Source organism: Lissotriton helveticus, chromosome 7, assembly GCF_964261635.1.
Source record: "Lissotriton helveticus chromosome 7, aLisHel1.1, whole genome shotgun sequence".
NCBI lineage: Eukaryota > Metazoa > Chordata > Amphibia > Caudata > Salamandridae > Lissotriton > Lissotriton helveticus.
Genome location: NC_136068.1, coordinates 476,923,606 through 477,067,784, shown reverse-complemented (window position 1 = coordinate 477,067,784; position 144,179 = coordinate 476,923,606). Strand labels below are relative to the sequence as shown.

Here is a 144,179-nt window from a genome sequence, read left to right as displayed (position 1 = left end):
CAAAACTAAATCATTAAACAGGAGTAAGTAAAAAGATAATGACTGAGAGGGAAAGGAGTCTAATTAAGGATGCATTTAGAAGAATGAGGAATGGAAGATAACTGAGAGTAGGTGAAGGAGAGTCATAGAGTGAAGGCATGAAGGAAGAGAGGATAATAGAGAAGGATTGAGGGCAAAGAAGTGAGGAAGTTAGCACATAGAGAGACTAAGAGAAGGACTGAGTGAAGTGGAGTACAATGAGTGAGGAAAGGAAATTAGTAAGGGAGCAAAAAAAGGAAAGAGAGGAGAAGAGGACTAAAACAGTGGTACTGAGAGAAAGTGATTCGGTGATGAAAGTAAAGAGAAGGACACTGAAAAATAGGAAATGAGGGGTAGTAATGGAACCAGAGTAAAAGAAATGGGATGAAGAACGATGAGAGAGGAGCAGTGAAGTTGTTGTAAGAGAAATGATAGAAGGTAGATAAACACAAGTGAACATAACACAAGGAGAGTGAGGGACTGAGGACATAGAGGTAGTGAATGGAAACTAGAGCGAAGAGGTCAAAAGAAAGGAGCAAAAAAAGATAAGCGAGAGAGAGTGGGTGAGTTATAGTGATAGAGTGCGACAATACTGCTGAGTGAGTAAAGAGGAATTACTAAAAGAGCGAAGGAGGAAAAGACGGAAAAGGGAAGTAAAGCAGAGAGACTGAAAGCTGAAAATTGGTGCAAGGGAGAGAGGGGATGCAGACAGTAGAAATGAAAATGAGGGGTTGTGAAAGAAGTGCAGTAAACAAATGGGTGTGAAACAGAGTGAGAGAAAGACATTATAAGTGAGTAAAAAGAGCTGAAAGAGAATGCAAAAAGCAAAGTGAGTGTGAGACACTGGGAATACAATTTAAATTACACAATACAAACTATAGAATAACTTGTACAACATGTTACATAGTTTATTTTTGCTGTTCTCAGAATATATTGAATTTCACTTAAAACAGTGAGTTCAAACTACTCATCATATGACAGCGGGAAAAAAAACACAATCAAAAAGATTGTGTTTTAAAAAAAACATCTATACTTAAAAATCACAAATGTACACTAATCTTTCATTCACTTACTTTTCCTTTAGGCCAAACAGTACATCATGAAGGTCCTTTTCGTTGGAAAGTACTCTGCTGTTCTCTGAAAATGCTATTATTTTATTTTATTTTTTTCACGGAGGCTGCTCTCTGTGAACCAGCTGGAGCCACGACAAGTGAAAGGGCTCCACACAGACGAGCAGGGACAGAAGGAGGAATCGCGCAGGACAAAACGGTGAGCGAGGACAATGTCATTATCAATGTCAATGCTAATATGGGATGCAAGGAGAAAACGAGCAACATGAATAGAAAAGCATTGGTAGCTGCAAATGCCTCAAATATTACAGTTTCAAACGAACTGCCTGATTCTCTAATACAAACCAATTTGCTGACTCCTGGACCTATAATTACTGAGAGCGTGAATGACACCTCTAGGGGGGCAAATGCTGTATCAGCTCAACCAGACTCACGAGAGATACCAGAGGATATGGACGTAGGGTTGGTTATACTCCCCGAGACTAATGTACAAACAGATATTCAGCACAACGGAATAAGTATAGTCACTGAAACTCCTGCTGAGTCTAGAATTTGCAGTCTGGAGCCTATAAACCCAGTCCCAGCTATAGTTGAGCCTACGGACACTCAAATAAATTGGCAGACAAAATCTCAGGCTGCTCTACATTTGGAACATTTGGGGCATGAGGAACATGAGGAACATGAGGAACAAGGGGTGGCTCTCCCAGCAGAATCACACAGTCAGAGCGATGTCGAAGATGATGTCGAAGATGATACAGATAAGGACAGAGACTGGGATAAGGAAATGGATAAGGAAAGGGATAAGGATAAGGATCCGAGTGACTTCTATTCCTTCTCAGACGAGCCCGGTTGGACATCAGGCTCAAATCTAGGTGACTCTAGTGATGATGAAACTAGCATTAAGGCTGTGAAAACTGCTCAAAAAATCTTACATAGACACAGAAGGAGCCAACAGGACACAGACGAACTAACATGGGACTACGCAACTACAAGTAGTTTACCACCGCCAGCTGCGTTAGCGACCCAACAACCGGATTTTGGGACTCCAACTGATAAATCTGCCCCTACAATTGAGACGGTGCTGCTAGCTATTGCGGCACATCGAGAAGAGACTTCTCAGGATGGGCGGAAGGCACAAGCGGAGCTACGAAAAGTTCAGGGAGTGGTCCGCAAACTATCAAGGAAAATTACTTCGTTTAATGATCGTATGACTGAGGTAGAAGCAAGGGTGGTCGGTAATGAATCTGAGATTGCTGTAAATCGCGAACAGATTGACAACCATGAGAAGGGGCTTACTGATGTGATGTGGAAGCTCGAAGATATGGAAAACCGCTTACGCAGAAATAATCTGAGAGTCCTAGGTGTTCCAGAAGGAGCAGAGGGAGTGGACGCCCGCCCCTTTTTGGTCAAACTATTTCAAGACTCCCTACCAGAACTTTCAGCCTGGAATTGGGACATAGAGATCCAGCGCGCACATCGAGTACCTCTCACCATGAGAAATGCCCCGAAACCCGGTGCATATCCGAGAGCTATACTCGTATACTTCGGTAATTTCATGTTGAGACAGGCAATATGGGAAAAAGCACGTCCAGAGTCAAAAAAAACTAGCGGGCAGATAACCTATTTTGTACGTCCTGACTTCTGTCACACCACAGTTGAGCGGAGGTGGCGCTTGCGCCAGCTCATAAAACCTTTTCAAGACAAGAAGCTCCAGGCATACTTAAATAATCCTGCTAGGCTGAAAGTGATTAACGGCACCCAGATAAAGTTTTTTACCTCAGAGGTTCAGGCAAAAGAGTATTTAGATAGCCTTCCATGAGGGGGAAAAGACGAGACTAAAACCTTCTATATTTGATAGCTCACGTTGCATTTTTGCTTCTTCATTTACAAATTCTTTCTGGGTTTTTTTCACTTATGGGATTAGGACCTTATGAATAATTATTAACTGTTGGACTGGGAGCACCAGAGTGACAACGCACGCACATCACCACAGACTCTAACGGAGTCTAAATGCCTTTGTTTTTGGAGGGTGGGGGGGAGGGAAGGGCCAAAGGGTGGGAATGGGCGGGGTAGCAGCTGGGGGAAAAAATCTAAAAAAGGCAATCATGAATGTAGAAGCAGAATCAGAATCAGAAAAATAACTTGTATTGGTAACATGAAAAATAAAGCTTTGTTTGGCAATATAGTGGATCAGGAATGGGGGAAAAAACAAAACATAATATGGCTAGGATAAAACTTTGCTCCTGGAATGTGGCTGGCCTCAATGATAGGACAAAAAGAGAGCAAATGTGTGGGATAATTACACAGAATGCGTTCGATATTGTATGTCTTCAAGAGACTCATATTCCTTGGGATGAAAGGGGAGTATTAAGGGTCCCTGGATTCAAATTGTTGGGATGTACTTCTCATACCTCAAGGACTAGAGGGGTTGCTATATTGGCTAAACCTTTTTTGGGTGAACCGAAACGCGTAGCTGCTGACTCACTGGGCAGATGGGTTATAGTTGAGCTTAAGCAGGGGATTACAATATGCTCTATTTATGCCCCAAATGAGGACGATCCTTCTATATTTTTTGATCTCGAGACAGAGCTGTCATCGTGGCCTCAAGCACTTATATTCTGTGGTGATTTCAATATCTCCCTGCCAAAAATGGAATGTGCTTACAATCAATCCCGTGACAAATATACTGGCCGTAAGCCTAAAGTCTATAGCGCTCTTCTTCAATTAAAGGAAAGTTTAGGTCTATCCGATGTATGGGATCTGAAACAGCCACAAGATTCAGGATACACATATTTCTCGTGTCCTCATAAAAAATATGTCCGAATAGATTACATCTGGTTGTCCAGTAACAGGGCTAGCCAGGCAAGAATTTGTAAATTACCAAAACTCATAGCGGATCATAATCCGTTAGTACTCTATATTAATATAGATAATATGGCTAGACCTCGGACAAGCTGGACTTTCGATCGAAAACTCCTTGTTAATAGGGGATATATTGATCATATTAAGGTATGGGCTCAAGGATTTTTCGATTGTAATAGATATAGCTCATCCAGAAATACGGTATGGGATTGTTTTAAGGCATCGATACGGGGCGAGACAATTAGCTACGTAGCCAGGCACAGAAGAGAAACTGCTATGTTAAATGATATACAGCTACAAAACTTAGCTAGGAAAGAAGAGAGGCATACTGCTATAATTGCTCAGGGTGGCAAGGATGGAGAGGGGGATTTAATTTTGAGAGAAATGACGATCCTCAAGGCAGCGATAAATAGCAAACTAACTCAAAGGGCAGCTGAGACGTATCAATCCCACCGCAATGAGATTTATGAAACTGGAGAGAGGGTAGGGAAGCAACTAGCACTTAGTACGCGGCAAAAACAATCTCTTAATTCAATTGTGTGCATTGAGTCCGAGGGACAAGAACATACAACACCAGAAGCAATATTAGAAGTCTTTAAGAATTTTTATAAGAAACTGTATAATAATGAGGACTCTCTTGACCTCAAAGCAATTCAAAATGAAGTGGCCGGATGGGCTGCTGAATCAGGAAGTATCTCAGGGTTAGATATGGCTACTAGACAAGACCTAGAAAGGGATATAACCCTGAGTGAAGTAAGACTAGCCTTAGCAGAACTGGCCTCGGGCAAGGCAGCAGGTCCAGACAAAATTCCCCTTGAGCTCTATAAAATTTTGGATAGTATTATAACTCCTATTCTCCTCGATCTATTTATTGGAGTTCAAGTTAGTGGTAAACCTCCTAGATCATGGTTGGAAACGAACATTGTGGTATTTCCAAAAAAAGATAAATCTCCCAAATTGCCATCATCCTATCGACCCATCTCTCTGATCAATTCAGACTCGAAGCTATACTCTAAGATCCTGGCTAATCGGCTCAGGGGGACGATCGAGTGTCTGGTCTCCCCGTGGCAGCATGGTTTCATTCCGGGCAAGGACACTACGGACCATACTAGACGGGTCATCGCCCTTTTTGATGCCATGGCTGTCGCGGGGGGCCGGATGTCGGTGGTCCTCCTGGATGCCGAGAAGGCCTTTGACCGGGTTTCATGGGCTTTTTTGTGGGCAGTGCTAGAGCATAATAACATGGGACCATGTCTAATTAAATCTCTAAAAGCAATGTACTTCTCACCTAGGGCCAGAGTTTTGGCGATGGGTCAGGAATCGAGTCTTTTTGATATATCCCGTGGGACTAGGCAGGGGTGCCCATGCTCCCCTATCCTCTTCGCACTGTATATAAATCCCCTAATTATAAAATTATTAAACACCGAGGCAATTAGACCAATAACTCTTGGTCCATTTGACACTAAAATATTGGCCTATGCCGATGACGTGGCGGTAGTAACATCACACCCCAAGGAGGCAATAACGGAAATTGAACGAATTACTCATGCTTTTGGTCAGGTTTCGGGATATTCCTTAAATACGGATAAAACGATGGTTATATGTACACAAAATACCCAATTTACAGACCCTAGGAAAGTAGATAGCGCGGTATATATGGGAGTCCGTATATCCTCTAAAATTGATGAGATTATTAAAATAAACTATGATCCACTAGTACAGAAAATAACAACAGATTTAAAGCGGATAGATGGTATACATCTCTCGATCATTGGAAGAAGTAACTTCCTTAAAATGAACATTCTACCTAGGGTTCTCTATTTGTTCCGGGCGATCCCGCTATTGGTGGATGACAAAACCATTAAGATCCTCGAATCTCAGATGAGTAAGTTTATATGGGGATATGGGAAGATAAGGAGATCTATCCGTTTTCTTTCTCTCCCTGTCATAAGAGGGGGTCTGGCAATACCTAATCTGGGATACTATATGCTTGCAGCTTTACTACATCAGATGAAGCCATTGTTTTATATAAGATCGCTGAGAAATGAAGTAGGTGAGAGTTATATTCCCTCAATATTTGAACTAGTCATCGGGGATAAGGCAAGAGGCCTTTTAGTAAAACAGCTTGAGTCTTCATACTACAAAAAAGTTAAATTTAAGATTATACTGAGTGTTTGGGGTATTTGGAAAAAAATTAGAAAACAACTGAATATTACCAAATACAATAAGTACACATCACTTTGGCACTCTACCATACTGCCACCAGCTATATATGATACAATTGCCAGGAAATGGGAAACATGTGGAGTCTCGACTCTCGGTGACTTCCTTTCCCCTCCTGTTGGACAAAGATTCCAACAGTTACAATCTAAATTTTCTATTCCTAGCAATAGTGTATTTAAGTACATTCAGATTAACACGATATTGGGCTTAAGGAGTGCAGATATTACACTGGAGAATATTCCTCTACTTGACTGTCTATTAAGATCATCAACCAGGATTGGTACGATTTATGATGTACTAATAGACAGCCAATCTGATGACGTCGATGTGGTGGAGCAGGGCTGGTCAAGGAAATTAAATAATCCTAATGTCGATATCGATAAGATATTGGCTTTGTCAACAAAACTGTTTATGTCTTCTAATTTAAAAGCACAGTTGTATAAGACCATATATGATCTATATTTCACCCCCGCTAAACTTTTCGCATGGGGGAAAAGAGCTAATTCAGAATGTCCTAGATGTGGAAATTGCCCGGCACATCTGATTCATATGCTATACGAGTGTGAAAAATTATTATTATTGAAAAAAATTATAATGGATTTCTGGCAAGAAGTGTTTAGTCATCCAATCGCTGAATCCCCCTCCTTGTTTATCTTGGGATATGATAATACACTATCACATACCAATGAAGAAGAAGTACTGCTCTTTTTGGGGTCAGCAGTCTATCGTATTATATTAACAGCACGGTGGAAAGACACAGATCCCCCCAACTTTCAGATATGGTTATCAAGACTGTTGGGTATGTATAATCAAGAGAAAGCGATCTTTGCCTGTAAAGGGTTGAGGGCTCAAGCACGTGGTATTAAGATTTGGAAACCAATTGAGAATTGGAGCAAACACTAGAAATGCTAGTCAGAATGAAACCACCTATGTAAATAATATCTTGGTCTCTTTCTTGGTTTTTTATTTTTTTTCTTTCTCTCTTTTCTCCCTTTTGTGTTTCGTTGTTTTTGTTCTCTTTTTGTACATTTGTTTTCGGTGACTAAAAAATATTGTTATTTCTGCATTTGTGAATTGCCAAATAAAATTTTTAAAAAAAGAAAATTCTATTTCATCGACTTTCTAGAAGAAAAGCTCGAAGAACATCTGAAATATGTTTTAATGTTTTCATATACTCCTTTTTTTCAGTCATGACTCTTTGCTCATTCCTTCACTTTTCCTTAAGGCCAAATAGTGTCAGATGTATCAGTATATTTTCAAATTACTTAAAACAAATTCTAAAATTACCGTTTTCCCGACGTTCTGAAAGAAAGGCTCAAACAACATTTTCACAATATTTAAATATTCATAATTCCAGCTCTGGCTCTCTCATGTTGAACATTTCCTATAATACTGATATCACTTACTATGCGATCCACTTACCGTACCTTTAGGAGAACTATCATTTTTATATTATCTTCATCACTTTTACTCACATTATAATTTTAAACAGCAGACTAACTTTTATTAACTGCTCCCGTCTTCATAGGGCAATTACCTTTACTTAAATTTTGGTTCTAAAAACACTAGGTATGATTTTTTTAAGTCAAAAGGCAAACGTTGTTTGTAAGTCAAATGAGTGTCATTACAGTGGGTCCAACCTTTACGACATTTTAAATAGCATGTGTAATGCCCTGATGTTGTTGAAGGACCATCATGATAAATAATAGCTACAGTTGCAAAAGTTCTTCCTGAAATTGATAACTGAGAAGCCACAACATTTTTAATAGAAGTTGACAATTTACTTCCATCAGGTCTACATCGTTGGAACATTAAAATGACATATTTACCATAAGTTTGTAAAAATAATGTGGACCGCATTGCAGACTTACATTGGGTACACACCATATTGTAATCAGCTGCTTTAACTAGATTATTAAAAGGCACTGATTTGCAGTCTGGTAAAGTCAAATATATAAATCTTTCAGTGTCTATTCTAGTACTACTTGATAAAGTACATTTGTCGCAGTCATGCTGCCGTTGATAAGAAAGGCTAAAAAGATTTTTTATATCTACACCTTCATCTTCCAATACATCAAACATATACATTAAAAATTCCTGACAATCCTGCTGAATATTCTGTGAAAATTGATTTTGACCAGAACATATGTCTAGAAGATTTCGAATTTCTGAAACACTTTCTATTTTTGCTCTATCACTGCTACATTTCTCAATCACAGAATTCAATAAACAGCAGAATGTTTTATCCCGATTTTCAACAATCTGTTCTTGTAAATTTTGAAGAAAAAAAACAACATTAAGCACTACATTAGCATAGCAGTTGACACCAGAACTGTTTTCAAACTGAAATCCAACAACATCTTCAACAGAATCCTTTTTCTTTCTGCTTACAATTACAGTTCCATCTACTTTTTGTCCTTTTGCTACTACCTCACTGCAATTATTCTCATTTCTTCTTTTTCTGCCTACCACACGTTTTTCAAACAGAGGATATTGAGGCAAATGTGGAGCATACTCTCTTCTTAACCTATTGTATTCTTTAACATAATCTAGATCAGCACAAATCTTTCTTTCATCACACTCAATCAAATACAATCCTGATAAAGTTCTGACTCGTGATAATGCCACATATGCCATACCCTCTTTAAACACAGAACTTCCAATGTTCACCAAAGCACTATCTACACTTAAACCTTGAGATTTATGAATTGTCACCGCATATGCCAAACAAACAGGAAACTGTTTTCGGCGAACATATAAGTCTTTCACAAGCAAAAATCTAGCTGAACAACGATAAATTTGTTCTATTTCGTCAATGCCATCAAATTTAATTTGTAAAATTTCAATTCCATCTCTATTTTTGTAATTCACAAAATCAACAACATGACCCATTGCTCCATTTACCAGACCTCTTTCAACATTTAAATTCCTTCTCAAAATGATACGACAATTTAAACACACATTCAGAGTCTTTTCAAAACCAGCAGTTTTAGATATACTCTTCTCTAATGAATCCAATTTTGATTTCAAATTTTCAGACAAAATAATTGTTGCTCCCATATGCTCTATTTTATCTATAGCTTCCAGTTTAACAATCTCTTCATTTTCTAACTTTAACATTTTGTGGTTGAAGATGGAACATTCTTGCAGAGTTGGCATCAAGCATATCCCAGATTTGTTCTCAGTAATTTTCTTAAAAATATTCTCTGGAAGAATGTTTTCATTTGGATACAAATTTGAAATTAATGTAATGCTTCTTTCCCATGCTCACTTACTTTTCCGATTCTTACATCTTGTAGAATATTTTTATAATCTTCATCCTTTGCCTGACGCATATTTTGAAGCAGTTCTGCATATTTGAAATTTAACCATATATTAACATTTCCAATGCTTCCTAGGCACTTCCTGGTATCTTCATGCGTGACCATTTTAAACACTGGTTGTCCTTTCACTGGAGTCAACTGCAGTAGATCTCCAAAAACAATAATGTGTTTTCCTCCGAATAAGACATCATAGTCTGTTCTAAGAATTTCTTGCATTCTCAAATGCACAAAAGCAAGCATTAGATTTGAGACCATGCTTACCTCATCAATGATAAGAAGTTTCATTTTCTTTAGGACTCTCGAAACTTCAGAACAAGCATCTCCAGATAGCTTGTGGTATTGTAATTTGTTATCATGCTCAACTGGTAGCATCAGTAAACGATGTAAAGTAATCCCTTTAATGTTATGTGCTGCCAGCCCAGTTGGAGCGGTAACAACACAAGACCGCGGTGATTCAGTCCTTTTCTGCAGATAAGTTGCAATTGCTTTAATCAGAAAACTTTTTCCAGTTCCCGCTTCTCCACTCACATACAGTTGGACAGGCCTAAATGATGTACATGAGCACTCTTTTTTCTCATGACTAAATCCATGTTCAACCTGTTCTGTGACTTCGTCATATATCTGTTTCTGCTCAAGGTTTAGTTGTTTCACCAAATCTTCTAAGTTAACTACATCCTCTTCAGCTTGTTCCATAGCCCTTTCCACCTCATCCATGGCAGTGGCAGCCTCATTTTGAATAACTGGTCCTCCTAGTGGATCCTGACTCAATGAAGTTGAACTCTGACTGTCTTAAAAACTGTCTCTCGCAATCTCTGCAGCAATTGTTGCTTCTTGCTCTATTTCTTCGTTCAACATTTGCAGATAATTTGGAAAAACAGGACATTCTATGGTATTCTTGGTTGCATTAAAAGAGTCTTCGTAACAGAGAAAATCTCCAAGTAGTTCCTCTTCTGTACGCCATGGTTTAAAGAGTTGCAAAAGAGCCAAATAGTAAAATTCCCTTTTGTCTGGATTTTCGCAACTTAATTTTCGATGATTAATCAAATGACCTTTTCTCTGTTTCACTAGACATCCTTCACATCCAATGACAGCATATATTCCATTATTGATATCTTCTTTGATGTTCCTCTTATAAATATATCTTTGCAGAACTTCATAGAGACAAGCGTTCTCAAGGTAAGAACTTCTATTTGGATAGTATGTATCCAACATGTTTGTCTTCAAAATATCTGTACTTTCTGGTTCTTTCTCCGCCAAATACTCTATTTCTTGTACAGATTTCAAAACTCGTTTCGTGTTGCAGCAAGACCTAGACTCACCCAAATGATGGTTCTAGATTTGGCATATAGACTTGCTGATGACAATCGATCAGAACATTCATATGCTCCAATTTCTCGATGTGACAACATCTTCAAACTGTAACTGTATAATTTCTTGCTTAGACTCTTTTCATGTGAAATATCCTCCCACATTTCCTTCAGTTCTGTCTTTTCTTTTTTTGTGATGTGAGACGTCACATATCGAGCCACAGCAATAGAGTTGTCAGCAACGAATTGAATATCCATATTAGCATTCCACATGGACAAAATCACTGGGTTGTAGTCGTTGTTGTACTTGGATTCTTCGTTTCTTTTTAAATTGTATGTATTTTTAGGTGATTTCCTCGTCACAGTATGTCGTAGAGAAGACATCAAATTATTTACTCTTCCTTTAGAAATCACTGGTCGTGGAAAGCTGAAACAACATTTTGTGTAGAACTTTTCCTTGTTTTTGAATTTTCGACGACAATACTTCCCACAACGATGGGATTGAAAGCGTAAAACTTGTTGCCTTAAACTGTTTTCCTCTGTAGTTTTCGGAACAGCACGCACATGTTGAATACTCTTCAATGAAACTCATCACTGTTTCATCCGAATCTGTTCCAAATTTGGGTGCATCTTTAATCCACAACAACATATGTATGTGAGGAGCACTTCTCGCTTGATACTCCTTTCTCCAAAAGAAATCCAAAACCTCTCCAAGGGGAGGATTTTTTTTGTTGGTAATGAAAGACATCATAGCTTCAAATCTATGATTGAAATATCTGCATACATTCACTGGATCCAAAGAACACAGGGGCATATTACAAAGCAATAGCGATAATTATCGCTATTGCTTGGTTAGAGACAATATTTAACGCTGAGCTGCGGCGATTTTTATGGCAAATAAGGTTTATCGCAAATGCGATAAAAATCGGCCGCAATGCATGAATATCGCTGAAAAGTCAGCGATATTCATGCATTACCGAGCTAATGCTCTTAGCCATGTTATCCACCTCCCATTGGATAACATGGCTAAGAACTGCTCAGGGCAGGTGTTGGCTTTTGGAGATATTCGCGCTTAGCGCGAATATCTCCATAAGTTGGTAATAGGAGATAGCGATATTAGCGACTGTTTCCAGTCGCTAACATCTTGGCACGCCCACTTTGCATGTCATTAGTGATAAATATCACTGACATGCAAAGTGGGGCCCAAGATGGTCGCTATCTCCTACTAGCTGTTGCTAACTGGTGTTAGCGACAGCTAGGTAATAGGGAGATAATTTAATCTCCGCTTTCTTGACTTTTAAAGCCAAAAAAGCAGAGATGAACCCCCTTGATAATATGCCCCACAGTTCTCCAGGTGTTTTGAATTCTATATTTTGTATATTTGCATTTGCCTCGTGTATAAATTGAAGTAAGTCGTCCCAGGCATACTCGGCACAGCTAAGAGTGAGGAACCATGTAGGAGTTCCTAAGTTTCTTAGCATACATTTCAATTCCCCATGACGGCGGTACCAAAACTCATTTGTACCACGCTGACATGCCATGAGATTGATTAGATGAGATTCCAAAATATTGTCTTGCAGATTGACTTTCTCCATAAAGTCCCTCGCCGAAACATTTTGCAGATGTGCTCCACTTTTCAGTATATGGTTTACTGCATATGAAAGCCCAGACAAGTCACTTTCATACAGTAGATGAAACAAATATGGGATGCATTGACGAAACCTTGGATCTTCAGCATATAATCTTAAAGTCTGGTATTCAGATGCTGGAATTTGAAGTGGTCGATCGTCATATCGTCCACCTCGACCTGTTGGAAATAGCTGTGGAAAACAACGAGCTTCCAAACTTTCTTCCCATACACTAATGGGACTTCCTTTTGCTGATTACATTTGAAACAAGTCAATTGCATTTCCCATTACTTCTTTGGAATGCAAAGAATGAACAGTATAATGTTCATATATTTCTTCACTTGTAGACACATCAACTTTTTCAATTTGGCCAGCTGAACAATCACTGTCTTCATCTGCAGCTGTTTCCTCTGCTTCAACACATACATGTTTGTAGTACTCATTGTTTTTCACCAAATACAACGTTGCCTTTTTGACTTTCCTAACATCCACTAAATCTTGCCAGATTTTCTTACTCTTTGTCGGATCCCCATTAACTAGAATAACCAGAGGTTCCTCTTCCACTTTCTCTACACCAATTGTATCAATATTTTAATCCTCTCTGTAAATCTGAAGGAGGCAATTTCCCTATCTTAGGCTGGTGAAAAGGATGGACACATTGAATCAAAATAGACTCATATGTATTTAAATCCATCAATTCAGGAGGAATGTCTACCAACTCAAGATTATTATGAACAGCCCTAGCAGGCATTCTGTTTTGATTTAATTTATTATAACAATATTTACAAATACGCTGATCAGAACTCAAATCAAAAGAATTCTCCACCCACAAATAAGTTGCAAAATCGTTCCACTCATAATTATTTATCTTTTCATTTTTTACATATAAATCAACTAATCTAGTTTGATGCTTATAATGAGTTGGTCGACAAGACACACAAGTAAAATTAGGCCTTTCACTTGATTTCACCTTAAACCTGGTAATTTCCTGATCAAACTTTTCTGTACTTGAAATCTGTACATTGTCTTCTACATTACCTTGTATTACTGTGTCAATTTCTACACTGTCCTCTTTTTCACAAAAATAACAAATCTCAATTTCTTCACAAATCTTCTTCACATCTAATTCAGTTCCATGCAAAAGAGCACTGTTTAATTGTTTAAGCTTAAGTGCTGGACTTTTTGCATAATACAACATTCTCACTAATTTCCTCATTTTGTTATGATGCACTGCTAACATCCTAAAATGATGAAAAACACTCTGACATACTTTTCTAGAAAGACAAGCCAGTGAATGCCCTTGCAAACCTGTGTTTTCTCTCACTCTGCAAGGATCTAAGTCTTGCAACATCTTCATTTTCTGTTTTAAACTTTTCTTACTATATGTACGTAAGAAATTACGAAGCAAATCGATTGATTCCTGTCGCACACTACAAATACTACTACACTTCCAAGTGTACACTGGACCCTTAGTACGTCTCCCTAAAACTTCACCTCTTCTGCTTCTCTAGGCACAAGTTTCTCTTTTTCAATCGGACAACCGTCTTTCACCTCATATGCTCGACCACTGGTGTCAACTGCATGCACCAAATCATTCTCCTGGAAGTAACTCTCCTCATTAAAAAATGTCTCACAACTTGAACTATGCATCCATTCTCCAGAAAAAACTTTACAAAAATTAGTCAGATTAATTACTCTTTTGCATCTACTCTTTGATTTGAAAACATCAATTGTTTTGTTAAGTGTCCTAATTCTATTGATTACTAAAATAAAAAAAAATTCTTAACTTCAAAAGCCTGATCAACAATCTTCTCTACATTTTTCTTTTTCTTATAAAAAGCAGCTCTCTGTTTACCTTTCTTAATATTTTTTAACAAATTTAAAACCACCCTATTGCGAAACATTCGTTTACGAATGTCCCTAAATTGATTTTGCCTTCTATTCCTATACATATTTTTGTCTCCTGCTGCAGTAGTAACATTTTTGGGGATCTCTCCTTCCTCTTCAAATTTTCTCTCTCCTTCTGTACATTCACATGTATATTATCATTTTTTTTGGATCTGCATATGTTCCGAAAAAAAGACTTAGTTGTCTTACCAGGAGCTTTTTTCGCGTTTTTTGAAGTATTTGTTGTAGGAGACTGCTTTAATTCCGTTGCTGTTTTTGATTTTTTCCGCTTAGCATCTTTCCATGTCCTCTGCCTTGAGGGCATATTTCCTTACTATTGAAATCTTGATTTCAATCTGTGGTAAACAAATAAAAAAAAAATCATTATTGACCACTATTACCAAACAACAAAGCAATGACAATAAGCAAACAATATAAACACAATAATGCTTATACATATGACCTTATCTCTGTATTTTAAATGTTATTCTAAAAAAATATTTCGGGCACATGAATTGGTTTTTACGTTATTGACAAGGATTAGATAGTATCTGCATGATTAAAAAAATATATTTGCACATTTCACAATCATATCACTTGTGATTAGTAAGCAGATTGTACAAATGAGGTAAGGCCTGTCCTGGGGAGCATAGGTGGTGAGACCGATGTCTAAGAGTGCACTGTACTGGAATACATGAAGCCTATCCCCCACTACACTCTAAGACACAGCTCTCACCTTCTTTCCACCCCTGGACAGACCTCTCTTTCACTACATTCTTCAATACAGGCATCACTTCCTATGCACTCCTGGACAATCCTCACCTCATCTGCAACCCTGAATAGTCCTCAAATCATCTGCACCATTAGACAGGCCTCAGTTAATCTACACCCCTGGACACGCCTCTTCTCATATGCACCCTGTTACCATCAATTATACTCAATGTATTATGGTCTGTCCAAGGGGCGCAGATTAGATAATGCTTGTCTAAGGGTCAGAGGAGGTAAGTCCTCTCCATTGCACTCATGGACACAGGCCTCAACTCCTTTGCACCCCTGGACATGCCTCACCTCATCTGCACAATCCACTTCCTAATTTGAGGAAACACAGGTGACATGATTGTGAAAGGTTCAAATATTTTTATGTAATCATGCACACACTATTTATTCCTTCTCAAAAATGTAAAAGCCATTGATTTGCCCCAAAATCGTATTTTTAATAACATTTTAGAAACAGAACGCAGGTCCTATGTACAAGCATTCCATTTCAGTACTGAAAACTCACTATTTTACAAAATACATTTCCTCTCTATTGCAAACATTCCTACCAAGCATTACCAAAAAAATGACACAAACCAACATCAAAGAAGCTCAGTCTGCTTCCTAATCTGAGGTAACACAGGTGACAGGATTGTGAAAGGTTCAAATATTTTTATGTAATCATGCACACACTATTTATTCCTTCTAAAAAATGTAAAAGCCATTGATTTGCCCCAAAATCGTTTTTTGAATAACATTTTAGAAACAGAACGCAGGTCCTATGTACAAGCATTCCGTTTCAGTACTGAAAACTCACTATTTTACAAAATACATTTCCTCTCTCTTGCAAACATTCCTACCAGGCATTACCAAAAAAATGACACAAACCAACAGCAAAGAAGCGCAGTCTGCTTCATAATCTGAGGTAACACAGGTGACATGATTGTGAAAGCTTCAAATATTTTTATGTAATCATGCACACACTATTTATTCCTTCTCAAAAATGTAAAAGCCATTGATTTGCCCTAAAATCGTTTTTTGAATAACATTTTAGAAACAGAGCGCAGGTCCTATGTACAAGCATTCCATTTCAGTACTGAAAACTCACTATTTCACAAAATACATTTCCTCTCTATTGCAAACATTCCTACCAAGCATTACCAAAAAAAATGACACAAACCAACAGCAAAGAAGCTCAGTCTGCTTCCTAATCTGAGGTAACACAGGTGACATGATTGTGAAAGGTTCAAATATTTTTATGTAATCATGCACACACTATTTATTCCTTTTCAAAAATGTAAATGCCATTGAGTTGACCCAAAATCGTTGTTTAAATAACATTTTAGAAACAGAGTGCAGGTCCTACGTACAAGCATTCCATTTCAGTACTGAAAACTCACTATTTCACAAAATACATTTCCTCTCTCTTGCAAACATCCCTACCAAGCATTACCAAAAAAATGACACAAACCAACAGCAAAGAAGCTCAGTCTGCTTCCTAATCTGAGGTAACACAGGTGACAGGATTGTGAAAGGTTTAAATATTTTTATGTAATCATGCACACACTATTTATTCCTTCTCAAAAATTTAAAAGCCACTGATTTGCCCCAAAATCGTTTTTTGAATAACATTTTAGAAACAGAGCGCAGGTCCTATGTACAAGCATTCCATCGCAGTACTGAAAACTCACTATTTTACAAAATACATTTCCTCTCTATTGCAAACATTCCTACCAAGCATTACCAAAAAAATGACACAAACCAACAGCAAAGAAGCTCAGTCTGCTGCCTAATCTGAGGTAACACAGGTGACATGATTGTGAAAGGTTCAAATATTTTTATGTAATCATGCACACATTATTTATTCCTTCTCAAAAATGTAAAAGCCACTGATTTGCCCCGAAATCGTTTTTTGAATAACATTTTAAACAGAGCGCAGGTCCTATGTACAAGCATTCCTTTCAGTACTGAAAACTCACTATTTTACAAAATACATTTCCTCTCTCTTGCAAACATTCCTACCAAGCATTACTAAACAAATGACACAAACCAACAACAAAGAAGCTCAGTCTGCTTCCTAATCTGAGGTAACACAGGTGACATGATTGTGAAAGGTTCAAATATTTTTATGTAATCATGCACACACTATTTATTCCTTCTCAAAAATGTAAAAGCCATTGATTTGCCCCAAAATCGTTTTTTGAATAACATTTTAGAAACAGAGCGCAGGTCCTATGTACAAGGATTCCATTTCAGTACTGAAAACTCACTATTTTACAAAATACATTTCCTCTTTATTGCAAACATTCCTACCAAGCATTACCAAAAAAAAGACACAAACCAACAGCAAAGAAGCTCAGTCTGCTTCCTAATCTGAGGTAACACAGGTGACAGGATTGTGAAAGGTTCAAATATTTTTATGTAATCATGCACACACTATTTATTCCTTCTCAAAAATGTAAAAGCCATTGATTTGCCCCAAATCGTTTTTTGAAAAACATTTCAGAAACAGAGCGCAGGTCCTATGTACAAGCATTCCATTTCAGTACTGAAAACTCACTATTGTACAAAATACATTTCCTCTCTATTGCAAACATTCCTACCAAGCATTACCCAAACAATTACACAAACCAACAGCAAAGAAGCTCAGTCTGCTTCCTAATCTGAGGTAACACAGGTGACATGATAGTGAAAGGTTCAAATATTTTTATGTACTCATGCACACACTATTTATTCCTTCTCAAAAATGTAAAAGCCATTGATTTGCCCCAAAATCGTTTTTTGAATAACATTTTAGAAACAGAGCGCAGGTCCTATGTACAAGCATTCCATTGCAGTACTGAAAACTCACTATTTTACACAATACATTTCCTCTCTATTGCAAAAATTCCTACCAAGCATTACCCAAAAAATGACACAAACCAACAGCAAAGAAGCTCAGTCTGCTGCCTAATCTGAGGTAACACAGGTGACATGATTGTGAAAGGTTCAAATATTTTTATGTAATCATGCACACACTATTTATTCCTTCTCAAAAATGTAACAGCCACTGATTTGCCCCAAAATCGTTTTTTGAATAACATTTTAAACAGAGTGCAGGTCCTATGTACAAGCATTCCATTTCAGTACTGAAAACTCACTATTTTACAAAATACATTTCCTCTCTCTTGCAAACATTCCTACCAAGCATTACCAAACAAATGACACAAACCAACAACAAAGAAGCTCAGTCTGCTTCCTAATCTGAGGTAACACAGGTGACATGATTGTGAACGGTTCAAATATTTTTATGTAATCATGCACACACTATTTATTCCTTCTCAAAAATGTAAAAGCCATTGATTTGCCCCAAAATCGTTTTTTGAATAACAGTTTAGAAACAGAGCGCAGGTCCTATGTACAAGCATTCCATTTCAGTACTGAAAACTCACTATTTTACAAAATACATTTCCTCTCTATTGCAAACATTCCTACCAAGCATTACCAAAAAAATGACACAAACCAACAGCAAAGAAGCTCAGTCTGCTTCCTAATCTGAGGTAACACAGGTGACAGTATTGTGAAAGGTTCAAATATTTTTATGTAATAATGCACACACTATTTATTCCTTCTCAAAAATGTAAAAGCCATTGATTTGCCCCAAAATCGTTTTTTGAAAACCATTTTAGAAACAGAGCGCAGGTCCTATGTACAAGCATTCCATTTCAGTACTGAAAACTCACTATTGTACAAAATACATTTCCTCTCTATTGCAAACATTCCTACCAAGCATTATCCAAACAATTACACAAACCAACAGCAAAGAAGCTCAGTCTGCTTCCTAATCTGAGGTAACACAGGTGACATGATTGTGATAGGTTCAAATATTTTTATGTAATCATGCACACACTATTTATTCCTTCTCAAAAATGTAAAAGCCATTGATTAGCCCCAAAATCGTTTTTGAATAACATTTTAGAAACAGAGCACAGGTCCTATGTACAAGCATTCAATTTCACTACTGAAACCCATTGATTTGCCCTAAAAACGTTTTTTAAATAACATTTTAGAAACAGAGCGCAGGTCCTATGTACACGCATTCAATTTCACTACTACAACCTCACTATTTCACAAAATACAAATCCTCTATCTTGCAAATATTGATACCATGCATTTTCAAAAAGCATCACACAAACCAACAGCAAAGAAGCTCAATGTGCTTCCTAATCTGAACTCTCTATCTATATTGAATGAATCATAACTCACCTTTACAAATGCTTTGGGAGATTGAGAAGCAAAAGGTATGTACTCCAGGCACTGCAACCATGAATGGCACAGAAAACCTATAATTCTACACACATATCTCTCATGTTAACCAATTAAAACTCTTCCCTCTCTATTTTCAAACCAACACCCTTCCCCCCTCAGCCCTTTCTACCTGTTACCATAGCAACTCCCTCCTCACTCACCTCTCAGGGTTAAAAGTTTATTCTACAATGTTGCAAATGAACTCAGCAAGGATGTTTGACCTCTCAATACACCAGCTTTCAGATGCAATCTTTCTTTTAATGACTTTTTCTTAACCATTCAAATTACTTCTTTCACAGAACAGAACCATGCACCCTAACTTTCAGTTTCAACTATCTGAATCCACCAATCATTGCTTGTGATTCAACAGCACTGAAACTCCACAGTTTTTTTTTGTTGCAAACTCCTACTGTTCCAACTGCCATTTTATTCCTACACTTCATCTGACTGCACCAGAACCTCCTCTCACCATGTATTCTGTCTGGATTATTGGACATAGCTACATCCACTGGGCTCAAAGGTATGCAGCTCTCAGAAATTTTCACAACCTTGATTTACCAAATGTGCACATCAAATGGATTGGCCAAAGAGGATTGAGATGTCATCAATTGATACCATTGGTGAAAACCTTTCACCATCTGCCACACCCTGACCTTATAATTTTGCACTGTGGTGGAAATGACCTAGGCACTTTGACTGGGGTAGGTCTGGAAATGGTTTTAAAGGACACCGTTGGGCAATTGATGACACTTTTTCCACAAACTACCTTGGTATAGTCCAATATATGCCAAAGACAGAAATGGAAGTGGTCCAACCAATTTTGTCCACAATTTGAGAAAGCACGGAAACATGTGAATAAATCTGTTTCTGCTTACATGAGAGACTATGGAATGGGTTCAATATACAACAATAACTTGTGTTACAACATGCAAGATATCTACAGAGGAGATGGTGTGCACATCTCAGATGAGGGGAATAGAATATTCCTCCTGAATGTAAGACTGTGCATTGGAACCTACTTGTAGGTACCTAAATCAGCCACAGAACCCAAAAGCTCTTTTCAGGGCTACCCTACATCTGATCATTCAAAATGAATATTTTACTCTAACTTTTTTCACTAATTTTCACCAAAGTACGCTCCCCGGTGCGCATACCGTGCGCTCCCCCCGTGAAAAATTTAGAAAAAAATTGTTTTTTTGGGCCAATATGGGCATCCTAAGCCCCCCTCAGAAAACCTAGGGGGTCAGAGGGTCTCTACCATGTCCCCTTTTACCCATTCCCAACGTTGTTTGTCCTCCATCTTGTGTCTCAAATCTACCAAAACACAAGATGGAGGACTCCCGTTGCGCTGCCGGTACGCGTAGCGGGGCGCGCACCGGTAAGCGCTCCCCAAAAATTTTAAAAGTTAATTTACATAAAAACCACTGGAGCGACTTTCACCAAATATAGAATAGGCCCTACTACATACCAGTCCCTACCATTTTCCCAAATTTGGTGGAATTCCATTGAGCCATTTGAACTGTAGCACTGTCTAAATATCCTGAGGAAAATTACATGACAAAAACACATATGAAGTGTTAGGATTTACAACCAATTAAAATGTTACTTTCATTTTCTACTTTTTTTCCCTGACATTTGATTGGTTATGTACATGAATATATATGAAAAATGAGAGGGAAACACGGCCATTTTGACTACAACTACCTGAGGTACAGCTTGAAAGAATTTTCTCCATTTATCTTCATCACCTTTTAATAAGGTAAGTTGTTAATTTGTAAGGGGCACTTTAAGTTAATTTGTAAAAACGTTTTCTGATAGTTATTTACTGTCCCTCTGTTATAGTTATAGATTGAGATAGGCTTCTCTGTTATAGTTATGGATTGAGTTAGGCTTCTGTGGTATAATTATGAATTTACTTAGGCTTCTTCACATACAATTTTTTATATTTCTACTTCCTACCTCATACCATACACTCCCTAAAGAACACTTCACTGTTAAAAACTCAGAAGTACCTGTCTAAACTTAAACCCAACACTGCCCTAACTCTACTGATATATTTATTTTAATGCAATTTACAGCAAGAAAATGGAAGGAAAACCAAATATTTCTTTCAAAATTCTTCTGGAGAACAATCCTGAGGAAGACTTTGACTTTATGGATCAGTCTCTGGATGAAGAGTTAGTTAATTGTGTGAAAGAAATGGAATCATGGACTGAAAATGAGGACATTCCTGTATAATGTTGGAAGTTCTTTTAAATTTTAAAAAATCACAGCAATACATTTTTATTTAATAATTAAAAATTGTTCTAGGCATTATTCTTTTTTATATGTGATTCATGAAATAGTACCAAAATGAATATAATATAAAGTGAGACTTATAGTATACTGTGCAACTTTTTTGTGTTACATAGTAATTTTGCTCATAGTTACTTCCTTTCTCCCACTATATTATCTCCAATGTGTATTTCACATCTCTTTTTCATCTCCTGCCTCCATGTTGTTTCTGCTTTCCTGACAGACTATGGTATGGATTCCATATACCACAATAACGTCTGTAACAACATGCAAATTATCTACAGAGGAGACGGAGTACATGGAATTTAAGACTCTGTATTGGTACCTACATGCTGGTACTTCAATCACCAACACAACACAACAACTCTATGCAAAGCTACCCTACCTCTAAGCACTTTAAATTATTATTTTACGGTTTCACTGGGTTTTCCTCATGGTATGCTCCCCGGTACGCTCCCCGGTGCGCGTACCAGGCGCTCACCCCGCGAAAATCGAAAAAATATATATATTTTTTTTTGCCCCGCAAAGCCCTTTTATGGCCCCCACATCAAACCTAGGGGGTCAGGTGGGGTCTACCCGGCCCCCTTTTGGTCATTTCCCCCTTTGTTTTTGCCACCTCTTGTGTCTCGATCCAACCGAGACACAAGATGGCGGCCGCTACGGACTGTTTGGAATGTTGACAGACACCCGAGAGCCAATCAGCTTTCCGCGCGCGAACTCGCGGTGCGCGCTGGAGCGCTCCCCGGTGCGCGTACCGGGGCGCTTATATATATATATATACTTTTTTTGAACCTAAATTACTCAAAATCCTCTGAAGCACATATCTTGAGACATAGCAAAGGCACATCGGGCTACCAGTCCCTACAATTGTGCCAAGTTTCGTGGGAATCCATTCAGCCGTTCGGGCTAAAAGTGAGTCCAATCTCCCTATGGAAATTAACATGGGGAAAACACGTTTTGGGACCCCCCCTTTTATCTCGGCCCCCGCTTGACAAATCCCCCCCAAACTTTCAGGGAAGGAGCAGAGCGGAGCGGGCCATCTTCTTTGAGAAATTCGCGAAGATTTGTCCACCGGCGCCAAAGTTATTCCCAATAGAATGTTGCGGATTTCCTATGGAAAACAATCCTAACTATAACTACCTACTGGCGACCGTCAGTAGGTAATATATATATATATATATATATATATATATATATATATATATATATATATATATATATATATATATATATATATATATATATATTCACTGAAAAAACCATAGGTTATAGACCATATATAGTTAGGAATTAGCATTTACAAAACCTTGAAAATTCACTGAAAAAACCATAGGTTATAGACCATATATAGTTAGGAATTAGCATTTAAAAAACCTTATTTTACTCACACAAAACCATTGAAATTCCATATATAGTTAGTTGCACTAACTATATATCGCGCACCCGCAATCCACTGCTGATGATGTCACATATTACATCATTCATGACATGGTCAGTGACATCACTGATGACATCACTGATGACATCTCAAATGACATCACTGATGACATCACTGATAACAACATCCAGTGATTTTATGTTTCTGTAAAGTTTAAATATGTCTTACATATTGAAGAATGAGTGGATGTATAAGTGTGGACGAAGGATTTAGTAGGTGCATGACTGACTGTATGAGTGAGTGATTAAATGTGTCTCACTGAGTGCATGGGTTAGTGACTAAACTGTCTTAATTTGTGCATCATTATGTCTGTTGTTCTGTAAACTGCTGCATGTGTTGATCAGTAGCTATATGAGTAACTATATGGGTTATTGATTGATTGTCCAAGTATTTGTATGGGAGACTGAGTGTGTGTGTGGCTGGCTGGGAGGTGTGTGACTCTGTGCAGATCAATGTGTACTTATATCAATGATTGTATAACAAGGTAAGTATGTGTTAGTATATGTTTGAAAATGTAAGGTGCTCTATGTTTAACTGTATAGACAAGAAAATGGAAGTGTGATTGATTCTTTACAGGACTGACTAGGTGTGTGAGTAACTCCATGGATGAGTGGCAGAGTGTGAGTGTCTGTATAGGTGTATGAGTGCATATGATAGTGTTGTAAAGATGAGTGATTGTATGTATGAATGATTGTATGGGTGAATGAGTGAATGTGTGTGTAGACGTAGGAATCAGTGAGTACATATGTAGTAACTAGTATTGGTGTGTCAATGGTTTCAAAAATTATACTCTGTATTTAACACTGGGTGAAACAGAGGTTATATTAAAATGTGAGGAGATGCATTGTATTGTCACATGAATGATATCATCAGTGATGTGGTCATTGATGTCAAATGAGATGTCATCAGTGATGTCATCAGTGATGTCATTTGAGATGTCATCAGTGATGTCATCAGTGATGTCACTGACCATGTCATGAATGATGTAATATGTGACATCATCAGCAGTGGATTGCGGGTGCGCGATATATAGTTAGTGCAACTAACTATATATGGAATTTCAATGGTTTTGTGTGAGTAAAATAAGGTTTTTTAAATGCTAATTCCTAACTATATATGGTCTATAACCTATGGTTTTTTCAGTGAATTTTCAAGGTTTTGTAAATGCTAATTCCTAACTATATATGGTCTATAACCTATGGTTTTTTCAGTGAATTTCAATGGTTTTTTAATAGCAAATATCATAAGCTGTCGAATGTCAAGTACGTGGTAAGTGAAAACATTTTCGTGTTTATGCACACTGATCTGCTTTGAATGGTGCCCCCCCCACTCATTTCTATTAGGAGTACTCTCTCTTTGCACATAGTGAAGGGTAGTTAACGCAGGCCTTTGCCCCCGTTGTAATACGTCGTGCCTGCTTCTCTCTCCATTTGATTGATTGTTATCCAAGTATTTACTGTTTTAGAATTGGTTCTCTTTGGTTCATTCTCTATTTACAAACAAACACAGAGTCGCAATACTCTGTTTAGTCTTTGCAGATAACGAAAAATCGTGTAAAAAAAAAAGAAAAGGAATCGAGCAAAATCAGTAGGCCACTAATGGGATCTCTTTTTGACCTCGCTAAAATAGAAACATTAGGAACAACCCCTCATGACAAATACAAAACTAGTGAAATGAACTGAACTCCACACAATGATGGCTGCAAAACAGCTCGGCTCCGCCACCCACCCCGCCCAAAATAACGATAAAGAGCGGCTGCCATGATTGGTTGCGGAATGGCCACGACGGAGCTACGAAATGGTACTGCTCTCATGCTAACCCCAGCTTCAGTCTGAAACATCCAGAAACACTGTAGACTACCAATTCGATCAGTTCCGGTAGCGCCCCAATGTAACCCGGTAGAGAAGAACTAGCCCTCCCCTCTTTGACTGATGGTTCTTGTTGCCTGTCCCTTCTGTTGTCATTTAACAGAACTATTTAGCCTGCTGAAAGGGGTTGTGTTCCGACCGCTAGTTGGTGGAGACATTTTGACTATATTCTGGACCTGCGTTGTCGCGTAATGCGTCATATGACGCGCCGCGTTAGCGCATCCGGAAGTCATCCGGGGCACGCAGCGCGTAACGTAAGCATAACAAGTCATGTGACTTGTTAATAAAACTTTTCATTGGTTCATTTTACTTTTCTTATTCTAATGATGAAAGGCTTGGTCATATGACCTAAAAATTACGCTTTTTATTACTTCCGAACATTATTTTTTCTTAAATATATGTTATAATGTTCCAGGCTAATGTACTTTCCCGGAAAATTTACAACTGTCCTGCAAGTAAAATATATTCTTTTTTCGAGAAAAAGAGCGTTTCTTCGTCCCATGACGGAGCCGTTGAGCAAAAGAGGGTCGACCTGCTGTCTTAGTCACCGATACGCCTGAATATGAGATTCTTATCGATCACTTTATGTTGCAGGAATAGAAAACACAACAGCCCTTGACCATTTATCTTTACTGCGTTCCTTCGTATTATACCTTTTACCCTTCATGTAATTGATCTGCTTTATTTCACTTGCCTTTTAATGATTCTAAAACAGTGACTATTATTAAAAACTTTACCAATGTATATACTACTACCATGTTTTCTTTTAAAAACCTTTATTGTGAAAATTTCATTATACAAATACGAGCCTATAACCACGTGGGCCGGCCACGGAGCAAACTGTAATCGTATATGATGAGTAGACATTTACACTGTAGAGGAACGTAACGGGCGGGCCATTAGGTTGCAAGAACTAAGGTGTCTAACAGTTACGGAATCGGTGGACGTACATTTTATAATTAAAATACGACAGGGCCAGTTACAATAAAATTATCTAGATATACATTTGCGGGCAAGTACCATGGGTGACGTTAATTCGAACTTTCAATAGTACAGTAATCAATAACACATCAGAACTTAATATCAATAGGGATGTCGAAATATTCAATCAATTCTCGTCCCCGCCCGCCATGTGCTTCAAAACTGCATACGTATCTCGTGATTTCAAGGTTCTGCAACCAGTACACAACAAGGAGTTACGAGTCCCATTTATTCCGGCGCCATTTTGGGCGAGGACGGGCAGGTCCAGGATATAGTCAAAATGTCTCTACCAACCATCGACTATGATGATGTTCATATGCTGTATTTATTAGAGTAACACTCATCTGTCCACATGAAATTAAATTGCCACAATCTAAACATGTCATTTTAATCTTTCCAAAGTTCTTCTAAATATTTGGGACCGTTTCCCTTGCCTCTGATGCTGTCAGTGCCACTTCTTTGATGAATGTACTAGCAGGTCAGGGGTTCTCCTCCAAATCTCTCTTTTATGCAGCACTATAATTAATTGGTGCCACCTCTCCATATGACGATGCATGGTATAGTTACCATAACTATATTTTTTTTCGGTTCCTCTGGAGAGTTCATCGTGGCAGATGAAGCGTGTAACGTACCGGGCATTTACCTTTTTTTGCATGTACAGGAAAGGAAAAAAAATCGAGCGTCCGAGTTCTAAGGTGTCCCAGGGCCATTTTAGTGGACCAGGCCCAAATCCAAAGAACAGGCCGCCATTTTGAGAGTCCTGTTGCAGCCGCCTGTCGCTGTAGCATCAAGAGCAGCCGAAACTCAGCTGAATGGCAACTGAAACGGTAAAGGGGCGCCCCACTACAGCAGACGAGCCTCCACCTAGGAAGGCCCGTTCACGCCGCCTCCCCCCCCCCTTCGGGCACCCCACGCCGTTATTCGGAGCAGTATTGTAGGATGGCCACACCAGTGCGGCAACTTGCTAGACATCACCTCGGTGGTAACCGAATCTCAACGCCTTGTGGTGTCTTCTATTCAGAAAACATTGTTATGCTGCCTTCGACCTATTCGCCGCAAGTGCGCACGCAACTCAGCTGCATAGCTTGCTAGACACCACCTCGGTGCTAACCGAATCTCAGCGCCTTGTGGTCTCTTCTATTCCAAAAAAATTGTTGCGCTGCCTTTGGCCCCATTCGCACATCGGTCCGCTACTGACGCCATCTCACAGGCTAATGGGGCGCCCCACGCCGAGTTTCAGCATTGTAGGATGACCACACCAGTACAGCAACTTGCTAGACATCACCGCGGTGCCATCCGGATCTCGGCGCCCCACTGCAGATGAAGTGCCTCTCAACTATGAAACCACCACGGTGACATCCGGATCTTGGCGCGTTGTGCTGCCTTCGGCCTATTCGCACATCGGTCCGCTACTGACGCCATCTCACAGGCTAATGGGGCGCCCCACGCCCAGTTTCAGCATTGTAGGATGACCACACCAGTACAGCAACTTGCTAGACATCACCTCGGTGCCATCCGGATCTCGGCGCCCCACTGCAGATGAAGTGCCTCTCAACTATGAAACCACCACGGTGACATCCGGATCTTGGCGCGTTGTGCTGCCTTCGGCCTATTCGCACATCGGTCCGCTACTGACGCCATCTCACAGACTAATGGGGCGCCCCACGCCGAGTTTCAGCATTGTAGGATGACCACACCAGTGCACCTTACTAGACACCACCTCGGTGCCATCCGGATCTTGGCATCTCAGCGCCTTGTGGTGTCTTCTATTCAGAAAATATTCTTGCGCTACCTTTGCCCCATTCACACATCGGTCCGCTACTGATGCCATCTCACAGGCTAATAGGGCGCCCCACGCCAAGTTTCAGCATTGTAGGATGACCACACCAGTACAGCAACTTGCTAGACATCACCTCGGTGCCATCCGGATCTCGGCGCCCCACTGCAGATGAAGTGCCTCTCAACTATGAAACCACCACGGTGACATCCGGATATTGGCGCCTTGTGCTGGTTCCGGCCTATTCACACATCGGTCCGCTACTGACGCCATCTCACAGGCTAATGGGGCGCCCCACGCCGAGTTTCAGAATTGTAGGATGACCACACCAGTACAGCAACTTGCTAGACATCACCTCGGTGCCATCCGGATCTTGGCATCTCAACGCCTAGTGGTATCTTCCATACAGAAAATATTGTTGCGCTGCCTTTGGCCCCATTCGCACATCGGTCCGCAACTGACACCATCTCACAGGCCAACAGGGCGCCCCACGCCGACTTTTACCATTGTAGGATGGCCACACCAGTACAGCAACTTGCTAGACATCACCTCGGTGCCATCCGGATCTTGGCATCTCAGCGCCTTGTGGTGTCAGTCAGAAAATATTGTTGCGCTGCCTTTGGCCCCATTCGCACATCAGTCCGCTACTGACACCATCTCACAGGCCAACAGGGCGCCCCACGCCGACTTTTACCATTGTAGGATGGCCACACCAGTGCCACAACTTGCTAGACACCACCTCGGTGCCATCCGGATCTTGGCATCTCAGCGCCTTGTGGTGTCTTCTATTCCGAAAATATTGTTGCGCTGCCTTTGGCCCCATTCGCACATCGGTCCGCTACTGCCGCCATCTCACAGGCCAACGGGGCGCCCCACGCCGACTTTCAACATTGTAGGATGGCCACACCAGTGCGGCAACTTACTAGACACCACCTCGGTGCCATCCGGATCTTGGCGCGTTGTGCTGCCTTCGGCCTATTCGCACATCGGTCCGCTACTGACGCAAACTCACAGGCCAACGGGGCGCCCCACGCCGACTTTCAGCATTGTAGGATGGCCACACCAGTGCTGCAACTTGCTGGACACCACCTCGGTGCCATCCGGATCTTGGCGCGTTGTGTTGCCTTCGGCCTATTCGCACATCGGTCCGCCACTGACGCCGCCTCACGTGCCAACGTATTTTCTCCGCATTTTATACCCTATGCCGCATAACAGGTCATGTGACTTGTTTATAAAACTTTTCATTGGTTCATTTTACTTTTGGTTTCCTAATGATGGAAGGCTTGATCATATGACCTAAAAACAACACTTTTCATTGGATGAAAACTTTTTTTTTTCCCAAACGATGAAAGCCCCACCTTGTTTCTGGATGTTTCAGACTGAAGCTGGCGTCAGCATGAGAGCACCACCATCTCGTAGCTCCGTCGTGGTCATTCCGCGAGCAATCATGGCAGCCGCTCCCCACCAGAAGCCTACAGGAGTCGGGGGCCCCCAAAACTTTTGATGAATCCTCAAGGCGGAGGGGACGCTTTCGAGAATGGGGTCCAAGACCTAGCAGACAAGCGTCCGATTTCCAAGGTGTCCCAGGGCCATTTCAGTGGACCAGGCCCAAAAAGGAAACAGCCTGCCGCCATTTTGAGAGTCCTGTGACAGCCGCCTATCGCTGCACCGCAAGAGTGGGCGCAACTCAGCTGAATTGCGGCTTTTGACACAGTGGACCAAAAACGGACGGAATGGCAACTGAAACGGTAAAGGGGCGCCCCACTACAACAGATGACACTCCACCTGGAGAGGCCCGTTCACGCCGCCTCCCCCGGGGCGCCCCACGCCGTTATTCGGAGCAGCATTGTAGGATACCAAAACCAGTGCGGCAACTTACTGGACATCACCTTGGTGCCATCGTTCTGCTGCCTTGGAACTATTCGCACAACAGTTTGCTACTGATGACCCACCCCCCGCGACGCCCCACGCCGGAAATCTGGACGTTGTGCTGCGTTGGGACTATTCGCACAGCCGACCGCTACTTCGTTGTTTTTCCCTAAAAATGTTTATATGTTATTACTGTTTTTGTTTTCTTGTATATATTTATAAGTTATTAAAGTTTTATAATCTTACTACTTTGTCGGAGTGCTATATATTTTTAATGTGACACATAATTGTAAAAACTTTGATGTACAAAGAGTCATCCCTGGAATCTTCCGCTTCAGGCTCGGTCCCCTCCCCAATCACAATACAGGATGGTTTTCAGATAATAGGAACGCGTCTGCTGTGACGGATCTCATCGAGTGTGGGCCTTGATCTACTATAACTCCTTTGAAGAGGGGTGATTCTTTACAGCTGGGGCCATAAACTACATCTGCAGGGCTAGCTGATACCCTAGGACCGGCCTGGACAATCGGACACAGAGGAAAAGGAGTGTCAGAGGGTGCGGTAGTGAATAGGGCGAAAGGGAGGTGTCGGGCGGGCACAGGGTGTGATTCTCAGGGAAGAGCAGCGCAGATGGGGGGAGGTTTATTACCCATGCATAAGACAGAGAGCGGGGGTGACCACTGCCTGGGGGAGATGCTTGCGAGGGTGGGGAGCCATGCTAAGGATCGACAGCGTGCACAGAGTGGGTCTGGTCAAGGCATCTAAAATGGCTGCCGTGCACGACAAAAGTGTGGCATTTGAAAAAAGACAAGATGGCGCAGACAATGTTTTTCAACACTTCCTGATTTCCTTCGAATCGAACGTTAACAGACGTTGGGGCATATTACCAAAGTTAAGCGATATTTATCCCTAACGATGCTTAGCAACGATTTTTTTACCGCTAAGCATCGTCAGAAATTATCGCAGATAAACCTTGCTATTATCAAGGTTTATCGCAAATACGATAAAAAACGACCGCAATGCATTAATATCGCTGAAAACTCAGCGATATTCATGCATTACCGAGCTAATGCTCTTAGCCATGTTATCCACCTCCCATTGGATAACATGGCTAAGAACTGCTCAGGGCAGGTGCTAGCTTTTGGAGATATTCGCGCTTATCGCGAATATTTCCAAAAGTTGATAATAGGAGATAGCGATGTTAGCGACTGTTTCCAGTCGCTAACATCTTGGCATGCCCACTTTGCATGTCATTAGTGATAAATATCACTCACATGCAAAGTGGGACCCAAGATGGTCGCTATCTCCTACTAGCCGTCGCTAACTGGTGTTAGCAACAGCTAGGTAATACAGATATAATTTTATCTCCGCGAAGCGGAGCGCTGTTACAGATATATATCTTGTTTTTGAACGTTAATTTCTCAAAATCCACTGAAGCACATATATTGAGACCTAGCAAAGGCACATCGAGCTACCAGTCCCTACAATTTTGCCAAGTTTCGTGCAAATCCATTCAGCCGTTCGATTATTATTATTATTATTATTTTTGCCCCGCGGGTCCCTTTTAAAACCTCCACATCAAACCTAAGAGGTCAAGGAGGATCTACTATGCCCCCTTATGGTCATTTGCCCCTTCGCTTTGGCCTCCTCTTGTCTCTCGATCCTACCGAGAGACAAGATGGCGGCCACTACGGACTGTTTGCAATGTTTACAGACGCCGGAGAACCAATCAGCTTCGCAAACCTCCGTTACGCGAAGCGGAGCGCTGTTACAGATATATATCTTTTTTTGAACGTTAATTTCTCAAAATCCACTGGAGCACATATATTGAGACCTAGCAAAGGCACATCGGGCTACCAGTCCCTAATATTTTACCAAGTTTCGTGCAAATCCATTCAGCCGTTCGATTATTATTATTATTATTTTTTTTTGCCCCGCGGGACCCTTTTAAAACCTCCACATCAAACCTAGGGGGTCAGCGAGGATCTACTATGCCCCCTTATGGTCATTTGCCCCTTTGCTTTGGCCTCCTCTTGTCTCTCGATCCTACCGAGAGACAAGATGGCGGCCGCTACGGACTGTTTGGAATGTTCACAGACGCCGGAGAACCAATCAGCTTCGCTTCACAAAGCTCCGTACCGCGAAAAGTCCGCGAACCGGAGCGCTGCCCGGTCCGCTGTTACAGATATATATCTTTTTTTGAACGTTAATTTCTCAAAATCCACTGGAGCACATATATTGAGACCTAGCAAAGGCACATCGGGCTACCACTCCCTACAATTTTGCCAAGTTTCGTGCAAATCCATTCAGCCGTTCGGGCTAAAAGTGAGGCCAACCGCCCTATGGAAAACTCAATGTTAAAAACACGTTTTGGGACCCCCCTTTTTTCTCGGCCCCCCCTTGACGAACCCCCCCCCCAAATTTTCAAGGGTGCTCAGAAATAAAATGTGCCATTTTCCTGAAAATTTCAGCCAATTCCGTCCACAAACGCCAAAGTTATTAGACATAGAATTTTCAAAAATCCCATAGAGAAAAAATCCTAACTATATATACCTACTGGCGACCGCCAGTAGGTAATGTATATGCATATATATATATATATATGTATATGCATATAAATATACATGTATATGTATATATTTGTTATATTATTACATTATTTTAAAAAAATTAAATGACAATATAAAATAAAATTCATAGTTTAATAATAGTTTTTTAAGTAGATATATGTAAATACATATGTATATATATATTCATTGTTATATATGTTTTTAAGTTTCTTTAAATTAAGTTTATTTGTTATATTTGCTAAAATATATTACATCTATTTTATTAATATCACTATTTAATATAGTTAGTATTTAATATTTTATTTCATATGCATTTAACAAACTATAATTCATACAATGATATTAATAACATTGATATGTTTTTTCCCAATATTTTTGTCCTTACCATTGTAAGTATAGGATAACGATATTTTTTACCTTGATATTTTGGTTACGATATTTTTTACCTCGATGTTTTGAGGATTGATATTCTGTCAATAGATCTGTTCTAGGGTTGGCATGCTAGAGCTGTATGGGGGCAGTTCTGGGTTGATGGGTGTCAATTATAATACTGGCTATGGTGTGGTCTGTTCAGCTGATGGGTTTTGGGATGTTGAACTTAATGTTGTTGAAAGATGTGAAGATGGGGTCGATGATGTGTCATTGCGGCACGGGTAGGCTCCATGACTCGTTGGGTTAGTCTCAGGTTCCTGAGGCTCTCAAGAAGGGCAGACAAGTTGGGGGTGGTCTAGTCTTCAAGGAGGATGAAAGCACTGGTATCGAGGACCAGGGGGACGATGAAGTCTGTGATGTTGTTTGCAAAGTTTTCTCAGGGATCTGTGGAGCAGTAGACTTGGGTTCCTTGTATTTGTATTTTAAAGTTGAGGTGCTCCATGTAGTTTGTTCCAGCTTCACCTGTAGGCAGTGCAGATGAAGGAGTCTTTGTAGACAATGGCAATTTCTAGAACTGCTTTAATGGTCTTTGCCTAGAGATCTTGTAACCCGCTGGGATAGCGGTGTTGATGTTTGACGTTGAAGCTGTGGTCAGCCATGTTTCCATGAGGAGGTGCAGGGTGGGATCCTCCAGCAGGTCCCAGATCTCTATTGCATGCTTGTTGAGTGAGCAGGTGTAGAGGAGTATGCATGCTCTTAGTGTGTCGGGTGCCGGTGTGTTTGTTGGTAGGTATTTGGGTGTGTGCGTGTGGTGGGTGTAGTTAATATCTTTTTGGTTGGTGTTGCATGTGCGGGGGCAGGTGAAGCACAGAGAGCAGGTGGAGGCTCCTTCTGTGTTATAGCACACAAACAGAGGACAGTAGACATCTGGGGTTCACAGCTTGAAGGAGAGTGGCGAGGTAATGGTATGTCAGGGGTGCACAAGGGTTTCTGGTGTTAGGTGCAGTACAGGCATGAACAGGCGCAGATGGGGGACCACTGTGCTTGACCCTTGGGCATATGTGCTGCAGTTGCCATTAAGTAGGTTCTGGGTGGGAGTGGAGCGCAGGGGCTGCTGGTGGTGCTTAGGAGGAGGGCGGAAGTGAAGGAAAGAGGCATGAAGGAGCAAGGGAGGAGGAAGGAGTGTGAGAAAGCTGCAGAGAAGCTGGTGAGATGGAAATGGTCATAAAATGGCAAAAAAGTGAGAAAAACAGCACAGAAGAGTCTAAGACAGAGTGAGAAAAGAGTGAGATAAATGGCACAGTCACGAAGAATGATAGACATGTGACTGAGTAAATAAGAAATAAGGGAGAAAAATTTGAAAAATGGCACAAAGAGGCAAAAGGAGCAGAAAGCCAGAAAGTGAGAAAAGAGTTAGAGAACTGGCAAAAAGAAGCAAAAGGAGCAAGAGAAATGTCATAGAAAAGTCTCATAAATGGCAAACTCGGTGAGAGGACCGGCACAAAAAAATCCACACAGACAGTGAGAAAAGAGTTAGAGAAATGGAAAAAAGAGGCAACAAAGTGAGAAAGGCACAGACAAATAACACACAGCATGAGTAAAGAGAGAAATGATACAAAGAGGCAAAAAAGAGTGAGAGAAACGACACAGTAAAGTCACTTTGTGTGGCTTTTCTGTGTAATTTCTCTCACTCTTTTTTGCCTCATTGTATCAGAAAAAAGAAGAGAAATGCCACAAACAGGCACAAAGATAGGGTAAAAAGGCACAGAAAGGTCGCAGAGAAAGTGAGAAAAGAGTGAGAGAAATGCCACAAAGAGGCAAAAGAGCAAGAAAAACAGGACAGAAAAGTCTCACGAAGAGTGAGAGGTAAAAGCATAAAGAAAGAAAACGCACAAAGAGTGAGAGAGAAGGCACAAAGAGCAAATAAAAAAGGGACAAGAAGTCACAGCAAGAGTGAAGAAAAGGGAGAAGCGGTGTGGGAAGTGGCACAAAAGGCACAGACAGAGAGAGACCGAGTTAAGAGCGAGAGAGCAAAAGGAAAAGAAGTGAGGACTTGACCTGTTGGAAAATTGTTCGCATTAAGTCAAGGAGGGGTGGGCCTATCCACCTACTTAATGCTTAATACAGTATATAATATGAAAAACTTAATTGTGATGCAGTGACTCTTGGGACGTAATCATGAAATTGTACTCTTAACGTATTCCTTTCGATATGGTTGTCTTGGTGTAGTGACTCCCAGTGAAGTGTCGCACATTATCCTGATAGTTTTTACTTTACCTTAATGTAGGTGTCTGCAACAGTGGTAAAAAATAATGTAATGGCACTTCCTGTGATGTTATCAGGGACATTAACCATGTGATGCCACTATTGCTTCCCTTAGATATTTGGTGAAATTGCCCTTTTGCTTATTTTATTTTTTTCATGAGATTCACTTGGTGTGCTTTCAACAAACCCCTCAGCCTGAACCCTGGTGACACACTCATTCAATAATTATATTTGTACAATCTGTTGAGATAGAGCTTAACATGGATGCCTCAAATTGATTCTGGTCTTAAGGGTCGCACGGTAGATTGTGCATTGCTCTCAAATTAGCATTTTACATTTGTAAAGCGCGCAGCTACCTCAGGTAGGGTGTCTCGGCGCTGGGGCCGTCGGGAAGATTAAGCGTGCTATTGTCCAGAGTCACAAGGTGCTGGGCGAACCTGCCGCCGTCGAGCGAACCGTGAGCCCCCGTGTTCCGGAGTCAGCTGCCCTGGCCGCTGTACCACACCTCTTCCCTCTTAACTGTAAGTAAATTGTTTGCTTTGCTTTACAGCACTTAGACGTCTGTGCAGAACATTGATAAGTAACCTCCCTAGTGTATATACTGAAGTATAGCAAGAAAAGTTGATATACTGAGGCTAACACCATTTGGTCAAATTCAGAACTCATGACCTATGACTCTCATTTTGTAATATTGGGAATAAACCCTGCCTCCATTTGTTTTTCATAAACAGGAACATAATGTGATAGACTTTTCCCTTAAACCTGCTTCACAAGAATATCTAGTTGCACCTCTCTCTCTTCAAGTGCATTAAAGACATCCAGATCTCTCCGAAAAAGGTTGATTTTTATGGGTTTTAACACATTTAAAATACATGAAAGTATACTGAGGAATTCTTCTTCAGGACACAAAGAGGGAAATGAATGGAAATGAAAGCGACTGTTGTTTATACAACGCATGTAATTGTTGGGAACTGTTTATGTAATGAGAGCTGTCACGAGCGTGCTTGTTGTGTCACAGCTCGTGACTAGCTCGTGTCTAATGGGAATGTTGGGGACCTTGTTGTTGTTTGAATATATGGAATGATGGGGCAGTAATGTTGTTAGGGGGTTAGTGGCATTATGATACTGGGTTTAATGGAGAGCGGATGTTCAATAAACCTTGTCTCATCTTTCATACTTCCTACATGTTTTATTGCTTCAGCTGTGACACCCAACACTGGCGACGGGCGGGATTCGTTACCTGCTATTCGTTGAAGAACAGGATTTTATTGGCCTTAAAAGGAAATTTATTATTTTTATTTTTTTATTTGGATCAGGCAGTGAGGCTTTCACGAGGATTGCGGAGACCTGGTTATGGATTAATCTGTTTATGTGCTTTTCCGCTATAAAGGAAGAAAGAGAGGAAAATGAAAACGCACTGAAAGTAATCTTACTGCTGACGGTATTTTTTTTCAATGGTCAGGAGTTCCAAAGCGTTGCCGTTTGATCCCATTACGTCTTCGAATCCGGAGGAGTCGGTGTTCGCGTAGCGCACAGACTGACGAGGCGCAGAGTCATCACGCTGTGTTTTGTCATCACGTTACGCATTACGTTGCCTGTCATAACGCAACGTGGGCACCATTTTCTGTGCTGCTTAGCAACACTATTTGGAAAGAAGCACTTTGAGGATGAATTGTCGTATATTGGATTAAAGGTGGACATTTTTGCATATTTACTCACATCGGTGACACGCACACCACGTGTCTCATTTTATGGATTTAAAACATTTTTACATTAATGTAATTATAGCATCGGTGACACGCACACCGTACGTCTCATAGTGGTTATATCAAATATACTGCACTTATTACTAAAAATGTATTTATTATTTCTTTTTTAATTTTTATATTACTAGATCTACAATGTCTGGCATTGTTCCTCCTCCATCCTTTCTATCGTCCCCAGGTGAACCTCCCATGGCTTGGGAAATATGGGAACCTGTCTTTCTAGCTTATGTAGAGGTGTTGGAGGAGGTAGAATGTGAGCCTGAAAGGAAATTGTCGCTGTTAAAACATTGTTTAGGTGGAATTGCCTTGAAAGAATTCAAAACATTACCAGCTCTTGTAAATCCAGGGAATATTAATGTATATGAGTATGCTTCCATGCAGTTAAGTCTGCGATACGGTAAAAAGAAGAATGTTGTTATGGAGAGGTTTATTTTTTACTCACGGAAGCAACGCGCAGATGAACCTGTGGAGGATTTTGTTTCAGCTTTAAGATCATTAGCTGTCACGTGTGATTTTGAACATATTTCTTATGAGCAAGTCTTAAGGGACCACATTTTGATGAGAACTAATAACAAAAAAGTGCAGGAACGACTTTGGACGACATCTGATATGTCTTTAAATAATGCAATAGATATTGCAAAGTCTATAGAGCATTCCGAAACATTTGTGAAGGAAATTAGAGGAAATGATAAAAGTGATGTTTTCAGTGTATCTAAGGACTCAGATAGGTCAAAGAAAAATTGTTTGCCGAGAAGTGATTTTTCATCTAGAATGGACAACAAGTTCAGAAATCAGAAGTATTAAAAGAAGACCTCAAAATTACTTTGTTTCAGATGTGGAAGCGATGGGCATTTAGCAGATTGTAGAAATTGTCCAGCTTTAGGGAAAACATGCTCAAAATGCAACAAGAAAGGCCATTTCACAAGATTTTGTAGATCGTTACCAGGGAAAGTGAATTGTATACATGAGTGCTGCGAAAGTTATGCCTTAGATGATGAGAGCGAGTTCCAAGTAAATACTGTTATCAATGTATGTGAGGATGGGGATTGTACAAAATTTCCGTCTTGTGTGATAACTGATGATGATATTAATTTGGAATTTTTCGTAGACTCATGTGCATGGTATACTATCATTTCATTAAACGTTTTTCATGAGAAGTGGCCTAACAGAATGCTGTTCCAACCTGATGTATTCCCTGGTGGTTATACAGGCCACAAAATTGATCTACTTGGATTTTTTAATGCTAATTTACAATTTTCTGGCTGCCATACTTTTGGGAAAATTTATGTATCAAGATCTGGGTTGTCACTTCTAGGTTGGCCACACCAACACTAGTTGGAAATGAAAATTGATTCAAGTGCCAATCCTCCTGTTTTTGTTGTGCAACCACATTGTATGTCAGTTGTTCATGGAGACACTTCACAGCTAGTAGATGGTTTGAGGAAATCATTCCCAAGTGTTTTTAGTGGTACTCTGGGACGATATAAGGGTTTTGAACATGTCATCAAGCTGCATGAGAATGTTATCCCTGTTCGATATAGAGTAAGGAATGTTCCACTAACCTACAGGAGCAAATTAAAGGATATGCTTAAGGACTTATGTCAGAAGAATATTATAGAACCAATAGAATCTTCCCATTGGGTTTCTCCCATTGTGATTTCGATTAAGTCTTCTGGCGAGCTTAGGTTGTGTGTAGATCTTCGCAGTGTTAATAGTACCATTTGGGTGGATTCGCATCCCTTACCTAATCTTCATGAAATGGTTTCAACCTTAGCTGGTCACAAGTTTTTTCTTGTGTTGACTTGGCCAGCGCCTACCATCAGGTGGTCCTTTCTGAGGAATCTAAAAACATCACCGCGTTTATTACTCCAGAGGGTCTTTACAGATTTTGTCGTATGCCATTTGGATTGGCGAGCGCTGCCTCAGTGTTTCAGAGACTCATGAGAGACACTTTGGATGACATTCTTGTGTACGGGAAAAATGATGAGGAGCATGATAACAATCTGAAGTGTGTGATTGCTGCTTTGTCAGAGAAAGGGCTTACTCTCCGTCTTGACAAATGCAAGTTAGACAAAAAGAGGTTGAGTATCTAGGGCATACTATTAGTGGAATGTGGATTAAATCGAAAAGAAATCATGTTGAAAGTATTGTAAACGCTCCTTTACCTTCTTCAAAAGAACAGCTGGTGGCATTTTTGGGACTTATTGAATTCTATGCTAAATTCATACCAAATGTATCTACCCAGGTTGATCCTTTTAGTTGTTTGTTAAAGAGGAATGCAAAATTTGTTTGGACTGATGACAAGACGCAAGCTTTTAAGAAATTGAAAATGTTTGTTGTGAATGCGCCGTGCCTTAAACCTTTTGTGGTTGGTGTGAAATGTGTTGTTATGGTGGATGCTAGTAGTTCTGGTTTGGGTGGTGTTCTTTTGCAGAGAGACAATGAGAAGGAATGGGTAGTTGCATATGCCTCAAGAGCTTTGAGAGATGCTGAAAACAATTATTCCGTTATAGAAAGGGAATTGTTGGCATGTGTTTGGGGAGCTGAACACTTTAGACCTTTTTTGTGGGGTACGAGATTTACCATAAAAACTGACCATAAGCCTCTTGTTTTTCTCATGGCTCCTGGTGGTGGCAGGAGCATGTCGGCGGGTCTTGCAAGATGAGCTTCAAGATTACAATCTTTTCAGTGTCAAATTGAGTATGTTCAGGGTAAGGCGAATGTACATGCAGATTGCATGTCAAGACTAGTCTCTGAAATGGACACTCCTGAGGTGAATCCAGAAGATGAGTGTGAGGTTGCTTTCACTATGTGTGATGTTAATCTGGTTTGTGGTGAACGGTCATCTTTGCAGGAAGATGTTTGGTTAAAGGAGATGAGTAAAGATTTGGAATTGTGCAATGTCAAGAATTATCTGGTAAAAGGTTGGCCGGAACAGAGGAAATTATCTGAGGATATGATGGGGTTTTTTAAGGTTCAGGAAGAACTTGCTGTGGAGAATGATTTAGTTCTGAGAGGAGACAACATTGTTCCACCTTTTTCTCTCAGGAAGGTTGTTCTTGAGATTGCTCATGAGGGGCACCTAGGAATATCTTTCACCAGAAGACGCTTAAAGGAGTCTTTTTGGTGGCCAGGGATTGATTCCTGTGTGGATCATGTTGTGCGTTCATGTGTTCATTGTTCGAACAGTGACAAAACAGCTGTGGCTTTGCGTCCGGAACCTCATCCTATTGATTTACCCCTTGGTCCTTGGCGTAAACTTGGTTTAGATATCATTGGTCCATTTAGTTGTTTACCTAAACAAGAAGCCTTTGGAATTGTCCTCATTGATTATTATTCTAAATGGCCGGAGGTCAAGATGGTTAAGGATGTTACTTCTCACCATGTAATAGAGTTTCTGGATGAGATTTTTTGCAGAGAGGGGATTCCTCGAGAGGTCGTAACTGATAATGGCCCACAGTTTGTTAGCAAGGAAATGGAGGAATTTATGCCTAAATGTGGTATCGTTCATAGCAGGATTGCTGTTTTCCATCCTGAGGCCAATGGCCAAGTTGAACGGTTCAACCGTGTGATCAAAGAGGCTATTCAACTTTCAATTATGGGTGATTTGAATTGGAGAAATGCGTTACAATCCATGCTTCTGACTTACAGAACTTCACCTAATTCTATAACTTTAGTCACCCCTTTTGAACTTTTAAGAGGGCAGCACTTAGGTGTCTGTGCAGAACATTGATAAGTAACCTCCCTAGTGTATATACTGAAGTATAGCAAGAAAAGTTGATATACTGAGGCTCACACCGTTTGGTCAGATTCAGAACTCATGACCTATGGCTCTCATTTTGTAATATTGGGAATAAACCCTGCCTCCATTTGTTTTTCATAATCAGGAACATAATGTGATAGACTTTTCCCTTAAACCTGCTTCACAAGAATATCAAATTGCACCTCTCTCTCTACAAGTGCATTAAAGACATCCAGATCTCTTCGAAAAAGGTTGATTTTTATGGGTTTTAACACATTTAAAATACATGAAAGTATACCGAGGAATTCTTCTTCAGGACACAAAGAGGGAAATGAATGGAAATGAAAGCGACTGTTGTTTATACAACGCATGTAATAGTCAGGATTGATACTGAGGTCTTCTAGAGTCGCAGCGAGCAACCTAGCCACTAGGCTAAGTTCCCAATCATGCTTAGTACTGCGGGGTCCATGGTGCATCTCTGTCTTTTAAGACTCCTCCAATGTGGATGTTTCTCGCTTGCTCCTTTCAAGTGTTTTCTTCTATGAAAACTCTCCCCTGGGAGTCCCATTCTACTTCATCATTGTGAAGCTTGCATTGAGTTGTCTAAAGCATAAAGTAGGATTGACATAAAAACCCAGCAAGCGTGTCAGGGGCACTGGGGCAAAAATGAAGGAGATTCATGAAAAACACCCATCCTTCCAGTGGTTGACCATTGACGTCAGTCAGTTCTGGTTACCCTTGTTTCAATGGTGTAAGAGTGTGACAGAACATCAGTGATGGTTGTAGTGCATCCAGCTATTTTCTGTAGACACTTGGGGATGGAAGCACTGTCCCTCTTCGTCCTCGACTGCAACTTAGACTGGCCTGCCTGGCTACCTGGAATGGGGCAGCAAGTAATGGCAAGTGTAGTACAGTGCAAAGATGACAGAGGTACCAATGATGACCCCTGATATGGTACAGAGCATGTAGATGGACATGCGCTTCTCCGCAGCGCCTCGCACCACGCAATTGTACGTCTCCGAACATAGCCCAGTACTGCACTTAATTGGTGATCCATCCACTTTCTGAAGGTGGTGGATTAAAAGTACGTAAAGGAAACCTATCTCAAGTGCCAGACGCAGAAAGATGCAGACAAGGTACAAGCACAGCAACTTCTTCTGATGATGGAAGTTGATCACAAAGTCACTGTTTGCTATATTCTGGCTGGTGACATCAGTGGGGCCACTGTGCTTCAAAGTCTGGTTTTTCCTCTCTCTCTTCATCTTGGCCTTGATGATGTTGTGGCGGAGCTGAGAGGCAAAGAGGTCCATTAGGAGCACGGAAACGATGAAGGGAATGTATGTGAAGTTCCATAGTGAGATCACAGGCAAGTGAAAGTGGGCGTTGAAGCAGCCTTTGCGGCAGAATTCACTAGCGTTGATGTCACACTCGAAATCCAAATCAAGTTTGTTCCAGGGAATCTCAGCAATGTAGAGGGTGACCAGGCGAACACCCATGAAGCCATACCACAAAGTGCGCCCACTGTAGTCAATGCTTGTCTCAATGACCGTGCGTGCAATAGGAAACAGGCCAGCGACCAAGGCCATCTTGGGAGCTGTGAGGATGAGAAATTAAAATGAAGAGGTGAGAGAAAGGAGGAAATCACCATCCACCAGCCTCCCTGACTCACAGTCACCTCAACACACAACCAACAGCACCCACACATGCCTATTAACTGCTACAATCTCTTACTAGCTACTGATTAGTCCAGTATCTACATAGGCCTACCTAGTGCATAACCTGTCCCTTCATCCAACCACCTTGACAACTCTAATATTAATTCTACATTCACCTCCAATACCCATTTACCCATATCGACCAAGGAGGAGAAACAATAAACACTTTCCGAACCTAGAGCTCCCCGAGGTCACCTCCATGCTTACAGCGGGTACAAGATCAGACAACAACTTCTCTTCCCTCTTCATAATGTCTTGACCTATCCAGAGATTCTGCTTTTTGACATTCATTTCTTTCCATCCAGACAGATGGAGAGCAGCATACACTTTTGATATAATGTCATGTTCAAATCATATGAAAAAGAAAAACTCTACACCCAGTAAAGGATTAAATAAAACCCATATTTGTAAAGCACAAACATATCACCCCTTAAGGTGTCAAGGCTCTGGGGCTGTTGGGCAGTTTAAGTGAGCTATTGCCCAGAGTCACATGGTACTAAGCTGAGCTTCCGCTGGCGCCGGGGATCAAACTGTGAGCCTCGTACTTCGGAGTTTGCCACTTTGGCCACTGCGCCACACATTGAAACGTAGGTGATGTCGTAGGTGATGTCACATGGAGTTCACACTGATAGTGATGACAGGAAACATGACCCAGTCAATACCATCATCACTTATATTGACGGATCTCCAGGAAATGACTGATACAGCACTTATACAGGAGACACACCTGAAGCCGCAGCCTGTGCAGGTAAGAGCAGGGGGGCCATGATTATGGGAATTCGACAGATGACGACGAGGGGAATTTTTTTTAATGATTTAATTCTCCCTCATGGTCGTCTGTCGAATCCCCCTCAATCCGGCCCACCACTCTTACCTGCACGGGCCACTCCTGCACACCTGTCCGCATCAGAATCGCAGACACTCAAATGAAAATGGGAGGACGTGTGATTATAGCAGCCATACAACCACGTCATTGAATTCACAGTATCCATCAAGAGATGTGGAGTTGAAGCCCTAATTCGGAAATCCCTTCTATTGAGTGGCCCTAATATGTGCTCTGATCGAGAAGGTAGCTATGCATTTGTCAAACTAAAAACCACTAGGGGACGTGGTTGGATGCAAACAGAGATAACTGTTCATTGCTGAAGCCCTGAAATGTTATCCGCATCTAAACAACACAGTTTTCTACCTTCCTAATCTGCTTTTTAACAGCTTTCTCGGTGCGTTTACTTTCTATTGCCTCTATACACTATAGGATGGTGGCGTATTATGTGGTGTTACTGGTTAGGCTTCACCATGCAAACTAAGTAACACTCAAAACATACACTCTGCCAACAAATTTCTTAATCTAGTGCAGTACGTCACTGATACATACAGAACAGTCCCAGAGAGAGGTACCTTTCACATTAATATCATGAAGACCATGTGTGTTTGGAATATCATATTTCTTTAATTTATTTAATCAACATAGTAAAAAAGAGAGACCATAAAAACTGTCACAAACCCCAAAGATGGTCCTTCGATTCGCATGAATAAATCCTTTGTTTTGTGCTGATAGTGTGGCAAAGAGCAGTCAGGCTTTACTAGAGGAACATGTGTTAAGCATTTCAGAGTACCAACATGGACTGCACCTGCAGTCTGCAATGGCAGACCTGCTGTCAGTAGTTATTTGGGTCGCTCAGGGTGGCACAAACAGTGCTGCAAGCTCTGGTGACTCCTTTACCACCCATGCCCTGGGTAACACTGGTACCATATACTACGATCTTATAAAGGAATAGATTCCTTGTCAATTGGGATTGCCAATTTGCACATAACAGTTTTTGGGAGGGAGCACTGCCACTGCGTTCTGGGCAGCAGATTCCAGGGCTTTATCAGAGTCATAACCATCAGCATTGGAGCAAAAAGGTAGGGGGAGGGCATAAAAAACAGTCACTTTCCTACATGACCCCCCCCCGACAAAAGTTGATGAGCAACTAATTTATCCCCTGGTAGTTCTCATCATCTATGTGTAAAAACATGGAAAGACCATCTGCATTGGCATGGTCAGTCCCTGGTCTGAGTTCCACTTTAAAGTCCATCCCCTGTAGAGAAATGGACCACCTCAACAGTTTGGGGTTTTCCCCTCTCATCTGCATAAGTCATCTGAGAGTCCTGTGGTTGGTGTGAACCTTGAAGTGAGTCCTGAACACGTTTGGCCTCAGCTTCTTCAGGCACAAACCACAGCAAAGGCTTCCCTCTCATAGGCAGGCCAACGCTGCTCTCCAGGGAGGAGTCACCTGCTGATATAGCTAACCGGTTGATTCTGACTCTCATTATTTGTTTCTGCCAACACTGCCCCAATCTTATGTTCAACAGTGTCAGTTTGGACAATGAACTTTTATCCATAGTCAAGTACTCCCAGGGCAGGTGCTCCCAGGGCAGGTGCTGAGCACATAGCCTCTTTCAGGGTGTCAAAAGAATGTTGGCATCCTTTGGCTCATATGATTTTCTTAGGCTGCTTTTTGGAGGTAAGTACAGTGAGTGGGCCCACAATGGTCCCATAATCCCTTCACAAACCTCCGGTAGTACCCAGTCAAGCCAAGGAAGCCACTGACTTGAGTCTAGGTTTTGGGAGCCTCCCACTCCAGAATAGTCTGAATCTTGGGTTAGACTTTTTTTTTTATATATTTTTATTTGCATTTTGTTCATAACTCAACAGTACAGTCATGTAATTGGCAACATGAAATCTCCTAGTCCCTCTCCCGCCCCTCCCCAGTGGTACTCTGCTTTCACGTCTCATATTGTACAGGTGCACTGTCCATCCATCCTAGAAACAGGTAATTCTCAGCTCCCTCTCCCAATCCCTCCCTCCGTGCCCGTGTTGATTCATAGATTGTTATCCCCCTCCCAGCCCCCCATCCAGACCATGATAGTGCCTCCACTTGGACCAAACCTTTTTAAACTTCCTAGGACAGCCCCGTGACTTATAGGTCACCCTCTCAGCCGCCATGTAAAGGTCTAGCCCTCTTCTCCACTCCTTCACGTTCGGGGGTCGATGACCTCCAGTGTTTTGCAATGTCTCTCTTTGCCACCACTAGGGCCAAAACCAGGAACACCAAGAGGGGGCGCGGCAGGTTAACATCGTTAGTCATCCCTAGTAGGGCCAGTTTAGGCTCTTGTGCAATCGGTACCGCCAATACCTCACTGAGCTCCGTAAAGATGTGGTTCCAGTAGGTTTGTATCACTTCACATGACCATAGTATGTGTTAGAAATCCCCACCTTCTTCGTGGCATCGGAGGCAATTAGTGTCTGTTGCTTTCCCCATTTTGTGTAATCTCACCCTATCATAATAGGCCCTGTGCAGCACATTGTATTGGATGAGGCGGAGCCTAGACTTAATCGCCACCTCACGCGGATGCATTAACACTACGTCATAGTCTATGTCCTCAAGTGCTCCAACCTCCTTCTCCCAGGTATCTCTAAGTTTCGCCAGGTACCCCAGCATATTGTTGGTTAATGTTTTGTTGGTGAGTGAGACTGCCTTACTTTGTATCTGTTCCTGCAGGAGCCTACCCTCTAGTGGAGCGTATTCTGGAAGACCCGCTGAGTGTATGTTCTGCGCCCTCCAAGCATGGCGCAGCTGAGTGTATTTGAAGAGCTGTGAGTGTTGGAGCCCAAACTCTGATTTCAGGGTCTGAAAGGGTTTCAGTTCCCCTCTAGCGATCACGTCCCCTAGTGTGGAGATTCCAATGTCGTCCCACCGTTTAAAACCTTTAAGTTTATGAAGTTCAGTTAACCACTTGCAGTGCCATAGTGGTGTCTGCCGGGTGGGTGTCTGTTCCCAGCCTGTACGCTTCGAAGCCTTATTCCAGGCCCGTAATGTGATGGCCGTCGCCGGAAGCAGTGGATTCCTTGCGCCCACCGTACAAGTAAAACAATAGATTGTGTGGGGACAGTTTATGTCGCTCCAGGGCATATGTGGGGTGATCTGCCTGTGTATGCAGCCATTCATTGATTGGGGTCATGTGTTCAGCCCAGCAGTAGGCTTCGAGGTTGGGGAGTGAGATCCCTCCGCTATATTGGTGTCGTTGGAGAGTGTTTAGTGCTATTCTTGGCTGTTTACCAAGCCATAGAAAGGTCCTGAGATCTGAGTGGATTTTATTCAGTTGCGTGTCTGGGAGTAAATAATATTCGTTTTGTAGGGCATATAAGTATTTGGGGAGTATGATCATTTTGTACATGGCCGCTCTACCCAAAAGTGTAAGAGGTAGCTGTCGCCAGCGATCCATGTCAGCAGTGGAGTTTAGCATTATCCTCTCTAAGTTTTTTTGAAGCGAGAGTTTCTTATCCAGGGTGATGTAGGTGCCAAGATACTGAAAGCCCTCCGTAGTAACAATCAGTTGGTCTGGCAATGTCGTCCAGCGGTTGCTCCCCCTGGGGTCATATAGGATCGACTTTGGAGAGGTTAGACTTGGCCACCACCTACAAGGTGACCCAAGGACATAACAGAACTCTGCCCTATCTGGCACTTACTTGCCTTGATAGCTAGGCTTGCCTGATGCAGGGCATGCATGCCCTCTTTCAGCTGGGCTAGGCGATCCTCTCAGGTGGAATGAAAGACCGCTATATCCTCTAAAAATGCAACACTAAAGTTGTTCAGGCCAGAGAAAACTTGATCCACCAACCTTTGGAAGGTGGCAGGTGCATTTGTTAATCCAAACGGCATCACCTTAAATTGGAAGTGGCCTTCTGGGGTTGAAAATGCTGACCACTCCTTAGCTCCCTGAGTTAGTCCAATCTGTCTGTACACTGATGAAAAATCTAAAGTATTTAAGAATTTGAATGCACCCAGCTTGTCAATCAAATCATCTGCTCTTGGAATGGGGCGAGCATGAGTTTTGGTAACTGCATTTAAACCCTGTAATCCACACAGAACCTCATTTCAGGTTTCTCACCTTTAGAATGAAACTTGGGGACAGTACCACCAGGTTAGTCCAGGGAGTGTCAGAGGGCTCTGTCACCCCTAGCTCTCTAACATCTTGCTGCCCCCAGTCTTAATACAAGCTTTCACTTGGGCTGGCAAAAATCTATAGATGTGTTCTTTACAGGGAGGCTTTCACCAGTGTCCACATCATCATGGGTATACCATGATGTGCAACCAGGACTCAAAGAGAAGAGCTCAACAGACTGACCTGGGACTTGCCTGCAGTCAGGGTGCAAGGCAAAGCAACACTCTCAACTGACCCATCTTGTGTGTTGTTTGATAGTAGGTCAAGGAGTGGTTCACTTTCCTTTTCCTGGCCTCCATCATTACCCAGCAGCATGGTCATGCCAGCCCTGTCCTGGTGGGGTTGGTTTTAGGCGCTTTGAATAGACATCTCTACGAGGACTCCTAGGGGTGCCTAGGTCTTGTTGAACCTTTTAACCAAGCCATTTGTCTGAGGGTGATAGGGGATGGTGAACTTGTAGCTCACTCCACATTCATCCCACATAGCCTTCAGATACGCGGACATGAAATTTAACCCTCTATCAAATACCACCTCTTTATGAAATCCAACCCTGGTGAAGATACCCAGGAGGGCGTTTGCCACTGCAGGGACAATTACAGTCCTGAGTGTAATTGCCTCTGGGAATCTAGTGACATAGCTCCCTACCAATAGAACAAACCTGTTCCCAGATGCAGTTTGGGGGTCCAAGGGACCACCAATGTCAATCACTACCCTTTCAAAGAGAGTCCCAATCACTTGAAGTGTAATTAAGGGAGCTTTTGTTGGTGAGCCTGTCTTGCCACTGGCTTGACAGGTCACACAGAAGCAACAAAACTCCTTCACTTTTTCAGACATCTGGGCTCAATATGTGCATCCAACTCCTGACCTACACCCAGCACAAAAGCTGAAAACATCATGGCGCATGTTCCTTTTTAGATTATCTATTTAATTGTGTTGCCTGTAAATTTATCTTAAACTCTCATAATATGAATGAACTGACGCAACTACATTTTGTGTTGGTCTCAGAAATTTTGACACATTTCCCTTCTATGCTGGAAGCTTTCCCTTTAAATGCTTAATTATTAGAGCATATTTTTGTTTGACAACTGATGAGGGCTTGTAGCTAGGACTAGCTCTATGTGGTTCTTCCCCTGGCCTCTTTGCAATATTCTTACACTCATTCCGTACATTCTTAGGCACAATATTTCAAAATATCTTTTCAAAGCACTTTTGAAACACTCACAGTACTATCCACCTCTCTGTATCACTTGTGCTGTTCCTCCTGAGTTTTTAGAAAACCCTTTGTAGAAGTAAAAAGGCCATGCCTGCTCCAGGGGACATGCATATAAGCTCCTACAGACCCTTTGCTCAGTGGGAACTCTCTTTCAACGACTTCCCATTTAGAATCACTCATCATTTTTTTCACATTTGCATTTCTATGACTTTTCAATCCAATCATCTTTCTGCATTTTGCATTCTCACATTCTCTAAGTAAATCTATACGTTGCCTAAAAAATTGATTTGAATTGTACAATGCTTTCTTTTTGTTATTGACTTTCTTGTCAATCTCATTTTATAAGATTTTAAAATGATCCTTTTAGCCAGACTCACATCCATTGCTTCAGCCATTCTTTCAAGATTTTGATATGCACACCAAGCTCACTTCCCTGCTACCAAATTTAAAAACACCAATACATCAAAAGTACATTTTTTTAATTTTACAATGATAAATATCTGAATTTACCAATTTTTATAAATCTACTCAGTGTTTTGAAGCAGTATTTTTCATAACCGTTGTCTCACATTTTGAAGATTTGTTAGCCTTGGAATCATCTTCCCCTTCACTTGATTCCTACAACTAAGGCTTTGAATCTGAACTTGATTCTCATTATAAGGAAGTGGTCTTGTCACCATCAATAGATCTTCCATGAATTCATCTTATTCCATAAAATCACAATTTTTCTCATTTGCAGTTTGATTTGTTTCTATTTGGGTCACTATCAATTACAGTATATGCTCTCACAGTTTACAGCACTTCCTCTGAACCTGCCTTTTTCCGCAAACACAGTCTTGCCTCCATCCAATTATGAACAGCCTTACCAATCTAACCTTTCAACAAATTTAGCAGTTTTTTCATTACCAAGACATGTAAAACTCAAACGTACATGTCCTACCTTATAAATAAACAATCAATGGGATTCTATCAATGGGTATGTGTAGATAGATATTTTTTATTTCTTTTTAAGTTTCTTTATTATCACAAAGTGATATATAGTGTGTTTGTTTGTCTTTGTGTCTGACAAAGGCAAGCACTATGTGTTTTTAAAATACCCCTCACACACTATGATTCCCATAGTGTCATGCTTCATCATTGGGGTCTTCCCGTCCCTCTACGGGGCGGGGCGTGCTATGACCTACGGACTACGCAGGAGCACTTTTTTGTGAAAACAGACTATGTGTGGTGTGACAAATTTGTGAGTGATACGTGGTGTAGGGATAAAGGTGCTATGTAAAAAATCTGGGGGTTTTAAACATTTCCTGGCTAGTAGAAAAAATTATTTATTCGCTTCCCTAGCTGGAAATATTAAAAAGGGGGTGTGGTAGGGCTATATGATGAGCCCTACTTGGTCGACATGTTTCGTAAGCAGACCCTACTGCTTTACTCATCAGGACCTCTATAAATCCCTACTATACTCAAGTAACTTGCTAGTTTGTAGTATGCCTACTTTCCTAAAATAGAACAGCAAAAATCGGCTATTCTATTTTGACATCAGGGCTTGAGTTGGCCCTCAGAAAAATAATAATGACCCACTCTGGTCTATTTATCTAAATTGTTCGGGCCCCATGAGACAGCTGATACGGGTGATCCTTGCGGTCACTCACCGGTGTAAGGTATTCTCCTTCATCCGTCCCTTGCTGCTCCGTCCGTTTAGATAAATAGACCAGAGTCTGAGTTGAATATTCTGAGTATGCTGGGTGAGCAGAGTGAGAGTATGCAGGGTGAGCAGAGTATGCAGGGTGAGAAGAGTCAGTGGCGTCACTGGGGTTGGTGTCACCCGGTGCGGGTAACTCATGGTGTCACCCCCTCTCACGACTTACCGCATGGACCACCTCTGTCGGGAATGTACGGCGCTAGGTTCTGTCTTACTCCCTTTAGCTCCATCTCTCTGTCTAGCTCCCTCTAGCTCCCTCTCGCTGTCTTACTCCCTCTAGCTCCCTCTGGTTCCCTCTCTCTCTGTCTTACTCCCTCTAGCGCCCTCTCTCTCTGTCTTACTCCCTCTAGCTCCCTCTCCCTCTGTCTTACTCCCTCTAACTCCCTCTCTCTGTCTTGCTCCCTCTATCTCCCTCTCTTACTCCTTCTAGCTCCCTCTCTCTCTGTCTTACTCCCTCTAGCTCCCTCTCTCTCTGTCTTACTCCCTCTAGCTCCCGCTCTCTCTCTCATACTCCCTCTAGCTCCCGCTCTCTCTCTTACTCCCTCTAGCTCCCTCTCTCTCTCTCGTACTCCCTCTAGCTCCCTCTCTCTGTCTAGCTCCCTCTAGCTCCCTCTCGCTGTCTTACTCCCTCTAGCTCCCTCTGGTTCCCTCTCTCTCTGTCTTACTCCCTCTAGCGCCCTCTCTCTCTGTCTTACTCCCTCTAGCTCCCTCTCCCTCTGTCTTACTCCCTCTAACTCCCTCTCTCTGTCTTGCTCCCTCTATCTCCCTCTCTTACTCCTTCTAGCTCCCTCTCTCTCTCTCGTACTCCCTCTAGCTCCCTCTCTCTCTCTTACTCCCTCAAGCTCCCTCTCTCTCTGTCTTGCTCCCTCTAGCTCCCTCTCTGTCTTACTCCCTCTAGCTTCCTCTCTCTCTGTCTTACTCCCTCTAGCCCCCTTACTCTTACTCCCTCTAGCTCCCTCTCTCTCTTACTCCCTCTAGCCCCCTCTCTCTCTGTCTTGCTCCCTCTAGCTCTCTCTCTCTCTCTCTCTGTCTTACTCCCTCTAGCTCCCTCTCACTCTGTCTTGCTCCCTACAGCTCCCTCTCACTCTGTCTTGCTCCCTCTCTCTCTTACTCCCTCTAGCTCCCTCTCTCTGTCTAGCGCCCTCTAGCTCACTCTCTCTCTGTCTTACTCCCTCTAGCTCCCTCTCTCTGTCTAGCTCCCTCTCTCTCTGTCTTGCTCCCTCTAGCTCCCTGTCTCCCTCTGTCTGTCTTACTCCCGCTAGCTCCCTCTCTCTCTGTCTTACTCCCTCTAGCTCCCTCTCTCTCTGTCTTGCTCCCTCTAGCTCCCTCTCTCTTATTCCCTCTAGCTCCCTCTCTCTGTCTTGCTCCTTCTAGCTCCCTCTCTCTCTATCTTACTCCCTCTAGCTCCCTCTCTCTGTCTAGCTCCCTCTCTCTCTGTCTTACTTCCTCTAGCTACCTCTGTCTCCCTCTCTCTGTCTTACTCCCTCTATCTCTGTCTTTCTCACTCTAGCTCCCTCTCTTTCTCACTCTAGCTCTCTCTTTCGCTGTCTTACTCCCTCTAGCTCCCTCTCTCTCTGTCGTACTCCCTTTATCTCCCTCTCTCTCTGTCTTACTCTCTCTAGCTCCCTCTCGCTGTCTTACTCCCTCTAGCTCCCCCTCTCTCTGTCTTGCTCTCTAGCTCCCTCTCTCTGTCTTACACCCTCTAGCTCCCTCTCTCTCTGTCTTACTTCCTCTAGCTCCCTCTCTCTCTCTCTGTCTTACTCCCTTTATCTCCCTTTCTCGCCGTCTTGCTCTCTAGCTCCCTCTCTCTGTCTTATTCCCTCTAGCTCCCTCTATCTCTGTCTTTCTCACTCTAGCTCCCTCTCTTTCTCACTCTAGCTCTCTCTTTCTCTGTCTTACTCCCGCTAGCTCCCTCTCTCTCTCTGTCTTACTCCCTTTATCTCCCTCTCTCTCTGTCTTACTCTCTCTATCTCCCTCTCGCTGTCTTACTCCCTCTAGCTCCCTCTCTCTCTGTCTTGCTCTCTCTAGCTCCCACTCTCTGTCTTACTCCCTCTAGCTCCCTCTCTCTCTGTCTTCCTCCCTCTAGCTCCCTCTCTCTTATTCCCTCTAGCTCCCTTTCTCTCTGTCTTGCTCCCTCTAGCTCCCTCTCTCTCTATCTTACTCCCTCTCTCTGTCTTACTCCCTCTAGCTCCCTCTCTCTCTGTCTTGCTCCCTCTAGCTCCCTCTCTCTTATTCCCTCTAGCTCCCTCTCTCTGTCTTGCTCCTTCTAGCTCCCTCTCTCTCTATCTTACTCCCTCTAGCTCCCTCTTCTCTGTCTTACTTCCTCTAACTACCTCTGTCTCTCTCTCTCTGTCTTACTCCCTCTATCTCTGTCTTTCTCACTCTTGCTCCCTCTCTTTCTCACTCTAGCTCTCTCTTTCTCTGTCTTACTCCCTATAGCTCCCTCTCTCTCTGTTGTACTCCCTTTATCTCCCTCTCTCTCGGTCTTACTCTCTCTAGCTCCCTCTCGCTGTCTACTCCCTCTAGCTCCCCCTCTCTCTGTTTTGTTCTCTCTAGCTCCCTCTCTCTGTCTTACACCCTCTAGCTCCCTCTCTCTCTGTCTTCCTCCCTCTAGCTCCCTCTCTCTTATTCCCTCTAGCTCTCTCTCTCTCTGTCTTACTCCCTCTGGCTCCCTCTCTCTCTGTCTTGCTCCCTCTAGCTCCCTCTCTCTTATTCCCTCTAGCTCCCTCTCTCTGTCTTGCTCCTTCTAGCTCCCTCTCTCTCTATCTTACTCCCTCTAGCTCCCTCTCTCTGTCTAGCTCCCTCTCTCTCTGTCTTACTTCCTCTAGCTACCTCTGTCTCCCTCTCTCTGTCTTACTCCCTCTATCTGTCTTTCTCACTCTAGCTCCCTCTCTTTCTCACTCTAGCTCTCTCTTTCTCTGTCTTACTCCCTCTAGCTCCCTCTCTCTCTGTCGTACTCCCTTTATCTCCCTCTCTCTCTGTCTTACTCTCTCTAGCTCCCTCTCGCTGTCTTACTCCCTCTAGCTCCCCCTCTCTCTGTCTGCTCTCTCTAGCTCCCTCTCTCTGTCTTACACCCTCTAGCTCCCTCTCTCTCTGTCTTCCTCCCTCTAGCTCCCTCTCTCTTATTCACTCTAGCTCCCTCTCTCGCTGTCTTGCTCCCTCTGCTCCCTCTCTCTCTATCTTACTCCCTCTCCCTGTTTTACTCCCTCTTGCTCCCTCTCTCTCTTATTCCATCTGTCTTCCCTGGATTTGTATAAACAAGAGTGCGAGCACTGTACTGACGACCAAGCTGAAATTTGGAACTGGTTCACTGGTTGACTGGAAAACTGAAGATTGTGCAAGATACTGAAAAATAGGAAACCATGCACCCTCAGATGAGCTAGGCTGCTATAGAGTTGCCTTGTGACTGTGAGCAAAAAAAATTGCAGTCAAGAATTGCAGATCTCCTGCGAGACGCCGGCGAGAACAGCATGAGGAACAAGCTTGCACAGGGAGCGACAGTAAAGGTGAGAGCAGAGGCGAGGCTGCAGTGCAGATTGGTAAAAAACACAGTTGATGGACAGAATGTAGAACAATGTCATACACTCACCCCAGTACAAGGATCTGGGCCTAAATCCATCGTTTTTTTGCACTCCACACCACCCTGGGTTAGACACTGGCTATATGCAAATCAGCTCTGACCCTGTGCCTCATGGGAACAGTCCAGTCCGAACTACCAAGCCATGTCTTTCCCAGACCGGAATCAAGCATCCAAGGACCGGTTTCTGGCTATCAGCCTTCTTCAGCCTGGATAGCTTGACTCCAGTGGTGTGGAGAGCCTGGGACTCACGTCTGAGCATCCCCAGCACACTCGGGGTGAAAATTGCAAAAAACACAGTTGATGGACAGAATGTAGAACAATGTCATACACTCACCCCAGTACAAGGATCTGGGCCTAAATCCATCGTTTTTTTGCACTCCACACCACCCTGGGTTAGACACTGGCTATATGCAAATCAGCTCTGACCCTGTGCCTCATGGGAACAGTCCAGTCCGAACTACCAAGCCATGTCTTTCCCAGACCGGAATCAAGCATCCAAGGACCGGTTTCTGGCTATCAGCCTTCTTCAGCCTGGATAGCTTGACTCCAGTGGTGTGGAGAGCCTGGGACTCACATCTGAGCATCCCCAGCACACTCGGGGTGAAAATTGCAAAAAACACAGTTGATGGACAGAATGTAGAACAATGTCATACACTCACCCCAGTACAAGGATCTGGGCCTAAATCCATCGTTTTTTTGCACTCCACACCACCCTGGGTTAGACACTGGCTATATGCAAATCAGCTCTGACCCTGTGCCTCATGGGAACAGTCCAGTCCGAACTACCAAGCCATGTCTTTCCCAGACCGGAATCAAGCATCCACGGACCGGTTTCTGGCTATCAGCCTTCTTCAGCCTGGATAGCTTGACTCCAGTGGTGTGGAGAGCCTGGGACTCACGTCTGAGCATCCCCAGCACACTCGGGGTGAAAATTGCAAAAACACAGTTGATGGACAGAATGTAGAACAATGTCATACACTCACCCCAGTACAAGGATCTGGGCCTAAATCCATCGTTTTTTTGCACTCCACACCACCCTGGGTTAGACACTGGCTATATGCAAATCAGCTCTGACCCTGTGCCTCATGGGAACAGTCCAGTCCGAACTACCAAGCCATGTCTTTCCCAGACCGGAATCAAGCATCCAAGGACCGGTTTCTGGCTATCAGCCTTCTTCAGCCTGGATAGCTTGACTCCAGTGGTGTGGAGAGCCTGGGACTCACGTCTGAGCATCCCCAGCACACTCGGGGTGAAAATTGCAAAAAACACAGTTGATGGACAGAATGTAGAACAATGTCATACACTCACCCCAGTACAAGGATCTGGGCCTAAATCCATCGTTTTTTTGCACTCCACACCACCCTGGGTTAGACACTGGCTATATGCAAATCAGCTCTGACCCTGTGCCTCATGGGAACAGTCCAGTCCGAACTACCAAGCCATGTCTTTCCCAGACCGGAATCAAGCATCCAAGGACCGGTTTCTGGCTATCAGCCTTCTTCAGCCTGGATAGCTTGACTCCAGTGGTGTGGAGAGACTGGGACTCACGTCTGAGCATCCCCAGCACACTCGGGGTGAAAATTGCAAAAAACACAGTTGATGGACAGAATGTAGAACAATGTCATACACTCACCCCAGTACAAGGATCTGGGCCTAAATCCATCGTTTTTTTGCACTCCACACCACCCTGGGGCACAGGGTCAGCGCTGATTTGCATATCGTCATTGTCTAACCCAGGGTGGTGTGGAGTGGAAAAACGATGGATTTGGGCCCAGATCTTTGGACTGGGGTGAATGTGTGACATTGATCCACATTCTGTCCATCACTGTTGTGTTTGCAATTACCGCTCTAAGTGTACTGGGGATGCTCAGACGTGAGTCCCAGGCACTCCACACCACTGGAATCAAGCTAGCCGGGCTGATGAGAGGTGTTACCTCGAAACCGGGCCGGTCCTCGGATGCTTGTTTCCGTTCTGGGAAGGACATGGCTTTTGTAGTTCGGACTGGACTGTTCCCATGGGGCACAGGGTCAGCGCTGATTTGCATATCGCCATTGTCTAACCCAGGGTGGTGTGGAGTGGAAAAACGATGGATTTGGGCCCAGATCTTTGGACTGGGGTGAATGTGTGACATTGATCCACATTCTGTCCATCACTGTTGTGTTTGCAATTACCGCTCTAAGTGTACTGGGGATGCTCAGACGTGAGTCCCAGGCACTCCACACCACTGGAATCAAGCTAGCCGGGCTGATGAGAGGTGTTACCTCGAAACCGGGCCGGTCCTCGGATGCTTGTTTCCGTTCTGGGAAGGACATGGCTTTTGTAGTTCGGACTGGACTGTTCCCATGGGGCACAGGGTCAGCGCTGATTTGCATATCGCCATTGTCTAACCCAGGGTGGTGTGGAGTGGAAAAACGATGGATTTGGGCCCAGATCTTTGGACTGGGGTGAATGTGTGACATTGATCCACATTCTGTCCATCACTGTTGTGTTTGCAGATTGGTGTCACCCCATGTCTTGGTGTCACCCGGTGCGGGCCGCACCCCCCGCACCCCCCTAGTGACGCCACTGGCTCCCTCTCTGTTTTACTCCCTCTAGCGCCCTCTCTCTCTCTCTGTCTTGCTCCCTCTAGCTCCCTCTCTGTCTTACTCCCTCTAGCTTCCTCTCTCTCTGTCTTACTCCCTCTAGCCCCCTTACTCTTACTCCCTCTAGCTCCCTCTCTCTCTTACTCCCTCTAGCCCCCTCTCTCTCTGTCTTGCTCCCTCTAGCTCTCTCTCTCTCTGTCTTACTCCCTCTAGCTCCCTCTCACTCTGTCTTGCTCCCTCCAGCTCCCTCTCACTCTGTCTTGCTCCCTCTCTCTCTTACTCCCTCTAGCTCCCTCTCTCTGTCTAGCGCCCTCTAGCTCACTCTCTCTCTCTGTCTTACTCCCTCTAGCTCCCTCTCTCTGTCTAGCTCCCTCTCTCTCTGTCTTGCTCCCTCTAGCTCCCTCTGTCTCCCTCTCTCTGTCTTACTCCCTCTAGCTCCCTCTCTCTCTGTCTTACTCCCTCTAGCTCCCTCTCTCTCTGTCTTGCTCCCTCTAGCTCCCTCTCTCTTATTCCCTCTAGCTCCCTCTCTCTGTCTTGCTCCCTCTAGCTCCCTCTCTCTTATTCCCTCTAGCTCCCTCTCTCTCTGTCTTGCTCCCTCTAGCTCCCTCTCTCTTACTCCCTCTAGCTCCCTCTCTCTGTCTAGCTCCCTCTCTCTCCGTCTTACTCCCTCTATCTCTGTCTTTCTCACTCTAGCTCCCTCTCTTTCTCACTCTAGCTCTCTCTTTCTCTGTCTTACTCTCTCTAGCTCCCTCTCGCTGTCTTACTCCCTCTAGCTCCCTCTCTCTCTGTCTTGCTCTCTCTAGCTCCCTCTCTCTGTCTTACTCCCTCTAGCTCCCTCTCTCTCTGTCTTCCTCCCTCTAGCTCCCTCTCTCTTAATCCCTCTAGCTCCCTTTCTCTCTGTCTTGCTCCCTCTAGCTCCCTCTCTCTCTATCTTACTCCCTCTCTCTGTCTTACTCCCTCTAGCTCCCTCTCTCTCTGTCTTGCTCCCTCTAGCTCCCTCTCTCTTATTCCCTCTAGCTCCCTCTCTCTGTCTTGCTCCTTCTAGCTCCCTCTCTCTCTATCTTACTCCCTCTAGCTCCCTCTCTCTGTCTAGCTCCCTCTTCTCTGTCTTACTTCCTCTAACTACCTCTGTCTCCCTCTCTCTGTCTTACTCCCTCTATCTCTGTCTTTCTCACTCTAGCTCCCTCTCTTTCTCACTCTAGCTCTCTCTTTCTCTGTCTTACTCCCTATAGCTCCCTCTCTCTCTGTTGTACTCCCTTTATCTCCCTCTCTCTCGGTCTTACTCTCTCTAGCTCCCTCTCGCTGTCTACTCCCTCTAGCTCCCCCTCTCTCTGTTTGCTCTCTCTAGCTCCCTCTCTCTGTCGTATACCCTCTAGCTCCCTCTCTCTCTGTCTTCCTCCCTCTAGCTCCCTCTCTCTTATTCCCTCTAGCTCTCTCTCTCTCTCTGTCTTACTCCCTCTAGCTCCCTCTCTCTCTGTCTTGCTCCCTCTAGCTCCCTCTCTCTTATTCCCTCTAGCTCCCTCTCTCTGTCTTGCTCCTTCTAGCTCCCTCTCTCTCTATCTTACTCCCTCTAGCTCCCTCTCTCTGTCTAGCTCCCTCTCTCTCTGTCTTACTTCCTCTAGCTACCTCTGTCTCCCTCTCTCTGTCTTACTCCCTCTATCTCTGTCTTTCTCACTCTAGCTCCCTCTCTTTCTCACTCTAGCTCTCTCTTTCTCTGTCTTACTCCCTCTAGCTCCCTCTCTCTCTGTCGTACTCCCTTTATCTCCCTCTCTCTCTGTCTTACTCTCTCTAGCTCCCTCTCGCTGTCTTACTCCCTCTAGCTCCCCCTCTCTCTGTCTGCTCTCTCTAGCTCCCTCTCTCTGTCTTAGACCCTCTAGCTCCCTCTCTCTCTGTCTTCCTCCCTCTAGCTCCCTCTCTCTTATTCACTCTAGCTCCCTCTCTCGCTGTCTTGCTCCCTCTGCTCCCTCTCTCTCTATCTTACTCCCTCTCTCTGTTTTACTCCCTCTTGCTCCCTCTCTCTCTGTCTTGCTCTCTCTAGCTCCCTCTCTCTGTATTACTCCCTCTAGCTCCCTCTCTCTCTTATTCCATCTGTCTTCCCTGGATTTGTATAAACAAGAGTGCGAGCACTGTACTGACGACCAAGCTGAAATTTGGAACTGGTTCACTGGTTGACTGGAAAACTGAAGATTGTGCAAGATACTGAAAAATAGGAAACCATGCACCCTCAGATGAGCTAGGCTGCTATAGAGTTGCCTTGTGACTGTGAGCAAAAAAAATTGCAGTCAAGCATTGCAGATCTCCTGCGAGACGCCGGCGAGAACAGCATGAGGAACAAGCTTGCACAGGGAGCGACAGTAAAGGTGAGAGCAGAGGCGAGGCTGCCGTGCAGATTGGTGTCACCCCATGTCTTGGTGTCACCCGGTGCGGGCCGCACCCCCCGCACCACCCTAGTGACGCCACTGAGAAGAGTGTGAGTATGCAGGGTGATCAGTAAGAGTATGCAGGGTGATCAGTATGAGTATGCAGGGTGAGCAGACTGTGAGTATGCAGGGTGAACAGTATGAGTATGCAGGGTGATCAGTATGAGTATGCAGGGTGAGCAGAGTGTTAGTATGCAGGGTGATCAGTATGAGTATGCAGGGTGAGCACACTGTGAGTATGCAGGGTGATCAGTATGAGTATGCAGGGTGATCAGTATGAGTATGCAGGGTGAGCAGAGTGTGAGTATGCAGGGTGAGCAGAGTGTGAGTATGCAGGGTGAGCAGAGTGTGAGTATGCAGGGTGAGCAGAGTGTGACTATGCAGGGTGATCAGTATGAGTATGCAGGGTGATCAGAGTGTGAGTATGCAGGGTGAGCAGAGTGTGAGTATGCAGGGTGAACAGAGTGTGAGTATGCAGGGTGAGCAGAGTGTGAGTATGCCGTGTGAGCAGAGTGTGAGTATGCAGGGTGAGCAGAGTATGCAGGGTGAGCAGAGTGTGAGTATACAGGGTGATCAGTATGAGTATGCAGGGTGATCAGTATGAGTATGCAGGGTGAGCAGACTGTGAGTATGCAGGGTGGTCAGTATGAGTATGCAGGGTGATCAGTATGAGTGTGCAGGGTGAGCAGAGTGTGAGTATGCAGGGTGATCAGTATGAGTGTGCAGGGTGAGCAGAGTGTGAGTATGCAGGGTGAGCAGAGTGTGAGCATGCAGGGTGAGCAGAGTGTGAGTATGCAGGGTGAGCAGAGTGTGAGTATGCAGGGTGATCAGTATGAGTATGCAGGGTGAGCAGACTGAGTATGCAGGGTGAGCAGAGTGTGAGTATGCAGGGTGAGCAGTGTGTGAGTATGCAGGGTGAGCAGTGTGTGAGTATGCAGGGTGAGCAGTGTTTGAGTATGCAGGGTGATAGGCATGTGAGTATGCAGGGTGATTTGTATGTGGGTGTTCAGGGCCAGCAGTGTTTGAGTATGCAGGGTGATTTGTATGTGGGTGTTCAGGGACAGCAGAGTGTGAGTATGCAGGGTGAGCAGAGTGTGAGTATGCAGGGTGAGCAGAGTGTGGGTATGCAGGGTGATCAGTGTGAGTATGCAGGGTGAGCATAGTGTGAGTATGCAGGGTGAGTAGTGTGTGAGTATGCAGGGTGATCAGTATGAGTATGCAGGGTGATCAGTATGAGTATGCAGGGTGATCAGTATGAGTATGCAGGGTGAACAGAGTGTGAGTATGCAGGGTGAACAGAGTGTGAGTATGCAGGGTGAGCAGTGTGCACACATTACCACACATAATTGCACGCTTTCACCATGCACACAGCTGAACGCGATGTCCTGAGGCGGAAGCCGGGACTTACATGTGAGCATGTGATTGAGTTGTGAAACATCCTCACTGCTATATTTTTAACTTCACTTGCACTAGCGATTGTATCTAGCACCATTTGTTGATTTTAAAAACTTGGGGCTACTTGGGGCTACCGCGCTCCCTGCGCTGGCTTTACCCGCTAAAAATAATAATCCGACCACCTGAAGTGTGTTATCCCCATTGCAGCCGATTAGGTGCTGCTCGGGGTGTATTACTCAGGCGCCATCTTGGGTGAGGTGAGGAGCAGGCGAGCGGTCTAGTGCTCGGCCCCTCCCGCCCTCACAGCCATAAAAACCCGACGGTAGCAGCGTTCACCGATTGACAGTTGAACGCGATGTCCCGAGGCAGAAGCCGGGACTTACATGTGAGCGTGTGATTGAGTTGTGAAACATCCTCACTGCTATATTTTTAACTTCACTTGCACTAGCGATTGTATCTAGCACCATTTGTTGATTTTAAAAACTTGGGGCTACTTGGGGCTACCGCGCTCCCTGCGCTGGCTTTACCCGCTAAAAATAATAATCCGACCACCTGAAGTGTGTTATCCCCATTGCAGCCGATTAGGTGCTGCTCGGGGTGTATTACTCAGGCGTCATCCAAACCTGGATGAACCAAAACCACCTAAAATTAAACCCTGGAAAAACCGAGCTGGTGCTCACAGGAGACAGTGCGAAATACTGGGGCCCATACTATTGGCCATCAGATATGGGTCAAGCATCTATCCCTACCTCCTCTGCAAAGACACTTGGAGTTACCCTGAACAGTGATCTCTCTTTAAAAACACAGGTGGGTCAAGTGGTCTCCAAGTGTTTTTTCCAGCTCAGGAAAATGCAGAAGATGCGATGCTTCTTCACCCCAGAGGCCATTATCCAGGTGGTGATCGCCACGGTGCTTTCCCACCTGGATTATGCAAACTCCATATACCTAGGCCTACCCCTATATCTGTTGAAGCGCCTCCAGATGGTCCAGAACCACGCGGCCAGACTTATTACGGCACAACCTAGATGGCATTCACCATCCCCACTGCTTAGGAACCTTCACTGGCTCCCTTTGGCCCAACGCTGTTCCTTTAAAACTGGTTGCATGATTTTTAAATCTCTCCATTGTAAAAGCCCCAAATTTATAGATAATCTCATCATTAGGCATAATCCCTCTCGCAATCTGCGCTCTGCCCACCTAGCCCTCCTCCAAATACCCGCTTTCAAACGCAAGTGCTCTGGAGGCTGCAGATTCGCTGTTCCTGCATCCCGTCTGTGGAACACCTTCCCCTTTGAGATCAGGTCCTGTCCGGACCTCATGTCATTTAGGAAAGCTTTAAAAACATGGCTCTTCAGACAAACATATCACTAATCCCAACTTATTCACGATCTCAGGTTCCGTCTTCTGTTCATCCTAGCGCCAGGAAACCAATCGGTGGCAGTGCGCTTAACAAATATTTTTTTAACATAACATAACATAACACAATACCACACATCAGTGCACGCTTTCACCATGCACACAATACCACACATCAGTGCACGCTTTCACCATGCACACAATACCAGAGTGCTGTTGAGGGCAGAGTGCTGTTGAGGGCAGAGTGCTGTTGAGTGCAGAGGGCTGTTGAGGGCAGAGTGCTGTTGAGGGCAGAGTGCTGTTGAGTGCAGAGTGCTGTTGAGTGCTGTTGAGTGCAGAGTGCTGTTGAGTGCAGAGTGCTGTTGAGGGCAGAGTGCTGTTGAGTGCAGAGTGCTGTGTGCTGTTGAGTGCAGATTGCTGTTGAGTGCAGAGTGCTGTGTGCTGTTGAGTGCAGAGTGCTGTGTGCTGTTGAGTGCAGAGTGCTGTGTGGTGTTGAGTGCAGAGTGCTGTGTGCCGTTGAGTGCTGTGTGCTGTTGAGTGCAGAGTGTTGTTGAGGGCAAAGTGTTGTTGAGGGCGGAGTGTTGTTGAGGGCAGAGTGCTGGTGAGGGCAGAGTGCTGTTGAGGGCAGAGTGCTGTTGAGGGCAGGGTGCTATTGAGGGCAGAGTGCTGTTGAGGGCAGAGTGCTGTTGAGGGCAGAGTGCAGTTGAGGGCTGTTGAGTGCTGTTGAGTGCTGTGTGCTGTTGAGTGCTGTGTGCTGTTGAGTGCTGTGTGCTGTGTGATATTGAGGGCAGAGTGCTGTTGAGGGCAGAGTGTTGTGTGCTGTTGAGGGCAGAGTGTTGTTGAGGGCAGAGTGTTGTTGAGGGCAGAGTGCTGTTGAGGGCAGAGTGCTGGTGAGGGCAGATTGCTGTTGAGGGCAGAGTGCTGTTGAGGGCAGAGTGCTGTTGAGGGCAGAGTGGTGCAGTTGAGGGCTGTAGAGTGCTGTTGAGGGCTGTGTGCTGTTGACTGCTGTGTGCTGTTGAGTGCTGTGTGCTGTTGAGGGCAGAGTGCTGTTGAGGGCAGAGTGCTGTGTGCTGTTGAGGGCAGAGTGTTGTTGAGGGCAGAGTGCTGTGTGCTGTTGAGGGCAGAGTGTTGTTGAGGGCAGAGTGCTGTTGAGGGCAGAGTGATGTGTGCTGTTGAGTGATGTGTGCTGTTGAGTGCTGTTGAGTACTGTGTGCTGTTGAGTGCTGTTGAGTGCTGTGTGCTGTTGAGTGTTGTATGCTGTTGAGGGCAGAGTGCTGTTGAGGGCAGAGTGCTGTTGAGGGCAGAGTGCTGTTGAGGGGAGAGTGCCATTGAGGGCAGAGTGCAGAGTGACTGTTCCAGATAGAGCAGGGTATGCTTGTGCGCTTACAAGGTGCACTGACACACAGGAGCTAAAACAAAGAACAGCTGAACACATGTCTTGTTACACAAGGATCCAAAACACAAAGGTAGGTTACACTATGCTTAATTCCACAAAACTCACGCTATATACGGCTGAAAAAAAACCACAAGGCGAGGATAATGAAATATACCACACATCAGTGCACGCTTTCACCATGCACACAATACCACACATCAGTGCACGCTTTCACCATGCGTGCCGAGCGCTGTTGAGTGCTGTGGGCTGTTGAGTGCTGTGTGCTGTTGAGGGCAGAGTGCTGTTGAGGGCAGAGTGCTGTTGAGGGCAGAGTGCAGTTGAGGGCAGAGTGCTGTTGAGGGCAGAGTGCAGTTGAGGGCTGTTGAGTGCTGTTGAGTGCTGTGTGCTGTTGAGTGTTGTGTGCTGTGTGCTGTTGAGTGCTGTGTGCTGTTGAGTGCTGTGTGCTGTTGAGTGCTATGTGCTGTGTGCTGTTGAGGGCAGAGTGCTGTGTGCTGTTGAGGGCAGAGTGCTGTTGAGGGCAGAGTGTTGTGTGCTGTTGAGGGCAGAGTGCTGTTGAGGGCAGAGTGCTGTTGAGGGCAGATGGCTGTGTGCTGTTGAGTGATGTGTGCTGTTGAGTGCTGTTGAGTGCAGAGTGCTGTGTGGTGTTGAGTGCAGAGTGCTGTGTGCCGTTGAGTGCGGTGTGCTGTTGAGTGCAGAGTGTTGTTGAGGGCAGAGTGTTGTTGAGGGCAGAGTGTTGTTGAGGGCAGAGTGTTGTTGAGGGCAGAGTGCTGGTGAGGGCAGAGTGCTGTTGAGGGCAGAGTGCTGTTGAGGGCAGAGTGCAGTTGAGGGCTGTTGAGTGCTGTGTGCTGTTGAGTGCTGTGTGCTGTGTGCTGTTGAGGGCAGAGTGCTGTTGAGGGCAGAGTGCTGTGTGCTGTTGAGGGCAGAGTGTGTTGAGGGCAGAGTGTTGTTGAGGGCAGAGTGTTGTTGAGGGCAGAGTACTGTGTGCTGTTGAGGGCAGAGTGTGTTGAGGGCAGAGTGTTGTTGAGGGCAGAGTGTTGTTGAGGGCAGAGTGCTGTTGAGGGCAGAGTGCTGGTGAGGGCAGAGTGCTGGTGAGGGCAGATTGCTGTTGAGGGCAGAGTGCTGTTGAGGGCAGAGTGCTGTTGAGGCCAGAGTGCTGTTGAGGGCAGAGTGGTGCAGTTGAGGGCTGTTGAGTGCTGTTGAGTGCCGTGTGCTATTGAGTGCTGTGTGCTGTTGAGTGCTGTGTGCTGTTGAGTGCTGTGTGCTGTGTGCTGTTGAGGGCAGAGTGCTGTGTGCTGTTGAGGGCAGAGTGTTGTTGAGGGCAGAGTGCTGTGTGCTGTTGAGGGCAGAGTGTTGTTGAGGGTAGAGTGCTGTTGAGGGCAGAGTGCTGTGTGCTGTTGAGTGCTGTGTGCTGTTAAGTGCTGTTGAGTACTGTGTGCTGTTGAGTGCTGTTGAGTGCTGTGTGCTGTTGAGTGTTGTGTGCTGTTGAGGGCAGAGTGCTGTTGAGGGCAGAGTGCTGTTGAGGGCAGAGTGCTTTTGAGGGCAGAGTGCTGTTGAGGGCAGAGTGCTGTTGAGGGCAGAGTGCCGTTGAGGGCAGAGTGCATAGTGACTGTTCCAGATAGAGCAGGGTATGCTTGTGCGCTTACAAGGTGCCCTGACACACAGGAGCTAAAACAAAGAACAGCTGAACACATGTCTTGTTCCACAAGGTTCCAAAACACAAAGGTAGGTTACACTATGCTTAATTCCACAAAACTCAAGCTATATACGGCAGAAAAATAGCACTAGGCGAGGATAATGAAATATACCACACATCAGTGCACGCTTTCACCATGCACACAATACCACACATCAGTGCACGCTTTCACCATGCGTGCTGAGTGCTGTTGAGTGCTGTGTGCTGTTGAGTGCTGTGTGCTGTTGAGGGCAGAGTGCTGTTGAGGGCAGAGTGCTGTTGAGGGCAGAGTGCAGTTGAGGGCAGAGTGTTGTTGAGGGCAGAGTGCAGTTGAGGGCTGTTGAGTGCTGTTGAGTGCTGTGTGCTGTTGAGTGCTGTGTGCTGTGTGCTCTTGAGTGCTGTGTGCTGTTGAGTGCTGTGTGCTGTTGAGTGCTATGTGCTATGTGCTGTTGAGGGCAGAGTGCTGTGTGCTGTTGAGGGCAGAGTGCTGTTGAGGGCAGAGTGCTGTGTGCTGTTGAGGGCAGAGTGCTGTTGAGGGCAGAGTGCTGTTGAGGGCAGATGGCTGTGTGCTGTTGAGTGCTGTGTGCTGTTGAGTGCTGTTGAGTGTTGTGTGCTGTTGAGTGCTGTGTGCTGTTGAGTGCTGTTGAGTGCTGTGTGCTGTTGAGTGCTGTGTGCTGTTGAGGGCAGAGTGCTGTTGAGGGCAGAGTGCTGTTGAGAGCAGAGTGCCATTGAGGGCAGAGTGCAGAGTGACTGTTCCAGATAGAGCAGGGTATGCTTGTGCGCTTACACGGTGCACTGACACACAGGAGCTAAAACAAAGAACAGCTGAACACGTCTTGTTAAACAAGGTTCCAAAACACAAAGGTAGGTTACACTATGCTTAATTCCACAAAACTCACACTATATACGGCTGAAAAATAGCACAAGGCGAGGATAATGAAATTCAACAGTACTGCGAAAGCATGGCTTACATTACAAACAAAGTCTTGCAGTTGCCCATTGTAAATGACAATGCCATTTATTTAATGATTAAGATATTGGCAATGTAAATGACAATGGCATTTATTTATGATTTAAAGAAAAAAAAGAAATGTCATGAGCAATGCCAATAGCTCTACCTTTAATGATGCTGAGACCATTGCATTGTAAATGCTTGTTAATATTTCCAGCTAGGGAAGCGAATAAATCATTTTTTCTACTAGCCAGGAAATTTTTAAAACCCCCAGTTTTTTACATAGCACATTTATCCCTACACCGCGTCTCCCTCACACATTTGTCACACCACACATAGTCTGTTTTCACAAAAAAATGCTCCCGCGTAGTCCTTAGGTCGTAGCAAGCCCCGCCCCGTAGAGGGACGGGAAGACCCCAATGATGAAGCATGACACTATGGGAATCATAGTGTGTGAGGGGTATTTTAAAATCAGATAGTGCTGGCCTTTGTCAGACACAAAGACAAGCAAACACACTATATAGCACTTTGTGATAATAAAGAAGCTTAAAAATAATTAAAAAATATCTATCTACACATACCCATTGATAGAATCCCATTGTTTGTTTATCTAGTTCAGGAGGTTGATTCTATCATTCCTACCTCTACCCTCCCTCTTATGTTTATCTGACTACCTTATAAATACACAGAACCCTGCCAATGGGGCTACCTAGGTCCTATCGCAGGCGTGACATATTTATAATAAAAGGTAAAGTTTGGACCTGGGAAGTAGGTGAACTTTCAAAGCCGAATTGACAGTTCAAAACTGCACACACTGACTCTGCAGTGGCTGGCCTGAGACATGTTTCAAAGGGCTACTCATGTGGGTGGTACTCATAGGGACTTATCAGTAAATCAAATATACCAATCATGAAGAAACCAAATGCCATTACATTTTGGACACAGAGTACGTGTGCATAGGCACTGCTCAGCAGTGAAAAAGTGCACTGAGTCATAAAGCCAGCAAAAACGAGGTTCAGCAATTGTCAGAACAAGAGGTCATAAATAAAAAAAGTTGGGGAAACCACGCCAAAAGATGCCAGGTCTAACACGTGTCTCCCTTAGTGGAAAGTGGGGAGAGCTGCCCAACCCCTTGGGAGTTCTCTTCTCTAAGGCAGAAGAACCTGGCAAGACCATCAGCACTGGTGTGTTCTGCTCCAGGGCAGTGTTTCACCGTAAAGTCCATTCCCTGTATGTATATATGGACCACCTATCTCAACCCAGAAGTGAGTCCCAAACAAGCAGGGTGTTAGCTTCTTCAAAACCCAGACCGCAGCTAATGGTTCCCTTTCTGTTGTGCTCCACCTCTGTTCCCTGGGAAGTAACCTCCTACTAAAGAAGGCCACAGGTTGATCTTGGCCAGGGGTCTTCAAACTGTGGGGCGCGACCCCCAGGGGGGCCGTGGAGTGATGTGAAGGGGGTCGCGCCTTCACAGACACACTTCTACCCTGGCCTCCAGGGCTTCAGCTCCCCTCCTCCCCGTCCTGTGTCTCAGTCCTGGCTGCTGCAGTGCAGCTCGCGCTCCTGGGGGCTGGCCGGGCAGTGTCTGGAGTCTTATCTCCGGCCCGAGTTTTCATAGGTCTTTAAAGACCATTTGCATATTTACATGCCTTTGTTAACTGGTTACCAAAGCTTAGTTTTTTCATGGTTCCAGTACCCCCTGGGTCACCACTCTGCCTATTCCTTACATTTGTATTTTTACACTTACTGCTGTAGTGTGAGAATGCATTTAATGAAAAGAAATATAAAGTTGGGTTGCCAAAAGAAACATGCCTGCTGTGTGTTTAAAGATCCTGCAGAGACCTGCTCTTGACACTAAATAGAGTTATAATAAAAGAAAAGTATGTATTAATTAGTTATGTGACTTTTCTGTCTTTATTCTCTTTAATTATTAGTCATGGATCATTGAGGCATCCCTAGAACACAATTAAAAGTGCTTTCTATTTATATTTGCTGTTCTAAGTATTCACAGACAAGTGCAAAAAATACAGCTAGGTGACTGCTTATTTCTGGGCCATCAAAATATGGAGCTGGTAACCCTAATCATTAGACTGGAAGTTTGTTGCAGGATCAGCACATTATTTATTTCCTCCACCCTCGAACCCTGATTAATGCCATTATAGCAATAGTTTAATTTATATCTGAAACCCTACGCTTCAAGTTTCTGGGCATGCACCCCGCTTTCAGACTACTCACTTCTCATTCTCGCCTTCACTTCCACGTTCACCCTGCATTCCCAGCGATCACAATGCACTCACAAGGATCACCATGCACTCATAGCGATCACAATGCACTCACACTGATTGCCATGTACTCACAGCGATCGCCATGCACTCACAGTGATCACAATGCACTCACAGCGATCACAATGCACTCACAGCGATCACAATGCACTCACAGTGATCACAATGCACTCACACTGATCACAATGCACTCACACTGATCACAATGCACTCACTCTGATCACCATGCACTCACAGCAATCACAATGCACTCACAGCAATCACAATGCACTCACAGCAATCGCAATGCACTCACACTGATCACCCTGCACTCACACTGATCACCATGCACTCACACTGATCACCATGCACTCACACTGATCACCATGCACTCACACTGATCACCATGCACTCACACTGATCACCATGCACTCACAACATTCACCCGCTCACCCTGCTCTCAGTGATCACTCTGCACAAAAAATGCGCTTGCATTGTTCACTCTGTACCTCACCCTGCAGTCACACGAGCACACTTCTCACCCTGCACTCATGTGACACTTCACTCACCTGTCCCCCACTCACTGCTCAATCTGTAGCTCACTCAAACAAGGCCATAACTAACCATGCACTAATTCGTCCCACTCTGCACTTACAGCCAAACTCAAATTCATATGGTCACCTCACTCACCCTGTAGTCACTCCTTTTACCCTACTCTCACACTGTTGCATTGCTCACCGTGCAGTCACATGGGAACTCTTGTCACCCACACAGTGCAGAAGGTTAAAGTGCCTGGTACAAAGAAGATGTACCATGCACATCACAGAACTGAGTGTGAGTAAACTACGAGTAGCGCTATAAAAAAATGAAATGTTTGTCAGACAGGTGCTATAGAGAGATGAGGTGTATTGTTGGTGAGTGGTAGTGAGGGAACTCATGGAGAAGGTGGAAAGACTGTTGCACCGCGTGCGACCAGTGCTTGGAGAAGCCCTGGCTGGGAGTGTTAGGCCCCCCCCCTCCAGCCCCCTCTCCCCCCCGAAGTTCGAGTCTAGTGGATCCCCTGCTTGCTACTGCCTGTTATTATTTACATTTGTAGTGCGCTACTGTTACCAAAGGTGTCATGTGCCTAGTAACCATCTGCCTGCAATGTGAGAGAGGGATCCGGGGTTGGGAGAGAAGAGAGGGATGGAAGGAAGGGGGTGAGAGGAAAGGGGCATGGGTAAACTGCTTAACTCTGCACAAGACCGCCACGGTTTGAAGGGACCCTTGCTGCTCCCGGCCATGGCCAGGTGAGCTTCTAATGTGGCAGCGCGTATTCCTGCGGAGTGGGAGGCACTTCACAGAGGTTGACTAGACATCTTTCTGATGTTAATTGCTGTATTTTGGTTATAAACTGGTACTGATGGGGTGAAATCTTTCCTCAGTGTTACTGTGTTTAAAAAAATTCTAAATAATAAAGCAATGCTACCCCAAAATACACAGCATCACAGAACATTATTTACATTTTCTACTCACACAATTTAGTCAAGCCTGTCGCATAATTTGGTCCTCACCTTCCTCATAATTCCAGTAGCCCTGCCTAGAGGTTTAGAAATTTTTGTCAGGAGTTGGCCCTTACGCTTGAAAATGTTGACAGTGTTGTGTTTCTATCTAGGACCCTAATTCGATATTCCCGATGTATGACTTATATGGCTATAATAAATAATATCCTTATAAAGGCATAAGAATCATATCCATATTTAGTAATAGCCCATGCAGTCCAAATATGGCAAGGCTACTCCCCTAGACTCCTAGAAAGTACAACGCGTTCTTTAACACCATCGCTGCTATTGCTATTTTTCCCCTGTGCTGGCCCATAATAGAAATGGGTGTGGTCATGACGAGCTCAGCTCGTCATGAGCACACGAGCACCGTGTCTCATGACGAGCTAAGCTCGTCATGAGCATGGAAGGGGTTAAACAAAACAAACCTCCAGCAACCTGGGAATTTCCCATGCTTTTGTTTTGATTTGTCCTAGAACTCCTGCGAGCACTGAAAGAACGGCCAGTTCTTAGTGACATCTTTTATTGACGTCTTATGTCCAACCTTACGTCAAACCCGGCACCTTTCAGGTATAAATATACCAACAGTTGCCTTAAGCAAACACACGGTGGTTTGGAGCAGAGCTGCTATCTACTTGCCCGGGAGCCCAGCTGATGCGAGAGCCCACGGACGCCGCCCCTCCCTTTTGACGCACTGAGAAAGACGCTGTCTTTTCTCCAGCTGAGAAAATCCAGCTCCGGTGTTTCCAGCCGCCCTTGCGGGTTGCTGGGATATCGAGTCCTGAGAGAGAGGTACCAGACCTCCTTCATTCTATTACCAAGGTACGGAGCTGACTAAACCCTTAAGAGAATTCTTGATTCAAATCCTTGGCAAAACCAACTTAACTTAAACTGCTACTTACTTACTCCTGCCCACGTATAGGGCTTAGGTCAGGTACACCGGGGTAGGCGTAGATTAGAAGCACCAGTTGAGTACGTTAGTCAATGTTTTTATGTATGTATATATTTTATCCATTTTAAAGTATCATATGGCTAAGAAACCATATCAAGGCTTTTACAGTATTATTTTATAATACTCCTTTTACTGTACGCACTTTACTTTATGCTAAGTATTGCAATTGTGGCAATTCATTTCTCTTGCATCAGAAAGAAGACTGCTCAATAAATAACACCTTTTATTGAAAACGCCCGTCTCTCTATTTCTCTGCACTCTGGTGAAACTAAGTACGCACGATTGACTGAGTGAAATAATTGTCTATTGTTTTCACACGACTCTAGAGATACACTCTTTATTCTGAGGGAGCAAAGTTGTCATGTTTATGGTTGTCAGAAGCTAATCCCTTCTTGTCTATCCAGGGAAGTTAAACTCCTCCTTGTTTATTCGAGAAAGTTTCTAGTGACCTCTGAGCTAGCTGGCAAAACTAATTAAGTCTAATATAGTCAGTAGAGACCTAGTCGACCTCAGTCCTACGTCTACACTGCTGTTTATATTATTCCAATGCGCAGAGCCTATTGGGAATATAGGAACTACACAACAACAGGCGGGTCCCGGCATCCAAAAGTTTGAAGACCTCTGATCTAGGCACTCTTCATTTAGCTGTGACAGTATGGACCCCAAGGCATGCCTAAGGCATCAGTCTGCCCCACAAATTCTTGGAAGAAAGTCAGGAGCCTAGAGGACGGGCGCCCTGCACCTGGCCTCCTTCAGGGTATCAAACCTGCTTAGGCATGCCTCTGTCCAGATCAACTGACATGGCTGTTTCTTGGAAGTCAGCTCTGTCTCCGGGGCAACAATGCTGTCATACCTCTTGACAAATCTCTTATAATAGCCAGTGAGGCCTAATAAGGCTGTCACTTCTGTCTGGGTCTTGGGGGGTCCAAGCTAGAATGGTGTCCATTTCTGGTTGTAGGGGCTACACCTTGCCGCCATCTACTTGGTGCCCCAAGTAAATTGCAGAACTCTGCCCTATCTTGCCCTATTAGCCTTGATAGTTTTTTTTATTTATGTGTTTTATAGAGCGTGAACTAGACCCGTAGGAGTGTCGGAGCCCTTTACCGGTGTGACTAGTGGTATACAAAAGACTTAGGAGGGGTGGATACATTTGGTATAAAAACACGTAGATACATTTTACAAGAAACAAGCGGTCTCAAATCCAGGGTGGGATGCCCAGAGGTGCCGGGTGAATATTATACGGAAAATTAATTGTAAGGCTGTAATAGGAGGTAGAATAAAATCACTGAGGAGATTGTAATGCAAGAGTTAGGAGAGGCATTTGCCCATTAGAAAGTTTTGGCCTCATTTTTAAAGCATGCCAGATACAGAATTCTTCTAATGGTGGGCGGGAGTGAGTTCCATATTCTTGGTGCGGCCCAATAGAAGGCCCGATTGTATGGTTTTTCTTCTCGCAAGCGTGCTGGTTGGAGCAAAAGATCTCTGGCGGACCAGGAGTTTCTGGCTCCTCCAGATACCATGAGTTTCTGGGTGAGAAATGCAAGGGAATTAGCGCATGGAGCCTTGTGAGTGATGCAGGCCAGCTTAAGTTGGATTCTGGCCTTGAGAGGAAGCCAGTTTAGAGCTTTAAGTTGTGGAGAGATGTGGTTGAATTTCTTTGAACCTGTTAGGAGTGAGGCAGCAGCGTTGGGGCAGGCTTTCAATAGGGCCAGGGAGATCTTGGGTAGACCTGCAAGGGTAGAGCATCCATATTCCAGTCTGGAGATGACTAGTGCCTGGATTGCCATTTTTAGGTCAGGAGTGTCAAGGAAAGGTTTCAGGTACCTCCTATGAGTTTCTATGGGAGCTCAGGTGAAATCTGGCAGTTTTGGCCATCGAGTTGATGTGGCCATGCATATTTACGTTGCAGTCTAGGGTTATTCAAAGGGATTTAACAGAGTCCACTATGGTTGGTGGGCAGGTCAACGCTGTGATCGCCTTGATCCATTCCTGAATGTCAGGGTTGGTTTTGGGTGGGGAGATTAGAAGAAATTCAGTTTTTTTGCGTTAAGTTTGAACTGGTTAGAGGTGAACCAATGGACAGTCAGCTTCAAGGCCTCATTCAGGGAAAGGAGAAGAGATTTTGATGTAGATCCGAGTGTCGTCGGCATACATGCTGTAGGAGATATTGGTGGTGCGTAGCAATTCTGCGAGCGGTTCAAGGTAAAGATTGAAGAGGGTAGGGGTCAGGGTTGATCCTTGGGGGACTCCAACCGTGATCGAAGAATCAGCGAACGAGTTACTGTTGATTAGGAATCTCTGAGAGCGGTTCTGAAGGAAGGACCTAAACCATTAAAGAACGGGACCATTTGGTCCCATCCTGATTTTGAGACATTCAAGAAGTTTTTCGGGGTTGACCGTATCGAAAGCCTAAGATAGATTTAGGAGGATTAGGAGACAGGTTTTGCCTTAGTCAAGGGCTTGGAGGCCATCATCCACAATGTGGAGATGGGTGGTTTCAGTGCAGTGTCCTGGTCTGAACCCGGATTGGATGTCGTCTAGTAGGTGGAAGTTGGTGATGTGTTGGCTCAACTGCTGTTTCCACATCTCTCCAGAACTTTAGCTAGGAGTGCGATATTGGATATAGGTCTACAGTTGTTAGGAGAATCAGGATCCAGCATAGTTTTTTTTAAGATGGGGATGACTTGGCCGGCTTTAAGAGACTCAGGTATCGATCCCTGTAGGAGGGAGGCGTTGATTATTGCAGACCAAGTAGGGATGATAGCCTGAGAGGTGGCGGCTAAGCAGTTAGAGGGGAGAGAGTCTTTAAAGTGGTTGCTCAGGTTTAAAGAGGACAGAATTTTCAAGACGGGATGTTCGTCATGAAATTTGAAGTTGGAATAGTGCGCTTGGTTTTTGGGTGATGTCTGGGGGAGAGATGAGGCAGAACTGGAGGGGTTTGGGAGAAAGTAGATCTAAGTTCATTTCCTAGGGCAGTGATTTTGTAGGAGTAGAAGGAGGAACATTCTTTGCATGATATTAGGGATTATGGGGTTTCTTTGGAGGTTTTTGCCAGTTTGTTAGATTGGTGTTTGACCATTTCGAATAGCTTGTGAGGTCTGTACTTGGCATTCCCCAGTTCTGTTCTAAATAATTCTTTTTTTGAGTTGAGGTCTTTCCTATTATTGGCATTTCTGGACTGGTGGAGAAGTTTTGAATGGGCTTCCGATGGGTGCTGTTTCCAGTTTCGTTCTGTCTGTGGGAAGGATCTCCTCTCATTGTTGAGGGATCCGTTCAACCAGGGGTTCCTGTCTTTGCTTTGGGTTCTTTTTAGTTTTAGCAGAGCAAGATCATCAAGAATGTTTGATATAGTCATGGAATAATGTTCAGTAAGTTTGTTGACCATTGTGATATGAGGGGGATGGAGGTCAGTCTTGCAGCAAGCAAACAGTTTCCTGTGATCAAGGTTCTTGGTGTCTCTAACCCAATGTTTGGGAATCACAGGTTGTGGTGCCCTTGTCTTGTGGGTGCCAGACAGAAGGAAGGTGATAGCGCGGTTGTCAGACCAATCACATGGGTCTATAGAGATAAGCTTAACCGCTGACTCCTTAGCGATGATCCAGTCTGGAGTGGCGCCTTTCGAGTGAGTTGGGAGTGTGCAGGCTTAGGTAAGGGCTTGGTCGGCCAGGAAGTCTCTAATGGCGTTGGCCTGAGGGTCCTTGGGGTCGTTCCAGTGCAGGTTGAAGTTGTGAGGCCTGCACTCTGTAGTCCTTTCATCCCTTCCTGGAGGTGATATAAATGGTCCTCACACATGAAGCTGAAGATTGCAATGTCATAAAGGTATGCAGCACTGAAGTTTACCAACCCAGGCAGGAACAGGTGGTGGCAGGGGCCTTCTTCAACCTAAAAGGCATGACACTGAACTGGTAGTGCCCTTCTGGAATACAGTGCCTTGAGACCCTCACGGGTGAGTAGCTAGCTTTATAAACCACTGATTGATTGAGAATGCTGACCTCTCTTGTGCCCCCTCAGTCAAAGCAATCTGCCAGTACCCTGGCATCGAATCAAACATCACGAGGAACTTGGCAGTTCAAAGCAGATCAATGAGCAGATCAATGAGTTCATCAGCTCTTGAGATGGGGTGTGCATCAGTCTCATAGACTACATTGAGCCCCCTGTGGTCCACACAGAGCCGAAGATCATGTGTGACACGGGCAGAGAAGCCTTGATGACCAAAACCACTGGGCTGGACCAAGGACTGTTGGATGGCTCAATAGCCCCTGACTGCAGCATCTTCGAAACTTCCTCCTTGATGCTGGACCTCACTCTGTCTGACAACCTGTAACTTTTGTGCTTAACAGGCAGGTGATTCCCAATATACACATCATGAGTGCACTAATGGGTGACTCCTGGGGTGAGCGAGAACAGAGATGAAAACTGTCCCAGCAACTGGTGACAGCCTCTCTGCTGCTCTAGAGTCATAGTAGGGGAACGGCTCACTCCCTCTACTGACCCATACAGCTCTTTGGATGATAGGAGGTTGGGGAGAGGTTCACTCTCCTCTTCCACCCCATCATCAGTGACCAAGAGCATGGTCAACTCAGACCTCTCAAAGGTGTGGCTTGAGGCGGTTCACAAGCAGGACCCTCAAAGGGTCCCTAGGAATCTGCAAGTCCACCAGGAAGGTGACGTCACTTTTGCGCTCCTTTACCTGAAATGAGCCAGACCAGTGATTTTGCAGAGCACAGGGCTCCACACCCTTTGACCAGGATTAAACTCAAGCAGAGTGGCATTCTGGTCATACCAGCGTTTCATGTCCTCCTGGCTAGCTTCTAGATTCTCGTGGGCTAGTTTTCAGAAATGGGCTATCTGGTTGCGGTAGGCCAGCATGTAGCTGACTACATCATGGGGTTGCTTCCTGGGAGCATAATCCCAGCTCTCCTTCACCAAACTGAGAGGTCCTCTCACAGGGTGCCCGTACAGAAGTTCCAAAGGGCTGACCACCTCCATTTTTCAGTACCTCCCTGTAGGTAAATAAAAGACATGGTAGGAGGATGTCCCACTCATACGTTTTGGGTTCGGGTAAACACATTATCATGCCTTTGAGGATATGGTTGAATCTCTAAATCAACCCATTGAGTTTGGGGTGGTAAGGGGTGGAGAACTTGTAGGTAGCCCACACTCCTTCCACATAGCCATCACTTACAAGGACATGAAGTTGGTACCATGGTTAATCAATCAATCAATCAATCAGCGGAATTGTAAGCACACTACTCACCTGTGAGGGTCTCAAGGTGCTGGGGGAGGGGGGTAAGCAGCTCCGTTCAGTCGAAGAGCCAGGTCTTGAGTGTCTTCCTGAAGATGTTCAGGGAGGGGGCTCGTCTGATGTCGATAGGGAGCTTGTTCCAGGTTTTGATCGCGATGTAGGAGAAGGCTCTTCCACCGGTTCTAGATCTGCAGATGCGCAGGGTTTCAGCAAGGGCGAGGTTGGTGGATCAGAGGTTTCTCTTGGGTATGTGGAAGGAGATTTTCTTGTAAAGGTATTGGGGTCCGGTGTTGTGGAGGCATTTGTAGGCGTGGGTATCTTGAAAGTAAGTCTCTTCTCAACGGGGAGCCAGTGGAGGTTCCGCAGGTCTTGGGTGATGTGTTTGTCTCTAGGGATGCCGAAGACAAGTCTGACTGCGATGTTCTGTATGGTCTGGAGCTTGGGGAGCAGAGACTTGTTGATCCTGGCGTAGAGGGCGTTTCCGTAGTCCAGTATACTGGTTGTGAGTGCGTGGATGATGGCCTTTCTTGACTCGGGGGGTTCCATTTGAAGGATGCAGAGGGTGTAGAAGCAGCTGGAGGTGACGGTGTTGACCTGTCGGTTCATGGAGAGGGAGGAGTCGGGTACTATGCTGAGGTTAAGGGTATGGCCTGTGGGGGTTGGGGGCTGCTGAGGGCGGTGGGCCACCAGGTGTTGCTCCATGCAGCGGGGGAGGGTCCGAGGCTGAGGACCTCTGACTTCTCGGAGTTGATTTTTATGCATCTATTGCTCATCCAGGATGCAACGTCCTTCATGTCTTCCTGGAAGTTGAGTCTGGTGGTGGCGGGGTCCTTGGTGAGGGAGAGTATGACCTGGGTGTCATCTGTGTAGGATACTATGCTGAGTCCGTGCTGTCTGACAATGGTGGGGAGAGGGGCCATGTAGATGTTGAAGAGCGTGGGGATGAGCAACGATCCTTAGGGTACTCTTTGAGTTCTGCCAGTGAGGAACAAGCGGATCTAGTTGAGAGCGGTTCCTCGTATGCTGGCGTTGTGGAGTCTGGCAGTGAGTGTGCGGTGGGGGACGCTGTTGAATGCTGCTGAGTAGGATCAGTGCTGCGGTGTGTCCTTGGTCGAGGAGGTTACGGATGTCATCTGTGGCGGCGAGTAGAGCGGTCTCTGTGCTGTGGTTGCTGCAGAATCTGGATTGGGATGGGTTGAGGATGGAGTTTTCTTCAATGAATCTTCTCAGTTGTGCATTGACGGTCTTCTAAGTGACTTTTACCATGTAGGGAGGAGGGAGATGGGACGGTAGTTCTTGATCTCTGTGGGATCTGCTGAGGGCTTCTTGAGCTGGGGTCTGACTTCTGTGTATTTCCAGTGGTCGGGAAAGATGCTGGTCTTGAAGGTAGAGTTGATAGTGAGTCATAGTTCTAGAGCAATGGCTGTGGCGGCTCTGTGGTAGATGTGCGGTGGGCAGGGGTCCGTGGGGGCCCCCGAGTGGATGCTTTTAATGGTTGCAGTGGGTCTTCGGTGGTGACTGGGGTCTAGGAGGAGATGGTGGGCTGACTGGCGTTGCTGGAGCAGGGAGTTGTTTTGGCGTTAATGTCCAGTCAATTAAGTTGTCATAAAGGCTCTTGATTTTCAGATGGAAGTAGGATCCAAGCTTGTTGCAGAGGTCCTGGGAAAAGGTGATGTTCGTGATTTCGCTGGAGGGCTTCGTGAATTCCTGGAAGATGCTGAAAAGATCGTTGGAGTGGCTGGAGTTGGCGAGTATCTTGTTTTGAATGAAGGTCCTTTTGGTTGTTTTGATGAGTTGGTGGTATTCCGTCATGGCGTTCTTGTAGGTGGTGCGGTCTTCTGATGATGTACTGTTTCTCTAGTTCTTCTCCAGGTGTCTGCAGATGCGTCTGGCTTCTTGGAGGTCGGCAGTAAACCAGTTGGCTTTCCTGGGGCGCTGTCTGTCGGGGTTGCGTAGTGGTACAAGCTTGTCTGTGCATTTGTGTAGCTCTATGGCTGCGAGGTTGGTGTCAGTTGCAGTGGTGGTGGTGTTGCGGTTGAGGGTGGAGTTGAGCTGCTCCTCAATGACTTTGCTTCAGTTCCTTCGTGGAGGGCATGATGCAAGTTGGGGCGGCTTGGGTTTGACGACGTGGAAGTGTACGCAATGGTGGTCCGTCTATGGGTTTTGCCTGGTGTGGCTGAAGTAGATGTTGTTTTCTCCTGCGAAGATGGGGTCGAGAGTGTGTCCTGCCCTGTGGGTAGTCGTGGTGATGAGTTGTTTCAGTCCGATGTTGGCGAGGTTGTCCAGGAGGGTTGTGGAGTTAGGGTCGCTGGGGTTGTTGAAGTGGAAGTTCAAGCTTCCAATGAGTATGTAGTCCATGGAGGCGATGGCGATGGCATAGGGTGGATGAAGTCAGCGATGGTGGTGGGGAACGGGGTGTGGGCCGGGGGATCTGTAGGCAAAGGTGCCATGAAGTGTGGTTCTAGGGCTGGTCTGGACCTGGAAGTGAAGGTATTTGGTGGTGGAGAAGGAGTCGCTTGTGGTGGAGGTGGAGATTTGAAGTGAGCTCTTGTGTGCGATGGCGATTCTTCCTCCTGGGTGGTTGGGCAGTCCTTCCTCTGGCACTTGTATCCTTTAGGGATGACGGTAGCGATGTGGGGGGCAAAGGAGGTTTTGGTCCAGGTTTCTGTAAAGAATGCGACATCTGGTGAGAGGGTGTCAAGGAGGTCAGATACCATTTCCTTCGGGAAACCCACTTGGGTGAAAATCCTCATCTGTGTCCTGGCCACGGCGGGTGCAATCACTGTCCTCAGAGGGTGAGCTTCCGGGAACTGAGTGGCATGGTCTACCAAGACCAGGATGAACCTGTTGCCTATGGCTATTGTGGGATCCAGAGGCCCCACAATGTAAATGCCCACCCACTCGAAAGGTGGCTCATGACAGGGAAAGGTTGCAGGGATGCTTTGTATTTTCCCTCTGTCGTTCCACACACCTGGCAGTTTAGACGGGACCTGCAGAACACATCTGAGGCCTTCCTCATCTTAGCTGAATTAAAGCGAGTGACAAGCCTGTCAAGGGTCTTGTCTTGCCTCAAATGACCTGCTTGTGGCACATCATAAGCTAGACTTAGTACGAAGGTTCTGAAGCACTGGGGTACCACTAGTACATGGGCTCCACCAGGCTCAGGAACCTTAGGCTTGCTATACAGGAGACCATTCCCTCAATAAATGAGGTGTTTGCCAGAGGTGTCACCAGCTACCTGGGCCTCAGCCTGCAGCCGTAAACCCACAAAAGTAGTGCATTCCATCTGCACAGAACCCCTCCCTGGAGTATAAGAGAGTTAAGGCTCATAAATAAGCCTGGGCGTAGTTTGCGAAGTAGCACTACGCGTAGCTACATGAAGTGCACTTTGCACTACTCGAGCTACGCGTAGCTACGTGAACTGCGTAGTGCACTGTGCAAAATGCTGTCCGCACTGATTGCCCAGTGCCGGATGCTTGTCCGCACTGTGCAATCAGTGCAAACTGCATCTTGCACAGTGCAAGAGGTCGTTTTCTGCCGCTCGAGTAGATTTCTACTCGAGCTGCAGCTTTCTCAACGCCGACTGGTAGTTTCTCATCGCGAGCGGTCACAAGCATACACGACCACTCGCAATGAGAAACCTGACCTCCCCGCGTTGAGAATCTCGCCGGGAGGTTTATTTTCCACGCTCGCGATTGGCAACTTGATGTTGCTGATTGCGAACAAGGAGAAAGTCTTGCCGGGATGTAATGTTGTTTGCACGCGGTCGCCAACTTGAAGTTGACGACCGCAAGCAAGCAAAAATGACCGCTGCACTACGCTACGCGTGTTTGCACTGTGCTACGTGCAATTCGCGTAGTGCAAACTATGCGAGCGTAGCGTAGTGCTTTGCCCAGGGTTACTCATAAAGGACAGGCACTCAAGAGGCAATTTATCATTCAGAATAACTAAAACCCAGGATGGATGTGCAAGACATATATATAACAACATTCACAATAAAGGGAATGTGAGGTAAAGCACTCTGGAACTCCACACGGTTAGACTGAAGCTCAGTAAGTTCCTCACCCACAATTGCTGTTACAGACACTGACTGTAAATACCCACATATAGGATATGCAAGGAAAAGGCAAGGTCTGTGAAGCTGATACCTAGGGTGATGTTATAATTGTAACTCAAAGACAATACTCACAGTGAACAAGAAACACCACCTATGTTGTTAGCTGTACCCACGGGTCCTGGCTATCAAACAGGAACACACAAGGGTAACAGCAAGGGCGTAGAACTAAACACAAGCAAGATCGACAAAGAACTAGCAAGGAGGAGTGCTTAACAGGAAAGGAAGGAAATCACAGGGCACACTTGGCAGAAAGCAAGTACCAAACATACATGGAAACTAGAAGCAAGACAGTGGAAATAGAAAGACAGCAAACTAGAAACAGGAACCAAGAAAATGGGAAGAAGGCAGGGACTGGAACATTATATACAGTAGGACAGGCTACAAAGATATACTAGAATAGTACTGGTTAGAAAATCAAGGGAACAAAGGAGCACTGAATGCCGTGCTGGTTCAGGAACAAAAATTTAAAGCTGCTCAGGAGTCAGTGTAGCACTGCAGGCAGTGCAAGTTCGTCAGGAACAATGAATTAGCTACAGCTCAGGAATCAAGGTAGCACTGAAGGCCGTGCTAGTTCAGGAACAAGGAAAAACTATAGCTCAGAAACAGGAACAAGGAATGCTAAGGATCAGGGGTCAAGGTAGTAATGAAGGCAGTGCTAATTCAGCAACAAGGAACAACTATAGCTCAGGAACAAGGAATGCTAAAGCTCAGGAGTCACTGTAGCACTGCAGGCAGTGCTAATTCAGGAACAAGGAAAACTGTTACACCTCAGAAACTCTGGAAACAAGGATATCAGAAGCTGAGGAAACAAGAGTTGATCTGACCGGTACACAGCTACAATGTCCAACACCGGACTGAAGAGACCAGGGGCTTAAAAGAGCTAGCAGCAATCATGTGCAGGAGGCTAGCACCAGCCAGCCACAGGTGAGCTGAATTCTTGTACCCATCCTTGACCTGCAGTGGTGGAGATGAAGCAGTGAACAGGAGATTATAGGTAATGGAGTTTCCAACACGAGCAAACTGGCTTCCATAAAACCAGGCATGGACTAAGAATGGCTGTCAAATCCCAAATAGTGTCCAAATGGCTGCAGGTCAGGATATGCATGCAGGGGGGTTTCTGGAAGCTTATCAGAATGCTGAAAAGTCCAACAATGCAGCCCCCTGGCGGAGGGCACAAGAGTTCAGGGAGCGAATGGGGACACCTGCTGCCAGTGGGTCAGCTCAGACAGGTTCCCCACATCAGGCACGTCTTCCTCTTCTTGGCAGGCATCTGAGCTATTCTTTCAGCCCCCAGGTCCTTCTGATCACCCTTACTTGCTGCCATCGACCATGTGGTCAAGCCCGCCCAGTTAGCCAACCCAAAATATCTCCAAGTGTGACCTGAGCTCCACCTCTTTCCAGGCGATATGCTCCTGCTCAATGCCCAGCAGACAATGTACCGGCATGGACGGATTCTTAGCTACCCCAAAGGAAACTGAGATCCCCAACATTCAAAGGGAACCTGAGTCACTAAACATTGGCTCTCACGCTTGTCTACAACAACAACTAGGTGAACCATATTAGGGACTACTTGCTCTGGAGACACCAGATGCGCCGGACATTCATCATGCTGGCTCCTTCGTCTCTCAGAGGCTCTACCCTGTACCCATTAATAGTAACCCACTGCCTATACTTCCTAGTATTGTCAGGCATGGGGCTCATCTCTACCATTTCACGGTCACCCGCAGATGCTAGGGTAACCTCAGCTGTATCCCCACCACTAGTTGGGACCAACTCCCCCCCAAGTGTTACAGTAGCCATCCCCATTGACTACCCACCCCTGAGAAGCCGTGTCCACTTAGGAAACTTGTGATACCCCTTGAAGTGCCCTTACTGATTATATTCAATACACTTTAGGGGTCCCTTCCCTGCAGGCTTACTTGTAGGGCACATAGTTCTCTTTTCAGTAGGGCAATGTGACCCTGGGAACTAGCTTGTGGCCCTTTGGAGAACTCCTTACTTTTGTCTTTGTCCAACCTCCTTCTACTGGGGATCTCTACCAGATTCGTTCTTGTGGACACTAGTGCACCTTAGCAAGCTCCCTGGGGTCAGAGAACTTACTGTCAATCAATTGCTGGCACAGCTTTTTAAAACAAAGAATAAACAAGTACCTTTGTGCAATCAAATTTTACAGACCCTGATAATCTGTCACATCACTGCCCTTCACCCAACCATTCAGTGCATTGCGTAAGGAATCAACACAATACACCCAGGCCTGTGGGGAAAGTTTCATACTATCCCTATAATTCTTTTTTTTTCAAATCTGTTTTAATTGAGTTTAGTTTGACAGGTACAATAGGTGGTGTATATATATGCAAGTTTACAGCCGCACATGAAGTCATTCACCCATAGCTGGTGTGTGTTGCCCTTCAGGTTGGCTTGCACGATAGATAGAGACCAAAAATCCCTCCAGAACCTGTCTAGGACCACTCCTTCTATATCTGTAGAGTTGGACATAGTGGTCAGTCATTGCCTTGTGTATCTCCCGCTGTGTGAAGACCAGGGTCCCTTCTGTTGTGCGTATTGTTCCCATCGAGGCATGACTGCCTTCTTGTCGCAGCAACCAAGCGAGTAATCTGCCTGCCCTGTCGGCCTTAGCATGCATTCGGGCTCTATGAGCTGCATAATTATGGCACGGCAAGCGCTCTAGAAGCTCTGCATGGTGGGCGCGAAGTGTCTACCACTCCCCTTTCCCTCACGTTCATATTGCAACAACTTGGATTCCAACTGTGTGAGGTTGATAGGTTATTGCGTATATTCCAAGTGACCCCCAAACAGTGTCCCCTGACCGCCACTTTGTGGGCATCCCACTGTACCAGAGCATTGCTTGCCGTCCCTTCGTTAATGTCAAAATACGTAAGGATGAGCGGAACTCCGGGTCCTCCACCGCACTCGGCTGGAGCAGCCAGGTGGGTACTGGGGGTCGGCCTGCCTCCCAGCTAAGCTGGAGCCACAAAGGATTATGATCGGAATGTGTCTGCCCCAGATACCCACATTTCACCACCAGCGGGAACAAGGATTGGGAACCCACTAGCCTGTCCAGCCGCACATGAAAATAATGCATTGCAGATTAATAGGAGTAGATTCGCTCAGCTGGGTTGAGGACACTCCATATGTCCTGCAGTGCCCAATTCAAGAGCCAAGCGCTCGCACATTCAACACCACCGTTGTCATGCGGAGAGGGGGGAAAGATCTAGCTAGCTGAACATCAAGCACCATGTTGAAGTACCCCCCCAACAGCCAGGGGAGCCCAGTATAAGGCATCAGGACCTGTGATAGTTGTGCCTGGAATGATGGTTGGTCTACATTGGGCACGTACACCGACCCCAGCAGTATTGTTTGGCCATTGAGCTTCCCATGCACGATGATGTACCTGCCCTCTTGGTCTGTAACCACATTGTTGCAGATAAATGGGGTATCCGCCCGTACCATAGATCTGCCCTCTCCAGTGTCTGCATAGCCTATCAAGCTCTGTCTGTGTCATGTGTGTTTCTTGTAAAAGGGCGATACCCACCAAGTGCCTCTGGAAGTAGGAGAATACATAGTAGCGCCTCGCGGGTGTATGCATGCCGCGTATATTCTTATGTTAGTCCGCATCATCGTTGAGCTTATGAGTCAGTTGTCCTATTGGGTGTGAGGATTGCACCTGTGGGTGGGTGTCCTGGTCGGGGGGGGGATTAAGTTGCTTTGCTGTAATGTGGACAACATAACTACAAACAACATAACTATCAGGGCATATCCCGCAGGGGATGTCCGTCCAAACTTCCGTAACATATATGAATTATAAACTAGTCCAGTATGGTGTCTGGTGGGTGCACGCGCTAGAGGTGTCTCGTCCTTACTGTCTCCCCCCATTGTTCCCCAGGTGCATAGGAAATGCATCAACGTGTCGGACGGCCAGGACAGCGCATAGGTCAGATGTGGGCTGCAGCGGAGCGTCACCATCCCCCAGTTATCCCAGCGCGTCATCTGATGTTGTCAGACTCTTGAACAGTAGTCTCCAACTGCCTCTCGAGGCAGCACGCATCTCCGTTTATGTTTTAGTGACATCCTTGCAATGCGGCGCGCATAACCAACATATGTAAAGAAACAAGTGAACAGAGCACTACTTGCGTAAGTCAGCTACGGTTCAGTCCAGTGCAGCATGACGGGATCATATGATGCCATCAGCAGTCGGTGGGGTTACCCTCGGCATATTCATGTCTTCTGATATTGCAGTAGATGGGGATGATGAGCCTCTAGTGCCTGACATGTTGCGCATGAGGACCTCGCCACGGTCACTACTGTGTGCAATTCTGAGAGTCGCCACCGCCTCCAAGACATCTTGTCGCTCCATCCTGCTTTTCTCTGGACTTGGCGCTGCTTGACTTGACCGTGCTGCATGGGGTGTCCCACGTCGTCTCCGCCTCCGGTTTCTCCGTTCTCTCCGGCCGCCAGCCGCTGGATCCTGAGGGCGCGTTCCTGTCCACCTCCCCAACTCCTCCAGCCAGTCCCACACCTCCACGGTGGAGTCAAAGAAGCGGGTTCCTTCTTTTATCACCACTCACAGCCTGGCAGGGAATAGTAGGAAGTAGGGCAGCCCCAGTTCCCGGAGTTGATGTTTTACTGCTGTGTAATTACTCCTGCGCCGCTGCACAAGTGCGGTGTAGTCTGGAAAGAACATGACTGATCTGCCGCCCACTTTAAGGTCCCCCAATTTCCGGGTTTCATGCAGCACCACTTCTCTGTCTCTGTAGTTGAGGAGTTTAAAGAGGAACGGGAGGGGCCTGGCACCCGGTCAAGGCTCCTGCTCTGGCACCCGGTACGCCCTCTCCACTACGAATTGTGGCGACAATGTCCCCTGAGGCAACAGGTCTCGTAGCCAGCACTCAACATATTGTTCCGGGTTTCTGCCCTCTTCCCCCTCTGGAAGGCCCACCATGCGAACATTATTGCGCCGAGATCGCCCTTCTGCATCTTCCACTCTGTCTTCAAGTGCGTGCACACGGTCCATTATATCATGTAGCTCAGCCGCGTGGTTCGGGGTGACAGGCTGAAGTTCCTGGAGGGTTTGGTCGTGGGCTGCAACCTTCAGTTTGCGGTGGTCCACATGGAGTAGGGTGAAGTCTAAGGTGACTTTGTCGATCCTCGATTCCAGGGACGTCTTTGTCTGTTCTAGGGTGTCACTAATCTTTTCGACGGCAGCAAGCACCAAATCCATTTTGCCGCGAGAGATGCCGCCTGTGATTGCATCTCTGCACCCTGCCTCCCATGCAGGGGGTCTAGGCTTCCCGTGCGTGGTGGTCCCTGCTGCGCCTTGTCTCGGAGCCGGCCAATTACAAGCTGCTGCGCTGTGGCATCTGTGATCAGCCCTTATCGTGATTGGTCTTGGCTGTCGGCTGGGCCACTGGTCTTGGTCTATGGGGCTCAGAGTTCAACCCTAATCATGTACTGTTCGCGTTACCAAGGTATGTGTTCTGTGGGTGCTTTTCCCTGTGGATGTTGTCTGATTTCAGGAGCAGGTCTCGCAGCAGGCAAACTTTGTGTCTCTGGATGTACCACAGCTGGGGAATGTCCGCGCACCACGGGGGACGGCCAGCAAAGGTATCTCCAGCATGTCCCCGTGGTATGTACGTTCCCTCACAACTGCGTAGGACTCCACTTCCAACTCAGCTCTACCCCAAGGGCGTCACATAGGGTACCGGAGGGTCCGCCCTGTGCTCCGGGCACTCACCACATTATAGTCTCAGTGGCAATCACGGCCTGAAAGATGGTGCCCGCCCGGCCCGTCCGCTGTCGCCTCTTCAGTTTCAGAGCTCCTGTGGCCACTCAGCTTCACTGTGGCAAGGGTTCCCAAGGTTTTGGGCCACAGCTAAACAGCGGGCATCTGGCCGGTGGCTGTGTGCCTCCCCTTGGCTTGTGTGCCTAGGCTAGTGGTTTACTTCCCCAATCTGCCAGGCTGGACGAGCAACCCTCACCGCAACAGCAGGTTGCGACAGCCCCTGCCCAGGGCCGGTGTTGCCTTCAGCTACATCCTTGGTTGGTTGTGGTGCTCCGCAGCAGCCCACCTCCCCTCGTGGCCGCTGGTTGCGCTGCCTGCGGGTTCCCAAGGTGTTGCGTCGCTCCCGTGGCCTCCACCACAGATCTGCCGCGCCTCACACAGAGTCAGTCTCCGCAGTAGCCTCCGCCGGGGGCCCCGTCACTCCCCTCTGGCGGTAGGGCACCTTGTCTGCACCGTGTTGCGCCCACTACCACTGCGTGTGTCCTGCTGACAACCCGCTTTCTCCCTGGCGCGCCTTTGAGGTGTTGAGAGGGCCTGTCCTGTGTTTCAATGCCACATCTTAGTCCTGCTGCAGTAACGACTGCAGCGATTGCGACCTACAAAATGGCGCTCATATGCATGGTCACTGCTGCATTGTCAGTCCCAAGGGCTCCTGTACCCGTCCAATGTCACTACTGCCCGGTTTTCCGAGGGTCCGAGCCGCAGCTGCAGGATAATCCTCCACCCAGCGATTTCCGCCTCTCTCCTGGGTTTACTGCACCCCTGCGTCCCCCACCCGCGGATGTCAATCACTGGGGCCTGCTCCTCCAGCACGGGTCTCTTCGCACCCCGTCCAGACTCACTAACAGCAGTATGGTCCCGTCAGGAGCCCGCTACTCCCCTCTGGCAGCAGGATCCCTGTCAGTTACGGACAGTCTCTCTGGCCCAGGCCGCTGCCACTTTCCCCTCCGCCATCACCATGGGCTCCCGTCTCAGCCGTGTGAGCTGATGCGCGTCAGGACAGCTCAGCGCTCCGCCTCGATACGTTGCCGCCACCACCTCCAGGTTCTGCAAACCACTCACAACAGCTCCCAGAGGGTCCCCACTTTCAGGCAGTCGGCCTCAGGGATCCGCTGTGCATCTGCCAGTTACGTAGGTCTCCTCTCCGCCAGAGCTGTCACTTTCACGCCCAGTGGCTATTGGCAAAGTTGCAGCAGCGAGCACCAGCCGCAGCTCCCAGCTGCGCACCAGCTCCACGCTCGTTCTAGGCCCCTAGACTTCCACGGGCTGCTGCCTCGACCACGTCTGTGGGATGATCACTCCACCGAGTCTCCCAGGCGCCTCTCTTCATTATCTCACCGGCCCGGACGTTCTCAGCACGACAGGCACCTCCTCAGGATCATTTAGCCGGATAATCAGATGATAACGTCCGGAGCGCTAGGAACTCACGTCCGCCATGTTGGTTGGCAAGCCACGCCCCCTCCACACTATCCCTTTACTTCTGCCTGCACTTCTCTGGGGTCAAACCATATTTCCTGGTAAGGGCCTGCTTCATGGCAGAATACCTCATCCTGTTACTCCCCTCTAGGGCCACTAAAGTGCCCCTCCCCTCAGTTGGGATATGCTTCCACAAATGTGTCCCCTAATCTACCTCAGGGATCTCGTGCATTTGCAAAGCTATCTCGTGGGCCTGAAACTGCCAATCTATGTTGTCTCCCACTTCATATTCAGGCTTCAGACCCTTGGATATATGAACGCTCTTCTCAGAGGACACTGAAGAAGTGCTGACACCATCTGTGCTGGACTCAGCCTCTTGGCTTTCAAATCCAGCTCTTTCAAGCTCAGCCCCTGAGCTAAAATCCTTTTCTTCTCCTCCATGGCCAATTTCTTTTTCTCCATATCCAATTTTAGTTTTGCAAGCCCCAACTTGAGCTTTCTTTCTTCCCTCCTGTCTTCCAACTCCACTGGGGAGAGGCCTTTAGAGGAAACACTGCTGTCTTCCCTGTAGGGGATTCACTCACCATTCAGGCTGGCCCCTCGCCCCACAGGTGGTACCAGATCCTCCAGCAACTCCAGATGCAGACTTTGCTCCTCATCATCCACAACATTCCCCTCCTCTGGGTTCACAGCTACATCCCTGGCTGTTAAGGAGGCCCTCAGTGCCTTTTTGCAGCTCCTCCTTCTTAGTAAGACCTTTAAAAGAACACTTGAAATCCCAACAGGAAACTTTGAGCTAAGTCACTGTGTAGATTTCCATATTGCTTTGCTCAGACTCCACTACTGGAGGTGCTGCTTCTACCTCTGCAGATTGAGACATGACTGTTGCAAAAATTCAAAAAGTTGCCAAAGAGAAAAAAGCAAAAATAAAGTAAGTAAGTAAATTCTTTATTGTTCAGTTAATTAAAACCATTGCAATTTGTAGCATACTACAGCATTTAAAACAGAACTCTTAAAATGTTGGCAAGGAAATAAATAAGGAGAAGGGGGAAAGGAGTTAAAAGGAAGGTTTGCGTTGCAAAGAGTCCAACCAGTCATAGCAAGATTTACTGCGATGCAGGTTTATCTAACTGCAATGTTCTTAGGTGGCAGCGTGCCTTGTTTTTTCGGTGAAACTGTCCAGAAATGTTACTAGTCTACAGATCAGTTGGGCGTCCGCTGAACATAAGGCCTGGACTATCGCGGATCGGCAAGTGCAGACTCCCAGCTCGTTGAATTTGTCCTTAAGCAAGTGCCGCCGTCCATGGTACATGGCTGGGCAAATACAGACTATGTGTGTAAAGTCTTGGTTACCTGCACCGCAGAGATCACATTCCGTTGTAACTTGTGGTCTCCATATAGGTTGGTCTAGTCACGTGGGTAAAGTTCCCAGCCTTAATTGGAGGAATTTATGTTTAAGGTGCAACGAAAATGCAGTGTCTAAATAAGGTGCTGGTGCGGGCCTTATGTACGATTTAATAGTCATCCAGGCGTGAGACCGGGTACTAAAAATTATTTTGTCGTTGAGGAGCGAGTGTTTCTTAGCGGTCCTTTTGACTACTTGGTTAGATGAAGGGGCTGGGAGTTTTGTTTCCCACAGTGCTCCGAGCTCAGTTTCCTCTAATGAGAGCTTTAGATATTTTGAGTGCTCAGAGTTCGGGCTTGTCTGGATCGCTCCCCAAAGTGCACCATTCATTTTGTTCTCCTTATTCCTCCAGACATGGTACCAAAATGTAATGGCCTCATATTTTTTTAATAAGACTTGAGATTGTAATCCAAATTCAAGTCTGACTTGCGCTGGGGAAGAATTATTCGGTAACAAGAAGACCCGCTTATAGACTTTAGTTTGTATTTTGTCCAGGAGGGTGGCGCCTTTCCCCGTGATGCTGGATGCTCCCGTACGCTATTGTAGGCAGGAGTTTGGCTTTCATTGCAATAAGCAGGGGGGAGACAAGAGGGCCCTTTAGCTCAGCTGCCAAGTTGGTGAAGGCGTGCAATAATGGGGCCCCCTTTCTTTCCATGGCTTTAAAATGCGCCAGAAAATGTAAATGCTTTATAGTCATTGACGGATTCCAGCTGGTCGTTGTTTATTCGGAGGATTGGCGGATTTTTGCGTCGTCGTGGTATGAGCATTGTCTTTGTTTTCTTGATATTTATGGTTAACAAGTTCCTTTTTGTATAGGCGGCCAAGTCGTCTAGCAGACATTGAAGGCCTATTCTTGTCTGGCTCAACAGTACCACATCGTCTGCGAACGATAAATGCGTTAGGCGCAGGGTGTCTAACTTAGGAGGATGCGCGTTAACCTTATCTAGGCTTTCTGCCAGATCGCTCATAAATAAGTTAAATAGATGTGGAGCCAGGACGCATCCTTGCTTTAATCCGTCAACAGTATAGATCTTCCTGGTCAGGCGTCGCCCATTGTCGACCTTTACCTGCATCCAGGTTTCAGTGTAGAGGTTAACAATGGGCAAGAGAATTGAGTCCGGTAGGCCCTGATGTTTTAATTTTGCCCATAGCATTTGCCTGTTAACTCGGTCAAATGCCGCTTTAAAGTCTACAAAACAGGTATGAAGGTCACGGGAGTTCTGTAGGCTTTTCTCGGCAATAAGGCATAGGACCATGGCATTCGTCGTTGTACCCATGCCGCGCTGGAAGCCAGTTTGGTTCAATGGTATTTTACTGTTAGTTTCTGACCATTCAGCCAGGTCCGCTAGTATTTTGATTCAGCGTCAAGAAGAGCAATCAGGCGATAGTTATTCGGATCCTTGTGGTCGCCGCCTTTATAGATTGGAGATATATTAGCTCCCCTCCAGCTCTCCAGAATACTGCCTGTGCTAGTTACTGTTCGAAACAGTGAGTTGAATTTGCTAGCCCAATACTGCGGGTCCGTCTTATAGATGGCTTGTGGAACGCCGTTTGGACCTGGGGCGCTGTCTTGCCTGCTTTTCCCAATTATTTTTAAAATACTTTGTTCGCCATCATGCCTGGGCCATGAGGCTATTGGTCCATTTCCCTTTGCGCTGTTCCCTTGGTGGTTTGGACAGTGATTTCCGGCACTGGGTTATCTGTTGCTTCGAGAGGCAGGATGGTGGCTGCACTCTTGTTGTTGAATGAAAATGTATCCGTTAGATGCTGAGATCATTGTGATTCAGTTATGCAGGCCATACCTATTGGTTGGGCTGTACTGTTTACAGAGTTAACTTGGAGCCAGAAAGCCTGCGAGTCGGCTCTCTTGATGTTATGCAGTAGTTTGGACCAGAACTCATTTTGGAGGATTTGTTTTTCAGTCCATATTAATTTCTTATATTGAGTCCTGACCTTGCGCACTGCTGACCAAACACTAGCGTTTTGGGTGTATCCACGTGCTTGATGTATGAGTTTTTTCAAGTGTCTCTTTAATGGTAGTGCTGATCTGCTAAACGCGTTCCTAAATTTAGAAGAGGATCTTGTTATGTTGCTTGAGTTGGTCCTAGGGAGCTGCATCAAGTAATTATTCCAAGTGACCGGGCTCAGGGCATTCTCGGTCAGGAGATCTTCTAATAGTTTTTTGGCGTCATTAGCTATTTGTGGGAGGTGTACTTGTCCACTTGAGCCACTTCAAATTAATCGTCGTAAGGTTGCCTGGTAGCATAGGAGCTGGTTCGAGTTTAGGTATTTCCGTCGCGATCTCAAGATGTTGTTTGGAGTGATCGCTGTCCAGGGAGCAGATGATGCGAAAATTTTGTATTTGACTGAGCAGGGGTAGTGTAACAAATGTATAGTCCAGTACCGAACAGGAGTTGTGGCCGATGTAGGTCATTGAGGGAGGGTTGTCATGATAGGTTCTTCCATTTAGTGCTCGGAGACCAAGGTTTTCGAGGTCCCACATAAGTTGTTTACCCTCCTTGTCCTTCTTCACTACCTGAGGAACAGCCTGCGGCACGACTTTCCAGATTTCATTTGCAGCATTGATGTTGACTTCGTCCTCCGGAACCTGTAAAAGGTTTGAGTTGAAGTCACCCGTGAGGATTATCTCCCAGTCCGGGTGTTCCAAACGCATGTTGGTGATTATCAATGTGATACGTTGGAATAGTGTTTTTTTAGAAGATTTTTTGGGATTTGCATATATGTTCATTAAAATTATGGTTCTGGTTATAGCCGCTGTTGTACTCTCTAATTTTAAGATTTGCATGTCCGGAGCTGAGTCTGGGGATTGTATTGCTCTGACATTTAAAGATGTTGATATGTAGACAGAGAGGCCCCCACGGGCTCGCCCAAAGCGCTGGAGGCGAGTCGCGCTTACATGATAGCCCAAGCGGCCAGGTATGTCAATTGGATCGGTTTGCCACGTTTCCTGTAAGGCTATAATTGCATATGGGTCCCAATTAGCGGCTTTGCCGTTTTTGTTCATAATGTCTTTTGCACCCGCAATGTTCCAAGAAAGAATGTTTATAACGTGACGTGCAGTGTTAGTTGACTTGCCGGGCGTTCAATTTGGGAATGGCAATTGCGACTGGTGATGTTCGTGGTCTGCTGCTCCGGCTCCCCTTGCTCCTTTTAGGACCGAGTGCATTGGTCGACTCCTTGGTGGTAAATTTACGCTCTTGGTCTGCCTTCTTAGGAGAGGAGATGGATACGCTGCCTTGACCATTTCCTTCAGGAGGATTCCCCATTCCTTAAATTTAGCCATTTCAGAGAGAATGTGGGTTACCATTCCAGCCTCCCTCCATGTCGTGACTGTGCATTCTTTTTTTGGGTCATTTTCCAATGATGTAAACTCAACCAACAGGAGGTCTGCTGAAGTGAGGTAGCCAAGACTAGGGATAGCTGATGTTAAGCGGAGTATATTCCCACGGTTTAAGTGATCTTGCAAACCTTGCTGCTCCAATTCAGGAGCAAAAAGCAGTTTCCCTGCATTGGGAGCACCCTCCTTTGTAGTTGGTGAGTTGTCACCAATTTTGACACTATGGCGATGGTACGTTTGGTTCCAAGACCCAGAGACTTTCATATTGTTAGGATTGCGGTTTCCAGGGGGGGTTTGAACGCTAGGCAGGGGACGCTTGTGTGCTGCGATTGATAGGTTCTCTTCTCGTACTTTACTTGTTGTTTGCCTCGTTGCTAGCGGGCCCTCTTTTGCATCGAACAAGTACTCCAAGCGGCGACTGCTCCCTGTTTTCCTGCAGGTTTCGGGGTTGGCGCCATTATTGTCAGTTGGGAAGGTTATTCTGATGAGGTCAAGGTTTTCCCTGGTCGCGTTTGTTACCAAGCGTCTGTCAGGGTCAATGACCACACTAGGGATGGTGATTGAGGGTGGGGGTACTGTGTCATTGGTAACTGTCATTTACACAACCTGACTATTGCGTCTGTCATTTCCATACTTTTCGTTTAATAGTTCTTTCCCATTTGTAGTGGACTGCTTGTTCTGATTCTGCGTACTTGAGATCTGTTTAGGGGAAAGATCGAGTTTTCCCAGCGTGGATTGACTAATTACTAGCGGCTTGTTTAAGTGGTCATTGATAGAGTCTTCTTGATCAGAGGAAACGTTTAATCCTGTTCGGTCGCGGAGCTCTGCACCCGAAGTGTTCCCTTTACACAAGGCTTTTGTGGGGGTGGCCGCCGCTAGGTGGAATGGTTTGTTTGGCGGAATTTTACGCTGTTGCTTATTCGTTGGATCTGATCTCACTACTTGAGCCTCCATTTTTGCAAGCGTCTTCGGGCCCTTGATTTTTATGTCTTTGGGTATCATCGTCTGGGATGGTTCGGTCGTTATGGCGCTCTTGTTTTTAACTTTGGCTTGTACGAAAATAGGGAAGAGTGGTAGCGTCTGCTTGGGCTCAAGTTCACTGCTTAGACGTTGATTTCTGTTTTTTCGAGCCCTTGTTTCTGACGTTTGGTTAGTTTTGTTCCATTCTCAGCTTCTGGTGGTTGGAACATGATAACAGGTTTAGCACTGCTCTGTTGGTTGGTCGAGGCGATGTCAGATTTTGAAGTGATGCTCAGGTTGTTTTGTTTGTCGTTACCTTCTACCGGCTGTTGGTAGGGGACGACTATGTTAGCTGCCTCTAAGGCATTGTTTAATTGAATCGCGTTGTCGTCAAAGGAGATCAATTCGTCACTCGATTGAATGCTAATGGTATTTAAATTAGTCTGCTTACATTCCTGGAGAATGTCTTTCAAGATGAGTGGCAAGTCCTGGAGTTTTTCCAGTATTGGATGACAAGTGCAGGAGTGTGCTGGCAGACTTGAGCCAATTTGTTCTGTTAAGATGTTAAATGAGCCGGCCATTACGTCGAGTTTTTTATTTATGCTGGCTATATGCTCGACTATTGATCCCATTAAGTATATGTGCACGTCAAGCTTGTCCGACTGCATGTTTAGAGTTTTTATCGATGTTTCCAGTATGCAACCCAGCGCCTTGTGTAACGTAAATATGGATTCTAAGTTGATTTTGGTGTCCGGCTCGACTTCTAATTGCGTACTGTGTTCATTATTGTTGCTGGGGGCGATTGCCGGCTCCGATGCGGTCTGGTCATTGGGTGTTAATGGACGGGCAATCCCTGTGTCTTGTGGGCTTGCCATTGGTGGTTGTTGTGACAATTTCCGGTTTCCGTGCCAGATGTGAATCTTTTGATTTCGCTGTCTTCAGGTTTAGGCTTCTGTTTAAACGTAAAGCCGGTCTGGGAGTAGAATTATTGTGTAAGTAAGCTTCATCCGATTGGTTATTGTTGTTAGGACTGTCCCTTTTGCTGTCTGGTCGCTGGTTGCTAGGCGTGATTAAGTTCGATTCGCTAGTGTCTGGTAGTACGTTGCTTGTAAAGCCTTCCGACATGATATCTGGGACTGTGCTTAGGGCTCGTGTTGTTGGTGAATTTTCCTCTGCATCAGCTCGTAGTAGAGGTTTGTGCGTATTGCTGTCCCTGTGGACTTGGGCTTGACATTGTATGGTGCGTTTCGTTGAGTTGTGTTGTGAGCTTCTTCCACGCAGTTGTGATTCGGCTCAATTCCGTTTGACATTGTGGATGTAGGTGATTGGGCTGATTTTGCTCCTGACAAATCCTTTGTCTCCGTCGTTGTACTGCAGATGTTCAGAGTCATTGGCTTCTGTAGGCCGGTTCGGCTCGCCGGCGTTGAGTAAATTACTGACATCGGGTCCTTCATAAAAGTGAACTTCCCCGAGGGTTTCGCTGCTTCAAAGATCGAATAGATGGGAGGTGTTAGGCTTTGGGGTTGATCGGCTAGCTGGGTCTGGGGAGGCGGGTTGGTCTTGGCCTTGGTCTTCTTCTTAATGTTCCTTGGTGGGTTTACTCTCTGCCTCCCTGATCTCATTTTGCCCCTCAGGTGGTCCCAGATGGTCCGCTTTGTTGTTCTTATGGGTTGGGGCTGTTTTTCGTGTTTGCGTGTTCTCTCCCCGCTGGAGCGGGTGCTGGTTAGGTTACTTACAAGGTGTCGTGACTATCTGCACATTAGTCAACGCTAGTAACCTTAAGGGAATCCGTACCTATCCCGCATGCCCTATTTCAAATCAGGCACGGATCAGATACAGTATGATCCTCCTCCTTCCAGGTGCTCGCTTTGCTTGATTTTTGTAGCTTTTTAAAGTCTGAAGCTTATCGCTGCTGCAGTTTATGGGTTTTTGTAAGGTGGTAGCTATGGCGGCAGGAACGCCATTCGAGTCGCATGCAGGAGTGTTGTTATCACAGCGCTTCCTGTTACGTCCAGCGCTCACACTACCTGCAGCCTGCAGCCCCAGCGACTGATAAAACAACAATTAGAATGTATGCAGGAGAGTATGTAGGAGTGTTGTTATCACAGCGCTATCCCTTAACATCCGTGGGTGTTCAGCGCTCACACTTCCTACGACCGCTGGTCACTGGCGCACTAGCCCGCTCTCTCTCTGGATCAGGGATAGATAGGATAGGTAGATTGCCTGTGTTGATTGGGTGGTTAACTAGTTAGGTTGATAATTGCGGGGGTCACGACAGAGGTTGATGTTATAGATCCTGCGGCTTATGGGCCGCTGTTGGTGCTCAGCTAAACAGTTGGTGGACCGCTTGTCCACTTGCTAGTAATTGGGACGCAAACTCCCAGGACCTCTCCCCTAGACTACCGGCCGCTGCCTGTTCACCGCGCGGGATGTTGCTAGGTTATAATGCCGGGCCCCCTCCCCAGCTGGGCAGAGTTGGCAGACTTGAAGGCAGACCTAGGAGCAGACTTAGGGGCCGAAAAGCAAAGTCCGCAAAGTCCGCGCTTGCACCCTTATGGCACCCTTGTAGCACCCGCTGAACCCGAACCCGAAACCAAACCCGAACCCGACGGACGGGCGGGACGGGCGGAACGTGTGATGCAAGCAAGGAGCGGCATTCGGCGGCAGGAAGGGGTGGCGGGTAGGTGTAGCCTGGTCGTTCCCATATGCTGCCCTTCTCCGTCGGTCCCCTCCTCCTGTCGTGGATCCCTGGTGTCTCAAGCGGTTCAGTCGGCCCTGCGCTGTGAAATTTGCGGTTGGCGTCCTCTGACCGTTGGGTCTCCGCTCCGCTCTGCTCAAGTCTCTCACGCCACTGCTCGCTGCTCTCTACTGCTCTCTACTGCCTTGACAGCTGAATCCTTCGTGACCAACTATATTCCGGCAATGACAGGTAACATGCATTACGCGTTTCAGCTCTGGCGAGTCTTCCTCAGATGCATTAAAAAAAAAAGTATATTTGTATGTAATGGTCTGAGATATGGAAGTAAAGTACACCAATCACTGTATGCAATGCACAAATACAAGCCCTATCCTCACCTCTGATCACCTTTGTTAGAAATTGGGTTTCTGGTTAGCCTCAGTATGCACTCTGTCCAAGCAGTAACCACAATCCTAGTTAGGGTAAGTGTAGTGCACACTAAAAGTTTACCTATGCTCACCCTCTGGTAGATAGGCACAGAGCAGTTATGATAAACTAAACAGGCAACGTGTAAAGTATTTGTGCACACACACACACAGTAACACAGTGTACACACCACAATAGTACTCCACACCAGTTGAGAAAAATAGCCAATAGATATTTGAGTAGAAAAAAACAAAACGATAAGAATCCAACATGTACAATTCAAGATATGAATTTTGCAAGATCAAATCAAAATGCAGTGCTTAGAAATAAATAGCTCCATCTGGGGCTATCTGGTCCTGCTTGACCGGGACAAATCCAAACGTTCAGTCCAACTGCAATGGAGCACAGTCCAGAAACAGGAGTCACACTTACCTGCTACCAGTACCTTGGATGCTGCCAACGCTCGGAGATGATGAAGTGAGCAAAGGAGGGGATGCGTCTCTGCCAAAGGCGATGTGTGGTTTCCGAAGACGGGCAATGTTGATGCATCAATGTCAAGAGCTCTGTGAATTGGGCCGATGCATCAATGTCGAACCACTGGGCAGAAGGCAATGCATTGGTGTGAAGCTGCGCAGGGTTGGAAATGTGTTGCGCAGTCTTTAGGCTACAGTGTAGGCAGCGGCGATGCATCTATATTGCAGAGATATGTGCTGTTTCCGATCAACGCTTTGTTTTCAGCACTTTGGTTTCCTGGTTTGCACCACCAAACACTCACTTCCAAAGGCCAAAGACTGGATTTGGCACCACTTGGCAGAGCATGACTCACAGCCGGGGAGCCCAGGTGCTGGTAGAAAAATGCACGTGCAGTCTTTGATATCCCTGAGACGTCAGAAATAGGAAGCAAGCCCTTGGAGAACCTTTAGGGATGCAGGATGTAGGTAAGAAAAGACCTGCAAATTAAAATTCAACTTCGCAAAAAGATTTGTTTTTCAATTGTGAGTCCAGAGACACCACATTTACTTTTCCTATCTTTTCCCAATTAAAAGTTAGACTTGTAAAGTGTTACAAGACAGTTCCAATTTTAACCTACGGGAGAGATAGGCCTTGCTGTAGTGAAAAACAAATTTAGCAGTTTTATACTACCAAGGCATTTAAAACTCTAAAGTACATGTCCTACCTTTTAAATATACTGCACCCTGCCCATGGTGGCCTACCTTAGAGGTGATGTCTATGTAAAAAAAGGAAGATTTGGAACTGAGCAGTAGGTGAACTGGCCAGGTCGAAATGGCAGTTTTAAACTGCACACACAGGCTCTGCAGTGGCCGGCCTGAGACATGGTTTATAGGGCTACCCGTGCGTGGCACAATCAGCTGCAGCTCCACTAGTAGCATTTAATTTACAGGTCATGGGCACATTTAGTACAGTGTATTAGGGACTTATCAGTATATCAAATATGCCAATCATGGAGAAACCAAAGGCCATTACATTTTAGGCACAGAGCACATGCACTTTAGCACTGGTCAGCAGTGAAAACATGCACAGAGTCCTAAAGCCAGCCAAAATGAGGTTCAACACACAGTCAAAACAGGAGGTCAGAAAGCACAATCTCAGGGGAAACCACGCCAAAAGATGCCAGGTATAACATCTATCATTAAATAGTTTATTCTCACATATGTTTGAGCTATGGAGAAGTGAAAATAATCTAATGTTAGGGAATGGAGATACCACTACACGTCAACTAGGTCTTGGTCCTCAAGCCTTGCCCTTTCTCCCTTGAGATCTCGGGAGGGCTAGTAGTCTGCGTTTAACCTGTCTTCAGAAGAATTAATTACCAGGTTGAGTCCCCTCCCCCTTTCAATTTTGGGTTAGTGAAAAATGCAATCATTTCTTGTACTACATTTTTGTGAATTCCTCTTGTCCCTGGTTCGGGGTGTGTGATGCCACCAACATGATAGGCTGTTCCTCCCACACTCCCTCTACTGACACCCCCCTCCCTGCTTTAGCTGCCCTGTTGAGAGATTCCACAAAGATATATGCTGAGCTTAATAGAATCTCCAACCTCACCTTTTGGTTTGGTGCCATAGCATAACACTGCTTCGACTAATATTGTGAATCTACCCTGAGCCGGTCTAGTCTGAGAAGGTGTGTCTCCTGTAAAAAGTAGACATCTGACTTGAGGTCCTGTTGTTCTCTTAAATTATTAAGCTCTTGGATGGGTAATTGAGACCTCTAATATCATACGTTGTGGCTCCCAATCTTAATGTCTCAAGGGCCATATGTAGATGTATTGTCTATTTTCATTTCATACCTACCATCTACTTCCCTGTGGGTCATGTTTAAGTTCATTCTGTCTCTCCATCTCAGCAGTCTCCTGACCCACCCACTCCCCTGATTGCCCCCAACTCCAAACGTATCTGACTTAAGTAACAAATGGCAACCAATTTTTGTGTATTCCTTTAAACTCCAGTGGTTTGCCGCCCTCACCATAGGCTCACTACCCAAGTTTACAAGCATCTGCCACTTCCATTTACTATTGTCAGATCTCCTATAATAATAAATCTGGCTCCAATCTCTTTTTTTTTAAACCATATTTTATTGGTATTTAAACAGTGTCAACACACACATTCATTTGGATGTTCAGATCTAGTATAAAGTGTACATAAGGCACCATTGACATTCTCTGGTATGTGTTCATCAACAATCCCGCAGAAACAAAACTATCCCCCCTCCTCCCTTGAGTTGCATTCTGATAGACAGGCTGTGGTGTCTATGTGCTACCAGGTTTTCGTACGCGAGGTTCCCAAAGACTGTGTGTTACAATGCTATACCTTCTGACTGTTGTAGGCCAATAGTCCCTCTTGTCCATCGTCTGGGTCCGGTTCTTCCACCCTTGGAGTGCCCGCCCCACTAATAGTGTCCTACTCATTCGCCACCAGTTCACATATTAGGATTTCCTGGGCTCTGGCCCTCTCCGTCTTGCCTATTCCCCGGCTGGCCTCTCGTAGTAACTATCTGCCTTCCACTCCTGCGCACCTCTCGAGCTCTTTTACAGGTGGTTATCCGTGGTCTTCACGGCGCTTTCCATTTCCTGGCTATCTCCCTCTTGGTCAAGACATAGGCAAGATCCTGAAACTTTCCCTTCACCTTATTTTTGGCTGTGTGAGGAAACCACCCTAAGAGAAAGTGCTCTGGGGTCTGCGGAAGCTCTTTGTCAACGAGGTCGCCTATTCCCTGCCGTATTTCCCCAAAAAAGATTTGCAATAGTGGGCAGTACCAGAACATATGGAGTATATACGCCTCTCTCTCCCCGCATCTCGAGCAAGCCGCCGATTCCGAACCAAAATGCTTCCTAATGCAGGCCGGCGTTAGATATACTCTATGCAGCACATAGTAGTTAATTAATTTAAATTGTGCATTTCTAGACGATTTCGGGGTACGTTCTAGGATTTATCCCACTCTCTTTCTGGAATCTGTTTACCTAAGTCTTCCTCCCATTGTAATCGCAAGCGCTCTAACGGCTTTTGCATATCCCTCCGTATTGCCTTATAGAGGCAGGACATCGTCTTAATTCTTCCTGCTGACAGCGTGACATATCTGCATCCCGCCAGCGCTCGTGTCTCCGCGCCCCCTCTCCTCCAATGCGTCCTAAGCCTGCGTGTTAGGGCCCTATGCTTCAGGAAGTGACCCCTGGATAAGCCAAATGCAGTTTGCAGGTCTTCAAAGGGAAGTAGCGTGGAGTCTCTCATCTACCATCTCTCTTAGTCCTGCCTCAATCCAATCCTTCAGTCCTGCCCAGTGTTCCCCCTGTGGAAGATAGCGCAGCATCGTGATTGGTATGTCTGGGGAATAGGGAGTCGCAGCGACCACCTTCCTCAAGTATCTGGTCCAGCAGCGCACCCCCACCCTAGTTGCAATTGTGTCCTCAGACGTAGTTCAATGCACTCACAGAAGGATTTTCGTCAGAGTCAGAGTGTCTGGTGCAGTTGGGCATTGTGCCCTGTCTGGGTTACAATCCAATGCCAACCATTGGATAAACCAGTATAGTTGTGCAGCTAAATAGTAACTCTCAAGGTCAGGCTCTGCCTGCCCACCCTCCGCTGTGGGGCGCTGCAGTGAGGCCAACGCCACTCTCCTTCTGCCTGTACCCCAAATAAATGACGTGATCATTGAGTCAAGCTCTTTAAACATCGCTCGCTGGATCCACACCGGTAGAGTCCCGAAGCAGTATAGTAGGCATGGTAATGTTACCATTTTCAGGACTGCCACCCTCCCAGCCACGGACAGCGGGAGCGTTCCCCAGAAGTCCATCACTGCTTCGCTGACCTCACAGCCTTACCCACATTGCATTCCAATAAGTCCACCGCTCCATGATATATGTTAACTCCAGGTACTGTAAGCAGTTAGGTTCCCACCTTAAGTGTCCAGAGTAAGCAGCGGGTGGTATCAGGCGCCAGTGGATATAAGCTGGATTTTTGCCAATTGACCTGAAGGCCAGACACAGTGCCAAAGTGAGCCAGCATGTTGCACGCTTCATGCAATTTTCTATAAAATACTGCCCTGATATCGTCTCCAGGCCCCTGGAGTCCTGGCCGGTCCTGGCCCTGCATGCCAGCTGTTCCATAGCCAGGGGACAGGAGCAGAGAGAGGGGACATTCCTGTCTCGTGCCTCTCTCCACCCTCTGTCTAGGCAAGATGGTCCTCCCAGTGCACACGCGGGCTGTAGGGGATGTGTATAGGAGCCACACCCATGTCAGGAACCCCTCCCACAGACCCATCTTGGCCAGGACTTCATATAAATACTGCCACTCGAGGCTGTCAAATGCCTTCTCTATATCCACTGCGAACACTTGCACGTCTCGCTTGTCGTACCCTTCAGTGTCCATCACTGCCAGGAGTTGTCTGATATTTACAGCCATTCTCCGCCCAGGGACGTTATGTTTGTTATGTTAACGATCATTTGTAATGCGCACAGATACTCAGAAGTGTAACGGCACGATAAGCCTATGCGGGTATAAGTGGAAACAGCAGCTAAACGATTTAACTCAAAACAGCCTGAGAAGTAGCGTGCAAGCACCACCAATCACCCCTATTCCCGTAAACCAGAAGGCGCATGTGTGATAGTAAGCATGACACAAGGATTTTACTCAGGATTTGACAGTCCATGTTCAACAAGGACAGTGGCCTGTAATCTGTATAGCCAGGGGGCTCCTTCCCTGGCTTGGGTATGGGGACAATAAGGGCCTCTCTGGCACTTTCGGGCTGCTCTCCAAGCTCTCTGGCCCCTTGGTACATTGTGACCAGGCGGGGGGTTAGCTCGTCTACACATGTTGCGTAGAATTTGGCCAGTAGGCCATCTGTACCGGGGGTCTTGTTTTGCGTCATACCCTTAATGACAACCCATATCTCCTGCTGCGCGATATCAGCCACCAGTAGTTCCGTCACTTTCAGGCTCAGGATCGTCAGCGGTAGGTCATCCAGGTATTCCCTTAAATCTGCAGGTTCACTTGTGTACATCCTTTTATAAAGTTTGGCATAGTAGCATGCAAATACCTCATTGATCTTTTCTTGTGTGAAATGTCTGACCCCCCTCATCTTCTATCTCCACTAGGGGGGAACCCCTACTCACCGAGTTTGTCAGCCATGCCAGGAGCGATCATGACTTGTCCATCTCAGCATGTGTTAGCTCTAAGTATTTCTTAAAATTGAAGCTTCTAAGCCTCTCTGTTTGCTTCACCATTTCCTCCTTGGCATCTAAGAGTGCCCATTGAATCTCTGGGTGCCCTAGCCTTCTGCGTTCCACCTCTCTGAGAGCTGACTTTGCCCCCTCTAATTCTCGCATGATGATGCGCCTGATGGCCATGGCGTGCGCAATACATTGGACCCTCAAAACCATCTTGAAAGTATCCCACTCTATGTTCAGCAATGCAGTCATTCCCGTATTAGTTCGGAAATAGTGCGCTATTTTACCCCTAACCTCCTGTCTAAAGACCTGGTCTTCCAGAGTGTCCGGGTGAAGTCACCACGTAGGAATCGCCATTGGCGGATGCACCCATTTCACGGACAAGAACAGGGGGTTATGATCCGAGATGGTGCGCACAAGATATTCTGCTGCAGTGACATGACGCTGAGCATCTACTGAGCATAGGAAAGCATCTAGCCATGCGTGCACCTCATGGACCGCTGAGAAGTAAGAGTAGTCCCTTCCCTGTGGGTTTAGGGTTCGCCATGTATCGATGAGAGGTGCGTGCTGCCTGGGAGTTTTGCATTGGGGGTGGGACCTGTCCAAGTATATGTCATCTACGCAATTAAAGTCGCCCCCCTCTATAACAGTACCCTCAAAATATTGTGCTAGTTTGTGGCTCAGTGTCACGAAGAAGGAAGGTTGTTCTACGTTGGGGGCGTAGACACTAATCACGTTAATCTCTCGACCCTCTAGTCGCCCCTTTATGGCCACATATCGACCTTCCGGGTCTACCACTGAGCTTAGCAGTTGGAACGGAACTCCTGCTTGAACCCATATCAATGCCCCTCGCGCAGAGGCCGAATAAGTGGTGTCAAAGAGCTGCCCTCTCCACCATTGGTGTAATGCCTGCCCTGTGTTAGGTGCGTTTCTTGCAGGAGAGATGTTAGACCTGGCACCATTGGCGTGGGTTTCCCTTACATTTTTGCTGTTGCCTCATGTGTTTTTTCTGGTGTTAGATGCTTTGGGCACTATGCCACTGCTGTCCAGTGCCACAGTGCAAGTGCTCCCTATTGTAAATTAATGTATGGATTAGTGATTCCATGATTGGCTTGTTTGGTTTACTTGTCAGACCCTAGTATAGTGCACTGAGTGTGCCCAAGGCTTGTAAATCTGCCGGGCTTGCAGCTCTGGTTGTGCCATCCACAGAAGCAGTCTTGTAAAATGTGTCTAAGGTCTGCAATTGCAGAGCCTGTGTGCAGTCTGGTACTGTCATGTTAACTGGGCAAGTGCACGGTAGGCCCGAGGGCAGGGTGCATTGTAAGTATAAGGTAGGACAAGCCCTGATGTGTGCGGCATGTCCTAATAGTGAATTACAGCCATTTTCGTTTTTCACTATTGCAAGGCTACCTGTTCTCCATAGGACAGAATTGGCAGTTAGATTATTACATCTTATAATCCTAACTGACTCCGGGAACATGGTAGAAATTCGAATTTAGTATGCCTGGACTCAGAATGACAAAATGCATCTTTTAGTGAAGTTGGTTTTAACATTCTGTGTTTGAAAATACCACTTTTAGAACAAAGGTATTTTCTTGTCTAACTATCCAAAGCCTGCCTCTGCTAGCTTGTGTATTCCTTGTCTGGAGTTTGAGTGACATGGCTGGGGATTCCAGGAGACAGAAAGAGTCAGCCCAGTGGTGACTAGAGAGATCTGCATCTAGATGGGTGGGAGGAGTTGCACCTGGGACCTGTATAGGGCTGTGCCTGCCTTCCACAAGGCTGGCTACACCTCCTGTGGTGCGGCTGATGTCTCTGCCCTGCACTGTGAAAGAAGAGAAGGAATCATGTTAAAGTGCTCCAGGGCTGTGCTTTCCCTCCACAATGCTAGCTCCACCTCCTGTGGGGCGTCTGATGTTTCTGCCTTGCACTGTGAAAGGAAAGAAGGAGTCTTGTAAACAGAGTGCTCCAGAACTGGTTTGGACTGGGCAAAGGCCCCTCTGCCCTCAGAGGACAAAGGATTTTGGGGTATAAGTATTGGGACCCTGATCCCAAGAATGTAGATCACTTTTGGACTACAAGAAGAAACCTCTGCTGAGGAGAGTAACCTGAAGAAACTGAGGAGAGACTATTCCTAAGCTGAAGTGCTGCTTAGGGGATTGGCCTGCAGTGGTTGCCTGACTGCCAAAGAGAGGAGAAAGAACTTTGTGTGCTTTACTTTCAACTAGTGAAGGATCTCCAAGGGCTTGGAAAAGTGCTTACCTCCTGCTGAAGTCTCAGGGACAACAGACTTGCTCCGCAGAGTTTCTTGGGAAGTGCTTGCTGCTGTTTTGGGCCTTCTGAGGCACTGCATGTCGCAAGGAGCTGGAAGCGTGACTCAACGAGGAAGAAGCGTGTCGCCGTTGCTGCTGCTGCTGCTGCCGTCGCATCGTGGATGTCGCCGCTGTAGCTGTCGAATTGCACCGCATCAAGAAAACCGCCTCGCATCCCAGGAGAAGCGTGCCGCCGTCGGAGCTGCTGCCGTCGTATCTTGGATGTCGCTGCTGTAGTTATCGCGTCGTGCGGAAGCTTCTCGCAAACGTCAAAGAAGAGTGTCGCAGCCGAGGCTGTTGCTGTCGCATCGCTGAACTAGGGTGTTGACGCTGCAGTTGACGCATCGAACCGAGACTTCTTGCATAATCAGAGAAGCGTGCCGCATCTGGAAGATCTTCACGTCTTTATTTCTTTGCACCGGAACTTTGCCGCATTTCCATTGCTGCAACATTGCTTGTTGTGGAAGCGCAACGCATCGTAAGGCTATGTAAAATAACAGGAGCCCCCTGGTGCAAATAGCAATCCTGGGTCAGGGTAGAGAATGTATGTAAGCAAAAGTTCCCAGGCATGCACAAACGTAACTAGCAGGTACACTTGTAGATAGAATTAACTACAATGACATTAGACAAAACTGCTTTTTCCAATACAATTAGTTTTAATTATTCAAATATGCATAAAAAGTTCCTATGATAAAAATGCATTACAATGTTCAGAGTCAATGCAAACTTCATTGTAATTATACATGATCTAATAGTGATAAAATTTGATTAAACATTATAAAAAATGATGGTTTCCTGTCGACGCGTTTCGACACGTTTTGGGGCGGTTATCCCAGAGAGGAACACACTTCATCTATAAATTCAACATGGATTGAGACAACAGTATCTCATGGGGTTTTTTTTGGGGTGGTTATCCCAGAGAGGAACACACTTCATCTATAAATCCAGCATGGATTGAGACAACAGTATCTCATGGGTGTCCCAACGCGTGTATCTGAAACAGTATTGAGGCTTATGGACACCTCATTCACACATAGTTGGAATGCTTATACTATTAAAGAATGGCATTCGACCAGGGCAAGTCATTGTTCAGGCCTTGCGAAAATGTTTTAAGTGAAAAAATCCAGAAGACTTCTTTCTTCTTTCTTATTTTCTCACCACCTGCATCCTCGGATAGATGTATTTTCTCAAGAATGCGCCATCTGATGTCAGATGGGGCATGGTGATATTCTATATAGTGACTCACTAAGGGGGATGTTAATTTCTTTGTCTTAATTGCAGATCTATGTTCCGTCAGGCGTGTTCTGATCATGCGGGCAGTTTCACCAACATACCCCTTGTTGCACGGGCATAAGATCAAATAGACAACATTACTTGTCTTGCAGGTCCAAAGTTCCTTTGCTGTAATTTTGTAGTCATTATGTATTAAGGTTTCTCCTGGAATGATTCCATCGCATGACAGACACGAGCCACATCGAGACGTGCCTTTAAAGGCATTTAAAATAGGTAATGCCTTATCTTGGAGATGCTTATACATAGTCGCGTGGGTTCCACATTGATATGTTGAGGCATAATGCGGTATATCAATAGACTTGAAAGTTTGACTAGCGGTACAAGGAACATGATATAAACAAGTGTAAACTGCTTTTCCAGGGAAGAAAATTGTATAGTAAAAATATATTTACAATTATTATTTTTACAGAACATCGATGGTACAGTCCTGAGGAAGACACAACTTACGTGTCGAAACGCGTCGACAGGAAACCATCATTTTTTATAATGTTTAATCAAATTTTATCACTATTAGATCATGTATAATTACAATGAAGTTTGCATTGACTCTGAACATTGTAATGCATTTTTATCATAGGAACTTTTTATGCATATTTGAATAATTAAAACTAATTGTATTGGAAAAAGCAGTTTTGTCTAATGTCATTGTAGTTAATTCTATCTACAAGTGTACCTGCTAGTTACGTTTGTGCATGCCTGGGAACTTTTGCTTACATACAACGCATCGTAAGGTACATTGACGCAAAGTGTCGCATCTTAAGAACTGAACAAAACTAAGCTAAAACTACCATTTTTAAGTATAGTGTTGTGGATTTTTGTCGTTTGTGGTCTTGTGTTAAGTCTATATAAAGAATACTTATTTTTAATATACAACTGTGTGGTGTCCATCTGTAGTGTTAACACTGGGTTACTGTATGTAGTCACAAATGCTTTACACACTGCCTCTGAGATAAGCCTGTCTGCTCGTGCCAAGCTACCAAAGGGGTGAGTAGGGGTTATTTTAGGAATGTACCCCCTTACCCTGACTAGAGGCAAGGGTCCCTATTTGTCACAAGTACCTACCTGTGCCAACTAGACACCCCCAAATCTAACAAGAGCTATCTGGACTTCCTGTCTTCTAATGTATGAGAGGACCTTGTGGCATTTTGACAAGGTATGCATGCCCCTAATGTTCAAGGTCATACATTTGTAGTGCTATTTGTCAGGTGTTACTGTGGCCTGAGCGACTCCCTGGCAGGTTGGTGCCCCCTGCGCGCCCCCCAACTCGAACCTGTGTAATACATTGCATGCTGCAACTCAAGGTTTCCCCCCCATATCAACAGTAAAAATGTGTCACAACTCCCACTCCCCAGGATAAGCAGAAAAAAAAACATTCAAACTAGTTTAAAATGTCTACAAGTGACTAGTTGCAGTTCAATCAGTCACTCCCAGGGGGTGGCCACTCGTCAATGCTCTCCCAGTCTCTGTGGCTGCCGTCCCCCTCCGTAACCTCAGAGCTCTTCCCCACAGCGTTCTCCCCTCATTTACCCCTGTACCTTAATGTAGAGGCTGGAGCATCCCTCATCGCCTTCCCTTTGTCGGGTCCTGTGGCTGTTCTGCCCCTCAATGTCGGTCCAAACAGTCGAATGCCTCCTGAGGGGTTCGGAAGAACTCCATGCCCCCGGCTGTGGTAGCTCACAACGTGGCCGGGTACTGCGTCACGTATGTGTAGTTCAGTTGTCGCAGCCTCTGTTTCACTTCCCGGTAGGATACTCTCCGCCGCTGCACTTCTCGTGAAAAGTCTGTGCACTGTGGTATTATGCACTTGCATATCTCCTTTGAGGTGCTCCTGGGCGTGATATCTGTCCTTGTAGTGAAGGAGTTTTGCTATCACCACCCATGGTGGTGCTCCTGGTAGGGGCGACTTTGCGGGGACGTGGTGAGCCCTTTCCAGGGTGAAGAAATTCGATAAGCTGTTCTGTGCCACTTCTTCTCTGAGCCACTTTTCGATGTGGTCCGTCATGAGGCAGCCTTCAATTTTCTCTGGCAGGCCCACGATTCGCAGATTGCTTCTGTGTGACCGGTTTTCAGCGTCTTCAGCCCTGCCCTCCAGCACCTGCACTTTGGTTTCCAGCATAGTCATTTGTTGCTTCATGTCTGTGAGCGCCGGTATTGCTTCAGCCAGTTTCTCCTCATTTCCTCCTCATTTCACACTCCTCAACTTGTTCATCAAAATTTGTCTCAGCTGATTTCGTTGGTGACTTTTTACATCTCTTTTAAGTCTCTGTTTAGGTAAGATTTAACACCCTTTCTCAGTTCCTTGAGTTATAGAGAAACTTGTGATAAAAAATCTTTGGTGGTGGCCAAGTCTGTCACCTTTCTGTGATCGGGGCTCTTCTTCGTCTATGGCACCATGTGCAATGTTGCCTTCCATATTGCACATTGTTGCAAGCAGTATTTTGATGTTTGAGTTTTTCCTATTTCGAAGTTCCTGTCATTTTGCCAATATTATCTGGTTCTCCTCTGAGTTTATCATTGACCACCCCACCGTCTCATGTAGCAATTCTCTGTTGGGGTCAGGTCCTACTGCTTTATCCGTTCATTTCCCTTGTTCTTGCTATGTTTCACTTGGCTTTTCTTGAAGGTGGATCCTGCTCCGGCCTTACTCAGATTTGTCTTCGTTTTTATGGGTTGTCTCTATTTGTTTCTTCTTCTTCCTTGGGGCTATTATGGTGTAACAGTTGGGTGACTCTCTGTCCTGTACTCAGATGACACAAAAATGAACAGCTCTGTCAACCAGCAGATCCCTCTCTTCAGCTATTCTACGCCCATGTATTTTCCACCCTAAGAGCTCGCTGGGGGCTTTTGGTGGTTAGTCTCTAAAGATCTTTTGTCACAATAAAAAAGATTTCAACCTAAAGATCTTTTGTCACTCCCCCCTCAGCTATATTCTAGAAGTGACCTAGGAGCCTTGTTGTCTTTGACTCTGCATCTCAAGGTCCCTGTTCGGGCTGTTCCAGTATTTCTATTTTCCGTATTCAGTCATGTTGATCAGGGACGCCATTCCAGGTGTCACCCTGAGGTCTCTGGTCTCCCATGGCAAGGGTTTTATGCATCAAGGTCCTTTTCAGTGCCCACACATTTGTGTGCCTTCATAGGGTGGACCTATTGTGAAACTCTAATTGCTGGAGATGTGGTCAGATGGGTTGCGAAATGATCCATATTCTACATTTCATGGACAAAATGTACTAGAAAGTGACCAGTCACTTTCAAAGCACAGGCATGTGTAATATCTACAACAATATGATGAATCCCTGTGCCCCCCCATCGGCACTGGTGCACAATTGGCTGCCCTGCGCTGATGCAGGCATCCTTGCACCACCTTCCTGCCCAAAAACAATTACAAGAGGTATTTTTCTCTATGTTTATGTACTGCAAAATGCAGCATTCATAGAAAGAGGAAAAAACAAGGAGAAATGAAACCATTTCTTCTTGTTGCGCCTCCCTACACCTCCTCTGTGAGGCGTAGCATTCTGATGCATTCCCAGGTTTACTATTTCTCATAAACCTGGGAATGTGTCAGGTTTTAGGGGTGTTTGCGTGTGAACACCCACAGCAACACCCATGGAATGCCCCTTTCATGCAAAGTGCTGCGTGAAAAGGGGCCATATTTGTGAGAACTCGAAAAGCCACGTAGGGTGGCTTTACTTGCCCCTGTAAATAGGGGCAGCACACTATGCCGCCGGTGCGTTACAAAAAGTGATGTATCTGTGGCGCAAGTGGCTTGTAAATAAGTCCCCATATTTTTTGAGAATGTTCATGCGTTAAGCAATACTGGACAGAACTGTGGGCAGAGATATCTAACAATGGGGAACTTGTACTCAACCACACAACATGTTTAACCATATTACATGATGTGTCAACAATTGCAAGTGCATGCCATAATAGGAGTAGGTGGACTGCGACAGCTCTGGCAGTGGCTAAAATGTGCATCATGAGACACTGGAGAACGACTGTTGTGCACTCTCTGGGAGAGTAAATATCATAACTATCAAGGATGGCATCCTGTGATTTGAGTATATGCAGGGTCAATGACCAAATGGAGGTTTTCTAAAACATTTGGATTTCCTTTCCTTCATTGTAAGGGGCAGCTTAACTCAAACCTAGACTACCGCATAGACAGGTAAGTGGAGCTCATTTATGATCCTATAAAGCATTTTATATTTTGTAGGTCTAAGCTGGATACTGAACTCATCAGACCTAAATTGGCCATACTACTTAGTCATGGTATTTTCTTCCAAACACAGTCATGAACGACTCCAGGGCTCATGAGAGAGGATTTATGGAGGTCTGTCATTATATAGTTCTGTCAATAGGGAATGCCTATCAGGGAGTCCACCCATAGGACTGGTTTGTTATTTTGCATGATATGTTACCTGCTCCCTCCTCTTCTTATCGCCCATTTCCCCCTTGCCCGTATATGCACTTTCATCGCGATACATAAATTAGAATACATATTTGGATCTGCCCCATTGATAATGGAATTAGTGACTATTTATGTATGTTCTGGTTCCACCTCTATGTTACAGATGGCAACGTATCTTTTGATCACTGGTAATTCCTGTATGTTTACAACCATAAAGTTCTGAAATGACAGTAAAAAAATATTACAATAGAAGAAAAGAGTCAAGGATATCGTGATACAATCATGTTGTAGACAAAATATTGAGGGACAAAATATTGAAAGGCAAGTATGTATAGATTTGAAATACATAACTTCACATCTATGTGCTTTGAAGATATATATCTCATCTAGGTACATAGATGTGGAGTTAAGAACAGTAAATCTATCCTTCCCTCTGTGCACACCTTTCACAATTCCCATGGCATTGGTGTGCCAAGATAGTCTTATAGCTGATATTTAAGAGTACATTCATTCCCAGCCACACTTGACGGATGGGAGTCTAGGTGCCACCAGTGTTTGCTCCCTCAAGACTGCCAGCATTATCTGAGCACATGAGGCTGACAGCATGGTCACTCTGGAGACTGTGGGAGCAGCAGCGATGCTTACTAATGCCTGGTACCAGCAGACTGTGGATCCAAACTCTAAATGCTGATAAGGGAAAATGTAGCACTTATCACAAAATTTAACCTAGCCCAACTAAGCAACAAACATGGTAAAGTCAGTGTACAATTTAGTTTAGTTGTGCGTAGAGAGGCGTGCTCCTATAATAGGGAAAGAAAACCAAATGCTCAACTATTATCAAAGTAGGCAGAATGTTAACAGACTGAGAAAAGGCACAATGGGCCATAAGCACACACTGACAAAAGACACAATGGTTGATAAGCACACAGTGACAAAAGGCACAATGGGCCATAAGCACACACTGAGAAAAGGCACAATGGGCCATAAGCACACACTGACAAAAGACACAATGGTTGATAAGCACACAGTGACAAAAGGCACAATGGGCCATAAGCACACACTGACAAGAGGCACAATGGGCCATGATCACACACTGACAAAAGGCACAATGGTCGATAAGCACTCACTGACAAAAAGGTACAATGGATCAGCAGCACTCACTGAACCAAGGCACAATGGGTAAGAAGCCATCGTCAATTGTTTATTGTTCGATTACTTAAAATCATGACAATTTAAAAACTACCAAAAAATATATTTCATCTTAATGCAACGGAAAATTTAAATTCTTTAACAAAGTACGATAATATATATAAATATTATTATTATTGTTTTTACACATGAAGCCGCTAAGATATGTTTAAAAACAAAATAACATTGTTGGTGAGTTTAAAACCCGTCCCGACTTTCAGTAGAACATACAAGGGTTCCACAGTAAGAGTCTTAGAGTATAATAGGGGACAGGAGGTCCCAGACCAGTCATGAATTTGAAGATCGTGGCGATGAGTCCTGCAACCCCATGAAGTTAAGTTGTTTTGCAATTTGAAAAACTAATTTTGTGAACTTAACATTGAGCATTATGTTGTTGGGGTTCATTGCTGATATAATGGCTTGCCGGCATTCACCGCGTAACAACCGCCTTCTATCCTTGAGAAATGCTGGGCAAACACACACCAAATGCTCAATTGATTCAGTGTAATGACCACAGCCCGTACAGTTAGTGTCCTCGTTTGGACGACGCCATGCAGGCAAGTTTTTTAAAAAGGGCCATTCGCACATCCTCAGGGCCAGAAATCTTTTCTTCCAAACGCTGCGTAGGTGCTCGAAAGGTAAAGGGCCTCTGATCTGGGTTTGAGCTCAGTAATTATCGACCAGGCATGTTTTCGTCTGGACAGCTGTGCCCTGTCCTGATGAAAAGACCAGAGGCAAACACTTCTTTTAATAGACAATTTGAGTGCCTGCTGGGGCGGATTGGTTCCCCAATAGTCCGCAGCATCGAGCAGTTCCAAAGAGTGGTCAAGGAAACGTCGATGTTTTTGACTGGGGTGACCTGCTGATATTTCTTGCCCCAACTTGGTCTCCAGGCTTCCTTCCCTTGAATTACGCAGTCTGTGGCACAATTTGATGAATGCGCCTGCACCAACGCCCACGTGGTTCAGAAGGCCGAGCTCAAGCCTGATCTGGGCCGGAGAGGCCGATTTCGGAAGGTGCCAGACTCGTTTGTAGATTCTGGTTGTTGTTTTATTCAACTTTAACGAGTTGCTCCCCAACATTATTCCTTGGCCGTAGGTTAAACAGTTTGTAATCTTTGCCTTCATAACTGTCAGGAGGGGGGATAAACTTGGGCCAAGTAACTGTGCTGAAACTTTCATCATTGCTGCTTCGAGGGACAGTGCTTTTGCTTTGACTGCTTCTTTCTGTTTTACAAACGAGCCCTTGGAATCCATATAAATACCTAGATAATCATATGATGTCACAGTTTCAATTTTTTTGCCATTAAAGAACCACCCACCGGTTTGCTGCTTCCGATTTCCGAAGGTGATAGTTTTTGTTTTTGAAAGATTTAATTCCAGAGCATTACTCAATGTAAAAGAGAGTAGCTGGTCAAGAAGTCTTTGTAAACCGACCCTCGTGTGGCTGAATAACACAAGATCGTCGGCATAAGGCAAGTTACTAATTCGGGTTCCACCAAGTGAGGGGGGGGGATGAGAATTGACCTTGTCCAGTAGATGGGATAAATCGGAGATAAAAAGATTAAACAAAATAGGGGTCAACACACACCCTTGTTTGACTCCAGAGGAAGTCTGTATTTTTCTTGAGACTTGTGAGCCGTCACCCAATTTAATGTGAATCCAGGTGTTTGAATGAAGTTGGATTATTAATTTTAACAGGATACTCGGGATTCCCCATTTTTGTAATTTGTGCCATAAAATGGCCATAGGCACCCGGTCGAAGGCCGCTTTAAAATCAACAAAGCAGCAGTGCAATGGCGTTTTTGAGGATGCTGCTTTCTCCATAAGTATAGATAGGGCCAGTAGGTTGCTAGTAGTGCCTGATTTGGCCACAAAGCCAGTCTGATTAAATGGCAGCCGCTGGGTTTTTAGCGCCCAGGATGACAGATCTTCCAACAAGACACTGGCAAAATACTTGGAGTCTACGTCTAAGAGTGCTATCATCCTGTAGTATTTAGGATCAGCTCTTCTGCCTCCTTTCAAAATTGGGTGAATTGTTGCTCCTTTCCATGAATCCGGTATATCGTAGGTGTGTCGGCAATGCAAAAATAGTGGGGCCAGATGTCCAGACCAAAGCGTGGGATCAGCTTTAAACAGGGCCTGCGGGAGTCCATTAGGGCCCGGGTCCCATCCGAACGGGAATTGGTAATACGGCGAATAATATTTTGTCTCATGCCTTCATAAGAGGACCAAAAATTTGAAAGTTGAGGGTCTTGCTGAAATGTCGTTTCCTCTTTATTAATAAGTGAGGTGAAGACATTGGGTATATCATTTATGGTTAATGTGCCATTTCTCGTTGTTTTCCGTGGTGAGGTGATGTTCAATTGATCCCTTTCTTTATTTTGATCTTGGAAGTGCTCTGTTAGAAAAAGGGCCCATTCAGCTTCACTTATGTTGGCGCTGCATTGGCCAGTTGTGCCCAGTGTCCTCCTATTCACCAGTGTCCAAAAGGGTTTAGGATTGGAATTTTTGTTGGCATGGACTAGTCTCAGCCAGAACTGGTCGGCGGCTATATGTTTGTCCCTGATGACTGATTTTCTCAATGCTTTCTGAGCTCAGCGAATACATGAACATCACCCAGGCGTTTCCTGGCGAGGCATAATGCAGCATTGCGTTTGGTCTTTAATGTTTTTGTCTCTGCTGTAATGAGATTCTGTACAGGATATGGAGATTTGCATACTGAAGACAGAAATTGACTCAGCAATTGATGGATGAGGAGCTCCCATGTTTTAATTGGATCAATGTCTCCTATACTCCATTCTCCTAGGAGCGATCTACATTTGTCCATTATTGCAGGGAGTAGATGGTCCGTCCATTTCAGTCTTTTAAGGTTCTCTGTACGAATGGCAGTTGTAGTGTGGGTTATTGCCGAGTGATGAGCAACATTGAGGGATAAGCCAATTATTTGGGGGTGATGGTCACTGACGACCGGAGATGCAATGTAAAAGTTCTCTATTAAGGGGAGTATTTCAAAGTTTCCAAGCGTGTAGTCAAGAAATGAGTAGGAGCGGCTGTTAGTTCGAGTCCAGGCTGGTGGAGAATCCATAGAAAATCTCCCATTCAATACAGTGAAACCCAGGCTATTAAGTTGTAGAGCAGCATATTCACCCAACTTGCTTGGCCTGATGCCTGATGGTTTGAGAAGGGGCACTAGGTACGATAGAGCGGCTGGGAATATTTTGTTATCTTCGTCTTGGGTGGTTGAGTGCAGATTGATATTAAAATCTCCAGAAATTAAGCATGGGACTGCACCATTGGCTTTTATCAGGTTGGACAAGATGTCAATCAGTCGATTGAATTTAGCTTTGTTCTTGCTGGAGTAAGGTGTGACATAAATGTTAAGCAGAAAAAGTTGTCTGGCTGCGTTTGGACTGCTGATTCTAATGCCGGTAATCCAGTCGTCATTGAATTCCAACGTTTTGATGTTCAAAGATAATTTACAGGTGACGTAGAAAAAAATGGCCGCCTCGTGGCCGGCCAGGCTTGTGCACTCTTATTGCTGGTACCCTAAATTCTAGATAACCTTCGATAGGGGAGCTTGATACAGACCAGGTTTCCTGGAGAAGTATGATGTTGGTTTTTTGCAGGAATTCCAGACTGTTAGGGGATTGAAGTTTTGCATCACGGCCGTTAATGTTCGAGGAACATATCAACAAGCTGGAGCGGATAATATTTCAGTCTTTGTGGCCCCCGGCAGCCAGTCCCAATCAGGCTTTACAGTGGATTGTCTCTCTGTGATGGACTCGCCAGACTCAGTTAGGGAGCTGCTTCGAGCTGATCTCAATATTGAAAATGGTAGATTTACTGATTGGGTTGCAGGAACCAGGGCACTGGACAGAATTGAGGGGCACTGAAGGTCGGTAGGTGTTACTCGTTTAATGCCCCAGCTGTTAAATTGCTCTGTGGTAATACCAGGTCCTTTATTGCTTCGGTTGCCAAGGTTATCAAGGTGGTTTCAATTAATCGGTTATTGTTGCTAGGTGTAAATTCAATGGATATTATGTCACTAGATACCAGTTTGCTTAATTCTGGAATTGATTTAAAAAGTCTAAGAATGTTCCCTCGATTCAGGATGTCATGCGGACCTTGGGAAATATACTCCGGGACTAACAATAGTTTGGACTGGTACCCTTCTTTACACTTTTGACTCTCTGTTGGGACGATGGGAAGAGCTGGGGATTTTGCGGTGTTGTCAGATCCCCATTGGTTTCGAAAAGATTTTTGCGGGGGGCCTGTCTTTTTGATGGAGAAGTTTGGGGACCCTTTGTTAAGGATGATTTTACTACTAAGGGATGTGAGACTTGCTTTATTAAGAGTGATTTTACACTTGGTGGCAGGGCCCAGGGTCGTAGTTGGAATTTTTCGACACCTTCCTTCTGCATTGTTGGAGGGATTACCTGCAGCGTGTGCTAAACATTCTGGGTTCTTCCCTGGTCTTGTCTTGCCTGCTGTCGGTACAATAGATCTATTAGCACCAGGGGTAGCCGTTAGGATGTCGTTTGTGGGGCACAGGCTAGCTAGATCTGTTTTGGTCATCTCGGTGGGTGGAAAAAGGTCTCCTTTTGGTGATGTTTGGAGGGTAGGGTTGAGGACTTCAATTTGGTAAGACCAAGCGTTTAGTGCAGGTGGTGAATTTGTTGATGTTGGTTTTTTGTACAAAATTGATTGTTGAGGCGAGGACTGACTGGTAATGGAATTAGTTATACTGGGCGAGCCCTGTGGTGGGGTAGAGATGTTTTTTTAAAAAATAGTGATTTATTGTGTTTTGAGTTTCAGTTACTTGTCTGTTCCGGTTTTTACGAAGTCTTTTTTTCTCTCACTTACTCAACTTGTGGATGTGAGCCACAATCGCTTCTTTATCGGCAACCAAGCCGGAGCTCTCGGAAGCCATATTGCCGGTTGAGCATGTGCTCTTACAATTAGACACTTGATTTGATTTTAGGGAAGTCGATTTAGTTGTTAAGGGTTGACAAATTATGTGATTTGACTTTCTTCGTATTTTGAAGTTCAAGAGGGGGATTGATAGAGCCAGGGTTTGTTAGTTTGACAATTCTGGGACTTTCTGATAAGGTTTTGTTGTTATTAACGGGGCCTTGATAGCTGTTGCTTGTTTTCTGAACGACTGGGTCAGATACCGCAGGAGAACAATAATCCTGAGATGGAATACTGGTCTGCCCTGGTAGCGGAAGTTTCATGACTTCAGTTAGGACTGACGCGAGGAACTCAGGTAACGAGGAGAGACTGTCAATTATTGGTGAACAGCAACATACCGCCTGCGCCAGGTGAGCTTTGGATTGTGCCTTTATGATCAAGGTGTTAAGGCCCTCTAGCTTTTTATTAATCCCATCTGTGAACACGGCCAATGTGTTTAAGAGGTCCACCTGCAGGTCCAATTTGTCAGAATGGTAGTTTAAGGCTGAAACTGTTGATTGGAGTGTTTGCAGGAGTTGAGGCCACAGAATGTTCTCCTTGTGCGAGCGGCAGCTCTCCTTGGCGGGAGGCCTGTTATGATCGTCATTGAAGAAAGACAAGTCAAGTGAATTTGTAATAATCGGGCTACCTGTTGAGGGGCCCACGTGGTTGCACTGGTCAGATGGCTAGGGACGAATTTTGTGGGTGATAAAAAGTCGTCACGCAAGATAGGCCGTGCCCACAGCTCCAACACTCTGTTCAGCTGCTCATGTGTGTTGCTGCTTGCTGCTGTCTGGAATTATTTGGCAGCACAATGATGGGTGGGGCCAACCGGAACGGTGGGGGGCCGAGGTTCAGCAGATTTGACGCACCCAGCCCCACTTAGCGGTCCGCTGCCTGCAGTCCACGGGTGGATGCCAACTCACCGCAGAGAGGAGAGAGGGTTAAGGAGAGCAGCCGATTTTCCGGGCGGAGGGGGCAGCGGTTCGAGGGAGCTGCAGTTCGGCGCCTCTTCCGTGCCCTTCCCGCTTGCTCTGTCTGTATCCTGATTGTTCTGACCGGCTCACTCGGCTCACTCGCCCCCACTTGACCGCCCGCTACCGCAAGGAAAAGCAGCAATGTCAGCGGGGGATCCGCAGTTTTCGGCGCTTTTCGGCGTCTCCCTCGTCCTCCCTGGTTGGTCCCGCTTGCTCTGCTCTGAGCTGCGTGGCTCACTCAATCGGTGATCGGCAATGTTTGGCTCTTGGCTAAAAGCCAGGGTCACGCCGATTGGTAAGAAGCACACACTAACAAAAGGCACTATGGGCCATAAGCACACACTGACAAAAGGCACTATGGGCCATAAGCACACACTGACAGGAGGCACAATGGGCCAGAAGCACACACTGACAAAAGGCACAATGGGTCGGTCAGAAGCACACTCAGAAAAAAGGCACAATGGGTCATAAGCAAACACTGATAAAAGGTGCTATGGGAGATAAGCTCACACTGACAAGAGGTACAATTGATCACAAGCACACAATGACAACAGACACAGTGAGTCAGAAGCAAACACTTATAAAAGGTGCTATGGGTAAGAAGCACACACTGACAATAAGGCACAATGGATCAGAAGCACCCACTGCCACAAGGCACAATGGGTAGAAAGCACACACTCACAATAAGGCACAATGGATCAGAAGCACCCACTGCCACAAGGCACAATGGGTAGAAAGCACACACTGACAAAAAGGCACAATGGATCAGAAGCACCCACTAACACAAGGCACAATGGGTAGAAGCACACACTGACAAAAAGCACAATGGGTCGGAAGCACACAGTGATACATGGCACAATGGGTCAGAAGCACACACTGATACATGGCACAATGGGTCAGAAGCACACACTGATAAAAGCTGCTATGGGAGTTAAGCATACACTGACAAGAGACACAATGGGTCAGACCAGAAGCAAACACTGATACATGGCACAATGGGTCAGAAGCACACACTGATAAAAGGTGCTATGGGAGATAAGCACACACTTACAAAAGGCACAATGGGCCAGAAGCAGTCAGACAAAAGGCACAATGGGTCAGAAGCACACTCAGACAAAATACACTATTGGCCATAAGCACACACTGACAAAAAGGCACAATGGATCAGAAGCACCCACTGACACAAGGCACAATGGGTAAGAAGGACACACTGACAAAAGGCTCTATGGGCCATAAGCACACACTGCCAAAAGGTGCTATGGGCCAGAAGCACACACTGTCAAAAGGCACAAGGGATCAGAAGCACACACTGACAAAAGGCTTTATGGCCCAGAAGCACACACTGATACATGGCACATTGGGTCAGAAGCACACACTGATAAAGGGTGCTATGGGAGATAAGCACACACTGACAAAAGTCACAATGGGCCAGAAGCAGTCAGACAAAAGGCACACTGGGTCAGAAGCACACTCAGACAAAAAGCACTATGGGCCATAAGCACACTCAGACAAAAAGGCACAATGGATATGGTGAGTCAGTCACGGGCGGTGGGTCCAAGCCGCGGGATGACAGGCCGTCTCGGTCCAGCTGTAACCACCCACAGGGGTGAGGGGGAAGTCGGTCAATGTAAAGGAACAGGGCTGCGGCTGACAGCTGCCTGACGACCCCAGCAGTCTACACTGGTGCCCAGGTAGTGGAGCACAGGCCTATTGGGGGACTGACATCAGATTGCGGGCGCAACTCTGCAAGTCTTGTGCTATCTGCAAGATTATTGCAGTATTATACCTCTCTATTATCTGAAGGAAGTCCTTCCATTATGGGAAATTCTGTTCTCCATGACTATAGAAGTGCCTTCCCAATGTGTTCATGTGGTTTGAGAGTCTGCCATTTGTTGCAGTATTATACCTCTACTTGTATTGTGTACTCCTTTGTAATATGCACACGTCACTTTCCCTCTTGTAATGTATCATTTGCTACCTCTTGTATTTTGTTTGCTTTTGATCCATACACAATTGCCTCATGTAACGTAATGTTTGTTCTTGTGTTCTGAGTATCTGCCATTTAGTGCATTATTATACCTCTACTCTGTAACACACTATGGGACATAAGCACACTCAGACAAAAGGCACTATTAGCCATAAGCACACACTGACAAAAGGCATAATGGGCCATAAGCACACACTGACAAGAGGCACAATGGGTCAGAAGCACACACCGACAAAAGGCACAATGTGTCAGAATCAAACATTGATACAAGGCGCTATGGGCCATAAGCACACACTGACAAAAGGCACTATGGGCCATAAGCACACACTGACAGGAGGCACAATGGGTCAGAAGCACACACTGACAAAAGGCACAATGGGCCAGAAGCACACACTGACAAAAGGCACAATGGGTCGGTCAGAAGCACACTCAGAAAAAAGGCACAATGGGTCATAAGCAAACACTGATAAAAGGTGCTATGGGAGATAAGCTCACACTGACAAGAGGTACAATGGGTCAGCAACACACACTGATAAAAGGCACAGTGGGTAAGAAGCACACACTGACAAAAGGCACTATGGGCCATAAGCACACACTGTCAAATTGCACAATGGACCAGAAGCACACACTGTCAAGAGGCACAATTAGCAAGAAGCACACACTGACAAAAGACACAATGAGTCCGAAGCACAAACTGACAAAAGGCACAATGGGTCAGAAGCACACACTGACAAAAGGCACAATAGGGCAGAAACACACTCAGATAAAATGCACTATGGCCTATGAGCACACTCAGACAAAAGGTGCAATGGGTCAGAAGCACACACTGACAAAAGGCACAATTAGCAAGAAGCACACACTGACAAAAGACACAATGAGTCCGAAGCACACACTGACAAAAGGCACAATAGGGCAGAAACACACTCAGATAAAAGGCACTATGGCCTATGAGCACACTCAGACAAAAGGCGCAATGGGTCAGAAGCACACACTGACAAAAGGCACAATGGGTCAGAAGCACACACTGACAAAAGGCACAATAGGGCAGAAACACACTCAGATAAAATGCACTATGGGCTATGAGCACACTCAGACAAAAGGCGCAATGGGTCAGAAGCACACACTGACAAAAGGCATAATGGGTCAGAAGCACACACTGACAAAAGGCACTATGGACCAGAAGCACAAACTGATAAAAGGCACAATGGGTCAGAAGCACACTCAGACAAAAGGCACAGTGGATCAGAAGCACACACTGACAAAAGGCACAATTAGCAAGAAGCACACACTGACAAAAGACACAATGAGTCCGAAGCACACACTGACAAAAGGCACAATGGGTCAGAAGCACACACTGACAAAAGGCACAATAGGGCAGAAACACACTCAGATAAAAGGCACTATGGGCTATGAGCACACTCAGACAAAAGGCGCAATGGGTCAGAAGCACACACTGACAAAAGGCATAATGGGTCAGAAGCACACACTGACAAAAGGCACTATGGACCAGAAGCACACACTGATAAAAGGCACAATGGGTCAGAAGCACACTCAGACAAAAGGCACAGTGGATCAGAAGCACACACTGACAAGAGGCACAATGAGTTTGAAGCACACACTGACAAAAGGTGCTCTGGGAGATAAGAACACACTGACAAAAGGCACAATGGGTCAGAAGCACACACTGACAAAAGGCACAATTAGCAAGAAGCACACACTGACAAAAGGCGCAATGGGTCAGAAGCACACACTGACAAAAGGCATAATGGGTCAGAAGCACACACTGATAAAAGGCACAATGGGTCAGAAGCACACTCAGGCAAAAGGCACAGTGGATCAGAAGCACACACTGACAAAAGGCACAATTAGCAAGAAGCACACACTGACAAAAGACACAATGAGTCCGAAGCACACACTGACAAAAGGCACAATGGGTCAGAAGCACACACTGACAAAAGGCACAATAGGGCAGAAACACACTCAGATAAAAGGCACTATGGGCTATGAGCACACTCAGACAAAAGGTGCAATGGGTCAGAAGCACACACTGACAAAAGGCATAATGGGTCAGAAGCACACACTGACAAAAGGCACTATGGACCAGAAGCACACACTGATAAAAGGCACAATGGGTCAGAAGCACACTCAGACAAAAGGCACAGTGGATCAGAAGCACACACTGACAAGAGGCACAATGAGTTTGAAGCACACACTGACAAAAGGTGCTCTGGGAGATAAGAACACACTGACAAAAGGCACAATGGGTCAGAAGCACACACTGACAAAAGACACAATGAGTCAGAAGCACACACTGACAAAAGGTACTATGGGCCAGAAGCACACACTGCCAAACGGTGCTATGGGTCAGAAGCACACTCAGACAAAAGACACAATGAGTAGAAGCACACACTGACATAAGTCACTCTGGGTCGGTCAGAAGCACACCCTTGCCCTATTCTTTTAAGTCCTTTTAACACCAGTTTTGTGCATGTCTTCAATAAATTCCGTGGTCATCAAACCCCGCTCAACACGGCTTGTAAAAACGTGTCACATCTTTAAAATATTACCCTTCGTTCTCGCCTGTACATTCCGACAGAGATGGTGATATTAGCTACTAACTTAACACGTCGTTGAAACGATCAGTTCTTAAATAGGTTGGAACACAAAACTTTTCAGTGGTTCTTTTTAGAACAGTGATGGTGAATCCCCAATAACCTGAAAATGCCAATCTCTGGCAACCTGGTAGCCATTTTTTGGGTGTGCACTTGCATCGTTAAATTAACCAGACTCCTTCACTCGGACAAAAACAGAGGAAAGTTAACTGCCACTAAGCGGCCTCCCAGCCTACCTTACCCCGACAGCCCTCATTCAGTCTCACATTCATTCATTGTCCTTCTGTAATGTAAGTGGTTCGACTGTGCAGCGCTCTGAAACCTCGGGTAAAGTCCGCGCAATATAAAAACGCATAAATAGATACATTCAGTCCTTCCCATAAGTGTGGTCGCCAAAAGATTACACCTTTCACCAATGTCGCTCAAACTAAGATCTCAGTGGGTTTTTTTAAGACCCTAATGACCACCCAGTCTACCTCTCACCTCATCAGGCATCCATCAATATTTAGGTTTGGTTTCACGAAATTCAGGTCAACATGCGGGATTCAGGGGCACATCTCACAATCTAACATGCGAAGGGTCGAAATAGGTTTTTGTAAAATGAAAGCTGTGTTTCGGAAATACCTCACAGGAGGGCTTCTCTGGGGACTTGTGCAGTTTCGTGCAGGCCTCGGGTCTTTCTCACCAACTGCCATAGAAACAGATTTCAGGCAGCACCGGCCTCAGCATTCTGCGATGACGTCACCGGCGTTCTACAGCTTCTGGCAAGCTGCAGCACGTTCCCTGTGACCGAAAGGAGGTACAGAGAATTCACCCACACAGACCGGAATCCAATTGTTGACACACACAACATACAAGTCACAAATACATATGTTAATAGACAAAAATTCCAAGCCTTTGAAAGTACATGTGGTCCTTTAAGATAAGTTATTTGGAGCAAGTGCAGCAATAAACCCAGATGCAGACCTTTATTAATGGAGCACAAAGGTCAAATCCCATGTTATAATATTGATACAGAACCGTGAGGATTCGTCTGACTCGCCATACTTTCGAACCTCACTGGCGCTATCGGCCTGTGCAATGGTGTTGTGTTCAGATTATGCTTAAACAGTTATGTTTATAACGCTTAGGAAGAAAAACGGCACCGTATATGTAGAAGCTCACATCATAATATGCTTTTAGCTTTGCTAAGGGACGTCAGAGGCTGCATGGCCCACACAAGGCTGTGCCTCTTGTGACTGACGTCTCCTTCCCACACTCAACAATTGTAATAAATAGCATATTATACTCTGCACATTGTCTAGACGGTGGACTGAGGGTGTCATTTTAGGCGTATTGAGTCAGCAACCTAGTTGGCGAGACAGTAAGCGACCTCCGCCATTTTACGTGCATCAAATCCATGCCCCTGGGAAATACCTGTGGACTACCTTACACACAATTTTAATGCTACTTTCCACTGATTTGTGGGGCCTATTAAAGTTTTCCCCACTATAGCCTGTGATTAGGGTGTTTTTACTCTTCCCACTTATATGGCACTTTCATTTATTTTTTTGGGAAGCAGATACAATGCCCTGCATCCTGTAATGGTGGCCACAAGAGAACTTTAACTCTTGGGCTAACCAATCGCTGCTGTGGAGTCTGTGGCCCCGTATTCTTGGCAACCAACCTGAATTGGTGGCAGAATTAGACAGGTTCCTCGACCATTGGAAGGCCTTCATATTTGGAATTGTAGCACTCGGAACACTGCAGACAAAGGGCCTCATTTACAATAAAATTAGGCAGCCTCAAGCCATTTTGCTGCTCTAAGCTCCATCATTTTAAAAGCACAGGTATGCGTTGTAGTAACAACAATGCAACACATCCTTGTTCTTTTCCCTATGCTGGCCCACAATTGGCTGTCATGCACCAGCGCCAGCACCCTTGCTCCATGTTGCGAAGGTGCAAACATGGCAGGGATGTTTGTTATTGAGCAGGAAAGGACACCTTTCTGCAGAAAAACAATCATTGATGGCACTTTTCTCTTTCTATGCATGCTGCACGCAGAGAAGGAGGAAAAAACAAGGAGAACTAAAAGTATTTCTCCTCTTTGAGCAAGTCCTACGCCTCCCTTCGGGAGGAGTAGGATTCTGACGCATTGCCAGCTTTACAATACTATGTAAATCTGGGAATTGTTTCAGGTTCTATGGATGTTGCATGGGAACACCCACAGCATCATGGGATTCCCCTTCTACGCAGAATAATACGTGAAAGGAGCAAATATTCACAAGGCCATGAAAAGTTAGGCAGGTTGACTTTACATGGCCTTGTAAATATGGGCAGGCTCACTGTGCAGCCGGTGCGGGAAAAAAAAGTGACGCTCCAGCGGCGCAATGGCCTTGTAAATGAGGCCCCAAGTCTTCAAACCTCTACTGACTAAAACAGCTAAGATATATAAAAGTGTTAACCCTTTCAAGTTCACCCGGCACCTTTTTAAACGCTTGTAGCTCCATAACTATTGAATGTATTTACACCAAACCAATGAAAGCAAACTTTCGGAGCAAAGTTGTTATAGTAACATGCCTGGTTTTTCATAAATCTGTTCATCCATTTTCATGTAGCTGTAAGGAAAATTTCCTGTGGAGGCTAAGATGGGAAAGTATTTTTTTTCCCCATCTTAACTTTTTTTCCCTCAAACAGAATTGCATGAAAAATTGGCCGGCCAGTGCAGCTCCGTCCATGGAAGACAAAGTTATAGGCAAACCAAAAAAAAACATTTTTAAGTGGAGAATATGGCAGCTGAATCATAACTTCCAGGCTTTATATTGCCTCACAGTTCTTCCTTTTTGGCAATGAGCCAACCTGTGGAGAGACACAGAGTCTAGGTACGAGGCTCATGTTGCAGTGGCTGAAGTCAGAGATATGTAAAATATTTAAACACAAGTGAAATGTTTACAGTTTTTCCCCTTCTGCCACCTGAACATCCCCGCATTCGTCTTGAATGTCCCAGTATATCTGTGGGCCCGACAAGGGTGCAGCTTATGCATCAGGAGTGTGCCTGTCTTGTTCCCCTTCATAATATTGAGTGCCTATGCTTGCTAGTGAATAGTTAGCTCTGTATGTCTCTAGAAACCAGAATGGCAATCTCTCAATTAATTTCCTCCAGATTTCCTTGGAGAGATTATTTTTTTGTTGTTTCCCTAAATCCTAAAGCCTTCCCATTACCAATTATCTCCTAACAATCCCTTCAGCATGTCCCACATCACTTTCTTTACCATCTGGCCTGTATCGTTGAAGGTCAAATATTTCTTGATCTTTCCCCTATCATCATGTATCTCCAGTGTTTTAGGTGCTGCTTATGCCTGATGTATGGCCTATAACCTTTCTACTATTTAAGTGACTCTATTGTTGGGCTATGATAGGAGAGTGACAGGGGTTGTATTGTCTGCCTCCTCTGTTACCCCTCTACTAAGTGCAGTAGATGCTCATCTGTCAACACGCATACATTTGAGGAGCTATCAGAAGTTAGAATAATCTATTGCAAGGGAGTGGCACTGTTACTGCACCGACTATGCCTACATCCTCAAGCCAAGCCTTTTCTGCTGCTAGAACATAGGTTGTGACCCTCATCTCTCCTGTGATCTCTCTTGGGCAAAATTCTTTACCAGGTTGAGGTCCCCCATATTTTTGGTGGAAAGTGGAAAATTCAACTATTTCTTGTGTGGTTTGTTTTTAAGATGTATCTTGTCGCATAGTAGGGGCATATATTGCTAAAAACATGATAGGTTGTCCCTCCCACACCCCATCTGCTGCCACCTTCCCGCTTTGTCTGCTGTGGTGAGATGCTCCATTTTAAGTTTAGTAGGATGGCCATTTCCACCCTTATGTTTGGTGCCACAATATGATACTGTTTCAAGTGATAAGCTAATATTGTAACATAATATTGTAACATAATCTATGTTGGCTTGTTTTGAGGAGGTATGTCTCATGTAAAAATCAGCTATCTACCTCTAGGCTGTTGTTCCATTAAATGCTCACCCTCTTGGAGGGGTTGTTGAGAACTCTGACCTTATAAGTTATAGCCCTTGGATTTAATGTCTCATGTGCTGTTGGTGTGTGTGGACTGGTGTTTGGCTGGTGGTGTGTGTGGTCTGGTGTTTGGTTGGCGGTGTGCGTGGTCTTGCGCTTGCCTGGTGGTGTGTTTGGATTGGTGCTTGTCTGGTGGTGTGCCTGGACTGGTGCTTGGCTGGCTGTGTGTGTGGAGCGGTGCTGTCCTGGTGGTGTGTGTGGACTGGTGCTTGCCTGGCGGTGTGTGTGGTCTGGTGTTTAGTTGGCGGTGTGCGTGCTCTTGCGCTTGCCTGGTGTTGTGTTTGGATTGGTGCTTGGCTTGTGGTGTGCCGGGACTGGTGCTTGGCTGGCGGTGTCTGTGGAATGGTGCTTTCCTGGCGTTGTGTGTGTGGACTGGTACTTGGCTGGCGGTGTGCGTGGTCTGGTGCTTGACTGGCGGTGTGTGTGGTCTGGTGCTTGGCTGGTGGGGTGCGTGGACTGGTGCTTGGCTGGCGGTGTGTGGGAAGTGACTTAATGCTGGTTACTACACATAGTGCTAGTTGAGCGCCACTCCATGTAATCCATGAGTTTGTGTAGTTGCTGTGTCAGGAATGTGGGCGTGTGAAAGTGATGGGCCCTTGATTGGCGTTGTCTGCTGGTGGAAGTGTAGTAATGTGATGGGTCCGCGGCTGGCGGTGTGAATGTTTTGTATGTGTCACATGTATGAAAGGTGTATGAATGGCCTGTAAAGAGGTTGGTGCCTTGTTGTGGCTTTACAGCCCACGAGCTGTGAGTCAATGGTTCAGTTTCTTGTCCTTCCCATTATTAACAGTGTATTTCATTTTTTGTGAAATCACTTGCTAATACAATTGTATATAATGAACCATCACTCACCCTCGTGCCAAATCCAACCAGTATGTGTGCGTGTTTGGAAACTTGATGTCTATGTAGTTTTTTTTTCTTCTTTTTTTTTTTTGAAGCAGGACGCACCTTGTCACTTTTTTTGTAAATGTTGTGTTGTGTTGCTTTTGTGACTGGTGGTGTGAATGGTCTTCTGTGTGTCAGGTATGAAAGGTGTGTGAATGGCCTGTAAAGCGGTTGGTGCCTTGAAGTGGCTTTACAGCTCACGAGCTGCGAGTCATTGGTTCAGTTGTTTTGTCCATGTAATTGACAGTGCTTTTCATTTTTGTGAAATCTCTTGTTAATAAAATTATATATACTGAACCATCACTCGCCCTCGTGCCAAATCCAACCAGTATGTGTGTGTGTTTGAGGAAGATGGCTGTGTAGGGATCTTGTTTTTCTTAGTCTCTGTGCCAAGGTGTACATTCCGCCTAAGAATAACCTGCCAATTGTAGATATTGTTGAAAACCCATGGGACTACATGGTGATGTCTCTCTGGTGAAATCTAACATTTAATTTTATCCACAATATCCTGCAAAACTCACAATGTCCGTCATATTTTCCTTGAAATATTGTGCCCAAATTGTCACACTGCACAAGTAAACAACTAATTTTGTCAAAACTAATTGGTTTAGCTAGGGGGGTCACATGGGTTTTTCACTCTTTCCTCGGTTGCCATCTAGGGAAACCTACCAAACCCACACATTTTTGGAAAGTAGACATCCGGGGGCTTTCAAGGGGGTATGGCTTACATGGATCCTCTAACATTCCTTTTCTCAGAATCCCTAGCAAACATTAGCAGCCTGATTCATGTACAGGCCGTTTTGCGTGGCCCTAATAGCGAATCATAGCGACTCGCTATTGAGGACACGCAATTAAATAGCGATTCTACATGTTCTTTATTTGCGAGTAGCAAATTGCTACTCGCAAAAACTCCCCATTCATTCCTATGGGCCAAGAGGCCCATAGGAATGAATGGGGAGTATCCCTTATTTGCGAGTAGCAATTTGCTACTCGCAAATAAGATAGCGATTTTAAGGGTGCCAGGGGTGTCCAAAGGACGCCCTGTAGCACCCCTAAAATGCACATTTGAACAGGTGTTGCGCACACACATGTCCAAAGGACATGTGTGTGTGCAACATGCAACTTAGAAAAAAGCTTTTAAAAGCATTTTTCTGAGTTTTTGCTATTTACCGACAGGTCTGACCTCTCGGTAAATAGCGGCCCCAAAAGTGCAAAATCGCTATTTCTTGATGTGTCATGAATAGCATTTGAGGAATCTCTATTAGAGATTCCTTAAATGCCATTCCTCGCAAATATGCGAATTCTTAAATAGCGATTTTTGCATTTGGGATTGTGAATACCAAATGCAAAAATCGCACTCGCAAAGGGCCAGATTCTCAGAATCTGGCCCTTTTGCGAGCGCTATTGCCTACATGAATCAGGCAGTAAATGTAGCTGAATTTTTGTTTTTTTCAAACATTTTTGTGTGTAAAAGTGTGGCATCACTGGGCTCACACAAATTTTCACCCACCCAGCGTTACCCCAGGTCTCCCGAAACAAATGGTACCTCACTTGCCTGGGTCTGCCTAGGGCCTGCGACAGGAAACAGCGCAAAACGCAACATGATCGCACCTCAATTTCGCAGTGAAATGTGGAGACTTAAAAACTACCTTTTGCAAAACTACCTTGTTTTGGGGGGGTACCTGAGTTTTTGGCCCGGGGCACGGCAGCAAACTTGAGAAACTACAAAACCCAAACAGTTCTAAAAACTGGACACCCGGGGGAGTCCAGGGAGGTATGGCATGCGTGGGTCCCCCAACGTTTTCCTTCCCAGAATTACCTCCAAACCTTACAATTAGGTAAAAAAATCACTTTTCCATACTTTTTTTGCGTGGGAGCTCCGTGCCGGCACAAATGTCCTACCACCCAGCGTTCCCCTTGTTCTCCTGAGTAAAATGATACCTCAATTGTTTGGGTGGGCCAAAGCAGAACAGGCCAAAAATGTATTTTTAAGAAATTGTAGCGTTCCGGATTGACAAATCAAGCACAGAGAATTCTACTGTTTTGGGGTCATCCTAGTCACAGGCCTTTGGCCCACCCACACAAGTGAGGTATCATTTTACTCGGGAGAACAAGGGGAACGCTGGGTGGTAGGACATTTGTGCCGGCACGGAGATCCCACTCAAAAATGTATGGAAAAGTGTTTTTTTTAACCTAAATTTAAGGTTTGCAGGGAATTCTGGGTAGGAAAACATTGGGGGACCCACGCATGCCATACCTCCCTGGACTCCCCCGGGTGTCTAGGTTTCAGAACTGTTTGGGTTTGGATGTTTCCAAAGATGGCCGCCGAGCCCCGGGCCAAAAACTCAGGTGCCCCTCCCCAAAAAATAAGGTAGTTTTGCTATAGGTTATTTTAATATAAAACAAGAGAGAAAGCACACAGTTTTAGGAAGTCTTCTTGTTTCCTTCTACCCCTAGCTATACTTTATTCACAATGAATGAAGAATCCACCTACCAAGACCTTTTGTCCCTTGTACTGTTATGCCAAGTCATGCCCCCTGTAAAACAACCTCTCTCTTGAAGAAACTACAAAGAAAGAAAGAACAACCAAATGACATGAGTCAGAGGGTTTTCTCTGGACTCTGGAATAATCACCGCTTGACTTCTTTATCATTCATGAGCAATGCGCAGGAAAGCAAAAAGTCACTTGGATCCCAGACTCTTTACCAGCCTTATGGTTCAATCAGGAAATTCAAGCAACATAGGGAAATTCTGCATGCAATATGCTCCTGTAATGTCTCGGAGCTTCCCAAAAAGCTGTGAGCATAAACAATGTTATAAATTCTCGGAGCTTCCCAAATAGCGTGAAGCTTAAACAAAGTTATAAATAATCCAGTGATATTTTACTCATACCCTGGATCATCGAGGGTGCTGTGTGTTCCCTGCATGAAACCCAGGGAAAGAACAACCCAAGTGCCTCAACCGGCACCTAACCTCCCCTGCAAGAGATAACAATTCAAACGCTGTGTCTCATCCAACAGGGGAGTGTGTGGAGCTAACGGTGTACTTACCACCGTCTGAAGCAAAACTGATGGCTCGAAGGTTGGTGCCCCAGCACCCTTACCGCCAGACTTAAACCCTTCGGTTTCTCGTTATGAAATGCAGTGCACACAAAAAGATTCAGGATGATGTTGGCCGCGGGAATGCATTTGCAGACGAGGTTGCGAAAGAGACTGCAAGGAACACAATGAGTCGGATGTATGTTGCGGGTCCCGCTAGATGGATTGCTGATGTGGGAATGTGCGAAGACACCATTGAAAGCGTGAAATCTATACAAGCAGAGGCAACTGAGAAAGAGTTGAATGAGTGGAGAGAAAGTAAGGGTAGACTAGATGCGAATGGTTGTTGGGTCGAATTGTCAGAACACCAGCGATGGCTATTACCTAACGCATATGTACTTGCAGTAGTAACAATGGCTCACGGCATTGCGCACATCAGTTCGAAAGGAATATGTAAACTATTGGCCCCAGTATGGCAGAATAGCAATATCCCGAAATATGCAGAGAATGTGGTCAGAAACTGTATGGTATGTTTAAAGTACAATCCCGGTAGGGGAACCCCAACTCCAGCTGGTCATTTTGCGCCTCCAACGTATCCGTTCGAGGTTTTGCAGCTCGATTTCATCCACATGGAGAGGTGCAACAATCTAAAGTATGTGCTCGTTGTTGTTTGCGCCTTTTCCAGGTGGGTGGAAGCGTACCCCCTTAAGGACAATACCGCCTTGACAACTGCCAAAGCCCTTGTCAAAGAGTTCTTCCCTAGATTTGGTATGCCTAGAATTGTCTGGAGTGATAATGGAAGTGAATTCATAGGACGCGTGATGAAGAGAGTGTGTGAGTGTCTAGGCATACACCAGAAGTTCCACGCTGCAAATCACCCCCAATCAGCTGGATTAGTAGAGTGCTACAATGGCACGTTGAAACTCAAGCTAGCCAAGATCCAAGCCAGTACAGGTCTTAAATGGCCTGACGCCTTGCCCCTAGCACTCTTGTCAACTAGAATGACTGTCCATTCCAGATTAGGACTTAGCCCTCACGAGATAGTGTTTGGCCGCCCAGCCAACGTCTGGGGCGTGCCAAGACCAAAGAAACTCAGCGAAATAGAACACCCCGTACTGCTTGACTATTTGTGCGAATTGACAGCTAAATTGCGTGTTTTACACCAACAGGTTCATAGTTCCTCTCCACCAGCCTCTGACGATCCAGGTCACTCCATCACACCCGGCACGTGGGTCCTGGTGCGGAACTTCCAGCGCACAAACAACGGACAGCCGAGGTGGACCGGACCATACCTGGTACTTCTTTCCACGAGGTCCGCTGTTCGGGTGGAAGGCAAAAAGAACTGGGTGCACGGAACCCATTGTAAACGGGTCCCTCTGCCCCTTCCATACGACCGGTGGGTCAATAAAGGACTTGCCGACTCTGAAACAGAATCCATACCTCGTTTCATCCCTTTCAGCGATGCACGTTTAAAAGAGACTGGCGCCGAAAAGGAGAGTGATCGTATTTTGCAAGGACTTGTGCCACCGTCTATGCAGTTGGACACTACCGAACCTGAGACATTGTTTGAAGACACTTCCGTACCTGGGAAACGACGGTACAACCTGAGATCTAACCCCAGAGACTAATAAAAGAGCAAACTAATGTGATTTCTTTTCCCCTAAGAACTATTTTTTGATTTTTAAGCTCTCTCGTCCCAGGGAACTAGCTCATTTTTGATTTTCGAACCTCCATCCGGTTCTGCTGCTAGGGTCGCGGTTGAAGTCTGGGGAGTGCAACTGGGGACGTTTAGGTCAACGGTTCTGGTTGGTCCAAGGGAGTTATCCCGGACTGAACAGAGCGCACTCCCTGGGAGAACCAACCTACCACCGCGGGCAGCAAGTAGAGGATGGAGTTTCCAAGGGTAGAGAGACCTGCCAGATTCACGAACTTTGAAAGACAATTGTGTACAATACTGTCCAGAAGAAGATTTTTAATAATATGTGTTTTAATGCTGTGTAGCATAGTAATGTTCTTGACTGGTTATGCTCTATTCGTATTTCAAGTTTCCTTATTCCAAAATGACACCCGGCCAACGCCTCCTCCCACTCTCTCTCCACACTCCTTTCACCATCTACCTGAACACGAGTCTGCCAGAAGACTCGAATTTGTAAATAACTCATTTATTCAACTCCTACACCAACACCAGTCCATAATAAACACATCAAACTGTTGGATATGCGGACTGAAGTCGCTAACTGAATGAAAGCCAATTGTCTCAAGCTTAATACCGTCGAAGTAGTGATCTTCAGCAAGAACACCTCACTATGGGAATAGTGGCCAGCCAACCTCAGGATCTGCAGGTTGTGGAAGCAGAATGCAGTGACGGTGATGACTTGTGCAGTCATGTTCATTTTGCTGTCTGTGGTTATTCTGAGGTTGAGAGCATGGGTGCTGGGTTTGGGTTTGAGTTTGGCTGGCCACTATTCCCATAGTTACCATTCAGGACCTCAACAGGAGCCTTCTGTGGGTGAATATTTGGGGAGTGCTTGGCATGGAGCCTAAGACTGAAGGCTTCACCATATTGCATGCTTGAACATGCCCCCAAAGCGACTTATTTAAAGATATTTCACAAATGGCACTGGTCACCTTTAGACCTTTAGAAGGTCTTCATAAGTCCTTTATTAGGTGGGCCTGCTACACCACTCTAAGTGCTGGAGTTGTTGTCCGTCTGGTTGCAACATGTTCAATATTCTATGTAAATGCACATACATTAAACTGTAATGGACAGAATGTGGGTTAATAATGTCTACCAATAGAGAACCACTTCTCCCTATTTAGCATGATTGACCATATTACATGAAACATCAGAGATGTGGGAGCATGCTATCATATGAGTAGGAGGATTGTGACTGCTATGAAAGTGTCTAAGACATGTTTCTTGAGACACTGAAGGATGACTGTGGTGCTGTCCCTAAGAAAGTGGATATCATAATTGTCAAGGGTGGTATCCATTGAATAAAGTATATTGTGTTCAATGACCAAATGAAGCTTTTCTAACACGATTGAAAAGTTTGAAAAGTTGAGTTCATTCCTTTAGTACTACTCAGGTAGTACAACATGCCAGTCACAAACCTACATGCAGTGATCTTTGCCTCTGTATCTCCTAGCTTGGCTGAGCGGAATTATCCACCCTAAGTGCGGAGGCATCTGTACATTTACACCTTTTACAACGGGGTAAGTGGCTGGAAAATGGAGATTACTAACTACGAAACTGGAGGGTGTAGAACGGAGTCAGGAGAGGCTCAGGGAAGGTTAAAAAGGAGTTTTGGGAGGGACATGCACCCACCCCAAAAGAGTAAGCCCATTGCTCTTCACAAACCGCACATCTAAAGGTACTGTAACCGAAAAGGACTCAAAACAGTTGTAAATGTACTCTCAGACTTGGAGTAAGTCCTACACCACACATGGCACTCGACTGGTACTGCTACACTCACCAATTGCAAATATCAGACAAGCACTTATAGAACCCCATAGGAAATAATATTAAAATACATTCATTAATTTCTATTTATAAATATATGCATACATTTAATTTATTTCTAAAAATGCTATATAAATAACAAACATTTTCAATGTAATAGGGCTCACATCAGTGAAAGTTTGAGCTATTAGCTATGCAAATGATATTGCATTAATGGTGTAGTACCATAAGTGGCTAATAGAGGTCACTTTACAACTCCACAGTAACACCTAGTAACAGCCTGTGCTACTTCACCCTTCCTTGCTTCATGGAATTAATGTTATTCCTTAGGCTACTTCTTGGATATTTTTTGACAAAAAAAACAACACACATTGTCATTGCAACGCTAATAGCTCAAACTTTCACTAATGCAAGATCATTGCAAATGCTTGTTCTTTTAAGAGTGTGGAGCGAGTGCACATTGAGAAGTATTTAAACAGTAATAGTTTTACTTGAGATGGTACTACTGTAATGCGTAAAGTAGACGAGTCAGGTCAGGGGACAAGGAGAAAGTTTGTAACTTTGTTCCTAATGTTAAGCAAGTGAGTGATCTCTACAGTGGTGTAGAAGGTTTGCTGCTGAACGAGTAAGCAAAGTAATTGTTAATGCATATTTTGTTTTTTCATAGTTTTTGTAAAACTTTACTATGGTGGTAGCTGCCAGGACGTCGCCAAGATAATCATATAAAAACTATTACTGACTAAAAGCACGTTTTTTGTTTAAAGAAAAAGCACACATTTCCGTGGTTAACCCGTAGCACTGAAAGGAACTACTTTGTGTGCTGATGCACTCCTTTTGTAACACCAGAATGCCTTCACTCACAGTGAAAATGGCCAAAGGCTGAAGTGGGCTGATACTTTGCACCATGCTGTAATAATCACACACAAAACAAGCATTTGCAATGCAATTGGTCACGCCTTTGGGACCGTATAGGTATATTTAGCCCTGCAGCACATTATCGCATATTACTGCAACATAACCTGGCTCACATATTAGGAAATGTAAATTCTGGTAAATGTTTGGAAATTAATATTATCAGAATGTTTATAGCTGTACTGTTATAGCAATGCTGATTTAAGGATTTTATATTATGTACATACGCTTACACAGTTTTGTTTAAATTAGCATTTGAAAGATATGCCACTGCATATAAAAAAAGAGATTGGTAGCAAAATATAATAGGGTATATGTCGATGTACTTCAGTGCAACAGCACGTGCCTGCCCATGCTCAATTGCCATGCAATTATGGCGCAGTACACTCCGCTGAGCTCCTTTGCTAGTGCTTCGTACAGTGACAGAGTCGGAAGCGCTATCAGAGATGCTCCTTGCCCAAAGACAGCCCGTTTCACAGCTGGACACACCACACTCAGTAAAAAATATGTGTTTATATTAGTACAACTTCAGACAAAACTTGCGGAGCATGGCCAACATTCTCAAACTCACACACTGTTCGAATGATGCATGTTTTCATAGGTCAGAGCACCGATACCTTGAACAGAATTATCTCGCCACAAATCCAGGCTGTTATGCAGCAGTCACAGATAGAGGCAAAGAGAATGCGACATTCTCTTACACTCAAATACAGGTATTTGCACCAGTTACATTGCACAAGGACACTTCGTTTTTTTCCGCTCTTGTAGATTCCGTGATTTTACCCAAATCACAGGATGTGAGGCCACGCTGAGACGCGAACCTGGTTCCCAAGTTGACAGATCTGGACGTTGCGCCAATTGAGGGCAATTAAAAAGTCCGACTAATGATCTTACCTGAGATGTTTATAATTCTGGTGACTACAGCATTTTGTCCTCACCTTTATTTCTGCTTAATTTCCTAGGCAATCATGTTACAGAATATATTTACAAAATGTACTAATATTAAAATAAAAACAGCAAAGTTATTGTTTTATAATTCAATTGCACTAATCACTCAAATACGCAAAATCATTTCTTTTCACACTTAAAGTAGGTGTTGCTTTTGATTGTAAATGTCTACTTGTTGCAGCTCGGTAATCATGATCGGCAGGCTTGATTACCGAGCTATGTGTAGGCCTATAGGAAGGTGTCAGCTACTGTAATCGGGCAGAGAGGCCTCGCTGCAGGGTCTCACTGAAAGGAGCAGCTGTAATGGCACGTCGGAGGAAGCGGCCGAGAAAATGCTGATTTCTTTCATCAACACGGCACCTGCTTCAGGAAGGGGAGGGAGTGTGCAGACTGCATATAAACACAAGCATTTGCAATGCAATCCGTCTGGCCTTTGGGACCCTATATGTATTTAGCTAAAGTGGCTACGGTCCTTCGGACCTCTATGGCCCAGGACCTCCCGCACGAGCACCGACTGCCGGGGGTCTTGGGGCCCGGGGCTCTTCCCCGTCAAAACCAGGATACCATGCCAGTCTCTGGGATTTCCACGGCCCCAGACCCCCCGCACGAGCACAGACTGCCGGGGGCCTTGGGCCATGGATACCAGATAGAGCAGCTGGATGCCCACGAGAGGATTGCCACTAATAACCTAGACTCCATTTCCCTCAAGGAAGTTGAATCTGCAATTGAGAGACTGCTCCCTAATAAAGCTCCAGGCCTTGACAAGCTCCCGGGGGACATTTTTCGTTCCCAACCAAAAATCTGGGCTCCATACCTGGCGGTCTTGTTTAATGCGGTCCTACAGGGTTCCGCATTACGAGAGACCTGGCTAGGAGCCGAGATTGTTCCAATTTTTAAGAAGGGCTGCCCGCCTGTCCCATCTAATTACAGACCAATCAGTTTACTGGATACTACCCAGAAACTGATGGACCGAATTTTACTCGACAGATTATTGGGCTGGATGGAGGAGAACAAAACATTGACCACCCTCCAAGCCGGATTTAGATCAGGTGTCTAGACCATGGACCAGATCTTCCGGCTCCAGGTCCTATACTGGAAAACTGCAAGAGTAGAGGGTGGCAGCCTCTACCTTGTTTTTGTGGACCTGCGGGCCGCGTTCGATCTGGTACCTAGGGAGAGGCTCTGGACGGTGTTAGAGGAATTAGGTCTCCCGTCCTACTTATTGGATGCCCTAATTAGATTTCATACAGGGAATTATGCACAGGTGAGGTGTGGGAGGAACGGGGAATTATCAGCTCGTTTCCCTGTAACCCGGGGCGTACGTCAGGGCTGCGTACTGGCCCCCACTCTTTTCAGCCTATACGTTAATGGTCTGATAGACGAACTCAACGGTGTTAGGGATAATGATGCTCAGCGCCTGGCTACCGGTAGGGTGCCCGCTCTGATGTTCGCGGACGACACTTTGTTGTTGTCGCAGACATCATCGGGCATCCAGCGGGTCCTGGACGGGTTTGTGGCCTTTTGTGCCTCGCGGGGATTGGAGGTTAACTTGGAGAAAACCAAGTTTATGATTTTCAATCCCACGAGGCATACCCGTCCAAATCCCGCACTGAATGGAACTCCCTTAGAACGAGTTAGGACTTTTATCTACCTTGGAGTCACGTTGACCGAGCAGTTTGTATGGGACCATCAAGTTTCTAAATCTTCCCTGAGACTGGCGCAGATTGTGGGAGGCATAGGCAGATTTTATAGAGCCTCAACATTCAAACCAGTTGCCCCTGTCCTCGAGATTTATAAAACACAGGTCAGGTCTGCAGCCTTGTATGCTGCAGAACTTTGGGGACACACGAACATACATCATTTACTGAAGGTAGAACAGGCCTTCATGCGCAATCTGGTTGGCCTTCCCCAAAGCACGCCTCTTATACCACTACAGTTGGATATGGGCTTGGAACCCATTAACGAACTGGCAGCTGCACGACCTCTGCTCTACTGGAGAAGGCTCTGGTCTGTGCCACAGCTTGCATCCTTTAGAGCAGAATTCATTGCAATTTGGGGGCAGCTAAAGAACAAGAACATACCCTGGTTGGTTCATGTAAAGGCTCTCCTCTATCAAATTGGTTTGCCCCAACTGTGGGACACACCAGAGGATAGCTGCGTGAGGACGCAAAGGTCTGTGTTAGTGGCGGCTGTAAGGTCTCATAACCTTAAAATATTGTATTGCTCGACTTCCTTGGGTAGGCTGTCTACTGAGTTCCTACTGATGAAAATTGAACCCAAGACGGAGGTATTCCTGGATTTAGTGCAGCCCCCACTTGCAGGAAAATTATACACCCAACTGAGGCACGGCTCTATACCGATTGGGGCATTGACATCCAAATGGGCAAAGTCGATGGAGGGCAACTGTCCTGCTTGTAATTATTGTAGGCAAGACATTGTACATATTTTCTTTTTCTGCCCGGCATATAGTGAAATTCGGAAATGTTGGATTATCCCATTGTGTAAAAACTTGGGTTTTAGACAATGTGCACAAGCTTGCAGAGTTTTAACATACGATACTGCCCCTTCCATTGTTTTCGCTGTCTCCCGATTTTTACATGGCATGTGGCGGAGAAGGACGGTTTTTATTAACAAAAAGTAATGGCCCCTTGCTTTTTTTATCTCATCTTTGATAACTCAATGTTTAATAACTTTTTAAATTGTCAGTATTTATGGTTTTATTTCTGTGCTTGTACATATTTTATTGCACTTTTATGGTCATCGACCGAAATAAAGTTATCAAATGAATGAATTTAGCTATGCAGCACATTAGGACTGGGTGCTGAAACATCTACTGTTCTTTAACATGGAGGGAAAGTAAGCACCAAACTGCGTGACGCGCCAGGTATGGGAACACATGGAGAGAAATATTGCCATTCAGCGGGAAATGGTATAGTCCAAAGCTCTGTTTTTAATATAAAACCAGGGCCTTCGGTGGTATTATCACTGAAAATACAAGATCTGAAAAAAATATTTTTGTCTATGGGTGCTCCTGGAAGACAATTTCTATGGACTGGAATCTAAAGAATGCTAAAGTGATTCTGGTATTTTACTGACCCCTGCTGGTCGTTGTCTATCAAGAAAGTTAAATAGAGGCAGTTGCCAGAATTTTTTTAAAAAGAAAGTCCTTCAGCAGAAAGCAATTCTAGTATTTTACTGACGTCTACTGGTCGTCTTCTATCAAGACAGTTAAATAGTGGCAGTTGAACAAAAAAAGCACTTAAGTGGAAGCAGACAAGTCCTAGGGCTGATCTCCAGAGCCCACAAAGTACATACACATATAAGTAAATACCAAAGTATGTAGAAGATGTCTTGAATGCTCCACCTAAAAATGTGAATGATACAACCACAGACCAACGGATAAAGAGAGGCTGAAAGCTCATAGGTGAATATATTATTTATATATTTTAGTCAATTCAAAATGTCTTGGCTAATGCTTGGGAGTTTTCCAATTTGCCTTAATGTAATGCTATTGTAATCTCTGCTGCCATCTTATTTGCTAATGTTCACTGTAGTACCAAGGTGTGCCTTCCCAGACGTATAAAGCTGCACACTCACGACTGTCTTGTGAGAATTCCCAATAATCTTGATCAGTGCCGCAAAATGTAATTTTTTTTAACATTTTGAATGTTGTATGTTCTGTGCATACAAAATAATATGAATAATTTGGAAATATTACCTTCCCAATCATGCAAAACCCTGTCTTGACAAGTTTGATGCAATGTACACAAACACCAAACGGAACAATTATTCTATGAAGCATATGTGTAATGAAGCAAAGCAGATACAAACTGACACAGCAATGCCTTCACAACCTTTTTGAGATTACAAATCCATACAATTTTCAATTTTAACGAAGTAGGTCAGAGCTCACAGAAAAAAACATCTTCTGATGCCTGGAGTTGCCTATGTTGGTGTACAGAGGGGGAGCATTGCCTAACAATGTTGACTCTACTGCCGAATCTGGGGCATGTGGAAAGTAATTTCTACTGTGTATAGTTTGTTCACATCTGTTATGGCAGAAACAGCCTAAAAAATATGAAATGGAAAGTCAAAATAATTTACCATTATAGAATGTGACATCCATAAATGATGCATCGCACAATTATGGCCCGGCGTCCATGGTAATATGTTGAGGGGGGTGTCAGGGTTTGGGAGTATTGGGCCCCAAAAAGTAGAAATGAAATTAGGCTAAGTGGAGCACTAGGATGGCAACAGGCAGCACCAACAGGAAAAAAAACACTGGCTCAGTGTGGCGCGGATGACTCCACTTGGCATTGGGGCACAATTCACCTCGTTAGGATTCTATGGGAGGATTGGGTAGAGCATTGGGGGGTCAACCTCAACAGTGGAGCGTTGATTTAAGTTCGCTGGGGGGCAATATGGGAGGCAAAGTGCAGGGCGGTAAACTGCTCCGGATGGTCACCGCATCGCACGATTCTTACAATAGCAGATGGTGAGCTGTGATACACTGTCAGTATCAGGGGCCTCATTTATGAAAAGTGACGCATAGCTGCGTGAAAACAGTGATGCGTCACTTTTCACTGCGCTCTCCCTGCGACATGATTGATGCGTCATATTTATAATATGACGCATCATGTCGCAAGGAGTTACAGATACGTCAGTATTTCTGACGTATCTGTAGGCGCAAAAGTGACGCAACTCCAGCAATGCTTCCTTTCACATGGGGAAAGCCCCATGTGAAAGGGCTTGCGTCAGTCTTACGCCTGCTGTGAGGCAGGCGCAAGATTTTGACGCAACAGCATCCTAAAAGTGACGCAGTGAAATCTCATAGATTTCACTGCGTCACTATTACGAGGCTTTTTGCGGGTGAACGCCCCCTCTGCATACATTATACCTGACGCAGGTATAATGTAGCGAAGGGGTTTACAAAGTGACGCATCTGCTTAGATGCGTCACTTTGTAAATAGTGCGCATCAGGAGGCATGTTTTACGCCGCCGATGCGTCACAAAAAGTGACGCATCGGAAGCGCAAAACTCACGCACGGCCTCATAAATGAGGCCCCAGGAGTTTTCGACCGCTAGGCCATATCAAGAGACATCAGCACACGGGGATGGCACAGTGTGGATAGGGGCGCTGGTCTGAAGTGTGAGGAAGGAAAAGTTGGTGGCGCGTTCGTGGGCACACAAGCACTTTCACAGAGCACAAACACATAACACCAGTCAGCCGCCAGGAAGCTTCGGCGTCAGCGCGCTTTATAAATGGCACCTAAGATAAGATAAGATAAGCCGCTGTACACCACCAGCACACAAGTAGGGCTTGTAGTGGGTACTGTGCAAAGAACTAAACATGCACTGTTAGACAACTAGGCTTTGCTCCATTTATTGCACTCAGAAGGATTAAACGCTGAGTCGCTCCTACCAGGATTCATAGCAGTGACCTGTAGGGTTTACATCGATTTAAGCAGTGAGTGATTGTCTCACTGAGCTATCTACTGCTTTACCAAAAGCTGGCTCTATACATTTACCACCATCTCTATGAATTCATTTAATTTAACATTGTTCTTGTGTAATAGCAGGGAAGCTTGCAGGCATATTTATTTATATTAAAAAGGTGCAATAGTTCAGCCACAACGTTATATTTGGTATTATTCTCTAAAAGGACAACTAGGTCCACTAAAATGTAAGCCACTAAGATGACTCAATGAGGTGAACAGTGGCTCCTGTCATCTGCTGGTCACAAGTCCAAATTAGAGCAAGGTCAACTCAGCATTCCATCCTTGTGTCATTTTTCGGGTGTTGGAGATGGCAAAAACTGCAGTGTGAAGCATCATATCAAACAGAAATGATGATTTATCATTAAATTAAGCCAGTCAATGCTTTGTACATTTTCTTGTTTTTACTCTGCCACAGTGTAGACTGCCACAGTACACTTTTTGGTTGGAAGGCACTACTCGCGCTACGCCACAAAATGCAACAGAAGAGACTGAGTGACTTGTAGGCAGGACTACTGGAATTATACGATGAGGGACCAAATTATGTGGTGGTGTTGAGTAAATTATGTGGCATAGTGCAGCACAATTCACATTAGTATTACTTAATTATTTTGTCATTTCCACTCATGTGAATTCTGTATGGGCAATGTTTCAAATTTTTTTTGTGGAAGTTTAACACGCAAATACAGCAATAAATAACTGAGCAAGATTTACCATATAGCCACAGGCTGTAGAGTTTTCAGCCATACTTATGGCACGAGAAGTGTTTACATGCTGCTCTGTGCTGAGGGTTATCCAGGGCTTTAAGTGGGAAAAAAAAACTGGGGGTGCTCTAAAAGGGGCGTGGTAAATCTCTTAAAGGGGTGGAGCCTATCCGATTAGGGGAGTGGTCTAAATCAAGATAACTAGCATTGTGTGCTTAAGAAAATCATGAAGTCGCATCCAGAAAAGGATAATAAAAAAGGCAAAAGGGTATATTTATTAAGTATAAGCCATAAACATACCAAACACTTTAAAAAACATGTAAATGTAAGCATTAAGAAATCTTTGGGAAATATAGAGGGGATCTCTGGCTCAACATAAACCTTAATCTACGTTCTTTCTGAAGTTTGTACAATGCTAAAAAACCCTTTTACTGCAGGAAAATGTGTGAAATCCCAAAAGTCACGTGTTCCAATGTAGACAAAACACAGGCATTAGTAACTGCATCTGTACAAGTACAAGCACGATCTTGGACAGATAATGTGCACTACAGCTCGCCACTTGACATGGCTCAGGGAGGATCAAATTCGAAAAACTACAGGGCAAACCGACTGCCAGTGTAAACAGAAAATGTTCATTTACTTTCACCTTGTCAATACTTTCACATCTGTGTACCTCCTTCACGCACAGTTGCAACTGTAATCTGTGATCACTGCTCTATGCACTATTAGAGAGGCCAAGGACTGGATGACCATGTATTCTGAACATCTTTCTGACACACTGACAGGCACTGTCAGAAACTGAGACAAACCGGCCTTCAGCCTCCACTTTAGGGCTCTCAATCAGTGCTCGTTATAAACTCTTGAAAGCGAATGTTCAAAATGTGTTCTATACAAGAATTATAAGCGACCCTCAAAAAAACAGAAAAACAACGTCCTGAAAATAGCTGACACTCTTAGGGAGTGCAAGATTACGCACAACGTGTAACATTTCAACAGGAAATAAATCGGTGACATGGATTACTTTAACATTTTTTTCACACAAAATGTTCAAAACTCCATCAGTGTTATTTGCCTGAACAGTTAATGAAATTATTCTAGGGCCTGATAGGGACCAGTTTCATGTCTGTTTTTAATTATTACCAGGTCTGAGACTCAGAGGGACCCGACCCACTTAAAGTCCTGGCCACACACCTCCTATGAGGACATTTTCTTATACAATTAACAAAAGTGTTCTCACTTGCCGGAGTGAGTATGTATGCTAGCATCTGGAATGTTGAAGATGATAGGCCTTTAAGGTGCTTGTGGAACAAGAGCGTTTTAAGGCTGATCAGTTACTGGAAGCAATGTTTTGGATGGCATAAAAGTGGAACCACTTGTTGGAGCGTTGTAAAAACCTTAAAAGATGTGAGGCTGTAGCCTCAGAATCTTTCAAGTTGTAGGCGAGTTTGCAGAGGGTTGCATTTTTCTTATTTGCATATTTGATTTATGCCACCAAGAAAAGCTCAACAGAAAAATAACAGTACTAAAATGGTAGACAAATGGATAAAAAAGAGAAAACAAGGCCATAACCTGTGCCCTCTCAGCAAGATAACAATAATGGACGATCGTAATCAAACTGTGGGATAACCCAATTCACTTACCAATCAAGGATTGATGGTGAGAAATGCTGAAACTAATTTCCCCGAATACGGCGTCCAATTCATTAAGTGAAGGTCGTGTAGGTCGTGCTGGAGCAGGCTGCCTGGGGTCCTCTCTGCCTCTTCAGTTTTTTATCATCCCACGCTGGCTCCACAACGACCTTACTCCTGCGCTGGAAAGAGAGAAGGGAAATCCTGAGAGAAAATGGCTCTCTTAAAGGATTTCCCTTCCTCTAACAAAGCGCACCTGGCATGACGTCATGCCGAGACCTGCACTAACTGTGCTCTCACTGCAGTAGCATAATTCATTATTCTTAACTGAGAAAACATCGCAGCAGCAACCGCCAGGGCTTCAAGTGGGCCAGGTCTGAGCACCGGCAGTTTTATTTTGGGACCCTCGAAACGGGTCTATAAAAAAAAAAAAAAAAATGAAGAAAGGACTACTTTTGCAAGCTGCGAAAATAGAGCCCGATAGAGACCCGTTTCGAGGGCCCCCAAAAAAAACTGCCGGTGCTCAGACCCGGACAGACCCGGCCCACTTAAAGCCCTGGGGTTATCTCCACCCCTCCCTCCCTAGGGTCATTACACTCGCTCATATTGGCCACGGGTCGCACTAATGCCTCCACCCAGGGCACTGTGCGTATGCCGAATGTGAGGTATGCCTCCACCAATTAGCTCCCCTGAAACTCAACCATGAATTACCAGAGCGAGTTTGCAGCCTCCTACAGCTGATATGCAGACTGTCCAGACATGGGCTGGGAATGCTTGGCTACTTTCATGGCAAAATGGTGGTGGGGGAAATAAAACATGCGCTTCCAAACCCACACACCTTAATCACCCCCAGAGTAGTTTGGCTGACAAAAAAAAGAAGGAAAAATGGATGTGAACTCTGTAGCAGATGGGAAGGGGGAAGAACAATTGTGTTGACATGGCTGTGGGTATGCGAGCCTGCATAACCACGAATGGCAGCCCGTCAGGTAGCCTACCTGCAACTTAAGGCCCCATTAGGATAGGGACGGAAAACCACCCCAACCGCCATGGAGGCGGGAAACTACTGCCCGCCGGTACCGCAGATAAACTGATTATCAAATTAGGATCAACCTCCAAAAAAGACTGACCGCTGCGGTAGCGGGCAAACCAAAAACGCCTGACGCGGGCGGTGACATCCAAAAACATACCTGGGCGGTCGGAAACGCTATGGAAAAGCTACAACCCACCGCAAGCAAAGCGGAGACAGCGCATAGGAAATTAGGATATCCCCGACGGTCCCGCGGTACGATCCGCTGTTTCCGACCGCCGCGGTCGCACACAGGAGTGAATGGGAGAGACAGTGGATGAGCTGCAGCATAGCCACCGCAGTGAATGGTAAATGAAAAACATGGTGGACAAAGCCAAAACACTGCAACAATGCCAAACTTTGCACAAATCAAAGTAGACATGCCCTCCAAATACACAAAACACATACCAATGAAAAACAAATGCCCCAAAAAATATACTATTCCATGGACAACACCCACAAAACACCTGACATCAAAATACCATTTGTACACACCCACACAGCTGGGTATAAAACCAGCCCCTTTACTGACCACAATCCTTTGCAACACTCCAGAAGAGAAGGCCATACACCACATATGACAGGAGAGGCAAAAGAACACAGCACACACACCACCACCACCACCACTACCACCATCACACCAGCACCAACTATCCCCCAGCACACAACACACCTCACACATCAACACGGCACCAACCACACACACCCCTGCACCCACAAACACTTTAAACACCACGCACCATGGCAGCACAGAAAATGCCCAAATTCACAGAGAGTGAGTTGACAGTCATGGTAAACGAGATAGTGAGAGTGGAACCACAACTGTTTGGTAGCCTGGTCCAACAGACACCATTAGCCACAAGGACCCAAATGTGGGAAAGGATAGTACAAAGGGTCAATGCAGTATGGGCCAACCCGCAATCCAAGAAGGAGATCATGAAGCGGTGGCATGATCTCAAGAGGGTTGTCAAAGAGAGGAGGAGCAAGAACCGGGAGCTGGCTGACAAGACTGGCGGTGGCCCTCCCATCCCATCGAAACCATTCACACCATGGGAGGAGAAGGTGCTTGCCATACTGCATCCTGAGAATCTCACAGGATTATCCGGGGGAGTGGAGGCTGGCAAGTACAAACAAATG

General features: G+C 45.2%; 1 protein-coding gene across 2 annotated transcripts; it reads right to left on the bottom strand.

Moving 5' to 3' along the window:
• Nucleotides 1-40,548: 40,548 nt before the first annotated feature.
• On the bottom strand, nt 40,549-128,919 carry LOC144768637 (gap junction beta-2 protein-like). Of its 2 annotated transcripts, XM_078652446.1 has the most exons (3): nt 128,839-128,919; nt 121,463-121,621; nt 40,549-41,898 (listed from the first exon to the last, which is right to left on the bottom strand). In XM_078652446.1, exon 3 carries the CDS (start codon nt 41,888-41,890, stop codon nt 41,177-41,179), a length of 714 nt encoding a protein of 237 aa, XP_078508572.1. In that variant the 5' UTR covers nt 41,891-41,898; nt 121,463-121,621; nt 128,839-128,919; the 3' UTR covers nt 40,549-41,176. The 2 variants fall into 2 exon arrangements, with proteins under 2 accessions (XP_078508572.1, XP_078508573.1); XM_078652447.1 differs by lacking the exon at nt 121,463-121,621.
• Nucleotides 128,920-144,179: the final 15,260 nt, after the last annotated feature.

What these genes read in the sequence shown, in the direction of transcription:
- LOC144768637 (XM_078652446.1), bottom strand. Translation starts at nt 41,890, where the DNA reads ATGGCCTTGGTCGCTGGCCTGTTTCCTATTGCACGCACGGTCATTGAG.